At 43.1% G+C, this 144179-nt stretch overlaps 3 protein-coding genes across 3 annotated transcripts; 2 read left to right on the forward strand and 1 right to left on the reverse strand.

Moving 5' to 3' along the window:
• Positions 1-14563: 14563 nt before the first annotated feature.
• Positions 14564-65638, reverse strand: LOC109869955 (serine/threonine-protein kinase SBK1). Its single transcript, XM_020460274.2, has 4 exons — positions 64831-65638; positions 20971-21209; positions 18619-18821; positions 14564-18217 (listed from the first exon to the last, which is right to left on the reverse strand). The coding sequence occupies exons 1-4, from the start codon at positions 64866-64868 to the stop codon at positions 17390-17392; spliced, it is 1308 nt and encodes a 435-aa protein (XP_020315863.1). The 5' UTR covers positions 64869-65638; the 3' UTR covers positions 14564-17389.
• A 35553-nt stretch (positions 65639-101191) lies between these two features.
• LOC116357424 (uncharacterized) lies at positions 101192-108664 on the forward strand. The gene is made up of 10 exons (XM_031804570.1): positions 101192-101306; positions 101510-102410; positions 102546-102633; positions 103413-103975; positions 104102-104216; positions 104533-105044; positions 105186-105312; positions 105623-106167; positions 106309-106435; positions 108087-108664. The coding sequence occupies exons 1-10, from the start codon at positions 101212-101214 to the stop codon at positions 108662-108664; spliced, it is 3651 nt and encodes a 1216-aa protein (XP_031660430.1). The 5' UTR covers positions 101192-101211.
• A 9717-nt stretch (positions 108665-118381) lies between these two features.
• Positions 118382-137674, forward strand: LOC116357425 (uncharacterized). Its single transcript, XM_031804571.1, has 14 exons — positions 118382-118453; positions 128383-128501; positions 129907-129949; positions 130117-130238; positions 130442-131342; positions 131478-131565; positions 131751-132775; positions 132919-133033; positions 133351-133862; positions 134004-134130; positions 134442-135019; positions 135161-135287; positions 137039-137330; positions 137662-137674. Exons 1-14 carry the CDS (start codon positions 118382-118384, stop codon positions 137672-137674), a joined length of 4134 nt encoding a protein of 1377 aa, XP_031660431.1.
• The last annotated feature ends 6505 nt before the right edge of the window (positions 137675-144179 follow it).

The following is a 144179-nucleotide window of genomic DNA, read 5'->3' on the forward strand; positions in this document are numbered from 1 at the left end:
GACAGATGCAAAGCCTCGGTCTGACGCCATTAATAGGTCATTTATCACCTTCACAAGTGCAGTCTCAGTGCTATGATGTGGTCTAAAACCAGACGGAAGCATTTCATGTACATTGTTTGTCTTCAGGAAAGCAGTTGCTGCGCAGCAGCCTTTTCTAAAAAAAAATGAGAGGAATGGAAGATTCGATATAGGACCATTGTTTTTATATTTTCTGGGTCAAGGTTTGGCTTTTTCAAGAGAGGCTTTATTACTGCCACTTTTAGCGAGTTTGGTACACATCCGGTGGATAGAGAGCCGTTTATTATGTTCAACATAGGAGGGCCAAGCACAGGAAGCAGCTCTTTCAGTAGTTTAGTTGGAATAGGGTCCAGTATGCAGCTGGAAGGTTTAGAGGCCATAGTTATTTTCATCATTGTGTCAACAGATATAGTACTAAAACACTTGAGTGTCTCCCTTGATCCTAGGTCCTGGCAGAGTTTTGCAGACTCAGGACAACTGAGCTTTGGAGGAATACGCAGATTTAAAGAGGAGTCCTTAATTTGCTTCATGAAAAGATCATGATCTTTTCATGAATTTATTACTGCTGAAGTGAAAGCCGTCCTCTCTTTGGGGAATGCTGCTTCTTAGTTAGCTTTGCGACAGTATCAAAAAAATTCTCAGATTTTCTCTTATTTTCCTCAATTAAGTTGGAAAAATAGGATGATCGAGCAGCAGTACTGCACGGTAGTGTCTTTCCAAGCTAGTCGGAAGACTTCCAGTTTGGTTCTGGCGCCATTTCCGTTCCAATTTCCTGGAAGTTTGCTTTAGGTATTTTCTGTATACCAGGGAGCTAGTTTCTTATGACAAATGTTTTTAGTTTTTAGGGGTGCAACTGCATCTGGGGTATTGTGCAAGGTTAAATTGAGTTCCTCCGTTAAGGAGGTTAACTGATTTTTGTCCTCTGGCATCCTTGGGTAGGCAGAGGGAGTCTGGAAGGGCATCAAGGAATCTTTGGGTTGTCTGAGAAATTATAGCACGACATTTTATGCTCCTTGGTTGGGGTCTGAGCAGATTATTTGTTGTGATTGCAAACGTAATAAAATGGTGGTCCGATAGTCCAGGATTATTAGGAAAAACATTAAGATCCCCAACATTTATTCCAATGGACAAAACTAGGTATGACTGTGGCAGTCAGTAGGTCCAGAGAAATGTTGGATAAAACCCACTGAGTCGATGATGGTTCCGAAAGCCTTTTGGAGTGGGTCTGTGGACTTTTCCATGTGAATATTATCTGCTATGACTACAAGGTCCGATAGGAATTCAGGGAACTCAGTGAGGAATGCTGTATATGGCCCAGGAGGCCTGTAAACAGTAGCTATAAAAAGTGATTGAGTAGGCTGCATAGATTTCATGACTAGATGCTCAAAAGACAAAAATGTTTTGTTTTTTTTGTAGATTGAAATTTGCTATCATAAATGTTAGCAACACCTCCGCCTTTGCGGGATGCAAAGGGGGCCAGAGACAATTACTCGATGCCGACACATCTTTCTAGCTGATTTACACGCTGAAGCTATGTTGCGCTTGGTGACCTCTGACTGTAGTAGGCCTAAATTCTATCAGTTGGGAAACCGGGGCTCAGAACCTGAACAACAAGTTCCATTTAGCTTTGTGTCAAAAACGCAACAACTTTGTCAATATGACTTCACCATGATGACTGACCATCCAATTGTACTCCTATGAGTTCAGCTTCTTCAACTTGCTCAAATGGTCACACCATTTATGCACAACTCCAGTTGAGGTTTAGGTTGAGGAGAATGTTTTGAACCATCATCTTATTATCCATTTATTTTATCCAAACATCAGTTATCTGAGAGTGCAGTACAAGTTGAGTGCCCTTTCCTATAGGTAAGCTGAAAGTCAGTATTTAACTTGTATTTTTTTGTCTATGAAATGTCTATGAAATGATTGGCTATATCAAAAGGTTGTGTTATAAATTACCAATAAAATTTAATTAACTATAGATTGAATGAAAAATTGTCCCATGTTCTTGTTTCTTGTTGGCTCCACGCTGCTGGAAATTTATGTGGTTCTTTTAACTGGGGGAGCTGCTGCTGTGTTGTCTGAGAATAGTGCTCCACCGTTTCCAGACTTGGCCTCCAGTAACTTTTATTTATAAAAAAAAAAAATGTACCCTCCTTTTTCTCCCCAATTTCTTGGTATCCAATTGCCCAACTGCCGTACGGGCTCAGGAGAGACGAAGGTCGAAAGCCATGCATTCTCCGAAACACAACCCAACCAAGCCGCACTGCTTCATAACACAGCGCGCATCCAACCCGGAAGCCAGCCGCACCAATGTGTCGGAGGAAACACCTGGTTAGCGTGCACTGCGCCCCAGTTTTCTGCTGCCAATGACTGGAACGAACTACAAAAATCTCAAACTGGAAACACTTATCTCCCTCACTAGCTTTAAGCACCAGCTGTCAGAGCAGCTCACAGATTACTGCACCTGTACATAGCCCATCTATAATTTAGCCCAAACAACTACCTCTTCCCCTACTGTATATATTTATTTATTTATTTAGCTCCTTTGCACATTCTTCCACTGCAAATCTACCATTCCAGTGTTTTACTTGTTATATTGTATTTACTCCCTTATCTCACCTCATTTGCTCACATCGTATATAGTCTTATTTTTCTACTGTATTATTGACTGTATGTTTGTTTTACTCCATGGGTAACTCTGTGTTGTTGTATGTGTCGAACTGCTTTGCTTTATCTTGGCCAGGTCGCAGTTGTAAATGAGAACTTGTTCTCAACCTGCCTACCTGGTTAAATAAAGGTGTTCTCAACCTGCCTACCTGGTTAAATAAAGGTGTTCTCAACCTGCCTACCTGGTTAAATAAAGGTGTTCTCAACTTGCCTACCTGGTTAAATAAAGGTGTTCTCAACCTGCCTACCTGGGGAAATAAAACAATAAAACCAAAAAATCATGTTTCTCACTGAACCATACAAGTCCCGTAGAATGACGTTCAGCTCTGTTTGTTGTTTTCCCATACTCACAATGTTCCCCTTTTTCTGCACACCAGTCAGTGAAGCAGATACGTGCCCGGTTTATAATTAGATTATTATTTAAATTATATACATTCAAATAGCCAATTTGAGTGCAATCAATTACCTTAATTTCAGCAAAATAATATGCTAGGATTGCAAATCTTACCTGTTTCTAACTACAGGATTGATTTTTAGAGCAATCTGAGATGGTGGGTGTCATTGCTGCTGAAATGATATGGAATGTCTCTACAGCCAATGGGAACTTATATCGCTCTGCAGCATTAGTGAAAATATGATCAATACAAGTGGATGTCACAGATCCACTAATACTTTCCGACACTGTAGTTGGATGAGTGATAACCTGGGTCATAATACAGGCGTTAGTCACAGTTAGAAGCTTCCTCTTGAGAGGACAGCTAGATGATAACCAGTCTAAGTTCAGGTCACCAAGAAAATACATGTATTTGTTTACACTAACAAACACCCTACTTTCAGACTCCTAATTAACCTTACAACTCTGTAGACTCTAGCCACTTCCATGCCAGTCAGAAGAAATTAAGTGTTTTCATCTCTGAACACTCAAAAGTTGATTTGTCCACTAACTGTAGGATAAGGGGAACATGGTGTGTTGAGAACTTGGTAGAGACTAGAGATCCTGACTGCCAATGTGTCCAGCCTGAGACATTTCATTAAGTTATCCTGACATTTACACCTCACCATTGTTACAGCCCCCAACACCGTTGCCCACCCGTCTCCCTTTATTGTTAATTTAATTGGGAATTGGGAGGTGGGGAAGCCCGCATTTTTGGTGGCCATTCAAAACCGAAAGTCACTTTATGGCTAATAAAATATAAGCTGTGATAGCTGTAAACCTAATTTACAATTTTATTTATTTGCCCAGTAGGCTAGTGCAATCTTGGTGTTATGTATTAGTATAAAAATAAACACAACTGAACAACTTGCTATTTAGAGCATTTCCACAAAATACATGTCCTGGTTTTGGCTTCGAAGACAGTAGGTTATAACAAATATACATTGTCATGCAGTGACAGAATGATAATTGAGATTATCCAAATCATGAATGATTACTTAGTTGGGCTAACTTTTTAGGCATACTGTCAAGGGATGACGCTGGAGAGGAGAAGCAAGTACAGGGAGTCAAACATTAAATAGGGAACGGGCATAGAACGAGACAGAAACGAATTACAATCAATGCAGCAGTGGGGAACAGAGATGGGGAAATGACAAATATAGGGGAGGTAATAAACAGGTGATTGGATGAGTCCAGGTGAGTCCAATATCGCTGATGCGCGTGACGAGGGAAGGCAGGTGTGCGTAAATGATGGTGGCAGAAGAGCGTAATGCAGGGCAGTCTGGCGCCCTTGAACACCAGGGTGGAAGAGCGGGAGCAGGCTTGACACATACTTCATCCTCTGCCTGCATCCCTAATCCGTACCTGTAGCCTACCTGCCTCTGGTATAATGAATTTCCACCTCTCACTCTATCAGTATTGCTTGTCCATCTTCCTCAATTAAAATGAGGAATTCGTACAGATCAATATTGCTGGCAAAACGTAATTAAATATTGCTAGGTTATTTAGCTATAGTGTGGTATATGTATATAATCACCAGAGAGTGCAACTACTGCGTAGGCAACAATAATATCAGACGCGAGACAAGCTGGCCTGGGGGAAATGCGCAAGCCGCCCACATTCAAAATTCTCACAGCCGCCTTGTTCGTCCATACAATATTACAATATTCTCAGAGCCACCTTGTTGATACAATGCTTCAATATTCGCAGAATGTTTCCCTTTCGTGGCGAATAATGCAGCAGACAAATAAAATATATATATTGAAGCGCACAAGACAATGTTGGTGGGAAGCACAGGAGACAACGACACTGTCACAGTACTTTCCACAAGGGTGGCTTCATATAGCCTATAGCAGGAGTTCGGCAACCTTTTTCATAATGGAGTGCCAGTTTAAAATTGAAACTACCATTTCTAAAGATCTGCGTGCAAGTTAGGATTTTCATATATAGTGCATTCGGAAAGTATTCAGACCCCTTGACTTTTTCCATATTTTGTTACATTAGTCTTATTCTAAATTGGATGACATATTTTTACAATCTACATACAATACCCCATAATGACAAAGCGAATACAGGTTTTTAGAAATGTATTCAGACCCTTTGCTATAATACTCAACATTTAGCTCAGGTGCATCTTGTTTCCATTGATCATCCTTGAGATGTTTCTACAACTTGATAGGACAGGATTTAGAAAGGCACACACCTGTCTAAAATGTCCCACAGTTGACAGTGCATGTCAAAGCAAAAACCAAGCCATGAGTTTGAAGGAATTGTCTGTAGAGCTCTGAGACAGGAGTGTGTTGAGGCACAGATCTGGGAAAGGGTACCAAAAAGTTTCTGCAGCATTGATGGTCCCCAAGAACACACTGGCCTCCATCATTCTTAAATGGAAGAAGTTTGGAACCACCAAGACTCTTCCTAGAGCTGGCCGCCCTGCAAAACTGAGCAATCGGGAGAGAAGGGCCTTGGTCAGGGAGGTGACCAAGAACATGATGGTCACTCTGACAGAGCTCTAGAGTTCCTCTGTGGAGATGGGAGAATCTTCCAGAAGGACAACCATCTCAGCAGCACCACCAAACAGGCCTTAAGAGTGGCCAGACGGAAGCCACTCCTCAGTGAAAACCACATGACAGCCCACTTGGAGTTTGCCAAAAGGCACAAAGACTCTCAAACCATGAGAAACAAGATTCTCAGGTCTGATGAAACCAAGATTGAATTATCTGGCCTGAATGCCAAGAGTCCTGACTGGAGGAAACCTGGCACTATCCCTACAGTGAAGCATGGTGTTTGCAGCATCATGCAGTAGGGATGTTTTTCAGCGGCATGGACTGGGAGACTAGTCAGGATCGAATCTCTGAATGTCCTTGAACCTGATCTAAAATCTCTGGAGAGACCTGAAAATAGCTGTGCAGAGGACCTGCAGAGAAAGATGGGAGAAACCCCCCAAATACAGGTGTGCCAAGCTTGTAGCATTATACCCAAGAAGACACAAAGCTGTAATCACCGTCAAAGGTGCTTCAACAAAGTACTGAGTAAAGGGTCTGAATACTTATGTAAACTAGTCAGAGGCGCTGTCCATTCAGAACCACTCCACAGAGCTCCACTATTCCAACCTGTAGGTTACCGAGGCACTGTCCATTCAGCTGTGGTTTTAAAAAGGAATGTTTTGATGTTTCTTTTGTATTTCGTGATTTTCGTCATTCTTTGGTTGAGCTTGTTTGTCTTCATGTGTCCTTGTCGATTGTAGGCCTAAGTACGTCCTTTGATGTAAGGCTATACCTTTTATTTCAATGAGTGTGTAGCATTTATCTGGCATAGTTTGCATTCAAAGTCAGCTGTTTAATGCACCAGTAACTTTCACATTGATGTCGTCATTTGAAGTCATTCTTTTTGAGACAGTGTGTATTGTGCATCTATATTTCAGTATTTCATGTTGCAATGTTTGCACCTTTCCACAAGTAGCCTAAATGTGTCAATTCATGATGAGGTTGAGTAGTTGTTTACGCAGTTCTACAGATGTTTAAACTTAATCTTGCGGTGACAATTAATACTTGGTCATTTTTTGTTGTTGCTTTTGCTGTTCTCTAAACAGCATTTTTTTGTTTTTAACCCTCAGAATACTGAACTCTGGAAAATGTTTGTAACATTCCAAAGAAACGTGTCTAGAAAATTAATATAGAAAATTCAAATAAATATTTGTAATATTAAACAGTCTTATATCATTTAAAAGCTTAACTTCTTTGTAATCCAACTGCGTTGTCAGATTTCAAAAAGTCTTTATGGCAAAAGCATACCATGCGATTATCTGAGGACAGCACCCCACATCAACATATCTTTCAACCAGCACAGGCTTCACAAAATCACAAATAGCAATTAAATAAATCACTTACCTTTGAATATCTACCTTTGTTTGCAATCCCAAGGGTCCCAGCTACAACATGAATGGCTGTTTTGTTGAATAAAAATCCTTCTTTATATCCCAAAAAGTCTGTTTGATTTCAGTAATCCACTCGTTCAACATGCAGACAAAGGAGTCCATAAAGCTACCGGTACAACTTCGTCACACGGAAAGTACTATGTTCAATAGGAAAGTAAAATTCGTAAGCGCGCACCTTCTCCCTCACGTGCCGAAAGACTGATTTGGTCCAGGTGCTCTCCTAACAAAAACTCCAAATACTTGTTTGTTTTTCAAAAAGAAGCCCGGAACCTTGAATGTTGACATGTAGTGGAAGCCGTAGGAATTGCAATTTGGGTGACGGACATATGTTAAAGCAATATGTTTCCATAATAAGAGCCTGGGAGCCTGGGGCTTCTGGGCCTGAGTAACAGGCAGTTTACTTTGGGCACGTCAGTCAGGCGGAAATTCAGGATGTTGTCCCCTAGCTCTAAGAATGAAGGGAATGGTCTCTTGGACTGTTGACATGTATTGCAAATGTTTATCAGCACAGTGTTATGACAGCATTTTCTAAACTGCAGAGGGGGTTGTTGCTATTATTTTGTAGGTTTCCTATACCATAGTCAGTCTTGCACATCACTGGAACATTCCTAAAAAAATTTTAGGTAATGACCTAATGAGACTCTTATGGGAAGGAACATTCTCGAAAGTAGTGGGAATGTTTTGTTGTTAGCTAGATAGGGTGCTATGCCTGTGTGCTGCTGTTGTGGTCCACATACACCAAGGCAGGCTGAAAAGACTTGGCATGTGCCCGATCCTCAAAAATGTACACAACTGCACCTTTGAAAGCATCTTGACTGGCTGCAATACCGCTTGGTATGGCAACTGCTTGGCAACTGACCGTATGGCGTTATAGAGGGTAGTGCATACGGCCCAGTACATGACTGGGGCCGAGCTCCCTGCCATCCAGGACCTCTATTCCAGGCGGTGTCGGAGGAAGCCCCTAAAAATTGTCAAAGACTCCAGTCACCCAAGTCATCGACTGTTCTATCTGCTACCACATGGTATGTGGTACCGATGCATCAATTCTGGAACCAACAGGACCCAGAACAGCTTCTAACCCCAAGTCATCAGACTATGACCCTCTTTGCACTATCTCTTCTGACTCATCACATGCTGCTACTGTTTATATATAGCCAAGTTAGTTACTCTTTCTATATCTATTCCTTGTAGTATTTATATTTTTCAATCTTTTTCTCTCTTTGTTGTTCTTCCCAAAAATGCACAGAATAAATATAGAAATACACAATGAGTAAGTAAGCATTTCACTGTTAGTCTACAAATACAATTGTATTTCATTTGTCTGTGATGTTCTTTGGAGGGAGTGCGGTGGGTACCACAGGTGGCCTTTCAGTGTCTTCCTCAGTATGAGTCTGTATGAGTTCCAGAGGGTTACAGTGATGAGGGGATGTGAGGGTGTGGTAGTGGGGATTGTGTTCTCTTAGAGTGTGGATGGTGGTATTTGTATTGAAGCAATTCTATGACTACTGACAACTTTCTGTAGCTCCTCCCTGATGTCAGCCACCGCTCTCATGATGCTCTCGACCGTTGCCACCTTATCCTACTTCAGAACTGTCCTCTCACCTCGAAGCTCATTCACTTCTACCTCCAATAGGGAGATAATCCTAAAAGCCTTGGACAGGTAGGACAGGTCTGCTTGGGTGGCTTGGTATTACGGTTTTCTACTATCTCCTCCTCTGACGAAGAGGTGTAGCAAGGATCGGACCAAAATGCAGCGTGGTATTCTTGATACATATTTAATGAAGACAAAAAAACGTACAATACAAAAACAACAAACGTAACGCGAAAACCTAAACAGTCTATCTTGTGCTAACACACACAGAGACATGAACAATCACCCACGAAACACTCAAAGAATATGGCTGCCTAAATATGGTTCCCAATCAGAGACAACGAGAATCACCTGCCTCTGATTGAGAACCGCCTTAGGCAACCATAGACTTTGCTAGAACACCCCACTAAGCCACAATCCCAAAACCTACGAAAAACCCCCATACACAAACACACCACAAAATAAACCCATGTCACACCCTGGCCTGACCAAATAAAGAAAGAAAACACAAAATACTAAGACCAGGGCGTGACAGAACCCCCCCCCCCCCCAAGGTGCGGACTCCCGGCCGCACACTAAAACCCATAGGGGAGGGTCCGGGTGGGCGTCTGTCCATGGTGGCGGCTCCGGCTCGGGACGTGGACCCCACTCCAACCAAGTCTTAGTCCCCCTGTAACGCGTCCTTTGATTCGCGACCCTCGCCGCCGACCTTGGCCTAATAACCCTCACCAAGGACCCCACTGGACTGAGGGGCAGCTCGGGACTGAGGGGAAGCTCGGCACTGAGGGGAAGCTCAGCCCTGAGAGGAAGCCCAGTACTGAGAGGAAGCTCAGGCAGGTAGTTGGCTCTGGAAGATCATGGCTGACTGGCGGATCTGGAAGATCCTGGCTGACTGGCAGATCTGGAAGATCCTGGCTGACTGGCGGATCTGGAAGATCATGGCTGACTGGCGGATCCTGGCTGACTGGCGGCTCTGGCTACTCTGGCTGCTCCATGCAGACTGGCAGCTCCATGCAGACTGGCATCTCTGGCTGCTCCATGCAGACTGGCATCTCCGGCTGCTCCATGCAGACTGGCAGCTCTGGCTGCTCCATGCAGACTGGCAGCTCGGGCTGCGCTGAACAGGCAGGAGACTCCGGCAGCGCTGGAGAGGAGGAAGGCTCTGATAGCGCTGGAGAGGAGGAAGGCTCTGATAGCGCTAGACAGGCGCAAGACTCCGACAGCGCTGGAGAGGAGAAAGGCTCTGGCAGCGCTGAACAGGCGAGGCGCACTGAAGGCCTGGTGCGTGGTGCTGGCACTGGTGGTACTGGGCCGAGGACACACACAGGAAGCCTGGTGCGGGGAGCTGCCACCGGAGGACTGGTGTGTGAAGGTGGCACAGAATGGACCGGACCGTGAAGGTGTACTGGAGAGCCTGAGAGCAGGGCTGGCACAGGATGTGCAAGGCTAGGTAGGTACACAGGAGGCTGGCACAATCTTCACCAGCCGACTAACACACACCTCAGGACGAGTATGGAGCGCTGACCCAGGTGCCATCAAATCCCCGACACGCTCCGTCGGGCGAATATCGTACCTAAAGCACCGACCTAGCAACTCTCTCATAACTCTCTCCTCCACTTTCCCCATTAACTCCTTCACAGTCTCTGCTTCGCTCTGGTTCTGGTCTCCTCCTTGGCTCCTCACGATAAACAGGGGGAGTTGGCTCAGGTCTGAACCCTGACTCTGCCACACTCTCCCTGAGCCCCCCCCCCAATAGATTTTTGGGGCTGACTCTCGGGCTTCCATCCACGTTGCCGTGCTGCCTCTTCATCCCAGCGCCTCGCCGCTTTCGCCGCCTCCAGTTCTTCTTTGGGGCGTCGATATTCTCCAGGCTGTGCCCAGGGTCCTTTTCCGTCCAATATCTCCTCCCAAGTCCAGAAATCCTGTGATCGCTGCTCCTCACGATAAACAGGGGGAGTTGGCTCAGGTCTGAACACTGACTCTGCCACACTCTCCCCCCCCCCCCCCCCAAGACATTTTTGGGGCTGACTCTCGGGCTTCCTTCTGCGCCGCCGTGCTTGTCTCTTCAACTACATTCTCCTATAGCCCTCTTCGCACTGCTCCAGCGAATCCCAGGCGGGCTCCGGCACTCTCTCTGGGTCGACCGCCCACCTGTCTATTTCCTCCCAAGTCGTATACTCCAAACTTCGTAGCTCCTGCTGCCGCTGCCTGTCACCACACCACTTGGTCCTGGTGTGGTGGGTGATTCTGTTACGGTTTTCTACTATCTCCTCCTCTGACGAAGAGGTGTAGCAAGGATCGGACCAAAATGCAGCGTGGTATTCTTGATACATATTTAATGAAGACGAAAAAACATACAATACAGAAACAACAAACGTAACGCGAAAACCTAAACAGTCTATCTTGTGCTAACACACACAGAGACATGAACAATCACCCACCTAAATATGGTTCCCAATCAGAGACAACGAGAATCACCTGCCTCTGATTGAGAACCGCCTCAGGCAACCATAGACTTTGCTAGAACACCCCACTAAGCCACAATCCCAACACCTACGAAAAACCCCCATACACAAACACACCACAAAATAAACCCATGTCACACCCTGGCCTGACCAAATAAAGAAAGAAAACACAAAATATTAAGACCAGGGCGTGACCAAGGCGTTAGATATGAGGGTCTGATGACTTATGGAATCAACTCATTTCTCATCAGGGTTTCCTACTGCTATGGCAAATTATTGTGCCCTCTTTTCCACAGAGATGGAGTCTAGTTTCTACAGTGTGTCTGATACTCCACTGTTGTGGAAATGTCAAAATATTACTATAAAATACCATCTCCATCACATATTTGTAACTACGTATCACCTAACATGCTGTGAAAACATTGAAATAATACGATTTGCATTTACTAAGATGCTAATTATTTCCTTTTAACCATAGTGAATCACTCACATTTAACATATTTACCCATTCATACAGCTGGATATTTACTGACGCAAACCAGGTTACGAGGCCTCAAAGGCACAACAGCTGTATGGCTACAGATGCATTCACATTTCACCAGCAAGCCTCCAGTTTAGTCTTTGGTGCATTTTTCAAACACTGAGGTAATATTACCACAATATCACATCAATCCATATTCTATGTTTTCAAGTTGAAATTAGCATATGCATAGCTATTTGATTTAGAATGTTAGGAGCCCTTTGGGTATTGTAATGGAGACGCTGTGAGTTGAGAAGCAGGTGCAGGTTAAATGTTTCTCAACTGTAGTGTTTGATATACCATCTTCTACCTCTGAGTTTCTACTTTTATCAAATGTAAAAAATACCATTTAAAATTTTGCGACAAGATTGAATCGAGCCGGTTGGTCACAAATAGCCTACTTACTAACCAAGACATCGGACAAAACTTTTTCAATACCTGGTTTGCATACCCAGTGTTGAATTAGTTAGCATTTACATCTTTCCTACCCTACCGACTACCGATGTTATTCTTCTGTGAGCGGCTCCATACCAAAACTATCATCTACCATTCCAGTGTTAATTTTTTTACTTGCTATATTGTATTTACTACACCACCATGGCCTTTTTTGCCTTTACCTCCCTTATCTCACCTCATTTGCTCACATTGTATATAGACTTATTTTTCTACTGTATGTTTGTTTTACTCCATGTGTAACTCTGTGTTGTTGTACCTGTCGAACTGCTTTGCTTTATCTTGGCCAGGTCGCAATTGTAAATGAGAACTTGTTCTCAACTTGCCTACCTGGTTAAATAAAGGTGGGAAAAAAAAAAACCAAAAAACACCCCAAAAAAACTATTGAGAGCTGCAAACTGCAGATGATATTCCGCTGAAACTAGGCTGGGTGTATTTCACGTGCTTTACAATTGTGTAGGCTACTTTGTGTCTGTATCGTACCACATAATTGCTAAGTCGTATACCTCCACTACTTTGATACGCATCAGTACAGATTAATGCCCACTGAAAAAAACACTACACCACAGACCCTTTGTGTTTTACCAAAAGTGCACTCTCCTACATGAGTGTGCTGGTATTACGTTTGCTGTCCTTTCAGAATCATGAACCTGTCCCACCACTGTGCAAATATATCTGTAAAAGATATAAAGGCTGTTAAGATGTTAATGTTTAAAAAGAAAATAGTATATATTTGGCTTGGCGAAGCGGTTTTATGCACTGACTGGATGGAAGCTGATAATGAGTTTTTTACTCTACTGGTCTTGGCTGGTTACGGGAATACATTACTAGTGTCACGCCCTGATCTGTTTCACCTGTCCTTGTGCTTGTCTCCAACCCCCTCCAGGTGTTGCCCATCTTCCACTATTATCCCCTGTGTATTTATACCTGTGTTCTCTGTCTGTTTGTTGCCAGTTTGTCTCGTTTGTTCAAGCTTACTAGTGGTTTTCCTGTCAGCGCCTATCGGTTCCCAGCCTCTCTGTGCTAGTCATCCCTGTTTTGACCTTTGCCTGTCCTGATCCTGTACCCACCTGCCTGACCTCTCTGCCTGACCCTGTGTCTGCCTGCCGTTCCTGTACCTTTGCTCCACCTCTGGATTACTGAACCCTGCCTGCCTGTCCCCGAGTCAGCCTGTACCTTTGCCTTACCCTGGATTTTCAACCCCCGCCTGCTTTGACCTGTTTTTGCCTGCCCTTGTTGCTACAATAAACAGTGTTACTTTGACAGTCTGCATCTGGGTCTTTCCTTGATTCCTGATACTAGTCCTCACTGTGAGACCGAGTACAAATGTATACGACACCAAAGCAAGACCTAGACACTCAATATGTGGTCTCGAGACCTGAACTCGAGTACTACAACACTGCTAAATATCATCCTTTGACCACAAACCAGTCTTCCATTTCTGCTAACTGCCTACTTGTAGAAGAGGCTGGTCGGAGGAGCTATAGGGGGATGGGCTCATTGTATTAGCTGGAATGGAGTAAATGGAACGGTCTTATACACATCAAACATATGGAGACCACCTTTCATTAATTCCATTCCAGCGAGCCTGTCCTCCTATAGCTCCTCCCACCAGCTGCCTCTCCCTCCTAGCGATTTAGCTAGCATCTCCAAAAAGCCAGGGCTTAACACCACAGCACCTCTGCTGAGCTTGACAACTCCATCCATCCATGAAACATCTAGGCTCCATCCACCCTTGCCTTTCAGCTCCACACAGCCTTGGTTTAGAAATCCTATTTCTCTCCAGCCAGATCTGAGGTATAGGCTATTAGAGCATCTTATACTAACTCAATTAACCTGCAATTCAGTCGCTACTGTAGCTAGTTACCTCAGGTCACCAGTCCTTCAAAGAGCGGGAGAACAGGCTATTGCACATGGCTAGATTCCACATGCTAACCCCATCTCTCTCTCTGCCACGTAGACCTTTCAAGTGCTTCTGTACTGTCTGACCTGATTAGCTTAACACAGTAGCCGCTAAAACCCACCATTTCCCAGACGTCCAACTCAGCCCCATTATGGCTATACTGCTAATGCCTCAGCTCAGAGAAGACAACATTAACACTCGCTGAAGGGGGTGGCTGATAATTGTTCTCGTTTGTGGTGGGATATTCACACTGCCTCGCTCTCATCCCACTTTTTTGAGGACCGCCAGATAACTTATCTACGGATGTGTTAATTGGTCTTTCAGCAGGAAGTCAGCTTATTAAAGCAGTCTGCACATGCACCAGACCCGCTTTGACCTGACCTTCAGCTAATGTGCAGTCGAAAGGAAACACCTAGAGTTGGACTGAATTTGCATACACATATAGGTGGAGTAGAATTAAATGCGGGGAAGAGGGGGAGGGGATAAACAAAGACATTCAGCCATATATAGATGTTAATGCACTGGTCATTTTAACATATTGCCAAAAATAATACAAGTTTGTATCAGTTCTGGTACTCAATATTAAACATTTTATTTGTTTCTGTGTTAAAGACTTAATACATTTGCACATTTACATAATTCAACTTGCTGTTGGAGACCAGCTAGTAGGATCAGGACATAACTGAGGTAAACAGTAGGCTACAAAACTAAAATGAACATTACACAATGTGATCATAATGCCTACATAACCTATTATAACAGTCTGACAAAAACTTGACACTCATGACAACTGACATAACACTGTTCTGATGTATACGGTTGTGCAATATCGAACAAAACTATAAATATTCGCAAAACAGTGTATGCATCTTGACATAAGTAGAGGCTACATATGCAAGTTATGCACGCATTCACCCTATGAGTGATCACAGAAAATCTCCGCCCAGATTGAGGTCAATGAACCACCATTCTCCTCTGACTACGGTCATCCTTAAAGTGTGACATATGACAAGGGCACTGACTTCATGACTAGCAGGTAGGTGTTCTAGAGACGATGGAGGAAGAAGGAAGGTGAATTGGACAGATTTTGACAAATGTAAACAGTACAACAGATGTATGTACATAGTATATGTGATAGAATGAGACTGACATTGCCGACATAGTAGAACAGACATACTGTATACTACACATTATATGTGGAAGGCAATTGCTATGAGAACTCATGGCTAGCAGGGCAGTGTTGTTAATAATACTGGTGTTGTTGCAGAATGACCAGACCAGACAATTGTGTTTGATGTTTCGGGAGTGGACAGGAGCTGAGAAACTGACCATAAAAACACTGACTGTCACTATAGCGACAGGGATGATGGGCTGTCATCGGGGAAAGGAAAGAAGGGAAGGGTGGGACACGCACAAAACACACCTGTCTGACATAACAGCAGCAACTTAGCCGATAAATAGAGATGAACGCTTGATAAAGCAGCACACAGTGCGCTTTTTAGATGCTTACATCATTTGTTTTCTTTTTTCGCTAGCTGAGACACTCGCGGTGCGGCGGCCTCAATTGATCATCAGCCCACAGCATGCCAAAGGGGGGAGAGAGAGGTCATCCTACCAGACAACACAGAATGGCTCAGAGACTCAAGTGCAGGAGAAAGACAAGCAGATGGGGAAGGGAGGAAGAGAGCGAGTGAGTGATAGATGAAGGTGAAGGACGAAGAGTAAAGGAAGATTGGTTGGCTGGGAGTTTGAGGAGCCTGGAGCGAACATGGGATCTATGATCAATTATATTGGAATTGCTTCGGTAATGTTATACAGGATGCATGTGTGCACTAAAGCATTAACTCAGTAAAGTACTTGGTTGATTTGAGTTGAGTTGTATTGACAGAGGAAGGGGACTATTGATGGTTAAGATGGGCTAAGGTCACAGTGTTCAGAATGTGCTCAGGGAGAGACATCACACACGTGTTAAACAGTACTATTCCAATAGGCCCTGGTCCCATCCCAACCATACTCTAAAGGCTGCTACTGTCCACCCCATTTTTGGCACCACTATAGAGCATTATCATTTGATAATGTTCATATACTGTACATGTCATATTATTTTTGCTACATTCAGTGCGTTGATCCCTGTAACCTCTCCCAGTAGTAAACAATATTAATAAAGCTACATGGTTGAACTACCTGACAACAATACAGTGTGGCGCTTAAAATAGTAAATATCTATAATGCACTTTTTTTTTTATTCTCCTCCTTTACAAAGAGATTGTGTTTTAGTTGTTCAAACACCCACCCACCCACCAACCCCCCCCCCCCCTCACACACACACACACACACACACACACACACACACCAAATATAAAATAAACACTCCCTCTATTCTATAACAGTTTCCAAGCATTTGAATGTCAACAGAAGCAATTATATATTTTCTCATTTCTTTTCACATTGGAAGATGCCTGTATGAACTAATTAGGCACTATTACAGAATGAAATGTGTCCTTTTAAACAGTGGTCTACTACAGGAAATCACCTGTAACCCTCAACAGGAAGTTACTCTGAGACAGGAAGTAACCGCTGAGATGTCTGACAGCAGGGTCCTGTCTCAGTTCAGACAGTCTAGATGAGCAATGTCCCATTGTCATAGTAACTGCTACATTGGAGAGTCACCTTCACATATTTTCTCCTTTTGAAAAACAATCATTCTCCCCTATGTCCATAGCCATTTTCACACTTTGGAAATGGCCGGAACTGCCATGGAATCCCATTCATTCAGCGATATGTCAGTCAGACAGAAGATCAGTTTGACCTATTGGATCGCTGGCCCTCTGATCAGCTAGATTTCTAAAGCATGTCACTAGATCAGCTAAGGTTTGGGCCTCCCCAGGTCAAAGGTATTTATATATATATAGAGAGAGAGAGAAGCAGAAGAAGAAATATAAAAATAAGAGAAATTAGGGAGAAGGGAGGCAGAATGGAAATGTGTCGTCAGGGAGCATTGAAGGTTTCTACTGAACCCAATGGTTAGAAATGGCTAGAACTGTTTCTATTAGCATCGTTAGCCGTGTTAATGTGTGTACCAAGAAGCAAAATAGTGGAACGAGTTGCTGTGAAAAAAACGACGTCTGTCAGTGGACTCTTGAATGTCGCTTCTCCAACTCAGAAAACAGTCTAAGGTCACAAATCAAATAACAAACGCATGCGCTAGTGATGACTTGTCCAAGAGTGTACTGCCGTGAGTGCTGATACCAATCTGTGTCACAGTCAATAATTCGATATTGGGCTTCTTCTCAGCAGAGTCAACCTTCAACTCCAGTCAAAATGGCCGTTACAAGTACCTTGCGCAGGTTCCTATCGCCATGGCAACGCCCACAGATACCGCTGCTCATCCAGTCTCTGTCAGACACAGATCTCTATGGCAGTAGCCATCACCTTGGTCTTCTCTCGACCCAGAGAAGAGTGGTGCTGGCCAGGAGACTCCTCCTGAGGGGACTGGGGGTCAGAGAGGACGCTCCTCTTCAGGGGCGCTGGGCGCAAGAGTGAGGTCGTTCCTGGGGGAGTGGAGGGCTCTGGGTGTCTGTGGGAGCGCAATGAGGAGGAGGACAAAGAGGAGGTGCAGCCTGCAGGGCATACACCAGATGAACTGGACCTCTCGCCTCGCTTGGCTCGGCAGGAGGCACGGCGTCGGAATTCGCTGACCAGCTCATACTTGACAAAGCAGAAGACGTCCTTCACGCTGCATCGCTTCTCAGGTTCGGCAGCTAGCAGCCGTTGGAACATGCGCAGGGCGTCGTCAGTGAAGCGGCGCCACTGGGATGGGTAGGCCGCCGTGGGACACCCCGCACGATGCCAGCGCCGGAACTCCTCATAGAATGCGTCAGTAGGCAGCGCTGCCTCCCAGGGGAAGTTACCAGTCAGCATGCAGAAGACAAGCACTCCGAACGCCCAGATGTCCAGACTGGTGGTCACCAGGAAGCCTTCGGCACGACTGGCGCGGCACACCTCCGGCGCCGTGTACGGGATGGTGCCACTCACACGCTTCACCCGGCAGCCCACTCTCCGCGTCATGCCGAAGTCAGCCAGCTTGACGCGCCGGCACTCACGGTCGAAGAGGAGCACGTTTTCGGGCTTGACGTCACGGTGAACCAGGTTCTTGCTGTGCATGAAGTCCAGAGCCAGACCCAGCTGCTGCATACAGCGCTTCACCATCTCCTCCGGAAGACCCACCTACAGGGAGGAGAGGAGGAAGGAGTGAAGAAAGAGAAAAGGGTGTTAGTTTTAGATTTTACAGTAGGGGAGGAAAACGAAGTACAATAAATGAAATGAGAAAGAAATAGAAGAGTTGTAGAGGGACTAAAGTGGGACAAAGAGGCTCTTGTTAAGCATTATATTGCACTCATCTTTAACAACCTAGAATAAGAACCTTTGCGTCTGGGTACCAGTCCCTCCACTGAAATTAAACGAGAGCTCTACAGTACACTAAATGAGTATGCAGCTCAAGTCTGAGCAAGGACAAGGCTCCAATCCCAGAACCACAGGGCTTTGAAACATTGTGCTTGATTGGCTAGGGTATGGGAGAACAGTGATTGGTGTGGAGATAAGTACGATCCAGTACCAGTACCCAGTACCTGGGGAGGAATGATGTCGAACAGGTCTCCAGCGGGGGCATACTCCTGTCCAAAGACGTAGCTATCCTCGGTCTCGAAGAGTATGTCCAGGACTTTGATGATAAATGGGCTGCAGCTCAGTGTTCCCGTCAGGCTGTACTCCCTTAGGAAGCTCTTCAGCTTCGTCTTGCTCTTGGTCACAAACTTCAGAGCCATTTTGGTGCCTGATATGTACACACAGTGATGGACAGAATTAATTAATTAATAATTGAATGTCCCAATAGGGAAATTTGTTTGGCAACATTTCGAGAAGATATGCAGAAGCAAGCACACGCTCACACACTGAGTTAATAACATTACAACTCACATACTGTATCAACATTCTGTATAGCAAGATTATTAAAAGGTTTTTTTATTTTCGTTTTTATTTCTATTAGTGTTGGGATTTGTATTTGGAATTCAGTTTAGTTTCAATTCGTTTTTAGACTTGTTTCAGTTGTATAAAGTAATTATTATTTCATTTTTATATTATTACATTACAGTTTTAGTGTTAGAGACAGAAAGTATGTGTGGGCCCGGCTAGGAGCCATTTGTGTTGTATAGTTTTTGTGTTTTTTCCAAGGGGCAGCAATACATAAGGTGATAGATCAGGTCATAGGTTGGGTTAGGTTTAAAGGAGCCATCAGCAGTTGCTTCATACATTTTTACTTGAATAATATATGAGCCTCATGAGCTTAACTTTCTGTTATTCCCCATCAGAACCCAAAATATAAGCTTGTTTTACTTCAATGTTTATAAACAAAGCATGGTTAAAACTATAATTTTGATATCATGGACGGTCAGTTCTTGTTTCCATAGCGCCATCTATGAATTTGAAAGTGGTTACATTTCTCCAGAGCCATCCCTCAGCTTGTGGAGGGGAAAATGCTTTGTTTTTTTTTTACTGCTGATTGGCTCTTTAAATTATAAAATAAATATCAATGTGACTAGGATTTAAAAGGAACAGTGCTGAAACTGGTGCAAAAAATATTGTGGAAGGAAACTCTCTCTCGCCCATATTTACACCAATCCAATGCTTTTTCACCTCAGTAGGACATATAAGAAGAATCAAGTTAGCAACCTAACGATTTTTTCAAGTGAGTGTGATGTCATCTCGGATATCCCAGACCTTGAAGTATTATAACCGGTCTTTCTAGAGAGACTAATAGTGATACAAACTAGACCTATTGAAACATTGGCATCTCCTGGCAGTATTTACCTGTCAGATTCAGTAGCTTGAAAACCCCATTAGATTTTTTTCCCCAAAGCTTAGAAGAAAAACTAAAATGTTATTTTAGTTTGTTTTGGAGACAAAGATAATAGTTTCCGTTTTTCAAACTGGTTTGTTAATTATTTTATTTCAGTTTACTAAATATTTTTTTCATGATTACTTTGTTTCAGTTTATTATTATAACCTTGCTGTACAGTATCAGATAAATATCTAAGGCAAGGCAATATAAACTTAACTGACCTAAATATGCCTGTTCTATCTGATTCTATGTATCTGATACGATTTGAATCTGTTATTTTTCCCGCAGTCTGAATAGCCAAAAAGCACATGGAATCGGATATTTCAAGCCACATTTCAAACCACCTTCATAGGTGGTTTAATGTCAGAAATCTGATTCCGGGCCATGTGACTGAATGGTCAAATCTGATTTATTTGCCCTCAAGTGGTTTTTCGACTCTTATTTCGCATATCTTGACGTTTGCTAGCTACTCTGTTAACAGTTTGACAAGAACATGTGGTAGATAACTGACTTGTTAATTGTTAAAAAATAATTACTGAACGTGCTAGAAAGCTAAACAGCTACTTAGCTGCCTAGTTGACTGTTGTGGCTAGCCAAAAAGGACTTGTTTTGAAAGTTGGATCATCATCCTTTGAGGCTTTGAAAGTGTTCTTACCTTATGATTTTGAACATTCAAAGCAACTGGGAAACGTCCATTGGAGGCATTGTCACCTTAGCTTGCTACATAACTTCTGAGTGAGAGGAAGCATGAGCACCACCACCAATCAGCCTACACCACTGCACACATACCCGTCATTTGCTGTTTGGACAATCAGTAGTCCAAAATGGATTTGAAAAACAAAACTAATTTGAGCATTAAGGCCTTCACTTTTACCAAGTCTAATGCCCTCTTCAGCTTAATGGCATGTAACCTTGTAATTAACTTTCAACCTGAAGAGCCCTTTCACACTGACATCTTACACTATGGTGACCTTTGACCTCACAATGCCCTGTCACTGTAGTGCCCTTTTCATTGACCGTTGACTCGATGGAAACTTTTGCCGCCAACAATGTCCCTTCACCACAGCCATGCCCTCTGACTCACCCTGTGTGCGGTGTGCCACAAGGTCCACCTTGCCATAGGTGCCCTTGCCCAGCTCGCGGATGTGCTCATAGTGTTTTGCCACGTCTGCACCCGGCAGAGAGGTAATGGCCAGGGCCTGCATGTCCTCCACAGGCACTCCTCCACCACTGCAGGTGCCCACCTTGGAGTTGGGAGAGCCTCCACCACCCACCCGGCCTGGCCCCAACAGAGACAGGCTCACCTTGACGCTGTGGGGCAAACTAGGAACAGAACACAGACAGACAACATAAATTCATGTGTCTGAGACAAGAAAAACTGTTACACGCTAAATACAGCAGGCTTATTGGCGATAACACACATAAATGTGACAACTTGACCTTGAATGTCATTCAGTGTGTGTGGCCCAACGCTCTAAACACTAGGCTACCTGCAGTAATAAAGTCTCTGTATCAGCCTGAGAGAGAAACGGCCGGCTCTTGGCAATGTTCCTCAGGTGGTGAAAATATATTTTGGTCACATTCCTAATTATGTGATTTAAAATTTTGTTCAGAATCTAAAATAACACCTAGGTTTTTTTACCTGGTGTTTTATCTTTATTGCCTGTGAATTAAAATATGCGGCTTGATTCTCTCTCTGTGCTTTGGCTCCAACAATAAGTACCTCAGTCTTGTCTTGATTTAGCTGGAGGAACTTGTGAGCCATCAAAGTTTTCAAATCACTTGTACAGTCTAATAATTTATCAGTGGAGCTAAAATCCTCTGGTGACACCGTTGAATTTATTATTGATAAATGAATAAACAATATCCCCATTTTAAATAGAATTGTATCTAGGTAAACTTATACATTGTTTTATAAGTGATTGACAATATGAGTTCATAAGAAGGGAGGTGTGACAGGACAAGGAGTAATAAAAGTTAATGAACACCATTCCAACTAGCCAGGAACAAATGGGTTGTGGACTGAGTAAACACATAAGGTCGTTAGCCTATGGTTGACCCAACTGAAACTTACCTCTGGGGTTTTTAGATAAGGCAGTGAGTGCATTCCTAGGGTTTCTGTTAATTAAAACTGTCAGTTCAGTGGTGATCGATAATGTTGAGGGGTCAAAAGTTATCTGGGAGTGTGTTAGAATGAACTTTCCCCTCCTCCCGGTCGAGAGGAGGGGATTCGGTTAAGGCTGTGAAATGACGTCCTGATCTGTATATAAACTCATGCATGTGTTTAAGTGGTAGCGCGCTCCGAGAATAAATTCTATTACCTATTATTTAAAGACTGGTCTGCGTCTATTTTATGCAAACAAGAAATCTTACAAATTCTTATAAAATAGATGAAGGGCTTTCAATTGATGAAAGCACATTGGCATAATTAAATTATACTAACAGACACAGAAATGTAAAGTTGTGTATCGTCTGCGTAGCAGTGAAAATCAATGATGTGCTTTCTGATAATGCTGCCAAGATATGTAAAAACTGAACAGTACCGAACCCAAAATCATACCTTGTGGAACGCCACATGTGTTATGTATTTTCTCTGAGTTATGGTCACCAAGGGTGACAGAAAACTCTTGACTGGTTAAATAGGTCCTAAACCAATTTAGAACAGGACCGGAGAGGCCAACCCAAATCTCCAGTCAGTCCAGGAGGACATCATGGTCAACAGTGTTGACTGCAGCACTTAAATCTGAGAGTACAAGGACAAAGAGCTGTTTGGTATCTATGTTGGCTTTTAGATAATTTACCACGGTCTTTGTGCTGGGCACAAAAACCAGATTGTAATTACAGTTGGCACTTTTTCCTGAATTTTGCTTAAGAATGTAAGGTTGGAGATTGGCCGAAAATTGCTAAAAGCTGAACAATCTAGATTACTTTTCTTCAGAAGGGGTTTCACCATTGCAGTTTAGTGCAGTGGGGAAAGTGCCTGTAAACGGGGATTGATTTTAACAACAGATTGCACCTCGTCAGATATGCAATTAAAAAAAGTTTTGAAGAGAGTGTTGGGGATAGGTTCGAGAAGGCAGGTAGAAGGCTTAAATTGTGATATAATTTTCTGAGCATATCTCTGTCAACCAGGGAAAATAAATCCATAGTGCCTTTGCGTGGTAGGCTAGGGCACAAACTTCTCATCAGTTCTTGCTATTTCATGTTTTATTTCTTATTTCTTACTTACTATTATTATTTTTATTGGTACGTAACTGTTATGAAAGTTCTATTGTCAATTTTGTTTTGTATTTAAACACCACTTTAAATGTGAGAAACATCCAATTAACTTTGCGCTCAGTAATGAGGTCATTCTTGACTTGTGATTGCTCTCACATTTAAAAGTGTCAAACAAGGGTGGTCTATGGAGACAGGTGGGATGGGCTGAGAGTGGCTGAGGGGTGGGATAAAAGCTTCCAGTACATATCCATGTCCATACAATTGATAGCGTAGCAGGAGTGAAGGGATTACTTGAGATGTGCCCAGTAAACATATTTGACTTGTTGCAGCTCTGGGCTAGCTTTTAGAACGTTGGATGCTGACTCAATTTCCTGAACCCTGAAAAAATTGCTGCTGAGATGTTTAAGACTTTTCAATAGCATAGACTGACGATTAGAAGACAGAGGCAGGGGCTCATCACCATCCCAAAGTTTCAACCGTCCCAAATTAAAATACTTTGTTTCTTTTTATGTTTTGATATGCCAAAATGGGTCTACTCTAGAATCTGTCATTCACAGTGATTTAGAAGGCTAATAACAGTACTACTGAAATAGATATACAGTTGAAGTCAGAAGTTTACATACACCTCAGCCAAATACATTTAAATTCAGCTTTTCACATTTCCTGTAATTTAATCCTAGTAAAGAAATCCCTGTTTTAGGTCAATTAGGATCTTTATTTTAAGAATGTGAAATGTCAGAATAATATTAGAGAGAATGATTTATTTCAGCTTTTATTACTTCATCACATTCCCAGTGGGTCAGAAGTTTACATACACTCAATTAGTATTTGGTAGCATTGCCTTTAAATTGTTTAACTTGGGTCAAACATTTTTGGTAGCCTTCCACAAGCTTCCCACAATAAGTTTTGTGAAGTTTGGCCCAATCCTCCTGACAGAGCTGATGTAACGGAGTCAGATTTGTAGGCCTCCTTGCTCGCACACGTTTTTTCAGTTCTGTCCACAAATTCACTATAGGATTGAGGTCAGGGCTTTGTGATGGCCACTCCATTACCTTGACTTTGTTGTCCTTACACCATTTTGCCACAACGTTGGAAGTATGCTTGGAGTCATTGTCCATTTGGAAGACCCATTTGCGACCAAGCTTTAACTTCCTGACTATTGTCTTGTGTTGCTTCAATACTTCAATATATCCACATCATTTTCCTTTCTCATAAAGCCATCTATTTTGTGAAGTGCACCAGTCCCTCCTGCAGCAAAGCACCCCCACAACATGATGCTCCTACCGCCGTGCTTCACGGTTGGGATGGTGTCCTTCTGCTTGCAAGCCTCCCTCTTTCTTCCAAACATAACGATGGTCATTATGGCCAAACAGATCAGAGGACATTTCTCCAAAAAGTACGGTCTTTGACCCCATGACCCCATGTGCAATATTCACTGACAAAATAAAATAAACACTTGAGTAAATGAGGGATAAAAAAGTACATCAAAAGCAGGTGCTTCCACTAGAGGTCGACCAATTAATCGGAATGTCCGATTTCAAGTTATCATAACAAATCAGTAATCGGCATTATGGCCGATTACAATGCAATCCACGAGGAGACTGTCAGGGTATATGCAGCAGTTTGGGCCGCCTGGCTCGTGGCGAACTGTGTGAAGACCATTTCTTCCTAACAAAGACCGTAATTAATTTGCCACAATTTTACATAATTATGATATGACATTGAAGGTTGGGCAATGTAACTGAAATATTTAGAGATGCTACACGTTCTATAAAATATGGAAGAGTTCCGTATTTCAATGAAAGAATAAACGTTTTATTTTCGAAATTATAGTTTCCGGATTTGACCATATTAATGGGGCGGCAGGGTAGCCTAGTGGTTAGAGCGTTGGACTAGTAACCGAAAGTTCATATCCCCGAGCTGACAAGGTACAAATCTGTCCTTCTGCCCCTGAACAGGCAGTTAACCCACTGTTCCTAGGCTGTCATTGAAAATAAGAATTTGTTCTTAACTGACTTGCCTAGTTAAATAAAAGTAAAATAAAAAATGACCTAAGTGGTTATTATAATTAAGTCTATGATTTGATAGAGCAGTCTGACTGAGCGGTGGTAGGCAGCAGCAGGCTTGCATTCATTCAAACAGCACTTTCCTGCGTTTGCCAGCAGCACAGCGCTGTTTGACTTCAAGCCTATCAACTCCCGAGATTAGGCTGGCAATACTATAGTGCCTATCAGAACATCCAAGGTCTATGAAATACAAATGGTATAGAGAGAAATAGTCCTATAATAACTACAACCTAAAACTTCTTAACTGGGAATATTGAAGACTCACGTTAAAAGGAACCACCAGCTTTCATATGACCTCATGTTCTGAGCAAGGAACTCAAATGAACACTTATGGGAGATTCTGGAGTGATGTTTGAGACAGTTTTCCACCACCATCAACAAAACACCAAATTCAGAAATTTCTTGTGGGAGAATGGTGTCACATCCCTCCAATAGAGTTCCAGACACTTGTAGGATCTATACCAAGGCACATTGACGCTGTTCTGATGGCTCGTGGTCACCCAGCGCCCTATTTTGGCAGTTACCTGTATGTAAATAATTATGCCCCGTACACATCGTGATGCATTTCCTTACACCAGTCTCTCTGGACAGAGACCAAAGGGAGAGTTTCACAACCCAAGACAAGATGGAGGAGAGTCTCTCGTTTATCACATTTACTTAGGGAAAATATAACCTTTTCATTCACGACAGGAGAAACATATTGTTTCAGTTGATAATAAAACATGTTTAGTTCAGTGACTTGTTTAGTTCCACAACTTGTTTCTCTAACTTTCTAGCAAGTCAAGCTAGCTTACAGAGCAGCTAGCTAGCTAAAATCTAAGCTAGGTTGAAGAAAATGTTGCTAGCAACCTCCACCTAATAATAATAATCCAAAACAAATGTCATTACCATCACATTAAACTAAAACGGCAGGAAACAGTAATATAATTGGCTTAAATAAGGATCAGACCCTTTTTTTTTTTTTTTTGCCTAAAAGGACAGCATGTAGCTGAGGACCTGAAGCAAGGATATGCATATTATTGATACCATTTGAAAGGAAACACTTTGAAGTTTTGGGAAATGTGAAATTAATGTAGGAGAATATAACACATTAGATCTGCTAGAACATAATACAAACAAAAAACAATGCCTTTTCTATTTATCATTTTGTTCATCATCTTTGAAATGCTAGAGAAAGGCAATACTTTCAGAAAGGAGTCCAGGTGTAATTCTAGTTTGAGAAACAGACGCCTCACAAGTCCTCAACTGGCAGCTTCATGAAAGTACCCGCAAAACACCAGTCTCAACGTCAACAGTGAAGAGGCGACTCCGGGATGCTAGCCTTCTAGGCAGAGTTGCAAAGAAAAAGCCATATCTCAGACTGGCCTATAAAAATAAAAGATTAAGATGGGCAAAAGAACACAGACACTGGACAGAGGAACTCTGCCTAGAAGGCCAGCATCCCGGAGTCGAAGAACTTTTCTTTAATGAGTTGGACGGGAAAGATATACTCCAAACACCCGAACAGGCCCTCATGCCCGTAATTTGCTGGAGAAGGAAACTGAGATTTTGCGGAAAGAGATCAGGGTGCCTTATGAGGATCAGGCGACGAGTGGCTAATCTGCCTTTGTACTCCGTACTGCTAGCTAATGTTCAATCACTGGAAAATGAATTGGACAAATTAAAAGGACGTATATCCTACCAATGGGACATTAAAAATGGTAATATTTTATGTTTCACCATGTCGTGGCTGAACGTAGACATTATTAACATACAGCTGGTGGGTTATATACTATCGGCAGGACAGAACAGCAGCCTCTGGTAATACACGGGGCGGCGTCCTATGCATATTTGTAAACAACAGCTGGTGCACGATACCTAAGGAAGTCTCAAGGTTTTGCTCGTCTGAGGCAGAGTATCTCATGATAAGCTGTAGACCACACTATTTACCTAGAGAGTATTCATCTGTATTTTTCATAGCTGTCTACATACCCTCACAGACCGAGACTGGCACTAAAACAGCACTCAATGAGCTGTATACCACCATAAGCAAACAGGAAAACGCTCATCCAGAGTGGCCGGGGACTTTAATTAACACAGGGAAACTTAAATAAGTTTTACCTCATTTCTATCCGCATGTTAAATGTGCAACCAGAGGGAATACAAAAAAAACAACTCTAGACCACCTTTACTCCACACACAGAGATGCGTACAAAGCTCTCCCTCGCCCTGCATTTGGCAAATCTGACCATAATTCTATCCTACTGATTCCTGCTTACAAGCAAAAAATTTAAGCAGGAAGCACCAGTGACTCGGTGGGTAAAAAAATGATCAGATGAAGCAGAGGCTAAACTACAGCATAGTTTTGCTAGCACAGACTGGAATATTTTCTGGGATTGAGGAGTACACCACATCAGTCACTGGCTTCAACAATAAGTGGATCGATGACATCGTTCCTCAGTGACTATGTACAGTACATACCCCAACCAGAAGCCATGGATTACAGGCAACATTTGCACTGAGCTAAAGGCTAGAGCTACCTCTTTCAAGGAGCAGGACTCTAACCCGGAAGCCTATAAGAAATCCCGATATCACCTCCGACGAACCTAACAATTTCACAACAACTACCTTATACACACAAGTGTAAAGGAATGAATACGAATATGTACATAAAAATATATGAATAAGTCATGGCCGAACGGCTTAGGCAAGATGCAGTAGATACATATGAGATGAGTAATGTAGGGTATGAAAACATGATATAAAGTGACAGGGCTTGCAAACTATTACAGACTACAAAGGGAAGCACAGCCGAGAGCTGCCCAGTGAGACAAGCCTACCAGACAAGCTAAATAACTTCTATGCTCGCTTCGAGGCAAGCAACACTGAAACATGCATGAGAGCATCAGCTGTTCCGGACAATTGTGTGATCACACTCTCCGCAGCCGATGTGAGCAAGACATGTTAAACAGGTCAACATTCACAAGGCTGCAGGGCCAGATGGATTACCAGGACGTATACTCCGAGCATGCGCTGAACAACTGGCATGGGTCTTCACTGACATTTTCAACCTCTCCCTGACTGAGTCTGTAATCCCAGCATGTTTCAAGCAGACCACCATAGTCCCTGTGCCCAAGAACACTAAGGTAACCTGCCTAAATGACTACCGACATGTAGCACTCACGTCCGTAGCCATGAAATGCTTTGAAAGGTTGGTCATGGCTCACATTAACACCATTATCTCGGAAATCCTAGACCCACTCCAATTTGAATACCGCACCAATAGATCCACAGATGATGCAATCTCTATTGCAATCCACACTGCCGTTTCACACCTGGACAAAAGGAACACCTACAGTGGGCAAAAAAGTATTTAGTCAGCCACCAATTTTGCGAGTTATCCCACTTAAAATTATGAGAGAGGCCTGTAATTTTCATCATAGGTACACTTCAACTATGTCAGACAAAATGAGAAAAAAAATCCAGAAAATCACATTGGTTATTTTTTTAAATGCCTTCCTCACCATCTTAAATAAGCATGCCCCATTCAAGAAATTTAGAACCAGGAACAGAAATAGTCCTTCGTTCTCTCCAGACTTGACTGCCAACACAAAAACATCCGATGGCATTCTGCATTAGCATCGATCAGCCCCAGTGATATGCAACTTTTCAGGGAAGTTAGAAACCAATATACACAGGCAGATAGAAATCCAAGGCTAGCTTTTTCAAGCAGAAATTTGCTTCCTGCAACACTAACTCAAAAAAGTTCTAGGACACTAAAGTCCATGGAGAATAAGAACACCTCTTCCCAGCTGCACTGAGGATAGGAATCTCTGTCACCACCGATAAATCCACTATAATTGAGTGATTTTACTCAATTATAGTCAACAGCACTGCACCCCCCACAGCAACTCGCCCACCCTTCCCCATTTCTCCTTCTGCCAAATCCAGTCATCTGATGTTCTGAAAGAGCGGCAAAATCTGGACCCCTTCAAATCAGCCGGGCTAGACAATCTGGACCCTTTCTTTGTAAAATGATCTGCCGAAATTGTTGCCACCCCTATTACTAGCCTGTTCAACCTCTCTTTTGTGTCGTCTGAGATTCCCAAAGATTGGAAAGCAGCTGCGGTCATCCCCCTCTTCAAAGGGGGGGACACGCTTGACCCAAACTGCTACAGACCTATATCTATCCAACCCTGCCTTTCTAAGGTCTTCGAAAGCCAAGTCAACAAACAGATTACCGACCATTTGGAATCCCACAGCACCTTCTCCGCTATGCAATCTGGTTTCAGAGCTGGTCATGGGTGCACCTCAGCCATGCTCAAGGTCCTAAACAATATCTTAACCGCCATCGATAAGAAACAATACTGTGCAGCCGTATTCATTGACCTGGCCTAGACTTTCGACTCTGTCAATCACCACATCCTCATCGATAGCATTGGTTTCTCAAATGATTGCCTCTCCCGGTTTACCAACTACTTCTCTGATAGAGTTCAGTGTGTCAAATCGGAGGGCCTGTTGTCCGGGCCTCTGGCAGTCTCTATGGGGGTGCCACAGGGTTCAATTCTTGGGCCGACTCTCTTCTCTGTATACATCAATGATGTCACTCTTGCTGCTGGTGAGTCTCTGATCCACCTCTACGCAGACGACACCATTCTGTATACTGCTGGCCCTTCTTTGGGCACTGTGTTAACAACCCTCCAGACGAGCTTCAATGCAAATACAAGTTAAACTAAATGCATGCTCTTCAACCGATCGCTGCCTGTACCTGCCCGATCTTCCAGCATCACTACTCTGGATGGTTCTGACTTAGAATATGTGGGCTACTACAAATACCTAGGTGTCCGGTATACCTAGGTGTCTAAACTCTCCTTCCAGACGCACATCGAACATCTCCAATCCAAAGTTAAATCTAGAATTGGCTTCCTATTTCGCAATAAAGCATCCTTCACTCATGCTGCCAAACATACCCTCGTAAAACTGACCATCCTACCGATCCTCGACTTCGGCGATGTCATATACAAAATAGCCTCCAATACCCTACTCAATAAATTGGATGCAGTCTATCACAGTGCCATCCATTTTGTCACCAAAGCCCCATATACTACCCACCACTGAGACCTGTATGCTCTCGTTGGCTGGCCCTCACTTCATACTCGTCGCCAAACCCACTGGCTCCAGGTCATCTACAAGACCCTGCTAGGTAAAGTCCCCCACCTTATCTCAGCTCGCTGGTCACCATAGCAGCACCCACCTGTAGCATGCGCTCCAGCAGGTATATCTCTCTGGTCACCCCCAAAACCAATTCTTCCTTTGGGCGCCTCTCCTTCCAGTTCTCTGCTGCCAATGACTGGAACGAACTACAAAAATTTCTGAAACTGGAAACACTTATCTCCCTCACTAGCTTTAAGCACGAGCTGTCAGAGCAGCTCACAGATTATTGCACCTGTACATAGCCCAAACAACTACCTCTTCCCCTACTGTATTTATTTATTTTGCTCCTTTGCACCCCATTATTTATATCTCTACTTTGCGCATTCTTCCACTGCAAATCTACCATTCCAGTGTTTTGCTTACTTATATTGTATTTACTACGCCACCATGGCCTTTTTTGCCTTTACCTCCCTTATCTCACCTCATTTGCTCACATTGTATATAGACTTATTTTTCTACTCTATCATTGACTGTATGTTTGTTTTACTCCATGTGTAACTCTGTGTTGTTGTATGTGTCGAACTGCTTTGCTTTATCTTGGCCAGGTCGCAAATGTAAATGACAACTTGTTACTTTAATAACTCTACCTACATGTACATATTACAATTTGGGGTGGCAGGTAGCCTAGTGGTTAGAGTGTTGGGCCTGTAAAAGAAAGGTTGCGAGATCGAATCCCCGATTTGACAAGGTAAAAATATGTTGTTCTGCCCCTGAACAAGGCAGTTGACAGCCTAGGAACAGTGGGTTATTGTAAATAAGAATTTGTTCTTAACCCACTTGCCTAGTTAAATAAAGGTAAAATACAAATTACCTCGACACCGGTGCCTCCGAACATTGAATCTGTACCGGTACCCCCTGTATATAGCCCAGCTATTGTTATTTACTGCTGCTCTTTAATTATTTGTTATTCTTATCTCTTACTCTTTTTTAAACTGCATTGTTGGTTAAGATAGGCAAATATTTTTAAAAAGGAGGCTAACTGACATACCCAAATCTAACTGCCTGTAGCTCAGGCCCTGAAGCAAGGATATGCATATTTTTGGTACCATTTAAAAGGAAACCCCTTAAAATTTGTGGAAATGGGTATTGAATTTAGGAGAATATAACAATAGATCTGGTAAAAGAAAATACAAAGATTTTTTTTTTTCTTTTTTTTCTACCACCATCTTTAAAATGCAACAGAAAGGTCCCTGTTCCAGCCATGACGCTGGTTGTAATTCCAATAGTGTCCACAAGATGGCAGCAGGGTATGTGCACAGTTTCAGATGGGTAACTTGAAGTATGAGCGAGCTACATGACATTTAGTGTGAAGTCACCCAGTTACATTTGGGCAAATTGTGAGAGACACTTGCATTCATATTACATTTTTTCTGCAAGAATATCATCAAATCTGTATACTTGGACTTTGATTTAGCTTTTCCAGTATTAGTAGCCATATTATAAATTCAACATTTGCAAAACAACCAGTTTTCATCACTACATAACTCTGAATACCTTTATAGTTTTTGTCCAGAATGAAAAGGTATGCTGTCATACAAGATTAGTAGCTAGATTTTAGGGCAGATACATGGTTTCCGGATACTCCCGTAAAGCCCAGCTCATTGGCTATCTAGCTAGCTTTGTTTGACCTCAATTGGTGCTTATTTGACAAAGGTAGAGTCGTTCAAATGAAGACCGCCCGCGTCGAAGGCGTCGCTCACTGACCAAATATGGCGTCCTATAGGATATACTACACCCCTAATGATATAGTGAAGTCTCGTTACCTTCTAGGATCTGAGGAATACATACGAACACGATTTGACTGGTTGAAACAACGTTTAGGGTGAGATTATCACAGATTCCTTTCTTTACGAATTGATTGAGTGGAAATACAAAATCGATCGTGCATGCTATATGGACATTTTAGGATATGAAAAAGGATTTGATCTAACAAAACAACACTTCATGTTATCTCTGGGACCTGAAGGAGGGTGTGGGGTGGACTGAGGTAGGGAAGGGACTGGGGGTGTTGTGTGGAGGGAGGAAGGGAGGGTGGTTGGGATATGGTAAAATCTTTGTAATTACAATGATGTACATTTTGTAAAACTTCAGAAAAAGAAATGTATATATCAGAAAAATATGAGCTAATTGGAATGCAAGGCGGACGTAACAAACAAAGAAACTAACGTATTAATCTTGTCATTGTGTGTGACTGTTTTTATGTGCTGTGTGGTTACGTATTGTACACACAGATAGGGTTTTTGATAAGGCTGATCTCACACGGAGATGTCATCTATTGTGCATGGATATCACAACACTCACACACCCCATCAGTGTGTATTTCCCACACAGATGGGCCATTGGTAAGCGAGCAATCTCTCTCGCACACGCACACACACAGACAAAGAAAGACTAGTTCATTGAAGGCTCTTTCTCCCTCCCTCCCTCCCTCCCTCCACAGCCCAGCTTTTGTTCTTTGTTCTTCCTCTCGTCCAATTAAGATTACTCAGCTATCTTGTGGGAAGAAAGTCATAAATATTACATTATTAATTAGAGGGAAGAAACTGCAATAGGGTGCAACTATTTGGAGCTGCCAGATCTTTACACGCTTGGACTAAACAAGGCCAAAATATAAGTGTGCCTCGCTAAGTATCTTCTATCAGAACACATATGCTCCTTTACTCAGTCACGATTAGAGCCAAGACCGAGAAATAAACATTAAGTCACAGCATGTCTTCTGCCAAGGAGTGAAAACTGTAGAGTGCATTGTCTATGCAGTATATATTCTATAGACAATGCATACCCCGTTCAAATATTTTGTCTTGTACATTCACTCTCTGAATGGCACACATACACAATCCATGTCTCAATTGGCTCAAGGCTTAAAAATCATTTTTTAACCGGTCTCCTGCCCTTCATCTAAACTGATTGAAGTGACATCAATAAGGGATCATAGCTTTCACATGGATTCACCTGGTTAGTCTGTCATGGAAAGAGCAGGTGTCCTTAAAATGTTATTGTATACTCATTGTATATGTAGCTCATTTGCTGTTGTAAAAAAAAGAAGCTTTGAACAGGTTGGGTTAAAAAAATGTTTTAACTGATTGAGTAGACCAGACTCCCCATCCCGCTCCTGACCCATCAATCATAATGAACCCAGTAGATGAGGGGCTGTTTGTTTACTGGCACTCCTTAAGCGCTAGCTGGCTAGCTGTAGTTGCAGCCGAGTAGGGCTCCAGGGTGGAACATGCAACACTCCGGCATCAAATCTAATTGCATTACTCAGCCTGCACGAAGACAAAAACACCTCTGAACCTAAGACGCAACCACCTCATTTCCTTTGCAGAACATTATTAAGAGACCCAGAATGGGATGAGGGGAAGAGAGATGCCATCAGCTGCAGTATAATGTTCTAAATGGGAACCGGGAAATGGGGATCCTGCAAAGTGCTTTGTGGGTGTGTTGATAGAGGGTTATGTGTGAGTCTAAGTTTGGAAGAATGCGTGCACTGAATGTGTTGTGAATGTTTGAGTGTGTACAAGTGTGTGACTATGTGAGCTCAGTTTGCACATGTGTGTGTACCGCATGTGTTTGTTTGTGTGTGTGTGTGTGCCCCTGTGCACACAGTCCTGCAGTGACACTATCAAAGGGCCATTGTGTTCCCATATCTCCCAGAGAGCAGCTGCGGCGCTGCGTGAGCGAGGCCGAGCGTCTCCACCGGGTCTCTTTCCTCACGACTCAACATTAGTGTTCAGCTAAGGCCACATGCCCCACTGCGCTCCCATTCTGCCCTGTGCTACTCTGTCCTCAGCACCTACTGTATAAAAGAGAGGCAGCATGGATATATAGGGATTTCACTTGTGTGAGATCCTCATGTCCCGGAGCTTATTGAGCCAGTAAAATAACTGAAAAGAGTCTGCACACTCAAATGACTCATGAACAAATGTCACTACTTGGATCAAAACACTTCAATATAGGTATGTCAATCAAAAATGGGTGAGCGGATTGCAGATCTACTCCAGTCTCACATTTCCTATTCATGTATATTTCACTGGTCACCCCCAAAGCCAATTCCTCCTTTGGCTGCCTTTCCTTCCAGTTCTCTGATGCCAATGACTGGAACGAACGGCAAAAATCACTAAAGCTGGAGACTCATATCTCCCTCACTAACTTTAAGCACCAGCTGTCAGGGCAGCTCAAAGATCACTGCACCTGTAAAAAGCCCATCCAACTACCTCATCCCCATGCTGTATCTATCTATCTATCTTGCACATTCATCTTCTGCACATCTATCACTCCAGTGTTTAATTGCTATATTGTAATTACTTCACCACCATGGCCTATTTATTGCCTTACCTCCCTTTTTCTACTGTATTATTGATTGTTTGTTCCATGTGTAACTATGGGTTGTTGTATGTGTCGAAATGCTTTTATCTTAGCCTGGTCAGCAGTTGTAAATGAGAATTTGTTCTCAACTATCCTACCTGGTTGAAGGTAGAAATAATACATTTAAAAAATGTCATTCTTAGCACCTCTGAACCCTCATTGCTCAAGACTAGACTCTAGAGATCACCATATGCAGCAATTACATATTTTCTGCATTATTGTTTAATGTGCTGGGAACTGAAAAATGACCTCTCCAGCAGCAGTCAGCGCAGCACTACCCTTGATAACCCACCGTGCAGACATTGGTGAAAATAAACATTGATTCAATGTATTGTGACGTGGAAAATACATTGGAATTGAAAAAAGTCATAAACGTAAACTTTTGTTTTGAGCGTCAAATTTCAACCACAGGATTATGTCATTCATCATGGTAACCAATTTTCAACCTAGACAAACCTTATATAAAATGTGTTGAATTTGGACCTTTGAAACAATGTCAGATCTTCAACATAAAATCCACCATAAGAAAAACACTATAGGCTGGGCAGCACTTTCTCCTGGAGAGTTTATCTACAGCTATCCCTTCGGTCTTCCATTCAAGGTTTTAACCGAGCCCTTCTTAGCTTTGATATTTGTCACTGACTATAACCAACGTGCTATCGTGAGAATGATTGCTGAGAGATCTCCATTTAATAAATGTACTGTTCCTATCGAAGTCATTCCAAAGGGTAGGTTCAACAGAGCAAGTTAAATGGAACCATAATTTATCAAAGAAGCCATTTATAGCGTTTGGTAAGTCATCAATAGCTATTGTTTAAATTCATCCCAGGATTAAACAAAAAATAGACAATAGATGTAGGCCTAGAGTTTCTAGCTTTGGTTGATTTGAAATGGAATCTACACGTTGTAACGATCGTTGTCCTCCTCGGATGAGGAATAGGAAGGATAAGTCCAAAACGCAGTGTGGTAAGTGTCCATGTTCATTTTATTAAATAAACTGAACACTGCAATAACCAAAAAACAACAAAGCGAGAGAGTAAACGAAACTGTTCTGTAAGGTGAAGACACACAAACAGAAAACAACTACCCACAAACACAGGTGGGAACATGCTACCTAAATATGGTTCAGAGACATTATAGCAATTGTGAAGATTTCCACAGACCTGCGACCCTGAACATGGAGGCTTCCTATGTATATGATTACATAAGACATTTGTAAAAATGTGATCATGGATGTGTTACTCATTTTAAGGTTGAATAAATAATGTTACATTAGTTTGTCAGGTATCCATAACATTAGACTATTTACTGTCTTACAAAAGTAATACTGAATTGTGCTTGGTTGTCAACCAACCAAATATCAACATTAGAAGGAGAAGTTTCTTCTGCTTGGAGAGCTCCATCTGTGCCACTGAGTCTGGCTATAATTCCAGTTTGTCTACAGACTACCTAAGTATGGTTCTCAATCAGAGACAATGATAGACAGCTGCCTCTGATTGGGAACCACACCAGGACAAACACAGAAATACAAAACATAGAACAAAACAGAATGCCCACCCCAACTCACGCCCTGACCAAACCAAAAATAGAGACATAAAAAAGGAACTAAGGTCAGAACGTGACACACGTTAATAATAAATATGTTGAATTTATGAATTTAATTCATATGTTGGACTCCCGTTTCCCTTTCAAACTAAATTCTAAGTTAAATAATAAGACTAAATCAAATCAAACTTGAAGGCACTTTTAAATATATTTTGATTTGATTTAATCCTATTCTTAGATTTTTGGTTGAGATGGAGACGTAAATCCAACATATGTATTATTAAAGTGTGTCACGTTCATTTCCTTTTTTATGTCTCTACTTTTTGTTTGGTCAGGGTGTGAGTTGGGGTCTGTGGAAATCTTCACAATTGCTATAATAATCTGTGCAGAATCTCAAACGGCATTGATCACTTGCACCATGTACTTCAATGTAATCTCAACTGCAATCCAGGTCATTTGGTTATTAGATGAAGCACAGTGATAACACATTAAGTTGTTGTATAAATAAACAAGATATGACACTGTAATCCCATTTTAACTGTTGTCCTTTTAAAAATGGTTGAAAGTGCAGCGATAACACATTTAGGTGACAAGTAAACCAAAAATCAGACATTCATTTTCCATTGGAATTTGGTGGTGCTTTTCGATTGTTGAAAGCATAGTGATAACACATTGGGAATTCAACAAACTTTTAGCTGTCTTTTTGAGTGGGTGAAAATAGGTTGGAATCTCATTGATTAACAGATCTAGCCAAATATTACCCAATTCTCCATGATACAATGACGTGGTGTGCCCAGTGCGAAGATATCCCCTTTAAAGCCCAGAATGCACCTAACGGACAAAAACATACCCTATAAGGTCCAGGATAGTCTGCACCAGAAGTGGCTGGTGGGAGGAGCTAAAGGAGGATGTGCTCATTGTAAGGGCAGGATTGGTATAAATGGAACCATTCCATTAATTACATTCCAGCCATTAAAATGAGCCCGTCTTCCTGTAGTTCCTCATACCACCCTCCTCTGGTTCACACTAACAAACAGACAGAACCTGTGTAAGCGTGTATGTGCACACACACACACACATCAAAATGGTAACAGCTTGGACCTCCACATGCATAGACACAAGATGGCTAGTGGAACAGCCAGACAACCTTTACTGAACAAACTCTTGGCTTGAGAATAGAATAGAGCTGAATCCTGGGAGACTAATGCCAAATGGTCTCTTTTTTTGTTCTCAGTTTGTGTATCTGTCTCATGTACAGCTAACTGCCAAAATAAAGAAACACCAACATAAAGTGTCAAAAGGGAGTTGGGCCACCACGAGCCAGAACAGCTTCAATGCACCTTGGCATAGATTATATACGTGTCTGGAACTTTATAGGACGGAAGCGGCGCCATTAATTGACAAGAAATTCTATAATTTTGTGTTTTAGTTGATGGGGATGGAAAGAAAATACTGTCTCAATTCTCTCCAGAATCTCCCAACCGTGTTCAATTGTGGATGGGGGCACTGTCATCCTAGGGAAGCACAGCCATCACAAAACAGTGCAAACTTTTTCTTTCTGTTCTAGTTAGAGGAGTGGGAGGCCCCGGTGCACAACTGAGCAAGAGGACAAGTACATTAGTGCCTAGTTTGAGAAACAGTCCTCAACTGGCAGCTTCATTAAATAGTACCCGCAAAACACCAGTCTCAACATCAACAGTGAAGATGCTGTGATGCTAGCCTTCTAGGCAGAGTTGCAAAGAAAAAGCCATATCTCAGACTGGCCAACAAAAAGAAAAGATTAAGATGGGCAAAAGAACACAAGACACTGGACAGAGGTGATGGTTGCTGATAATGGGCCTCTGTACGCCTATGTAGATATTCCATAAAAAATCAGCCGTTTCCAGCTACAATAGTCATTTACAACATTAACAATGTCTACACTGTATTTCTGATCAATTTTATGTTATTTTATTGGACAAAAGAAATGTGCTTTTCCTTCAAAAACCAGGACATTTAAGTGACCCCAAACTTTTGAACATGAATGTATATATTACATATATATGTCATGAATTTAGAAGCTTCTGATAGGCTAATTGACAGAATTTGAGTCAATTGTAGGTGTACCTGTGGATGTATTTCAAGGCCTACCTTCAAACTCAGTGCCTCTTTGCTTGACATCATGGGAAAATCAAAAGAAATCAGCCAAGACCTCAGAAAATAAATTGTAGACCTCCACAAGTCTGGTTCATCCTTGGGAGCAATTTCCAAACGCCTGAAAGTACCACGTTCATCTGTACAAACAATAGTATGCAAGTATAAACACCATGGGACCACGCAGCCGTCATACCGCTCAGGAAGGAGACTCGTTCTGACTCCAAGAAGTGAACGTACTTTGGTGAGAAAAGTGCAAATCAATCCCAGAACAACAGCAAAGGACCTTGTGAAGATGCTGGAGGAACAAAAGTATCTATATCCACAGTAAAACGAGTCCTATATCGCCATAACCTGAAAGGCCTCTCAGCAAGCAAGAAGCCACTGCTACAAAACCACCATAAAAAAGCCAGAGTACGGTTTGCAACTGCACATGGGGACAAAGATCGTACTTTTTGGAAAAATGTCCTTGGTCTGATGAAACAAAAATAAAACTGTTTGGCCATAATGACCGTCGTTATGTTTGGAGGAAAAAGGGGGAGGCTTTGCAAGCCGAAGAACACAATCCCAACCGTGAAGCACGAGGGTGGCAGCTAGAGGTCGAGCGATTATGATTTTTCAATGCCGATACCAATTATTGGAGGACCCAAAAAAAGGCGATACCGATTAAATCGGACAATTTTTATTTATTATTTGTAATAATGACAATTACAACAATACTGAATGAACACTTATTTTAACTTAATATAATACATAAATAAAATCAATTTAGCCTCAAATAAATAATGAAACATGTTCAATTTGGTTTAAAAATTGCAAAAACAAAGTGTTGGAGAATAAAGTAAAATGTGCCATATTTATTTATTTATTTTTTATTTTACCTTTATTTAACCAGGTAGGCAAGTTGAGAACAAGTTCTCATTTACAATTGCGACCTGGCCAAGATAAAGCAAAGCAGTTCGACAGATAAAACGACACAGAGTTACACATGGAGTAAAAACAAACATACAGTCAATAATGCAGTATAAACAAGTCTATATACAATGTGAGCAAATGAGGTGAGAAGGGAGGTAAAGGCAAAAAAGGCCATGATGGCAAAGTAAATACAATATAGCAAGTAAAATACTGGAATGGTAGTTTTGCAATGGAAGAATGTGCAAAGTAGAAATAAAAAATAATGGGGTGCAAAGGAGCAAAATAAATAAATAAATTAAAATTAAATACAGTTGGGAAAGAGGTAGTTGTTTGGGCTAAATTATAGGTGGGCTATGTACAGGTGCAGTAATCTGTGAGCTGCTCTGACAGTTGGTGCTTAAAGCTAGTGAGGGAGATAAGTGTTTCCAGTTTCAGAGATTTTTGTAGTTCGTTCCAGTCATTGGCAGCAGAGAACTGGAAGGAGAGGCGGCCAAAGAAAGAATTGGTTTTGGGGGTGACTAGAGAGATATACCTGCTGGAGCGTGTGCTACAGGTGGGAGATGCTATGGTGACCAGCGAGCTGAGATAAGGGGGGACTTTACCTAGCAGGGTCTTGTAGATGACATGGAGCCAGTGGGTTTGGCGACGAGTATGAAGCGAGGGCCAGCCAACGAGAGCGTACAGGTCGCAATGGTGGGTAGTATGTGGGGCTTTGGTGATAAAACGGATTGCACTGTGATAGACTGCATCCAATTTGTTGAGTAGGGTATTGGAGGCTATTTTGTAAATGACATCGCCAAAGTCGAGGATTGGTAGGATGGTCAGTTTTACAAGGGTATGTTTGGCAGCATGAGTGAAGGATGCTTTGTTGCGAAATAGGAAGCCAATTCTAGATTTAACTTTGGATTGGAGATGTTTGATATGGGTCTGGAAGGAGAGTTTACAGTCTAACCAGACACCTAAGTATTTGTAGTTGTCCACGTATTCTAAGTCAGAGCCGTCCAGAGTAGTGATGTTGGACAGGTGGGTAGGTGCAGGTAGCGATCGGTTGAAGAGCATGCATTTAGTTTTACTTGTATTTAAGAGCAATTGGAGGCCACGGAAGGAGAGTTGTATGGCATTGAAGCTTGCCTGGAGGGTTGTTAACACAGTGTCCAAAGAAGGGCCGGAAGTATACAGAATGGTGTCGTCTGCGTAGAGGTGGATCAGGGACTCACCAGCAGCAAGAGCGACCTCATTGATGTATACAGAGAAGAGAGTCGGTCCAAGAATTGAACCCTGTGGCACCCCCATAGAGACTGCCAGAGGTCCGGACAGCAGACCCTCCGATTTGACACACTGAACTCTATCAGAGAAGTAGTTAGTGAACCAGGCGAGGCAATCATTTGAGAAACCAAGGCTGTCGAGTCTGCCGATGAGGATATGGTGATTGACAGAGTCGAAAGCCTTGGCCAGATCAATGAATACGGCTGCACAGTAATGTTTCTTATCGATGGCGGTTAAGATATCGTTTAGGACCTTGAGCGTGGCTGAGGTGCACCCATGACCAGCTCTGAAACCGGATTGCATAGCAGAGAAGGTATGGTGAGATTCGAAATGGTCGGTAATCTGTTTGTTGACTTGGCTTTCGAAGACCTTAGAAAGGCACGGTAGGATAGATATAGGTCTGTAGCAGTTTGGGTCAAGAGTGTCCCCCCCTTTGAAGAGGGGGATGACCGCAGCTGCTTTCCAATCTTTGGGAATCTCAGACGACACGAAAGAGAGGTTGAACAGGCTAGTAATAGGGGTGGCAACAATTTCGGCAGATAATTTTAGAAAGAAAGGGTCCAGATTGTCTAGCCCGGCTGATTTGTAGGGGTCCAGATTTTGCAGCTCTTTCAGACCATCAGCTGAATGGATTTGGGAGAAGGAGAAATGGGGAAGGCTTGGGCGAGTTGCTGTTGGGGGTGCAGTGCTGTTGTCCGGGGTGGAAAGCATGGCCAGCCGTAGAAAAATGCTTATTGAAATTCTCAATTATGGTGGATTTATCAGTGGTGACAGTGTTTCCTATCTTCAGTGCAGTGGGCAGCTGGGAGGAGGTGTTCTTATTCTCCATGGACTTTACAGTGTCCCAGAACTTTTTTGAGTTAGTGTTGCAGGAAGCAAATTTCTGCTTGAAAAAGCTAGCCTTGGCTTTTCTAACTGCCTGTGTATAATGATTTCTAGCTTCCCTGAACAGCTGCATATCACGGGGGCTGTTCGATGCTAATGCAGAACGCCATAGGATGTTTTTGTGTTGGTTAAGGGCAGTCAGGTCTGGGGAGAACCAAGGGCTATATCTGTTCCTGGTTCTAAATTTCTTAAATGGGGCATGTTTATTTAAGATGGTTAGGAAGGCATTTAAAAAAAATATCCAGGCATCCTCTACTGACGGGATGAGATCAATATCCTTCCAGGATACCCCGGCCAGGTCGATTAGAAAGGCCTGCTCGCAGAAGTGTTTCAGGGAGCGTTTTACAGTGATGAGTGGAGGTCGTTTGACCGCTGACCCATTACGGATGCAGGCAATGAGGCAGTGATCGCTTAGATCTTGGTTGAAGACAGCAGAGGTGTATTTAGAGGGGAAGTTGGTTAGGATGATATCTATGAGGGTGCCCGTGTTTAAGGTTTTGGGGAGGTACCTGGTAGGTTCATTGATTATTTGTGTGAGATTGAGGGCATCAAGTTTAGATTGTAGGATGGCTGGGGTGTTAAGCATGTTCCAGTTTAGGTCGCCTAGCAGCACGAACTCTGAAGATAGATGGGGGGCAATCAGTTCACATATGGTGTCCAGAGCACAGCTGGGGGCAGAGGGTGGTCTATAGCAGGCGGCAACGGTGAGAGACTTGTTTTTAGAGAGGTGGATTTTTAAAAGTAGAAGTTCAAATTGTTTGGGTACAGACCTGGATAGTAGGACAGAACTCTGCAGGCTATCTTTGCAGTAGATTGCAACACCGCCCCCTTTGGCAGTTCTATCTTGTCTGAAAATGTTGTAGTTTGGAATTAAAATGTCTGAGTTTTTGGTGGTCTTCCTAAGCCAGGATTCAGACACAGCTAGAACATCCGGGTTGGCAGAGTGTGCTAAAGCAGTGAATAGAACAAACTTAGGGAGGAGGCTTCTAATGTTAACATGCATGAAACCAAGGCTATTACGGTTACAGAAGTCGTCAAAAGAGAGCGCCTGGGGAATAGGAGTGGAGCTAGGCACTGCAGGGCCTGGATTCACCTCTACATCGCCAGAGGAACATAGGAGGAGTAGAATAAGGGTACGGCTAAAAGCTATGAGAATTGGTCGTCTAGAACGTCTGGAACATAGAGTAAAAGGAGGTTTCTGGGGGCGATAAAATAGCATCAAGGTATAATGTACAGACAAATGTATGGTAGGATGTGAATACAGTGGAGGTAAACCTAGGTATTGAGTGATGAAGAGAGAGATATTGTCTCTAGAAACATCGTTGAAACCAGGAGATGTCATTGCATGTGTGGGTGGTGGAACTAATAGGTTGGATAAGGTATAGTGAGCAGGACTAGAGGCTCTACAGTGAAATAAGCCAATAAACACTAACCAGAACAGAAATGGACAAGACATATTGACATTAAGGAGAGGCATGCTTAGTCGAGTGATCAAAAGGGTCCAGTGAGTGGAGAGGTTGGTTGGTGATTTAGACAGCTAGCCAGGGCATCGGTAGCAAGCTAGCATAGGATGGAGGTCTGTTGTTAGCCACCTCCTGCGCTCCGTCAGTAGATTAGTGGGGTTCCGTGTGGTAGAGGGGATCAATCCAAATCACACAACAACAACAAAAATAAAAACAATAGATATAGTTATAGAGGCCCAAGAAGAAAACATAATAATAATAATAATTATTATTATAAATTTTTTTTTGAAAGTAAAAAATAAAATAAAAAAAGATTTCAAAAAAATAAAAAAAAGTGTTTTTTTTTTAAATAAAAAAAGAAAAAATATATATATATCCGATTGTCTATTCAGGTAGCAGCCGGTAAGACAGCTAACGGTTAGCAGGCCGCAGATGGGGAGCCAGACGGAGGAGCCAGCCGAATAACTCCTTCGGGTAGATAACGTCGGCAGTCCAGTTGTGAAGGCCCGGTGGGGCTCCGCGAAGGCAGCAAAACGGGTCCGGATAGGCGACTGCAGCCCAGGTGCGATTGATGGAACTCAGGAGTGATTGACGGAGCTTGCTAGCTCCCGGAACAATTGATGTTTGCTCCGGAATCGACGAAGGCCGATAGTCACACGGATAGCAGCTAGCTAGCTGTGAGATCCGGGCATGAATGTCCAGAGAGCAGTCGAAATCCAGGGACATGGAGAGAAAAATTGGTCCGGTATGCTCCGCTCCGAGCCGCGCTGCGCCGTACAGAACTGGCGATAGACTTTCGAGCCAAAGGATAGCCGATGACCACAAACCGTGGTTAGCTGAACACCAACGACTTGCCAGTAAAGGAGCCAACTAGCTTCTGAACTAGCTTCTGGATTAGCTACTGGCTAGTTTCAGGCCAGCCTCCTGGAGTTTCTGGCTAGCTTCTTGGAGGATTACAGATCTGAGGTAAATAATACTTTTTTATAAATATACATTGGTGAGGCGGGTTGCAGGAGAGTGTTTTGAAGATGAGTTGATGGAAAATAAAAATAAAATGTATGTGAAAAAGTTGTAAATATATATATATACAGGACATCACAAGACGAGGACAAAAGACGTCTGAACTGCTATGCCACCTTGGAGAAAATATGCTGAATGCTGAGGATGACTATGGGAGTGTATATATAAGAAAGCTAACGTTTAAGTTCCTTGCTCAGAACATGAGAACATATGAAAGCTGGTGGTTCCTTTTAACATGAGTCTTCAATATTCCCAGATAAGAAGTTTTAGGTTGTAGTTATTATAGGACTATGTCCCTCTATACCATTTGTATTTCATTAACCTTTGACTATTGGATATTCTTATAGGCACTTTAGTATTGCCAGTGTAACAGTATAGCTTCCGTCCCTCTCCTCGCTCCTCCCTGGGCTCGAACCAGCAACACAACGACAACAGCCACCCTCGAAGCAGCATTACCCATGCAGAGCAAGGGGAAGAACCACTCCAAGTCTCAGAGCGAGTGACGTTTGAAACGCTATTAGCGCGCGCTAACTAGCTAGCCATTTCACTTCGGTTACACCAGCCTCATCTCGGAAGTTGATAGGCTTGAAGTCATCAACAGCGGAATGCTTGACGCACAACGAAGAGCTGCTGGCAACACGCACGAAAGCGCTGTTTGAATGAATGCTTACGATCCTGCTGCTGCCTGCCACTGCTCAGTCAGATACTTATATGCTTGTATGCTCAGTCAGATTATATGCAACGCAGGACACGCTAGATAAACTAGTAATATCATCAACCATGTGCAGTTAACTAGTGATTATGATTGATTGTTTTTTATAAGATAAGTTTAATGCTAGCTAGCAACTTACCTTGGCTTACTGCATTCGTGTAACAGGCAGTCTCCTTGTGGAGTGGAACGAGAGGTAGGTGGTTTAGTGTTGGACTAGTTAACTGTAGGTTTGCAAGATTGGATCCCCCGAGCTGACAAGGTGAAAATCTGTCGTTCTGCCCATGAACGAGGCAGTTAACCCACCGTTCCTAGGCCGTCATTGAAAATAAGAATGTGTTCTTAACTGACTTGCCTAGTTAAATAAAGATAAAATAAAGGTGTAAAAAAGATATACATTTTTTTTAATCGGCCAAGTCAGTGTCCAAAAATACCGATGTCCGATTGTTATGAAAACTTGAAATCGGCCCTAATTAATCGGCCATTCTGATTAATCGAACGACCTCTAGAGGCAGCATCATGTTGCAGGAGGGACTGGAGCACTTCACAAAATAGATGGCATCATGAAGGAGGAAAATTATGTGGATGTATTGAAGCAATATCTCAAGACATCAGTCAGGAAGTTGACAATGACCCCAAGCATACTTCCAAAGTTGTGGCAAAAATGGCTTAAGGAAAACAAAGTCAAGGTAGTGTGGCCATCACAAAGCCCTGACCTCAATCCTATAGAAAATGTCTGGACCTGACTCAGTTACACCAGGTCTGTCAGGAGGAATAGGCCAAAATTCACCCAATTTATTGTGGGAAGCTTGTGGAAGGCTACCCGAAACGTTTGACCAAAGTTTAAATTGTTTAAGGCAATGCTACCAAATACTAATTGAGTGTATGTAAACTTCTGACTAACTGGGAATGTGATAAATGCAATAAAAGCTGAAATAAATCATTCTCTCTACTATTATTCTGACATTTCACATTCTTAAAATAAAGTGATGATCCTAACTGACCTAAGACAGGGAATTTTTACTAGGTTTGTGAAAAACTGAGTTTAAATGTATTTGGGAAAGGTGTATGTAAACTTCCTGATTTCAACTGTGTGTGTGTGTATATAAAATGCCAAAGAATATATGGGGGATTGGAAGTGATGCAGATAATTACATTGATGGAAGCTACAATCTATCTGTAATATTAAAGCGGATCTACCCCTAAAATGTTATTTTTAAATGAATAAATATAACAAAAATCAAATGTTTACATTATTTCGGCAGTTACCTCTATGTCCTCTTTGTTATTTACTAAACGTAGCATTGTTTTGTCTAGACATTGTTTGTCTTGAATCTATAATTGATCCATCCTGCCTCGTCTCATCTATCTTACAATTCTGTTCTGTTTGAGTGTCTATTCATCTCTAGTCATATTGGTGTGAAATTAACATTACATTTCCATGGGAACTGTCTCCTCTGATAATAGATGCAGCTAGGCAACTTCAAGTGGACATCTCTCTCTCTCACACTTTCAAATGTCCAATGCAGCTGTTTTTATCTCAATATCAAATAATTGCTGGGTAACATTTAAGTACCTTACTGTGATATTAATTGGAAACAATGGTATTTTTTAAATAAATAGATTACATAAGTATGTGGACACCTGCTCATCAAACATCTCACAGATATTAATACGGAGTTTATTCCCTCTTTACTGCTATCTTCTGGAAAGGCTTTCCACCAGATGTTGAAACATTGCTGTGAGGACTTGCTTTCATTTAGCCACAAGAGCATTAGTGAGGTTAAGAACAGATATTGGGCAATTAGGCCTGGCTCGCAGTTGGCGTTCCAATTCATCCCAAAGGTGTTCGATGGGGTTGAGGTCAGGGCTCTGTTGCAGGCCAGTCAAGTTCATCCACACCGATTTAGACAAACCATTTCTGTATGGACCTCACATTGTACACGGGGGCATTGTCATGCTGAATCAGGAAAGGGCGTTTCCCCAATCTGTTGCCACAAAGTGGGAAGCACAGAATCTTCTAGAATGTCTTTGTTGGCTGTAGGGTTAAGATTTTCCTTCACTGGAACTAAGGGGCCTAGCCCAAACCATGAAAAACCGCCCCAGACCATTGTTCCTCCTCCACCAAAGTTATCAGTTGGCACTATGCATTCGGGCAGGTAGCATTCTCCGGGCATCGACCAAACCCAGATTCGTCTGTCCGACTGCCAAATGATTAAGCATGATTCATCACTTCAGAGAACACAGAGTCCAATGGTGGCGAGCTTTACACCACTCCAGCTGACACTTGGCATTGCGCATGGTGATCTTAGGCTTGTGTGCGACTGCTTGGCTATGGAAACCCATTTCATGAATCTCCCGATTTTCAGTTCTTGTGTTGACGTTGCAGTTCTTATGTTGACGTGGCTTCACCACTCCACAGTCCCGTTCTGTGAGCTTGTGTGGCCTACCACTTCGCAGCTGAGCCATTGTTGCTCTTAGATATTTCCACATCCCAATAACAGCACTTGCAGTTGCCCGGGGCAGCTCTAGCAAGGCAGACATTTGACAAACTGACCTTTTGGAAAGGTGGCATCCTATGACAGTGCCACATTGAAAGTCACAGGGCTCTTCAGTAAGGCCATTCTACTGCCAATGTTTGTGCATGGAGATTGCATGGCAGTGTGCTAGATTATATAAACCCGTCAGCAACGGGTGTCGCTCATTCTTCCATTTGGGAGATCCATTTGTGACCAAGCTTTAACTTCTGACTGATGTCTTGAGATGTTGCTTCAATATATCCACATAATTTTCCTACCTCATGATGCCATCTATTTTGTGAAGTGCACCAGTCCCTCCTGCAGCAAAGCACCCACAACATGATGCTGCCACCCCCGTGCTTCACAGTTGGGATGGTGTTCTTCGGCTTGCAAGCCCCCCCCCCCTTTTTCTCCAAACATAACGATGGTCATTATGACCAAACAGTTCCATTTTTGTTTCATCAGACCAGAGGACATTTCTCCAACAAGTATGATCTTTGTCCCCATGTGCAGTTGCAAACCATAGTCATGCTTTTTTATGTCGGTTTTGGAGCAGTGGCTTCTTCCTTGCTGAGCGGCAATTCAGGTTATGTCGATATAGGACTCGTTTTACTGTGGATATAGATTATTTTGTACCCATTTCCTCCAGCATCCAGGTTCTTTGCTGTTCTGAGATTGATTTGCACTTTTCGCACCAAAGTAAGTACGGCAGTACGAAAGTACGACAGAAAGCGTCTCCTTCCTGAGCGGAATGAAGGCTGCATGGTCCCATGGTGTTTATACTATTGTTTGTACAGATGAACATGGTAACTTCAGGCATGGTCTTGGCTGATTTCTTTTGATTTTCCCATGATGTCAAGCAAAGAAGCACTGAGTTTGAGGGTAGGCCTTGAAATACATCCACAGGTACACCTTCAATTGACTCAAAGTATGTCTTTAGCCTATCAGAAGCTACAAAAGCCATAACCTCATTTTCTGGAATTTTACAAGCTGTTTAAAGGCACAGTCAACTTAGTGTATGTAAACTTCTGACCCACTGGAATTGTGACACAGTGAATTATAAGTGAAATAATCTGTCTGTAAACAATTGTTGGAAAAATTACTTGTGTCATGCACAAAGTAGATGTCCTAACCGACTTGCCAAAACTATAGTTTGTTAACAAGAAATTTGTGGAGGGGTTGAAGGAGTTTTAATGACTCCAACCTAAGTGTAATGTAAACTTCCGACATCAACTGTATAATGTACCTCACGGTTTTACCAATCTGACTTCATCCATGTTTCTCCAAAAGTCACATTTCAAGTTGCTCTAAACGTCAAATTTCTAAGTGTTTTTGACAACCTGGGTTGCTCATCGAACTCAGCAACGTTCCGTTTCTCGTCCAAATTTTGAAGTTGCTCCAAACGTCAAATTTTTAATTTAAGGTTTGAAGGGATATAATTGTTATGTCTCTGTGGCCAGTGCGAAGGGAGTTAGAGTTAGTTTTGCGAGCCAATGCTAATTAGCGATAGTGCAATGACTGGAAGTCTATGCGTATCTGCTAGCATGCTTGAGTTTAGGCAAATCAGCCAATATAATGGATATAAAAAATATATAACTATATTGAAAAGCTTTGGCAAATTGCCTGTAAACTGGGGCACTATTTTGGGTGGCTCATTTGTATCAACCATAGCTGCATTCATCATCATTTCGGTCTATTTTAGGCCAATGTAACCTCTTTGGTTTTAGCCAAACAGCAATGTGTGCTGATGGGTTGGAGGGGTCAAAAACCTTCAATGAAATGAAACACGGACGTTCGTTGCATTCCATTCTGGGGAAATGGCATAATAACTTTAAAAAGTGGGGGAGTGGGTGTCTTAAACAGCAAATGTCCACACATCAAATCAATAGAGAGAGATTGCTCTCTGCAGCGCTTTTTTAGTCCAACTCCCCCAAAATTCTTGAGAAATGTAAACAATAGACTAAATAAATAAATCATTTGATTTCATAGTCTGACTCACTTCTCTCTCCCAGGCCCAAACAGACTCTACCTCTTGTCTCAGCTGAAGATTCATTATCAGTTAAGAATGATCTAGCGGTGTACAGTTTCCCGTCAAAGACAAGGACATTCACATTGGGTCACACTGTCTCTCACACAACAGGTGAAGGTCTCTCTCACACACACAATCACACTTTGTGAGCACTGGGGACCTGCTTGAGAGGAACAACTAAACACTTTATTCCATATAACCTCAATAAACACCCTGTTCAATCAGAGCGTCCTGTTCTTGAGTGAGTGTCATATAGCTCTATGGTCCACCACTCAGTAGTAAATAACTGAATCGTCTACGTAACAGCATGAGAGGACCGCAGAACTGAAACCTAACCCCCAGAGAGCAGTCAACTGTCCATCTACAATTGCTCTATTGTGAGTTTAGCAGTTAGATTCAGAGACACTAGACTAGGCAGTGTGCTACTGCTAACTACAAATGCTACCTTAAATTCTGAAACATGTCGTGGGCTAATCGTACATTTTTCCCAGCTTTCAAATTGAGTGTAATACCCCTTTAATTGTGCATTTTGCAAAACATTTGTCATGACAGAGTTTGCTAAACAAAAGCCCACCCGATTGATACAATCATGATATAATTCTGCTACACTACGTGCATAGTAGACACGCATACCACACATACATACAGGGGCAATATTGCTGGAAATTAATTGGCAGATATTGTGTTACGTTTAGCTTTTTAAGCCAATTGTGGCTATCTAGGGGTGGAATAATGTTAATGTGGATTTGATTCGATAGTAGCAGGGAGCTTGATGTGTCTGATACTTGTGAGATTTGTTTATGACAGTTTGCGGTGGAACACGTGTGAAATAGATGCACTTTCAGAATTGTTTGGCGAGCTACTCATAAGTGGGCTGGTCGCGATCGACCTGTTGGAGACCACTGATTGTAGAGCTACAGAGCACCATTCAACATGAAATAACTAGTCTACATCAAACAAAATCAATTAACAAGACATAGACACACAAAACCACTCAACAGTCAAGTAACTGCACTCAACAGGAAAATATACTGTAGATTATAGAACCCCCTCACCTTGCATGTATTCTACAGTGTAGGAATGTTTAATGTCATGACTGACACTATAGGATTGAGGACATGAAATGGGACCGAGGCAGGGAGGAGAATCCATCCCTTTGATGTGAAATGGATGGGGGTACTCTGACTCCAAGGCTGTACTGGAGTAGACTGGAGTCTACTATGGGCTGGGAGAGAGACGGTTTGGCTGTATTATATGATGAGGAGGAACTAAGGAGGCCAAGCATTCAGACATCTGCTGAAGGGGACCAATGTAATCAGATCTTGATCGATTACCATGACGATGGGGGGATCCTACCACCAAATGCCAACCCTGTGGTGACATCAATCCCTGCTGTTGTGTCGACTGCTTTTGGTTGCTGAGCCAGAAGGGCTGCAATGCAATCCAGTCCAATCTTATCATTCGCTTTCTTCCCCTTTCCTCAGACCTTGTCAATTCCGAATGGAATGCAGCCGCTGCAGGGGCTGATCTAACATCATACCTATCCATGCAGCTACACTGTAAGTGCATCGCCTTACCTGCCACCAAAGTGTGTCATGCTGTACCATCCTACCAGCTCTCCCGTGTCCAACCTGCCCCCTGCACAGGACATAGGCTACAGTAGATGTGTGACAATTGCCAAACAGGGCAGTGGTGTGTATAATGTTTCCAGTACAGCGTGTTCTATTATGTATCGTATGCTCCAGTGTATGATAGGCTACTATGAATAATATAGTATGGTACTGAACAATTTTCCTGTAAATAAGGTGAAACTGTGCTGTGATTCATTCATACAGTACAGTTGCATATTGGCTTTACAAAGCTGCTAGTTAACACTTAAAGTGGCACTCCAGTCTCCTTTTCCCCTCATTGAACACCTGATTTACTTAACAAAGGCACATCTCAATACAACTTTTTAAAGGCTTTTTGAGGAGAAGCGCAAGTGAACCTTGAAACCCAAATAACTATTGGTACATTTGTAAACAACAGTGTTCCATTGTGGCTGTAAACAGCTAGCTAAGATAGTTAACTTAGTCTAGTTGTTTTCTCAAGGTCAAAATGTGCATATTGACCATATTATTCGAGGGTGGGATGATCCTTACGACTGGGAACTAATCTATTTTTCAAAATTAAAGTTGATAGATTTCCCAAAGAAGCATCGCAGCGGGATGAAGTACCTGAATTGATAGTAAAGTTAGCAGCAGGAGATGAAGGCGCCACAATGATGTGTAGCACATGGGTAGGTTGTTTATCAAGTTAACCATCTATTCTACGTAACGTTAGCTAGCTAGCTACATATAAATAGGATAGACAGCCATCCAATATTTTTTTATGGCACAAACATAGCTAACATTGTTGTTTTTAGCAGATAAAGCTACCTAGCTAACTAGATAATGAACAGATTTCCATTCCCAAATAGAGAACTAGCTATGACAATACAAAAACACAATAGCAACGAAATATCGAATGTTATATCGCTTGAGAATAATTAAGCAAGTCCTGGTCTAATTTCTATGTTTCTTAATCTCAGATACAGAGACCTGTGAAAGCTGCTAAACCTGTCTGCGGATTAAGGTCCTAATGAAAGTCCCAAGTCCTGAATAGACTGAAGGGTACAGTATATCTTCCATTGGTACATGCCATTGGTTTACTGTTAAAATTGGTTGTAGGACTACACCAATTCTGTTAAAGTAACAATGCATAGGCCTAGAACATGCACGACCAACCTTGCTCCTAGAGATCTACTTGTTGTACAGGTTTCTGTTCCAGAAACTTGATGCTTTTGCAGCTTTCTGTTAACAAGACATATTGATAAATAGCCCAATGTCAAAATAGAGTTAAGTGTCCAAATTAACAATCAATATGAAAAACTGTTTGTGATATATTGAAAACCTAAACATATTTACACATACAGTACATGTGCAACAATATTAATCAGACAGTGCCTTGCAAAAGTATTCATCCCCCTTGGGGGTTTTCCATTTTTTTTGCATTACAACCTATAATTTAAATATATTTTTATTTGGATTTCATTTAATGGACATACACAAAATAGTCCAAATTGGTGAAGTTAAAATGAAAAAAATTACTTTATTCAAAAAACAAACACTGAATTGATCTGAGAGTCACAGGGCTATGGTGAAGCTCATATAATTAAATATGGACTTTATGATATAACTCTGACTTAAGTGTGGTTTTCTCTCTCATGATTTGGTAATACAGGAAATTTCCACGACATTTGGCGACGAGGACAGGGTGTGAATCTTCACTCGGTGACCGTTCCTGACGATCTAGGTAAATAAATCGTGCACGAGGGATCCCTCAAACTTGGGATCTTAGGGAAACCACATTTCGGGAACGAAGCAGATGGACCAACCTTTGATCTGAGAGGAAGCGAGCTGAGTGGATAGCACATCTCGAACGGAGTTTTTTTTAAAGAAAGACGTGAGCGAACCACTCACACTTGAGGTCGAGTTTTTTAAATATGCCTCTGTTACGTATACTCTGAGTGTGAATTCCTTTGTAAGGAGGACACCTTGGAGGCGTAAGCAAGGCCCAAGTCAGAGGAGAGTAATCTGAGAGTTTGTGGACTCAAATATGCTCTGCCACTGTCCGGTTGCGGGTGACCAAGAGCTGTCCTGACACTGAATTGATCACAGTGGGGATTGGTGCGGTCTGTGGGGGTGAGGGGCCAGGGTGACTGTGTGTTCTGTGTGAAACATGGTACTTGGTGAAGCCCTATTGGAAGAAGGACCTGTCTGTGTGACTGTCTAAGTGACCCTCAGAAGTGGTGAATTCCAATTATTTAAAATGTGCTAGCCAGGTATGCCCTGGGTTACTGTGTGAGTATTTTGTTATGGGATCACTAGGTCATATTTGTGTGAGCGGGGTTGGTTGACTTTGTGTGGGTAACCTTTCAAGTATGTTCTGATGTTCTGTATGAACGTCTGACCAGTTCTGTGTGAACATCTGACCAATCCTGTGTGGGTGATCTTTAAAGTTCTGTGTGAACATCTGACCAATCCTGTGTGGGTGATCTTTAAAGTTCTGTGTGAACATCTGACCAATCCTGTGTGGGTGATCTTTAAAGTTCTGTGTGAACATCTGACCAATCCTGTGTGGGTGATCTTTAAAGTTCTGTGTGAACATCTGACCAATCCTGTGTGGGTGATCTTTAAAGTTCTGTGTGAACATCTGACCAATCCTGTGTGGGTGATCTTTAAAGTTATGTGTGAACATCTGACCAATCCTGTGTGGGTGATCTTTAAAGTTCTGTGTGAACATCTGACCAATCCTGTGTGGGTGATCTTTAAAGTTCTGTGTGAACATCTGACCAATCCTGTGTGGGTGATCTTTAAAGTTATGTGTGAACATCTGACCAATCCTGTGTGGGTGATCTTTAAAGTTCTGTGTGAACATCTGACCAATCCTGTGTGGGTGATCTTTAAAGTTCTGTGTGAACATCTGACCAATCCTGTGTGGGTGATCTTTAAAGTTCTGTGTGAACATCTGACCAATCCTGTGTGGGTGATCTTTAAAGTTCTGTGTGAACATCTGACCAATCCTGTGTGGGTGATCTTTAAAGTTCTGTGTGAACATCTGACCAATCCTGTGTGGGTGATCTTTAAAGTTCTGTGTGAACATCTGACCAATCCTGTGTGGGTGATCTTTAAAGTTCTGTGTGAACATCTGACCAATCCTGTGTGGGTGATCTTTAAAGTTATGTGTGAACATCTGACCAATCCTGTGTGGGTGATCTTTAAAGTTCTGTGTGAACATCTGACCAATCCTGTGTGGGTGATCTTTAAAGTTCTGTGTGAACATCTGACCAATCCTGTGTGGGTGATCTTTAAAGTTCTGTGTGAACATCTGACCAATCCTGTGTGGGTGATCTTTAAAGTTCTGTCTGAGTACCTAAGATTTTCTTACGTTTTATATGGATTCTGTGAATATTTGAAATTATGATAAATTGTATGTGTGTATAATAATTACTAGAGATTTGATAAAGTAATGCTGAGAATATAATTAGATACAATTTAAACCACCCATTCGTAGACGTATGTAGGTTTTGAGTTGGTATCTTTAATGGATAATTTGATAAAGATGAGATTTTAAACACTATTAAACTAGTCTACAAAATCTGGGAAATTGAGCTCTAGAAACTGATTAGAGTGTGTCCACTATTTTACCCTAACGATGTAACTATAAAACGCTTATTGGATTATTTCCGTCTGGGTACAACATTTGAAATAAAACTGCCCTTAAGGTCTGAAAATGTTACATTTTTTCTTCACAGTATGAGAGGAGTTGCGGGATTTATTGAATAAACTGTTTTCCATAAATTAGAGCGAATTAAGAGGGAATCTAGACGTAATTGATAATGTCATACAAAGCCTAAGGTTTTCCATCAAACTAATTATCATTGCGTGATTAATGTGATGTAGTAAAGTAATTGAAATACGTTGCAAGAGAAAACAATCTACTTTTACTAAAAGGCGCAAGATCTGTTTCCTAGTCTATAAATGTCGATTTTATTCTTTGATTGCTAATCTATTCATTTGGCATGTGAGAATCATACCCGGAGTAACGCTTGGGCCTTTAAATTAGGGCTATTTTTCTGGGAATTGCCGACAGTGACGGTTCTTGATTTTACGAATACAGACAATTGTAAAGTGGGTTTATTATTATTTAGCTGCCGTCCAAGTTGGAGGCCCGGGTTTGGTTCCCAGCCAATGCTCTAACTAAAATCTGAGTTTTTGATTATAATTAAACTATTTGTATGTTTTGCCTGGAAAGATACGGTCGCTAGTTTTTGGTGAAGATATAAACGGAATGTTTTAAATAGCTTGTTTGGTTCAAATTGGAAGACTCATTCATTCAACTTAAAATAATAGCGAAGCGAATTTTGATGCAAGACAGTGTCTGTTCACTAAATTATCTGCTGGAATAATGTATTGAGAATTGAGTCGTATTTAAAAATGACTGTATCAATAGAGGAGACAGTTACCTAAATTGAAGAAATTCTAAATAGTAGTGGAGAGATAATGGCGATAGAGCGGTGCCCACCTAAATGTTTTTCATTCTTATGGATTGACTGACACATGTTATAATTTTGGCGCTGTGTGTGTTATTTTTAAAGTCTTGGACATTTCATAAGTGTGAAGAGGAAAGAGAAGAGGAAGTTGTAAAGTTTGGTTTTAATCTTACGATAGAGGTAAGGAAAAACGTTGAAATGAGAGGGGTTACATTTTTGCCCATTGGGAAAAAAAGAAATAGGATATGTTGAGCTGAAAGTGATTCAGGTGTGTGTAAGGAAACATTGTGATAATGTATTCTGATGGTTATTGATTCTTGGTTTGATTGTTTAGTGAACACCAGTGAATTTGAGCAAGAAAGTTCATATAGTCTAACATTATAGTATGTTTCCATTATGTGGAACAATGTCAGGTCATTAAAGTTGATTGCAGTTTGAGTAGTTTTTATTTTTACAGGGACAGTGCATTGTTAATCACAGTTGTGTGTGTGTCTAATGGCAGGGTATCCCAGACATGGTTAACTCTCACACTGAAAGCAGATTGACTAAAGGTACTTTTCTTTAAAGAACTATACAGTCATTTCATATGCTGTTAAAATAAAGTTTGGGTTTTCTTTTCAATAAAATTACTGAGAGTGAGGGAGCCTGGACATTTAGAATCTTGAATACAAGATAGGAGTCAGTGTATTGCATTACCTTTTTTTATTTGCTTTTTAAAAGAGACGTTGAAATCAAGTATAAATCAAATTTATCAAATCAAAAAGTTATTTATATAGCCCTTCGTACATCAGCTGATATCTCAAAGTGCTGTACAGAAACCCAGCCTAAAACCCCAAACAGCAAGCAATGCAGGTGTAGAAGCACGGTGATGCCTTGGTACTTAAAATCAGATACCACCGGGAGCTTTTCCCCTGATACATAGACATTTGTCTCCGGGGCATCAATTGTTGTTTTTTGAGGAACATGCAGACTGTGTTTTATTTTATTGAGATGTAAACATGAGTCTCTGAGCAATTTTGTCATCTGACCCATTATAGTAGTGTGTTCTTGTGAAGTTTGTTGTTTGTTATTTGCATGCATGTACCATTGTATCATCTGCATATATTGGAACTTCAGACCCTGTACAGACAGAAGGAAGATCATTAATACACTCAACAATACAACAAACTATAATTTTGCACGCCCAATTTTTCAGTTTTTGATTTGTTAAAAAAGTTTGAAATATCCAATAAATGTCGTTCCACTTCATGATTTTGTCCCACTTGTTGTTGATTCTTCACAAAAAAATACAGTTTTATATCTTTATGTTTGAAGCCTGAAATGTGGCAAAAGGTCGCAAAGTTCAAGGGGGCCGAATACTTTCGCAAGGCACTGTATGTGTAAAACATGGGGGAGGATTCAGTTTGAGGTTTTGGATTGAAGTTTATACACCTTGAGTGATATGTGAAGGAGTGTGTTGTATTGTTGAGTGTATTGTATTGTTGTGTTTGTTCTGTTCTATTCCCGAGGGGATAGAGGTCTAACTTCTTGATCCTTGGCTCTACGATGGAGTTGACAGTGTGATGGGGAGTATATATTTTCTCTTTGAAATATGTTTAGATATGTGTATTAAGAATAATTGGTAAAAGTAATAATTTATCATGTAGTTAATTAACTGAACTAAACTGTTGTTCTGATCTGTTCTTTCGAGGTTATCATGAAAAGTGACATCAGACGGTATCTTAATGCATGGAACTGAAGTGTGTGTACCTCAAAACCCCCTGTAACTGGCTGAAGAAGAGTGACAAAGGCATTGAATAAGGACCTTCTGAACCACTTCTACTGAGAGAAAGGAACCAAGCCAGAAATCCGTGTACAGTATCAGATCTAAGCTATCAACTGCTTTTCTTTCATGTTTCTCTCAGGAGCGTGAGAGTCATCCACGTGGAGTGAGCATGGAGAGAGATCCGTTCTAACCTTTTCTTATGTTGCTGGTATACTGGTTGATGAATGGACAAGACATAATGAGTGGTAAAGATGAGACATTGAAATTGGGACATTATCATGGGCCATCCACTTTGAACTGTAAAGCTATCTGAAGAAGAATGAAAAGGACGCCAGAAGAATCAGTGCCTGAGAGAGGGGGTTGGTCAAATGTGCCACTAAAATTGTTTTAGACTTCTGTGGTATCAGGTTGATTGTAGAGGTCTACACCATGTAAAATTATAGTAATTTAGATTAAGAATGCATTGAGATACTGATCTGTATTATATGATTGATTGATGATTTAAAAAGTTAACAGTAGAATTATGGGATAATTATACTGAATACTGAATGTCAATATGAATGTAAATTCTGCTAATATTGATATGTGTTCAATTGAGTTTTTTTACTTTGAGTGATAAGACCAATTTCAATCACTGAGGAATGTCATTCTAAATTTTGGTTGGATAAATAGTTGGGTTGTTAATTATGATTTGGATTATGAATGATTTCCCTGACCTATTCTCTATTCCTGACTACATCTCTGAGCATAAGGACTTAGAGGGATGACTGTCCTATATGTTGTGATGAGGCCTGTGTTTAGATACTGGTTCTCATGTAACTTAGGGAGCATTTCTATGTTATGTTATGTTTTTATTTTCCTCAAATGGATTATTCTGTGTTATTAAATATGTGCAAGTCAGTCTTGTAGAATAAAGGTTGTAAACTTAGTTTCAGAAGGGTGAAAGCTTACATATAAGCTAAGGTATTTGACATTGAAGGGATTGTATTTTTTATTTTATTTTAAATATTAAGTATGTAGTTATAGTTCTGATTCTCCAGAAGGGAAAATGTCCCTTGAGAGGGGAATGTTAGGGATGAATCAGAAATAGTTAGGTAACATTCATAAATAAGATGCTTTATTTACATAATAATGCTTAGGTGAGATATGTATGTTAGGATGTCTTCTTTTGGATAATACTGTTTGCAGTTATCCCTTCTATGCTAGGGCTTAGTCACTAGGGGCCCAGAGAGGGAAGAGGTCAGCCTTGTCGTCTTATGGGAATGTGTCTGTAACTATTACATGTCCCCTCTGAGGTTGCCCTTATCTTGATCTAGTATATGACCTTAGAGGTTCACTGTCTCGGTGAGCTTGTCCAGGAGGGGGTGTATTTGAGATGGGAATATCTAGAATTTACAATTTATATTTTCCATTGGATGAGGTAATGGTTTGGTACTATGTTGTACCAAGAGCGAGATAGGAACTTCGTTTAGGAGACTAAACTGAACAATGATTTATAGCTAATGCTATAAATATACTCCTCTTTCAAGTAAACGGTTATTTGTGTAATGATCCTAAGATCTGTTATTCGTCATGTGAGTTGAGATGGGTGTGCCTTGGCTATACATGATACTAAGAACTGTTTTGTAAGCACTCTCAAATAATTAATTTATAGACACTGAATTGATCTGAGAGTCAGAGGGCTATGGTGAAGCTCATATAATTAAATATGGACTTTATGATATACAGTGGGGCAAAAAAGTATTTAGCCAGCCACCAATTGTGCAAGTTCTCCCACTTAAAAAGATGAGAGAGGCCTGTAATTTTCATCATAGGTACACTTCAACTATGGCAGACAAAATGAGGGAAAAAAATCCAGAAAATCACATTGTAGGATTTTTAATGAATTTAATTGCAAATTATGGTGGAAAATAAGTATTTGGTCAATAACAAAAGTTTATCTCAATACTTTGTTATATACCCTTTGTTGGCAATGACAGAGGTCAAACGTTTTCTGTAAGTCTTCACAAGGTTTTCACACACTGTTGCTGGTATTTTGGCCCATTCCTCCATGCAGATCTCCTCTAGAGCAGTGATGTTTTGGGGCTGTTGCTGGACAACACGGACTTTCAACTCCCTCCAAAGATTTTCTATGGGGTTGAGATCTGGAGACTGGCTAGGCCACTCCAGGACCTTGAAATGCTTCTTACGAAGCCACTCCTTCGTTGCCCGGGCGTTGTGTTTGGGACCATTGTCATGCCGAAAGACCCAGCCACGTTTAATCTTCAATGCCCTTGCTGATGGAAGGAGGTTTTCACTCAAAATCTCACGATACATGGCCCCATTCATTCTTTCCTTTATCGGTCGTCCTGGTCCCTTTGCAGAAAAACAGCCCCAAAGCATGATGTTTCCACCCCCATGCTTCACAGTAGGTATGGCGTTCTTTGGATGCAACTCAGCATTCTTTGTCCTCCAAACACGATCAGGTGAGTTTTTACCAAAATTTAATTTTTGGTTTCATCTGACCATATGACATTCTCCCAAACTTCTTCTGGATCATCTAAATGCTCGATGAGGTGAGTTTTTACCAAAATATAATTTTTGGTTTCATCTGACCATATGACATTCTCCCAAACTTCTTCTGGATCATCCAAATGCTCGATGAGGTGAGTTTTTACCAAAATATAATTTTTGGTTTCATCTGACCATATGACATTCTCCCAAACTTCTTCTGGATCATCCAAATGCTCTCTAGCAAATTTCAGACGGGCCTGGACATGTACTGGCTTAAGCAGGGGGACACGTCTGGCACTGCAGGATTTGAGTCCCTGGCGGCGTAGTGTGTTACTGATGGTAGGCTTTGTTACTTTGGTCCCAGCTCTCTGCAGGTCATTCACTAGGTCCCCCCGTGTGGTTCTGGGATTTTTGCTCACCATTCTTGTGATCATTTTGACCCCACGGGGTGAGATCTTGCATGGAGCCCCAGATCGAGGGAGATTATCAGTGGTCTTGTATGTCTTCCATTTCCTAATAATTGCTCCCACAGTTGATTTCTTCAAACCAAGCTGCTTACCTATTGCAGATTCAGTCTTCCCAGCCTGGTGTAGGTCTACAATTTTGTTTCTGGTGTCCTTTGACAGCTCTTTGGTCTTAGCCATAGTGGAGTTTGGAGTGTGACTGTTTTGAGGTTGTGGACAGGTGTCTTTTATACTGATAACAAGTTCAAACAGGTGCCATTAATACAGGTAACGAGTGGAGGACAGAGGAGCCTCTTAAATAAGAAGTCTGTGAGAGCCAGAAATCTTGCTTGTTTGTAGGTGACCAAATACTTATTTTCCACCATAATTTGCAAATAAATTCATTAAAAATCCTACAATGTGATTTTCTCGATTTTTTTTTCCCCCCTCATTTTGTCTGTCATAGTTGAAGTGTACCTATGATGAAAATTACAGGCCTCTCTCATCTTTTTAAGTGGGAGAACTTGCACAATTGGTGGCTGACTAAATACTTTTTTGCCCCACTGAAACTCTGACTTGTGTGTGGTTTGCTCTCTCATGATTTGGTAATACAGAAAATTTCCATGACAGGAGTTGTAGCGATGAGACAAGATAGTAATTACTAACAATTGGATACCACGAAATTGGGGTAAAAAGGTGGTAAAATGTTTATTTTTTATTTATTTTTAATAAAAAACATTTAAAAAAAAATTCGCTGGAAAAGTGGTGTCGAGATTATGTATTCCCCCCGTTTGCTATGAAGCCCCTAAATAAGATCTGGTGCAACCAATGACCTTCCGAAGTCACATAATTAAAGTCCACCTGTGTGCAATCGGAGTGTCACATGATCTCAGTATATATACAAACACAATTGTTCTGAAAGGCCCCAGAGTCTGCAACACCACTAGGAGCTCTCCAAACAGGTCAGGGACAAAGTTGTGGAGAAGTACAGATCAGGGTTGGGCTATAAAAAAATATCCAAAACTTTGAACATCCCATGGAGCACCATTAAATCCATTATTAAAAAATGGAATATGGCACCTCAACAAACTTGCCAAGAGAGGGCCACCCACCAAAAGTCACGGACCAGGCAAGGAGGGCATTAATCAGAGAAGCCACAAAGAGAGCAAAGATAACCCTGAAGGAACTGCAAAGCTCCACAGTGGAGATTGGAGTATCTGTCCATAGGACCATTTTAAGCCGTACACTCCACAAAGCTTTGCTTTATGGAAGAGTGGCCAGAAAAAAGCCATTGCTTAAATAAAAAAATAAGCAAACACGTTTGGTGTTTTCCAAAAGGCATGTGGGAGACTCCCCAAACATATGGAAGAAGGTACTCTGGTCAGATGAGACAAAAATTTAGCTTTTTGGCCATCAAGGAAAATTCTATGTCTGGCACAAACCCAACACCTCTCATCACCCTGAGAACCCTATCCCTATGTGGGGATGTTTTTCATCAGCAAGGACTGGGAAACTGGTCAGAATTGAAAGAATGATGGATGGTGCTAAATACAGGGGAATTCTTGAGGGAAACCTGTTTCAGTCTTCCAGAGATTTGAGACTGGGACGGAGGTTCACCTTCCAGCAGGACAATGACCCTAACTGCTAAAGTGAAGTAACACTTCAGTGGCTTAAGGGGAAACACTTAAATGTATTGGAATGGGCGAGTCAAAGCCCAGACCTCAATAGAATTGAGAATCTGTGGTATGACTTAAAGATTGCTGTACACCAGGGGAACGCATCCAACTTGAAGGAGCTGGAGTAGTTTTGCCTTGAATGTGCCAAGATTATAGAGACATTACCCCAAGAGACTTACAACTGTAATTGCTGCAAGAGGTGGCTCTACAAAGTATTGATTTTGGGCGGGTGAATAGTTATGCACACTCAAATGTTCTGTTTTTTTTTTGTCTTATTTCTTGTTTGTTTCACAATCTGTGTTAATTCCAGGTTGTAAGGCAACAAAATAGGAAAAATACCAAGGGGGTGAATACTTTCGCAAGCCACTGTACATGTTGGTTAGATGAGAATTTGTAGAAGGCTTCTATCTACATTTTGGAACTTCAACAAATCAAGACTAGCCATAGGATATCAACAGTGGCTAAAGTTTGACTTTCAAATCTGTGTATTGGTGTGTGGCCAGCGACATTTATAAAAAGAGACCGTCCAAATGATCCGTTCCATTTCAGAAAGAAAATGATAGCTGCGTTCTAAGAGTCCTGTGACCCCCAGCGAGTATGACAAAATCAACAGTACAAAGCCAAAGATATTGATCTGTTTTAAGGAATTGCTCATGTCATTGTGACTATAAGCTTTCATACTAACATCAGCAATCTGAGGTAAAAAGGATGTGTAATTTCCTTCCCATTTCGATGTGGTCAAAATGTCAGCTTGTGTAATGTAGTATCACATACTGTCCACGTCATGTAAAGTAGCGTAATATACTGTACATTAATTAGATATTACAAAATAATTCAATATTTTAATTTAGGATGATAGTAAATAAAGCAAACTCGCATATTTTTATCATCAAATATTTCACAAGTTTAACCATTTAGAGATTCAAAAACATCCTCCTAAGCCCAATTTAACCAGGTGCTCTAGACTAGAGCATCCATAGGTCCTATGCAGCAGGCTGAACGTTTGACGTCCCTACCAACGAGAATGTAAAAAATATATAATTATAAATAAATCAAAATTTGAATTTAAAAAAAATCGCTCCATTCTCCCTCCAGGACAAGACTTTTGACAATAAACATGAACCTGCGTCCAAACCCACTAACCATTTACACAGGCATTCTTCGTATGATAATAAATAAAGCTGTTGATTCTTGGAATTGAGTATAGTGTATTTTAAGGTCATTGAAAAATCCTTGTTTGTCTGTTTTATTTGGTTTTCTCTCTCTCTCATTTTGTCTGATGATATTGCATAGATGTGCAGGTGTAGCTGATGTCCTTGACCATTGGTTTGGCTGTAACAATCCCTGTATGGCTGACCTTGGATGCAACCACACACCCGTCAGTCCAAATATGAACTTCGCATTTCCATATTTCAACATCATGTCATTTACAATATCAACATTTATGATCGCTATGTTTGATTTACAGTTACAAGGATGACATGCGTCATACCCTGGGTTGTCCTAAACAGAATGAGCCTATGTTTGTCATATTTTGAAGGAAATTTGCAGTCATGAGTCCATTCTATGTGCACCAAAGTTACAATATGTTTAGTTGAAGTGCCTTGTGAAAGCCTAACACTGTAAGATCATATTAGTGTATCTTAGCTAGTCTTGTTTACAAATGATGCCCACCTGACCCAGACTGAGATTTATAATGGACGTTTTTGGGGGATTGCCTAAACAACAACAGTAATTGTTTGATGGTGGGGATGCAGGGCTGTGTTCCAAACAGAAAACGATAAGTTTACCTGCTTCAGTTCCTCAATGGCAAAGCTAGGAGCTTAAAGAAAAGCACCTTTATAGTTGAAGGAGCTTTCCTTGAGTCATAAAAGTGCATTGAAATTATGAAGGAACTGTGCACAGTTTGGACAGATGTGTGTCCACTTGGAGACACCAGTTAGGCCTCTCACTCAAACCTTTGTAATATTTTTTTCTTATATACCTCAACATTTTCATGAATATTGTTATTATGTTACTGAATGTATCCGGAGTATTTTCAGATTCCATTATTGACAAATGTTGCAAAAAGTACAGTAAATCTAAAATGTACATAAAATTAACAGTTTTAATGTTTGAATTCAGTCTTCAGTCAGGAGAACTGTTGTCTCCTCACCTTTGGTCTGATAATTTCTCCATAATCTCCAAAGTGTTCTCTTTCAATTGCTACCATATTTATTCAGTTAGAAACATTTACATTTGGCCCTATCCGTATAGGCCAATTTCCACGTGTGTAAAGGTTTAAACAAAGTATGGTACACTGTTATTGCCATACAAGGTCAAGGCAAGGAAGTATTGTTTTGTCATCAAGCAATACAAGGTGAATTAAATTGTCCAACTCTTCGCTGTCATCATGTTTCATTTAGAGTGCATTACTCCCCAGAAGGCTTGGGGATTTTATAGTTTTTTTTTGTTCAATAGAGTCAGACACTCATTTAAATGCATTTCAGGGCATTACCAGTGAGATATTACCGCCACTGACCAGACTGTACACTCACTGTATGATGCCTCCTGAGTGCCAATTTCGTTAATCTGTTTGTGTATAATGGTACTGAATAGCAAATGCAGAGTGCTGCCCGGTAAAGGATATCCTGCCTGATTTAAAATGTACAGGCACTAGATGAATACATGTTGGGGGATGAAAAGGATGGTGGTGTTGTCGCAGTGAGTTTGGTTCAGAAGAGATCACTTTTACATTGACCTGACCTCATACCATTGCCCCTTAATAAAGCTATCATGAAGATGTCACCTTTTCCTCAAAGAAAACACATTGCATGGTGAATAGTTAAAGTACAGAGAAAATGTTCCTTAAATATATGGGAAATTGGCCTAATGACCCCAATCTGCTGAAATAATATTCCACAATCAAGTCCACTGGAAATCTTCAGACTACACCAAAAAATGATGCACTTTTTCAAAAAATATTAGGGATCTTTCTCTGTGATGCATATAGCTTAAAGCATCATCGGCCTACAAAAAACCCTATACTGACCAATAAATAACGGTTCATATTATTTAAATTGCCATTGCATCATATCTTACACGATGTATGGCTAGCCTATGTTAATCGGGTAACTTTCAAATGATCTGTGTGTGATAATCTGATCAGATGTTGAAACTAAACTCACCTGCTGGCGACCTGTCTCTCTCCTCCGTGGTCCTGCATTCGCGCGGTGCAAGGAGCACCTGCACTCTTCAATTGACCGGTTGATTCACTGGGGTCTGGTCGACGATATCTCCTGTTTTAGATCTATTCTGATTTAAATTAAATGAATCATATTTCAACATTAACGAATGAGTCAATAATATGACTGTTTATAATAAAAGCACAATTACGCTGTGTTATTTCATCTGAAAAAAAGTATAGCCTAGACTGTGAACTGAATTGCGGTCCGGGTTTGTGTCTCGTTTTCTCGTCTGTGTTGGTAATTCTCTGATTGGTTCCGTGCTTAAAGGCACTCTTCTGTTTTTGATTATTCGGTGCCACTGGAGAATTGGTAATGGATGGCAAGATGCTCCGTTCCTCTATGGAAAGCGCACACCGCTCAACCTGCAAGGCAACGGGAGGCGGGTGTGTGTGTCTTTCGCTTTTCTTGTGGTCTGCATGACCCAATTCAGCACCACATGAAATTCATTCATTTGCAGCATACTTTTCAACCTGCGTGGAAAATGACCCGACTCTCTATCTGCACCTATTCACTGTGTCTCAATTTCTCCTCGATGCGTCAGGCTGGTATTGTCTGTTACTCCAAGCAAGGGAATATGTGGTTCGTTTTTTACTATCCCTTTCACAACTGTTCACAATCTCAATCTCTCTGTGGCACTACCAGACAGCTCTTTCATTGTTCCCAAAGATGATATGTTCTATTTAGCCTACAAGATAGCCGAGGGACCGCTCTAACAATGGAAATACATGTCCTCAATTATTGAAGGCAGACGAGATCAGGTGGGACAATTCTAGCCAATGAGAGTGCAGATACACGTGTGAACAACAGGGACAACCAAGTAGTTTTTCTGAAAGTTGCCGGAATGCCACGTTCATCCACTTATACCATTACATTTGCAACAGTCTAAACATTATGAAATGCATATTCGATCAAATAAGCTTCACGTAATCCGACACGCTCTCATAGACGTCCAAACAAAAATGTCTTATCTCACGAGGACAGAATTGGGCGGAGTAAATCCTCTTGCTTTACCTCTTCCTCTTGTTCCCTCCCGTCTGGTCTCCATCTTCTGGCAGCAGCAGCGCTAACGTGCACTGGGTCCTAGCGCCTAGTTGTATATGAGTTTTACTTAATAGGAGCAGTCTACTACACCAATGACTGTTGCATAATTCAGAAGCTTATGCCCTCAATTACTTCTTCACAGTGACTTTGCCAAGTGTCCATATTAGGTAACATTTGGGGCATGACTTTCAAATAATTTGGCCTACTGGTTGGTGGTTCCATGTTTAACAACATTCAAAAGCATCCAATCATCTTTGTCAACCCAAATAGATTGGATTGGTGGAATGGGATTGGAATAACAGGGACAACCTTATCAACCTTAGAGCATAGTCCTCCACTAATCCTTTGAGAGCATCATCAGAAATCACTGAACAGAACGGTTGATGAGTAGAGTAGTTGAACTGTTGGGAACTCTTCATCGTACCCCTGGGAACTCTTCAACTCTCTCTCTCTTCATCATACCCCTGAACAGGCAGTTAACCCACTGTTCCTAGGCCATCATTGAAAATAAGAATGTGTTCTTAACTGCCTAGTTAAATAAAGGTAAAATAAAACAAATTATTTAAAAAAATCCCCCTCAGGCAGGGCACTTGTTCCACTCAAAACCCACTGCTCCAGAACTAAGACAGCCTAGGCCTACAGGGTGTCAAAAAATAAGATGTTTGCACACACAGAAGAGGAAAGAAAAAGGAGCATCAGTCTAGGTAACAACTATGACAGTGCAAAGAATATGACTTGCCTATATCTTGAAACAATATCAGTGCCATCAGGGTATTATATTATGTACTGAAAAGACAGTTAGTTGATATCATCGGTTAGATGTTGTCACCTTTTGAGAGGTTCAAGATTTCTCTCTGGGAATTGGGCAAGAAGCAATGAGGCTGAGAGTTTCCTCTGGGTTACCGTGGGAACCGGGTTGTCATAAACCATGTTGAAGGTCAAATACTGTGGGATGACAACAGGGAGCGGTGTGGGTCAAATAAGTTCATATGAGCTGTGAACAAATAGAGCAACAGCTCTCTCTCTCTCTCTCTCTCCAATGCCAAAGCAAGTGAACTAGATGATAAACGAAAGTGAAATAAACAATACAAATGTAGAGTAAACATTACACTCACAAAAGTTCCAAAAGAATAAAGACATTACAAATCCAAATAAACATGGGTTTTATTTACGATTTCTCTCTCTAGATAAGCTTTATTAACATGAATGACAAAGCCACTGTTGCTAAAGCGAAGTGAGATAATGACCATAACAGTAAAAAAAATAATTATGATAACAATAGTGATGGTGATTAGAGAAAGATTACAATATATGTCAATATTATAATCGTTTTTTATGTATAGAAATAAGATGAATAAACACAAATAGTAATATTAATGTGACAATCTAAAAAACATTTAGCTTTGTTAATTAAAAAAGAAAAATATACAGTAATTACAATAATAAGATATATACTGAGTATACCAAATATTAAAGGAAAAATACTCCCAAAACCATTGATTCCTTTAATTTATGGTGTTAAATAACGATAATATGTGAGAACAATATTTTTTGTTTCATTTTGGCATTATAAGGTTGGTAGCAACATGGGAAATTGCTGTGGAAATCTGTTGCAGCTCAAGTAGACTAAAAAATCAACAATGCAATGCTCTCTGTGGGGTGGCTTGTGTTAGAGTTCTGTAAATTCGAATCTGGTATCAGGATAAATATAACAATGAGTCACCGATTGTATACTATGTATTTTTTATTAGCTAAGTAATAAATGGCAAATGCAACTTTCGGATATACGGGCTCACTGTAATACCACGCAGGGCAGAACAGAGAACTTACAGGATGTACGTAAACAGTTGTTCTTATACTGTGATAGGCCAACAGACGGGTTGGAACAATGTCTATCACAGTAGAGGCTGAGCGTGGTTTAGACTTGCTCAGCCTATCGCAGGCGCGCAAGCGGGTCCCCGCCTCTTGCCGCTTCTTGGAGTCCTCCCTCCGTCGATGTATAGATTCCTACTGTTTTGGTATCACCCCCTAGTTATAACAGTTGCTCAGTTCCTGCTATTGTGTTGTTCAGTATTTTTCCATCTCAGTTAAACCTCGTGCTGACCACCCCTCCCTATACCTGATTAACCACAACTTTGTAAGATACACCATGTGCTCAATATTGTCACATACAAACACAAGGACAAAGCATCTGCTGGGCGGTTATCTACAGTTTTGCAACATGCAGGTCACACCATGTTACTCAGTTCATGCAACGACAGATATAGTTTTGAGGAGATGAGAAGCGTTGCCCATACTACGTCAATGAGCCACACGGTGCATTCTGAACATGGGAGTCTATTGTGCGCAAGCTCAAAAATCCCAATTTAGCTTGAATTTTGTCAACAAGAAGTACATTACAAATTGTTTTCAAGATGTGAGATCATTAACTTGCTATCTGTAATATAGTATAGCTTTGGAATTGTGACATTACGTACTTTTGACGAAAATAGGCAAGTTTGTCGACATATACTCTGACTTTGAGAAGGGATTGCGAGACGATTAGCTTAGCAACCGTGTGAAGCAGCATGACAACCTAAACACGATTGGTTGACAGTCTGCTGGGTGGGGTTACATACGTTCCTTCATTCCTTCATTAATTCTCTGGCAATGGCACCAAGCAATGCACCATGGACAAAAGAGGCAGACAAATAGGAAAAATGTGCTAGACCCTTCATTAAATGAAACATTTCTCGAGGTACGAATATCGCAAAAATATGATCTCTGGTCACCCAGTATTGAAATCTGACATGTATGAAAGATGTTATCGTAATCTAAAAGTCATATTCCTATTAACTTCCAGTGTAGTGAGAGTGACTTTATCACAGTTCTACGTCATACAGGCCGGATTTCTGAGTGCTTGATTGCTAATAGCTCAGATACATGTGAAACATGAAATGACCCAGGGAATCAATAGCACATCACTCAGAGATGCACAAAACAATACAACAATTCAAATGTGTCAACCATTCCTTTAAAAACACCTTCCTAATATTTGCCCTCAGAACAGCCTCAATTCGTTGGGGCATGTATTCTACAAGGTTTCAAAAGCATTCCATAGGGATGCTGGCCCATGTTGACTCCAATGCTTCCCACTGTTGTGTCAAGTAGACTGGATGTTCTTTGGGTGGTGGACCATTCTGGATACACATGGGAAACTATTGAGCATGAAAAACCCAACAGTGTTGCAGTTCTTAACAAAAACCTGTGCGCCTTGCATCTCCTACCATTCTACATCCAAAAGCACTTCAATCTTTTGTCTGTCCCATTCACCCACTGAATGGCATACATACACAATCCATGTTTCAAGGTTTAAATATCCTTCTTTAACCTGTCTCCTCCCCTTCATCAAAACTGATTGAAGTGGATTTAACAAGTGACATCGATAAGGGATCCATTCACCTGGTAGGTCTGTCATAGAAAGAACATTAATGTTTTGTATACTCAGTGTATTATTGGTACAAATCACATCAAATTTTAATGGTCATATACACATATGATGTTATTGCGGTTGTAGCGAAATACTTTTGTTCCTAGCTCCAACAGTTTGGTATTTCTTAATTGTATTTTAGTTTGTTTTATAAAACTTATTACCCCTTTTTCTCCCCAATTTCGTGATAAGCAATTGGTAGTTACAGTCTTGTCCCATCACTGCAACTCCTGTATGAACTCGGGAAAGGTGAAGGTCGAGAACGATGCGGCCTCCGAAACACGACCCTGCCAAGCAGCACTGCTTCTTGACACACTGCTCGCTTAACCCGGAAGCCAGCCGCTGTAACGGTTGTCGTAGGTGGAAGAAGGTGAAGAGGACCAAGGTGCAGTGTGGTATGTGTTCATGGTAGATTTAATAAAGAAACTGAACACTAGAACAAACAAAACAGTTTTGTCTGGTGCAGACACACAAAGACAGAAAACAGAGACATTAAAAAGGAACTAAGGTCAGGACGTGACAGTACCCCCCCCAAAGGTGCGGACGCCGGCCGCACAACCTAAATCCATAGGGGAGGGTCTGGGTGGGCATCAGTCCGCGATGGAGGCTCTGGCGCGGGACATGGACCCCACTCCACCTTAGTCTGGGCCCACTTCAGTGGCGCCTTTGGAGCGGCGACCCTCGCCGCCGACCCCGGACTGGGGACCCTTTCTGTGGGCCCCGAATATACGGGCGACTCTGGCAGCGCCGGAGTGAAGGGCGACTCTGGCAGCGCTGGAGTGAAGGGCGACTCTGGCAGCTCCTGACTGACGGGCGGCTCTGGAAGCGCTGGACAGGAGGGAGAATCTGGAAGCGCTGGACAGGAGGGAGACTCTGGAAACCCTGGACAGGTGGGAGCACCTGGAGGGAGGAGACTGAGAGACAGCCTGGTGCGTGGGGCTGCCACAGGAGGCCTGGTGCGTGGAGGAGGCACTGGATGGACCGGACCGTGGAGGCGCACTGGAGGTCTCGAGCACCGAGCCTGCACAATCTGTCCTGGATACAAAACTGTCTGGTGCAGACAAAGACAGAAAACAGAGACATTAAAAAGGAACTAAGGTCAGGATGTGACAGACGCACCAATGTGTCAGAGGAAACACAGTACAACTGGTGACCGTGTAAGCTTGCATGTGCCCAGCCTTGTCACAGTAGTCGCTAGAGCGCAATGGGACAAGGACATCCCGGCCGGCCAAATCCTCCCCTAACCCGGACAGCGCTGGGCCAATTGTGCTCCGCCTCATGGGTCCCCTGGTCGCGGCCAGCTGCGATGCAGTGCCTTAGACCCCTGTGCTACTCGGGAGGCCACCAGTGCAGTAGTGTCTAACAATTCACAACAATACACACAAATCTAAAGTAAAAGAATGGCGGAGTGGCATTGATTAAAATCCAGTAGAATAGAATATAGTATAACATATGAAATTAGTAAAGCGGTATGTAAACATTATTAAAGTGACTAGTGTTCCATTATTAAAGTGACCAGTGATTCCATGTCTATGTATATAGGGCAGCAGCCTCTAATGTGCAAGGTTGAGTAACCGGATGGTAGCCGGCTAGTGATGGCTATTTAACAGTCTGAGAGATAGAAGCTGTTTTTCAGTCTCTCGGTCCCAGCTTTGATGCACCTGTACTGACCTCGCCTTCTGGATGATAATGGGGTGAGCAGGCTTTGGCTCGGATGGTTGATGTCCTTGATGATCTTTTTGGCCTTTCTGTGACATCGGGTGCTGTAGGTATCCTGGAGGGCAGGAAGTGTGCCCCCGGTGATACATTGGGAAGACCGCAGCACCCTGAGAGCCCTGCGGTTGCGGGTGGTGCAGTTGCCATACCAGATGGTGATACATTCCAACAAGATGCTCTCAATTGTGCATCTGTAAAAGTTTGATGGTCTTAGGGGCGAAGCTGAATTTCCTCAGCCTCCCGAGGTTGAATAGGCACTGTAGCGCCGCCTTCACCATACTGTCTGTCTGGGTGGACCATTTCAGAATGTCAGTGATGTGTACGCAGAGCAACTTGAAGCTTTTCACCTTCTCCACTGCGGTCCCGTCTATGTGGATTGGTGCGTGCTCCCTCTGCTGTTTGGTGAAGTCCACGATCAGCTCCTTCCTTTTGTTGACGTTGAGGGAGAGTTTATTTTCCTGACACCACACCGCCAGCGCCCTCACCTCCTCCCTGTAGGCTGCCTTGTCATTGTTGGTAATCAGGCCTACTACTGTTGTGTCGTCTGCAAACTTGATGATTGAGTGGGAGGTGTGCATAGCCACGCAGTCATGGGTGAACAGGAGGGGGCTGAGCACGCACCCTTGTGGGGCCCCTGTGTTGAGGATCAGCAAAGTGGAGGTGTTGTTTCATACCTTCACCCCCTGGGGTGGCCCATCAGGAAGTCAAGGACCCAGTTGCACAGGGCGGGTTCAGACCCAGGGCCCCAAGCTTAATGATGAGCTTGGAGGGTACTATGGTGTTGAAGGCTGAGCTATAGTCAATGAACAGCATTCTTGCATAGTTATTCCTCTTGTCCAGATGGGATAAGGCAGTGTGCATTGCAATGGTGATTGCATCGTCTGTGGATCTATTGGAGCGGTAAGAAAATTGAAGTGGGTCTAGGGTATCAGGTAAGGTAGAGGTGATATTAACTAGCCTCTAAAAGCACTTCCTGATCACATAAGTGTCATTTAGTTCAGCTACCTTTGCTTTCTTGGGTACAGGAACAGAGAGAGCCATGATTCCGTGAAACAGAGTATGTTACAGTCCCTGATGTCTCTCTGAAAAGGAGATCCTCGCCCTGAGCTCGTCTACTTTATTGTCCAGAGACTGAACATTAGTGAGTAATATACTCAGAAGTGGGGGATGGTGTGCACGCCTCCTGAGTCAGACTGGACGTCTACTCTGAATACCTCTTCTCTACCGCCGGCGTCTTGGAGCAGCCTCTGGGATAAGTTAAATTGCCCTGGTGGGTACGATCAAAGGATCCAATTCGGGAAATGTATTCCTGGTTGTAATGCTGTAATGCACAAAAAACATTCTGGGCTAATAATGTAAGAAATACTGCAAAGTTCCTTAGTAGCTAGAAGAAGAGCTGCAATGTATGTCGGCGTCATCTTCTTCTAAATTGCGGTTATCTGATTCATACGTGTAACAACATTGAATAGGCACAATGAGATTATCTATGGAATGTAGGTGAGCATGCAAGTGTCAGTAGTGTGTGTGTGTGTGTGTGTGGTGTGTGTTTTTTGTGTTGTGCAAGCACACACACTGACTTGTGCCCATGGTTTTGTATGGGTTGTGTGTGCAGATAGGAGTGTTTGGATAATTGTATAATACATGTTATTTGATGTACAGAAAATAAATGAGTACAAATAATTAAATAAGGAAACAAAGCAAAAGAGAACAAAAACAAAAACACTAACAACTGCAAAGTCCATCCCACCTCTCTCTGGTTGGGGCAAAGGGTGAACACCTGTTCACCCCGCTATCATCCAGAAGGCGAGGTCAGTACAGGTGCATCAAAGCAGGGACCGAGAGACTGAAAAACAGCTTCTATCTCAAGGCCATCAGACTGTTAAACAGCCACCACTAACATTGAGTGGCTGCTGCCAACACACTGACTCAACTCCAGCCACTTTAATAATGGGATTTGATGGGAAATGATGTAAAATATATCACTAGCCACTTTAAACAATGCTACTTAATAAAATGTTTACATACCCTACATTACTCATCTCATATGTATATGTATATACTGTACTCTATATCATCTACTGCATCTTTATGCAATACATGTATCACTAGCCACTTTAAACTATGCCACTTTGTTTACATACCCTACATTACTCATCTCATATGTATATACTGTACTCGATACCATCTACTGCATCTTGCCTATGCCGTTCTGTACCATCACTCATTCATATATCTTTATGGACATATTCTTTATCCCTTTACTTGTGTGTATAAGGTAGTAGTTTTGGAATTGTTAGGTTAGATTACTCGTTGGTTATTACTGCATTGTCGGAACTAGAAGCACAAGCATTTCACTATACTCACATTAACATCTGCTAACCATGTGTATGTGACAAATACATTTGATTTGATTTGATTTGACATTTAGCTGCCAGTTTAGCTGACTGCTGCAGGATGGGGAGTTTATGTACTTCAGAGATCTGTCTAAAGTTTGATCTATTTTATTTTTCTAAATCTAGGTAGTATGTTTGTCACGTCCTGACCATAGAAAGCCTAGATTTTCTATGGTAGAGTAGGTCAAGACATGACTAGGGCTTTTAGTCTAGTTTATTATTTCTATGTGGGGTTCTAGGTTTATTTTCTATGTTGGGGTTTGTGTATGATTCCCAATTAGAGGCAGCTGGTAATCGTTGTCTCTAATTGGGGATCATACTTAAGTTGCATTTTTTCCACCTGTGGGTTATGGGATATTGTTTGAATGTATGTGTTTTGAGTTTGTGCACATAGCATACAGTGGGGTAAAAAAGTATTTAGTCAGCCACCAATTGACAGCGCTTTGGTCTTGGCCATAGTGGAGTTTGGAGTGTGACTGAGGTTGTGGACAGGTGTTTTTTATACTGATAACAAGTTCAAACAGGTTTCCATTAATACAGGTAACGAGTGGAGGACAGAGGAGCCTCTTAAAGAAGAAGTTACAGGTCTGTGAGAGCCAGAAATCCTGCTTGTTTGTAGGTGACCAAATACTTATTTTCCACCATAATTTGCAAATAAATTCATAAAAAATCCTACAATGTGATTTTCTGGATTTTTTTTCTCATTTTGTCTGTCATAGTTGAAGTGTAACTATGATGAAAATTACAGGCCTCTCTCATCTTTTTAAGTGGGAGAACTTGTGGAACTCAACATTGGTCCGACCATCATTATTACGAACAGTGTGACAATGTTTCCCTTCTTATGTTGTCATATTTTGGGTAGGAACATAGAAAGTGCATCTCAGTTTCTACCTAGTGTAAATTACAATACCTAGATATTTTCTGCTCAGAATATATAGGTACAGAGGTTTTTTTTCTTAGTTTTACATCTTGGAGGTTTAGATATTCTGCCAATGTACTTTTTAGATTTAGAGACAGATAACAATCAAGTCTAGTTTGTAATTTAATTTTGTTTGTCCAGTTTTCAATGTAGTTTTTCAATTTGTAGTCAATTTGTTTGATTTTGGTTTTAGGAATGGAACTGTTTTTTTGATTGGTCTTTGTTTTTTTTAGCTGCAGAGCAAGCTGATCTAGGACATCATCCTCTTGGGAGAAATTGTTTCTCAAAAATGATTTCTATTTAATGGAGCTCTGGTATGCTTGATTTAAATGCTGCCAGAATTTAAATGCTCTATTCTGCACTTGAATGTGCAGAGGGAAAAGTCCCAGTTCTGCCCTGCAGGCGTTGTTCGGAGTATTTTGGTGGACACTGAAAATACTTTAGATAAATTCGAACAAAAATGTCTCAATGAAGCCTTTTTCCATTTGCTTAAGTTAGGATCAAAGATGGGTCCCCATATTTCCCTACCATACAGTAGTATTGGGGTCAGAATGAAGTAGAAATTTAAATTTAAATTTTTTAAAAACATAACAATATTTTGATTGCTGAGTTTGGATTTGATAGCATAAAATGCTCTTCTGTTTTACTCAGTGCCTTTGTAGCCATGCTGAAACTCCCTGATGAGCTCATCTCCAGGCCCAGGTAATTACAACTGGTACTGTGCTTTAGTGCCGGTAAACTGGTAATGGTTTCCCTGGGATTTGGCTTTCTTCGGAAAAGATCATGGTTTAAGTTTTTTCAAAGTTTACTGTTAGTGCCCATCTTTGGCAGTACTGCTCTTCAAAGGGATAGGCTCTGTTGTAATCCTGGTTCTGTGGGTGACAACAATACTCAGTCGTCAGCGTATAACAGGCACTTAATCTGTGTGTTATGTAGGGTGAGGCCTGGGGCTGCAGATTGCTCCAACATTGTTGCTAAGTCATTTATATAAATATTAAAACAGTGTTGGACTCAGGCTGCATACCTGCCTAACTCCACGTCCTTGGGTAAAAAAAAGTCTGTAATTTTGCTTTGATTTATTATTCATATATAAGGATTTCAAAGTGTGATACTTTCCCCCCCCTATACCAATATGGAGGAGTTTATAAAATAGACCTATTATTATCAAAAAAAATATCTGCAAAATATATTTTCCCAGATTATTGCACACACTAATAACTCCTCTGTAGTTATTAGTTGGTTTTGTCTCCTTTTTTTGTAGTTGGGTATTACTAGACCTATTCCAGATTCCAGGGAAACATCCAGTTTCCAGTATTAAGGTAAATATTTGCAGCAGTGCATCTACCAGTTTAGGGCAGCTAACTTTCAGCATTTCATTACTGGTGTTGTCTGGTCCGCATGACTACTTTAATAAAGCCCAATGTCACATTTATGTAACATTGTCTTTAGCGATCAATACTTAAAAGGAATCCACTATCTTACATTTACATTTTTTTTGCCATTTAGCACCAACCATTGTAATTACACTATTGGAGAGAGGTGTTGAAAATCTAAAATCAAAATAAAATACAACGTAAATTCTGCTCCCCTGAATGGTCTCGTACGTTGTCAAAAAGGAACATTTCTAAAATGCCTAAGTATTTTTGTTGTTGATTTATTCAATTTTGTCGAAGTATAGTCACTTAAAAGCTTGATACGTATTTGTAACATTGGGCATTAAGTGATGCATACCAAACATTTGCATCGATTTTTTGTATACCAACATTTTTGTATATTTTTCTTCAGAAATATGTTATTTGGGATCTCCTTGAGCAATCCCATCAATCCAGATTTATTTTATGCAAGGAAAATTGTGTCTGGGTTTCTCATGATTCATTTTAACGTTTTGATTTGATCATTTATGATGGGGAAGTCTAGAGGATTCTGTTGGGCTTAATGGTTCTTTCTCAATCCTCTAGTTTCTGTTTGTGTTAATCTGGGAGTATCAGGAATCAAAGACCCAGATGTAGACTGTCAAAGTAATACTGTTTATTGTAGCAACAGGGGCAGGCAAAGACAGGTCAAGGAAGGCAGGGGTCAAAAATCCAGGGCGAGGCAAAGGTACAGGACGGCAGGCAGACTCAGGGTCAGGGACAGGCAGGGTTCAGTAATCCAGAGGTGGAGCAAAGGTACAGGACGGCAGGCAGATACAGGGTCAGGGACAGGCAGGGTTCAGTAATCCAGAGGTGGAGCAAAGATACAGGACGGCAGGCAGGCTCAGGATCAGGATCAGGCAGAGAGGTCAGGCCGGCTGGTACAGGGTCAGGACAGGCAAAGGTCAAAACCGGGAGGACTAGCAAAGAGAGGCTGAGAAATGATAGGAGTTGACAGGAAAAACTCTGGTAAGCTTGAACAAACAAGACGAACTGGCAACAAACAGACAGAGAACTCAGGTATAAATACACAGGGGATAATTGGGAAGATGGGCGACACCTGGAGGGGAGTGGAGACAAACACAAGGACAGGTGAAACAGATCAGGGTGTGACAGGGAGGGGTTTAGATCTTTGATTTGAAATGTACTGTAAAGGTTTTCAAAGTAAGTTTTCCAGATTGTTCCATTTTCAATAGCTAATTCTGTTTCATTGTTATCAAGGTTTTTGTATAATTCCTAGAATGAGTTTTGATCAATAGCGTCTTCAATTTCATTTAGTTTTATTTCAATTTGCTTTCAATGTCTGTGAATAGTTTAGATGCAACTCCTCGTTGGTTGGCTCTCTGTGTTTTTTGTTGGAGAAAATTAGTAAAACATTTGTGGAGGAGATACATTGTTTCTCAAACCACACTTATTTTCAATTTTTTGTTTGTTTGTTCTGTTATTGTTTATCCTAAGATTTGAAAATGAGGCCAATATTTCAAACACATTGATGCATTTGGTTGCTGAATTTACCCCCTCTAGGTTAGGTTTTGAAGAAGTGGTTTTGAAACTGTTCAACATGGAAATTGTTTTAAGATTATCCCATGTTCAGTTTGAATTCCTACATTTAACGTTTGGTTTTAGCGAATATAGTTTTTCTACATTTACGGGGTTTGCTGATGGCTTTCTCAGACCCTCTGTCTCTGTCTCTCTATCTCTCCTCCTTTTTCAGACACCAGTCTTTCACTGTTCTTGTCCTAGTTTTCACTTTTGTGTCTCACCGCTTCCTCCCAATTACAGGGGTGGCCTCCTTTCTCTCTGTTCTCAAACGTGTTTTCTTGTTCAGCAAAGATAACTATAAAAGCGAGGACTGTTTCACTGCACTATTTTGCATAATTTTGAAAAAAATAACAACACAATAACAAAACTAAAAGATCAAACGAATAATACAGCCAGAATATATATTATGCCGAATCAAAATCATGTCCTTAACTACGGATGAGATCAAAAAAGTTTGGCATTTGGTCATGAGCGGACGGACTCCTCTCCTTTTTTTGATGTTCTGAATGTGATAGCTGAGAACCAGGTGGGTATTATAATGCCCTTAGCTCTGTGGATTTTAGCAGTGAACCTCTCCACGTTTAAGTTGTCAAGATAGTAGTAGATCCACAGATTGTTCAGGTGAGCCTCCTGATCAAACCATGCTCTCAGAATGTTCATTTTTGCTGTTGTGAGGGAAGCCATAAGTAGATAGGAGTTTTTCAAGTTTAAACTGATACCTAAAGTTTCTCTAGATAGGAGTAATCCAGGACAGAAACGTATGGGCAAGACAAAGTTCCCTAGATCTTATACAGTTGGGCCCTCCCAGAACATGTGCATAGATGTACCAGTCAGATCACACCACTTGCAAGCTTTGTCCTCTGAGAGTTTTATTTGGAATTGTACAGTCAGTGGTGTTAATTACTTATGTAAAAATACTTGAAAGTACTACTTATGTATTTTTGGGGGATATCTGTACTTAACAATTTATATTTTTGATTACTTTTACTTTTACTTCACTATGTTCCTAAAAGAAAATAATGTACTTTTTACTCCATACATTTTCCCTGACACCCAAAAGTACTCATTACATTTTGATTTGCAAAGCAGGACAGGAAAATGGTCCTTTTACTCAAGTAGTATTTTACTCTGTAACTTTCACTTTTACTTGAGTAATTTTCTATAAAGGTAACTTTACTTTTACTCAAGTATGAAAATGGCATACCTTTTCCAACACTGAGTGCAGTAGTATTTATGTAAACTAAAGCAAATAGATTACTGCATAGAAAATAAAATATAAACTACAATTGAGATAGTTAAAGCACCTTTTTAGCAGAGGAAGCGTGGAGCTGCTTCCCTCTGTCACTGTTTTGCTTTATAAAAGGACATTGTGCACATCAGCCTGTCATGCTTAATTAACCTTTTACTGCAGTGGGCTAAATCAGGGCCACACAGAGTGATTATTGGTGCTGTTAAACAAATCTACTTTGAAACAAAAGTATAGACCTCACACACATTGTTATGGGCTTAAAAAAGAAGAAACATGTCAGATATAGAGTTGAAATGTACTCCATTTTGAGTTTGCATCCCAATATTACACTTCATATACATCATAGAAGACTGAAATATAACAAAACTGTTTGACATAGAAACACTGGATTTTCGTCAAAAAATACATCTTTTAAAATCATGATTATGAAATGACGAAAAAGATGAATAACATTCCAGTCATGAGGCCAAAGAGGGAGCTTGTGATCACTGACTGTAAGAGCTTGGCAAAAAATGCAAACATGAAATGTCATCTCCCTAACCTTGTGGTCTATGGTCTCTCTCTATTTTGTATTGCCGCCGTCGGTGTAACTATCCTTGCCCCATATGTTGCTTTCAATTCCCCAGTGTTATTGGTGCTTTCAAGACAACTGGGAACTCGGGGAAAAACGAGGTCAAATCTTGACGTCAGTGATCTTCAGTGATTAGTGAAGAGATCCTATTAAATTACTAGAAGGGCTGTATCATAAACCCTCAAACTTCCAGAAATGGGGGGAAAAGGCCAAATCAAATCAAATGTATTTGTCACATACATATGGTTAGCAGATTTTAATGCGAGTGTAGCGAAATGCTTGTGCTTCTAGTTCTGACCATGCAGTAATATCTAACAAGTAATATAACTTAACAATTTTCACAACAACTACCTTACACGAATATGTACATAAAAATATATGAATGAGTGATGCCCGAACGGCATAGGCAAGATGCAGTAGATGGTATAGAGTACAGTATATACAAATGAGATGAGTAATGTAGGGTATGAAAACATTATATAAAGTGGCATTGTTTAAAGTGGCTAGTGATACATTACATCAAGATGGCAAGATGCAGTAGATGGTATACAGTACAGCCATATTGGTCAGGGAGAAATCCAAACCAATCTAACTGAAACAAGTGGCAGTACAGTCATGATCTTGAAATACCTGATTTTACAGAAATTGTTTAATATAATTATGGTCTGGGAAGAAAGTAAGCCGGTACAGTCCTGTACGGTGTCCCGGCAAAATAAATAGTGGGGGTATGTCGTAACAGTAAAATGGGAGCCTAACACATTTAACACAACATGCCAAGAAAACTGTAGGCTATTAGATCATTATTTTACATTATCACGTGTCAAGAGTCAGCTTGACCTCGGGTTCGAGAGTAATGGGCAGGTGGAGCGCGTAAACCAGGATGTGGGCAGGTTTCTGCGGTCATATTTTACCGGGACCGGCCTGGTGAGTGGGCGGGTATGTTCCTTGGGCTGAGCTCGCTCAGAACTCCCTCTCGCCGAACATGTCCCCTTTTGAGTGTGTGTTGGGTTACCAGCCGGTCCTGGCCCGATGGCATCAGAGCCAGACCGAGGCTTCTGCGGTAGAGGAATGGGTACAGCGCTCCAAGGACACCTGGAAAGCCGTCCAGGAATCGCTAAGACTAGCGGGAGAACGGCAGAAGAGGAGCGCTGACCAGCACCGCGGTGAGGCCACGTGTTCGCACCAGGGAACCGGGTCTGGCTCTCGACCCAAAACCTGCCCCTCCGCCTGCCCTGTTGGAAGACAGTGAACTCAGGTGGGGCCGTTTAAAGTCCTGAGGAGAATAAACGAGGTGTGTTACAGGTTACAACTTCCTAGGTATTACCGTATTAACCCCTCGTTTCATGTGTCTCTCCTCAGGCCGGTGGTGGCTGGTCCCCTGCAGGAAGGTGAGGTGCCTGAGGTCCCTCCGCCCCCTCTGGACATCGAGCGGTCCACGGCGTACACAGTATGTGGCATTCTGGACTCGAGACGCCGAGTGAGGGCCCTACAGTACCTCGTGGACTGGGAGGGGTACGGTCCGGGAAGAGAGATGCTGGGATCCAACGGGGGACATTTTGGATCCTTCTCTCCTGAGAGACTTCCACCGCCTCCACCCGGAACGCCCGGCGCCTCGTCCTCGAGGCCGGTGGCGGCGAGCCGTGGGAGCCGCGCCTCGGGGGGCTCCCCTGCCTGTTCGGGCGGTGCTCGGCGGTCGTCGTCACCGTCCTACTAGCCGCCACCGATCCCTTTTTCGTTTGTCTGTTTATTTTTGTATTATTTGTTTCACCTGTGTTTCTGTTTTTTGGTTTAATGAGCTTCCCTATTTTTAGTAGGTGAACCCGCCCTTGTTTTGTGCGGGATTGTCTTTATGTTACGTGTTTGCGTTTTAGGTAGAGGTGGATTTATTTTCTTAACTTCTGGCACCCTGTGTTTTTTGGGTTGTCATGTTGTTGTCCGCGCCCTGGTAAAGAGCACTTTTCCCCAGTGGAACTCTCTGCGTCTGATTCCTTCACCCACCTAGTTCTGTGTGACACTCTGTTTCCTGCGCCTGACTTCTTCCTCCACTACACCCCGGGCATTACACATACAGTAGGTTTTTTGTAACAGATGTCTCTTTCTATTCATATAATGGCACCGGAGGAGATGGCTGCAGTTTTACTATCCCCTAAACCAGTGGTTCCCAAACTTCTCATACCTCTTCAATCATTCAACCTCCAGCTGCGTACCCTCTCTAGCACTAGGGTCAGCGCACTCTCAAATGTTGTTTTTTGCCATCATTGTAAGCCTGCCACATACACACTATACATTACATAGAATTTGTGTGAGTTTTTGTCACAACCTGGCTCGTGGGAAGTGATAAAGAGCTTTTATAGGACCAGAGCACAAGTAATAATACACTGCTCCAAAAAATAAAGGGAACACTTAAACAACACAATGTAACTCCAAGTCAAACTGTCCACTTAGGAAGCAACAATACATTTCACAAGCTGTTGTGCAAATGGAATAGACAACAGGTGGAAATTATAGGCAATTAGCAAGTCACCCCCAATAAAGGAGTGGTTCTACAGGTGGGGACCACAGACCACTTCTCAGTTCCTATGCTTCCTGGCTGATGTTTTGGTCACTTTTGAATGCTGGCGGTGCTTTCACTCTAGTGGTAGCATGAGATGGAGTCTACAACCCACACAAGTGGCTCAGGTAGTGCAGCTCATCCAGGATGGAACATCAATGCGAGCTGTGGCAAGAAGGTTTGCTGTGTCTGTCAGCGTACTGTCCAGAGCATGGAGGCGCTACCAGGAGACAGGCCAGTGCATCAGGAGACGTGGAGGAGGCCGTAGGAGGGCAACAACCCAGCAGCAGGACCGCTACCTCCGCCTTTGTGCAAGGAGGAGCAGGAGGAGCACTGCCAGAGCCCTGCAAAATGACCTCCAGCAGGCCACAAATGTGCATGTGTCTGCTCAAACGGTCAGAAACAGACTCCATGAGGGTGGTATGAGGGCCCGACGTCCACAGGTGGGGGTTGTGCTTACAGCCCAACACCGTGCAGGACATTTTTCATTTGCCAGAGAACACCAAGATTGGCAAATTCGCCACTGGCGTCCTGTGCTCTTCACAGATGAAAGCAGGTTCACACTGAGCACATGTGACAGACGTGACAGTCTGGAGACGCCGTGGAGAACATTCTGCTGCCTGCAACATCCTCCAGCATGACCGGTTTGGCGGTGGGTCAGTCATGGTGTGGGGTGGCATTTCTTTGGTGGGGGGCGCACATCCCTCCATGTGCTCGCCAGAGGTAGCCTGACTGCCATTAGGTACCGAGATGAGATCCTCAGACCCCTTGTGAGACCATATGCTGGTGGGGTTGGCCCTGGGTTCCTCCTAATGCAAGACAGTGCTAGACCTCATGTGGCTGGAGTGTGTCAGCAGTTCCTGCAAGAAGAAGGCATTGATGCTATGGACTGCCCCGCCCGTTCCCCAGACATGAATCCAATTGAGCACGCTGTTTCAGAGCCTCACTGACAGATTCCGCAACATCGTTAATGAGGAGCTGGAGAAGTGTACCAACTCTGACAGTAAGAAGTACTGGGCTTACACCTTCTACTGGGAGTACATGAAGAGGTACCCATCATCCCAGTGCCTGGGGATTGAAGCCTTCACATGTGATGAGGAGAGATGTTTAGTGGTGGCTGAAGATTCAGGCAGTAATGGAGTAAGCAATGATTTCAAGTGATGATTTCAAGTGTTTATCCTTATGAATGTCCACTCATTCAATTTTCTCTGATAACAATACAAATAATTTGGGAAAAAGGAGATATGAAATGCAGCAAATGTTCTGTTAAATATTGTGTCCTTGTTGCTTTCAGTCTGTGGACTTCAACCTTGCAATCCTAGAGACCCCTAACCCTGTCAAAGTGGTAGACATCACAACACCCCTGACCACTAATCCAGTCAACCTTGAGGTTTTGGATGAAACACTTGTCCTTCAGTCAGGTGAGTTACACTGTCACAATCACTTTGACAGGTGATCATTTTCACTGTAATGGAACTTACTGGCTCAAGTTTTATAACTAGACAGTTTGGTAATTAAGTGAAAGACGTCCTCCAGAAATGGATGAACTTTTCCTGTTGAAAAGCGATATCCCAAGTATAAATCCAGTAAATTACACACACTAAAGCAGTGGTCACCAACCGGCCGATCGCAATCGACTGGTCGATCACCAAGGCATTTCTAGTCAATCACCAAACATGTATGTAAAAAATAAATAAATAAAGCCATACGTTCCTATTTTTTGTATTACTTTCACGCTGTTGAGGGTAGGTGCACTTGATTCAGCAGCACTAGCACCAGGAAGGCATAGTGTTCCCATTTTGAACCATTTCATGTGTCTGAAGGTAGAACTCCGCCTACCCAGCAGGCGCAGAGAGCAAATCAACTGCACCTACTGTATATGCCTACCGCTGGCCAATCAGATAGCCTGCACATTTTCCTTGAGCCATAGACTGTAAAATGAAGTATTGAACGCACAGCAAATTTCATATTGTGACACTTCAAAACCACGACAAGAGAGAGACTCAGCGAATACAGCATGGAGCTGTTCTTTTAATGAGTATGTTTAAGTTGTTATTCAGCATTGTCAACACTTTGTTCAACACTTAAAGCCATAAAATGCGAGTTGTCCTTATTTCCACTCACGCTACAACCAGCACTGCAAGCTGTAATGAATGAGAATGGCAAAGTGTTCCGAATAGCTTGTGTCATTATTAGCGACTTGGCTTCTGTTTTTATATTGAGGGATATCTCACTCGTCATGGGAGTAACAACATGAATTGGTGCTTGAGGTGGAAATAATGCAGTGGGCCTTGAGTTTCACCCTCAGCTGGAGTGCAGAGGAGTCGGTTGAGAGGCAGCCTCACTGTTTCTCCCTCCCCTCAGACTGACCATCAGATGCAGGCCATCAGTCCTGTAAAAAAAATTCAAGTGAATTATTATGCTCACTCAGCTGTGCCTCCCAAATAATACAACACCTTATCTAATTACCAGTGTTATCATATATCAAAAAAAATATATATATATATTATTTAAACACACGGTCTGAAAAGATCAACATTGGCCAAGTGTTGCCAATATGCAGTGATAATGTATTGGGCCAAAATCCTACTGAACAAACCTCATTGCTACAGAACAGTTTTGAAATAGTTCATGTTGCATAGGTTAACTTTTTTTAAAGTCATGTTTAAAAAAAATCTGAGCACTAGATCTGGACTTGCATTTTGACTCAGAAAGTGATCTTGACTCAGAAAGTGATTTTGACTCAGAAAAGGTTGGCGACTACTGCTCTCAAGGGGAAAATAATATGTTTTTAGCTAAATACAGTTTCTTAGAGACAACTGCCAACTTCAAGGAGCAGGCTATTCAAGATGTTGGTCTGATGGTGATCCTTTCTCGAGGAACAATAAAGAAGCAATATAGGTCAAAAGATAAACGGCCCAAACCCCACACTTGTGCAATGTCATGACATACCTAGACCACCTGTTGAGAGGTGACTTTTGTTAAGTACATCAGGTGTTAACGCAGGTGAAAAGGACACTAGAGTGCCACTTCAAGTTTTTTTGTAAGACTGATCTTAATTTTGTCCGTCACCAACAGGCTTTGCCCCAGCACCCTGCATTCCACCCCCAGGCTTTGCCCTGACATCCTGCACAGCATCGCCAAGCTTCACCACTAATGCCAAGCCAGGCTTTGGCACGAAAATCATCCTGAAACAAATGGTCCTGCTATTCTTGGAGAGGCACCCTCCTTCATCAGACGACCTTGAGTCAGAGTTACTCACTATCGCCGATCGTATCTGCACGCTGTTTCAAAGCATCACTGACAGATTCCGCAACATCGTTAATGAGGAGCTGGAGAAGTGTACCGACTCTGACAGTAAGAAGTACTGGGCTTTCACCTTCTACTGGGAGTACATGAAGAGGTACCCATCATCCCAGTGCCTGGGGATTGAAGCCTTCACATGTGATGAGGAGAGATGTTTAGTGGTGGCCAACTTGTTTGCAAAGAAATTGTACCCCAAGATGTTCCTCTCAGCAGCAGACGTCGACAAGGCTGAAGATTCAGGGAGCAATAGAGTAAGCAATGGTTTTAAGTGTTTATCTTATTAAAGTCCACTCATTCAGTTGTCTCTGATCCAAAAATGTATTGTTGTCAATATTGGTCAAATGTTTAAAAAAATAGTACATCTGCAATGTTGCAAATGTTATGTTAAATAATAACTGTCTTAAATATTTCATATTTTTGCTTTCAGCCTGTGGACCTGAACCTGGCAATCGCCGACAAATTTGTCCCTAACCCTGTCAAGGTGTTGGAGTTGCTTCAACCCCTGTCACTGCCAGACATCAAAAAGCCCTTGACCACTATCCATGACAAAGTGCTGGACAACACAACAACACCCCTGGTTGATGCCCCAGTTAAGGTGGACAACATCACAACACCCCTGGTTGATGCCCCAGTTAAGGTGGACAACATCACAACACCCCTGGCCACTAATCCAGTCCACCTTAAGGTTACGGATGAACCAGTTGAATTCCAGTCAGGTGAGTTACATTAACACTTTGACAGGTTATCATTTCCCTCTGTAATATAAGGTATTAGCTATTGTTTTATTTCAACATGACAGCTTTGTAACTAACTAATGTGGAACTAATTTAAGCTGTTGTGATTGATCTTCTCCTTCTCATTTCCAGAAGATGTTGTGGTCATTAAACCAAAGAAAAGCAGAGTCATGAGATTCTTCAGTCGACTTTTCTGCTGCATATACGAAGATGATTTGATGGTGTGAACCTGACCAGCTTTTCAGAGGATGACTTCAGCTCACACACAAACACACGGGCGCGCACACACACGTATACTCATGCACGCACACACACACACACACACACACACACACACACACACACACACACACACACACACACACACACACACACACACACACACACACCACAGTTGTTTCTCTATAATTTTTCCTCATTAAATATTTTATCATATCTTCATTCAATGTCTATTTTTACTATTTACTGAAGAAATCGATTTATATTGTTACTTTTTTTGTAACTATATACAGTTTCAATTCACATTTCATCACAAACTTACAGTTTTTTACAATCACTCGGACCCATTTCTCAGTACTTAGGTCACTTCTTCAAAATTCTTCACACAGTGAGCATAACAGCAGTCAATGTGGGCTAAACTATGGATAATTTTTCATTGATTTGGCACAAAATGCATTCAATGACTACATCTTTCAATTTTCATAAACTCTTTTCTCACTCAGACACAACCACCACCAAAACTCTATGTACCTACAGGCCAATTTGCACATGTTTACATACTCTTTTCAAAACTGTTCAACTTAAATTCAAAACCTAAAATGACACAAAATTGAATAAGACATACATTTGCTACATTTCTACAGTAATAGCTAAATATTTTCCAAATCTAAAAATTAAATTCTATCAAAACAATTAGACCAACCACAGCTGATTCCCATTGTAGATGAACACCTGTTAGGTGTTAGTCTTTCAATTTCATTACCATCTATACAAAAGGGGACATTTTAGGAATAATGCTGTACTGTAATGTAAACATGGACCCAGCCAGAGATAGAGAAGTGGCTGACAGAGGAAGAAGAGTGGCTGGGAGAGGGAGAGGAGTACATATGAGTGGTGGAAGAAGACCGAGAGGAAGATCAAGAGCTGTAGTCTCAGATGAGATTAGGGCTACTATAATTGATCATGTAATATATTATGATCTATCAATGAGAGAGGCTGGTCTGAGAGTGCAGCCAAATCTGCAACACTCAACAGTGGCATCTATTCTGAGAAATTTTCGGCAAAACAACAGGTAAGATGTGCATTCTGCAAGGGCATCTGACTGAACTGCACATTACAGAAGTGTTTTTGTGTTTCTGCTTAGGACCCAACGGTTACCTCCTACAGGCGGGAGAGGTAGGATTTTCACTGCTGTGCAGGAAACTGCTATCGTTGATATGGTCATCAGAAACAATGGCAAAAAACTCACAGAGATTCGGGACAGAGTGTTGGCAGACAATGTAAGCATGACAACTATTTCTAGAGTCCTGAAACAACATCAAGTCAGGATGATGCAGTTGTGCACTGTCCCCTTTGAGAGGAACTCTGAACGAGTCAAGCAACTCAGGAACCAATAAGTCCAGGTAAGATGACTATAAAATATAGAACTGGTTTTGAACAAAACCAAACAGGGCAGAGGCACACAATGGCATGTTTTAAGGTATAATGTAAACTACCGTAATAGCCTAACTCTTATGTTGTCTTGTGGATTTATTGCAGAGAGTCAGGGAGATTGAAGCCGGAAGAACACCCCACATATTCATCTTTGTGGATGAGGCTGGTTTCAACTTGGCCAAAACACGGTGGCGAGGAAGGAATGTGATTGGGAAAAGAGCCTCAGTAGATATCCCGGGCCAGAGGGGTGCCAATATCACAATGTGTGCAGCAATATCCTCTGATGGATGGCTGTTACACAAACCTCTAATTGGGACATACAACACCGAGCGTCTCATTTCATTCCTGGATGACCTCTATGGAAGGGTTGTGCCAGGTGAGGAGAGGGTCACAGTGAGGCGAAAATGTTTGTAATTGTATGGGACAATGTGGCGTTTCACCACTCCTGCAGTCACAGAGTGGTTTGCAGCCCATCCCAGGATGATGTCATTTTTCCTCCTTCCTTACTCTCCGTTCCTCAACCCCATAGAGGAATTATTTTCCTTATGGAGGTGGAAGGTTTATGACCACCATCCACATGATCAATTGTCCCTCCTGGACGCAATGAAGGCTGGATGCCTGGACATATCTGCAGAAGATTGCCAGGGATGGACCAGGCATGAAAAAATATACTTTCCTAGGTGTATTGCCCAAGATGACATAAGATGTGATGTGGATGAGAACCTGCCAAATGCACATGACAGGGTTTACTAGCATTGCTACTGTATCTGTATCGGTAAATGGTGTATATACAAATTCTTGTATTTTGGAATCACATGAGACATGTATGTAGTGTTTTGAACATGAAATTAACTGCTGTGCCAAGCTGAAAGTTAGTTATGCTCACTGTGTGAAGAGTATTGAGAAATGGGTCCTAGCGATTGTAAAAAACTGTAAATGACATTATTTATGGGTCAACATGTATTGAACATCTGTTAGCCTGAGTTTCCTAGATTAATAACTGTATTTGTTCCGTTTTCCAGCAGATGGCAGTCTTGTCTAATATCTGGAGTCATGTATGTTACAGTAATTCGGATGACCTTGTGTCTTGGTATATATGTTCTTAGCCATTATCATGTACTATAAAAACAATACTACATTGAATATATATATAAATATATAACAAGCATGACCACAGTACAGTATTGACAAGCATGACCACAGTACAAAGAGCAATGGTCTATATGCTATTAAACTAGTAGTCAGAAAGATAGGGCCATATCCAATAATCTCTCTTTCTTTGATTGCAAAATCTCTATGGGTAATAAACAGGGGTCCCTGTTGGACTAGATAGATTAGGGAAACCAAAGAAAGCTTTAAAGTTTACTTTGCAGCAGGGATCTGGTTCATTTCACTTCCAGATGATTATGATGGCCATGCCTCTCCCAACATGATGGGTGGGGGCTGTGGTGAGACTGGGAGCAAGACCATGGGAAGAACTAGTAGGACAACGTTGAGACACAACGACTACAGCACCGTGCAGTACATCCGTCGAGAGTGTTGCTGTGCTATATTTAAACTCCAGTCAGATTCCCACACCTTTCAACAACACAACACAACACCCCCCCGAGACCCATGCAGGCGCGGATCTACAGCTTCCGCCAATGCCCTCCATCCAGGTTTCCCACTTCTACTCTTTGACACACACACACATACACACACACAGACAGACGCACACGAACACAAACACACACACACACGAACACACACACACACACACACACTGCCTGGCTTGCACTGAGGTTGGTTTCAAGCTTACAATGCACTCCTGTTGATGTCCTGTTGATGTCTCCTGAAGCAGCTCAGCTGAGAAAATGGAGAAATTCCTTTGATATGTTTATACTTTGAAGGGGATATAATGAACGAAAATGTATCTTGTGTCAATTGAGTCCAATACACAGATTTTGAGCCATAGTCGGAAAACTGCTAAAATATAATTGGCAACATTCTCCTGAAATACATGGAGGCCTATTTCACAAAACAGTATTGTGGTTCGGTGCATCAGTGTATTAAATTACTGTAACAATCATATACATTATTGTTATTCGCAAATAGATTATAGATGTAGGCTATTTGCAAGTGTAAATAAATGTAGCTTGTATTTAACTTAAATGCTAACCATTGCCATTGTCATTGATGTTTGATAATAAATACATGTTTGTATATTTAATTACGCAGGAGTCAATCAAATCAAACAAATCATTTTGCTGACATTTATTCCTATGTTGATGTTTTCGTTATTTGATAATCGACATCATGCATTTTTGCATTAGCTTTTACGAGTGAGGAACGAGAGCGCAGCGCATCACCTGTCACACACAGTGTGTGACAATTATCGAACCTGTAGCCTACAGTATTACGCAACAATACGCACACTCCATAACAGAATGTTCACAATCAATTTCTATGGAGATGGAATGTTTGATTTCTCCAGAATGTCAGAATGTTAGCTAAAAACATTAGTTTGCGCCAACCCAAGCACAAACACCTTTGCGAATTAGCTACGATTACTCATCTTTATTTTGAGTTATTGTCAAAAGTCCATCTATCATTTCCTCAAATAATTCATGGATTTTAGCGATAAAATCCCGCGTGCCCTTTCTACATCTGCTCAGGTAAATCCTATGATATATCTTATTTGAGTTTTAATAGTTCAATTACGTCCTTGTAGAAAGTCCTGGTATGTTTTTCTGTTCTCAAGATGTTCAGTCCGAGTGCTGAATACCGCCAGACTGTAGAGCGGTGCTGGGACAGGAACTACTACAATGAGCAGGTAAAATTAAATCATCTTCATTTCAGAAAACACTTACACCATATCGAAAGGGTATGTTACAGTGGAGTAAATGTGAATGTTGTAGTGAGTGAACGTTATTTATGATAAGACATACATGGAGAAAATCGAACCATTCTGAAATGAAAATGGATGGCCCTCCCTTCAGCAAAATATATTTGACATAAAACTCTACTTTAAAATATAGTGACCCTCCCATATACCCAAAATATTAACTAAAACTAAGTGGATAACAGATAACATGTCTACCGTTTACCCTAACTTCTTGGACAGACAAGAGCTTTAGATATGACGTTTATAAATTGTTAATCATCCTGTAAGCATTAATTGGCAACATGGGAAATTTGATAGCACACAGGGCTGTGGGCCAGAAGGTTAGGGTAACATAAGGACTAAATGTATGTCTAATTTAAACATCTCAATCTGGCTTTCTGGGATCACTATATTTTTTAATTGCAGCCGCAGTGTTTTAAAACGGCCTATCACTCTAATATCGTTGCTTTAAATCCGAGCACGCACAAGCAGTCTCTCTCCACCCATTCCATTCAAATTGCATCCTGTTTCAGATATTTACAGTATATACTGTACATATAGCCTGTATATACAGTACCACTCAAAAATGTGGACACCTACTCATTCCAGGGTTTTTCTTAATTTTTTACTATTTTCTACATTGTATAATAACAGTGAAGACATCACAACTATGAAATAACACATATGGGATCATCTAGTAACCAAACAATTATTAAACAAATCAAAATATATTTTTTATTTGAGATTCTTCAAAGTAGGGACCCTTTGCCTTGATGACAGCTGTGCACACTCTTGGCATTCTCTCAACCAGATTTTCCAACAGTCTTGAAAGAGTTCCCACATATGCTGAACACTTGTTGGCTGCTTTTCCTTCACTCTGCGGTCCAACTCATCCCAAACCAACTCAATTGGGTTGAGGTCGGGTGATTGTGAAGGCCAGGTCATCTGATGCAGCACTCCATCACTCTCCTTGGTCAAATTGCCCTTACACAGCCTGGAGGTGTGTTTTGGGTCATTGTTTAAATATACTTAAGTACAGTTGTGGAAAAAGCATTCAATTGTCATACTTGAGTAAAAGTACAAAGTAAAAGTAAATGCTATACATCAAATTCCTTATATTTGGCAAACCAGACTCCTTTTTTATAACTTTTTTTAACAGCCATGGGCACACTCCAACACTCAGACATTTAGAAAGGAAGCATTTATGTTCAGTGAGTCCACCAGATCAGAGGCAGTAGGAATGACCAGGGACATTGTCTTGATAAGTGTGTGAATTGGACATTTTTCCTGTACTGGTAAGCATGTAACTAGAACTTTTGGGTGTCAGGGAAAATGGATGGAGTAAAACGTACATCATTTTCTCTAGGAATCTAGTGAAGGAAAAGTAGTACAGATTCCTCTAAAAACTACTTAAAGTATTTTAACTTAAGTACTTTTCACCACTGATTCCATATGAGTTTTGATGTCTTCACTATTATTCTAGAGAAAATAGTAACTAATAAAGGAAACAACTGGAATGAGTAGGTGTGTCCAAACTTGTGACTGGTACTGTAGGCTACTTAACAGCTTCTACCCACAAACCATAAGACTCCTGAACAGCAAATCAAGTGGCTACCCGGACTATTTGCATTGTGTGCCCCCCCCCCCCCATTTTTACACTGCCGCTACTCTCACTGCTGCTACTCGTTTATTATCCATGCATAGTCACTTTACCTCTACCTACACGTACATATTACCTCAATTACCTCAACTAACACACATTGACTCTGTAGCCCCGCACATAGACTCTGTACCGGTACCCCCTGTATATAGCCTGATACTGTTATTTTATTGTTGCTCATTAGTTATTTGATATTTTCCTGTTTTAATCTATTTCTTTTTTACTTCAGTTAATTTGAGTAATTACTTTTTTAACACTTTTTCATAAAACTGCATTGTTTGTAAGTAAACATTTCACTGTAAGGTCTACTACACCTGTTGTATTCGGTGAATGTGACAAATAACATTTGATTTGATGTTTGATTGGAAGAGCTTTGCACACCTGGACTGTGCAATATTTGCCCATTATTATTACTGTTTTAATTCATAAAGGTCTGTCTAGGAGGTGATGGGGACCATGGATAGAAAGCAATTTTCAAGTCTTGCCATAGATTTTCAAACAGATTTAAGTCAAAACTGTAACCTGGCCACTCGGGAACATTCACTGTCTTCTTGGTAAGCAACTCCAGTGTATATTTGGCCCTGTGTTTTAGGTTATTGTCCTGCTGAAAGGTGAATTCATCTCCCAGTGTCTGGTGCAAAGCAGGTTTTCCTCTAGGATTTGGCCTGTGCTTAGCTCCGTCCCATTTCTTTTTATCCTGATAAACTCCCCAGTCTTTGTCGATGTGAAGCCTACCCATATCATGATGCAGCCACCACGATGCTTGAAAATAAGGAGGCAGTTACTTCGTGATGTGAAGTGTTAGATTTGCACCAAACATGGGCTGCATTTAGGTCAAATAGGACGACATAATTATTAACTTGACCGTGCTTAAAGAGATATTCAATGTCTAATTGTTATTGTTACCCTTCTACCAAGCACTGCCCTTCTTTACGTGGCTTTCGAAAACCTCCCTTGTCTTTGTAGTTGAATCTGTGCTTGAAATTCTATACTTGACTGAGGGACCTTACAGATGTTGTATGTACAGGGGACAGAAGAAAGGGTAGTCATTAAAAATCATGTCATCCCCTTCAGACCTTGGGACTATAAGCTTCTATATGTATAAAGCATAGATCTGAGATATTGAGCATCAAAGTGTTCACATCACAGATTAAAGAACTGTTTTGTAGTTCATTCTTCTTTCATAACCCAGTAAGGTCCTCACCTTAAGGTACCTAAAATGCTGAGTATCAAAATCCTAAGCCATTTGTAAACTTGTTTTTTAAGGGTGGGGGTTGGCTACGTTATGGCCATTCTTCTGAAAAAGTTGTGGGAAAAAATCTATGTAAATGCAAAATGTAAAAAAAATTCCCCTCTTCAATCTACACACAATACCCCAAAACTACAAATTAAAAACAGGTTTTAGACATTTTTGCAAATGTATAAAAATATAAAACAGATATTTCCCATTTACGTAAGTATTCCGACGCTTTACTCAGTACTTTGTTGAAGCACCTTTGGCGGAGATTACAGCCTTGAGTCTTCTTGGCTTTTACGCTACAAGCTTGGCACACTTGTATCTGGGGAATTTCTCCCATTCTTCTCTGCAGATCCTCTCAAGCTCTGTCAGGTTGTATATAAGCGTCGCTGCACAGCTATTTTCAGGTCTCTCTAGAGATGTTCGGTCAGGTTCAAGTCCGGGCTCTGCCTGGGCCACTCAAGAATATTCAGAGACTTGTCCCATAGCCACTCCTGCGTTGTCTTGGCTGTGTGCTTTGGGTGGTTGTCCTGTTGGAAGGTGAACCTTCGCCCCAGTCTGAGGTCCTGAGCGCTCTGGAGCAGGTTTTCATCAAGGATCACTCTGTACTTTGCTCCATTCATCTTTCCCTCAATCCTGACTAGTCTCCCAGCCCCTGACGCTGAAAAACATCCCCACAGCATGATGCTGCCACCACCATGCATCAGGAATGGTGACAGGTTTCCTCCAGATGTGACGCTTGGCATTCAGGCCGAAGAGTTCTTTCTTGGTTTCATCAGACCAGAGAATCTTGTTTCTCATGATCAGAGAAAGCTTTTGGAAAAATCCAAGCGGCTGTCATGTGCCTTATACTGAGGAGTGGCTTCCATCTAGCCACTACCATAAAGGCCTGATTGGTGGAGTGCTGCAGAGATGGTTGTCCTTCTGGAAGGTTCTCCCATCTCCACAGAGGAACTCTGGAGTTCCTTCATATTGACCATCGGGTTCTAGGTCACCTCCCTGATCAAGGCCCTTCTCCCCCTATTGCTCAGTTTGGCTGGGTGTCCAGCTCTAGAAATAGTCTTGGTAGTTCCAAACTTCTTCCATTTACGAATGATGGAGGCCACTGTCTTCTTGGGGACCTTCAATGCTCAACACAATCCTGTCTCAAAGCTCTACGGACAATTCCTTACACCTCATGACTTGGTTTTTGCTCTGACATGAACTGTCAACTGTGGGACCTTATATAGACAGGTACAGTATGTACCTTTCAAAATCATGTACAATAATTTGAATTTATAACAGATGGACTCATCTCAAGGATGATCAATGGAAACAGGATGCACCTGAGCTCAATTTTGACTCTCAAATTAAAGGGTCTGAATACTTATGTAAAAAAGGTATTACTGTTTTTAACCTTTAATACATTTGCAAACTTGTCTGAAAACCTGTTTTTGCTTTGTCATTATGGGATATCGTGTGTAGATTGATGAGGAAAATATGTCATTTAATCCATTTTAGAATAAGGCTGTAATGTAACAACATTTGAAAAAGGTCAAGGGGTCTAAATACTTTCCAAATGCCCTGTATATCACCTTACAGACAATTATGTTTTACTTACAACTCAGTATTGTGTAATTAGATTGAAGACAGAACCTCATATCACCAAGTTAAAAGATGTTTGCTCAGACAGAACTTTCAGATTATACCTTTTTATTTCAATGTAAATGGATTTCAAGAAAAATCGGACATATCTCACATGAAAAGGACCACCTAAAGGGAATCTCTATGTGAATAACTCATTTTTGACCCAAAATGTCAGATAGAACTTTAGTTCCAAGGTCTTGCCCTATTTTTTCACACCGTCCATGTAATTTATGTGATTTGTTAAGCCACATTTGACTCCTTAACAAAGGTAGGCTTGCCTAAACAAGGTGGTGAATAGTTATGCAACGACTATATTTTAGGTATTTCATTTTTATTCATTTGTAAATGTGTTTAGTTTCAATTTTACATTGTGTATTTTGTGTAGATCATTGACAAAAGATCCCACTTTGTAACGCAAGGTGTTACGGTTTTCTAGTGGTGATGAATGAGAGTCGGACCAAACTGCAGCGTGTCGATTGCGATCCATATTTATTAAACAAAACGTAAACACGACTAAACACTAAACACTACAAAAACAAATAAACGAAACGAAAACCAAAAACAGCCTATACTTGTGTCAACTAACAAAACAAGGACATCAAGACAAATAGGACAATCACCCACGACAAACTCAAAGAATATGGCTGCCTAAATATGGCTCCCAATCAGAGACAACGATAAGCACCTGCCTCTAATTGAGAACCACTCCAGACAGCCATAGACCTTGCAAGATAACCCTACTAGCAGCAATCCCAATACCACCACCAAAACCCCAAGACAAACACGCACAATTACAAAAACCCCATGCCACACCCTGGCCTGACCAAATACATAAAGATAAACACAAAATACTTTGACCAGGGCGTGACAGAACCCCCCCCCCCCTAAGTTGCGGACTCCCGAACGCACCTCAAAACAATAGGGAGGGTCCGGGTGGGCATCTGTCAATGGTCGCGGGACGTGGACCCCACTCCATTAATGTCTTAGTCCCCTCTCCCTTCGTCCCTGGATAGTCCACCCTCGCCGCCGACCATGGCCTAGTAGTCCTCACCCAGAACCCCACTGGACTGAGGAGCAGATCGGGACTGAAGGACAGCTCGGGACTGAGGCAGCTCGGGACTGAGGGGAAGCTCGGGAGTGAGAGAAAGCTCAGGAGTGAGAGGAAGCTCAGGAGTGAGAGGAAGCTCAGGAGTGAGAGGAAGCTCAGGCAGGTAGGTAGATCTACCAGATCCTGGCTGGCTGGCAGGTCTCAGCAGATCCTGGCTGACTGGCAGATCCTGGCTGACTGGCAGATCTGGAAGATCCTGGCTGACTGGCAGATCCTGGCTGACTGGCAGATCTGGAAGATCCTGGCTGACTGGCAGATCCTGGCTGACTGGCAGATCTGGAAGAGTCTGGTTGACTGGCAGATCTGGAAGAGTCTGGTTGACTGGCAGATCTGGAAGAGTCTGGTTGACTGGCAGATCTGGAAGAGTCTGACTGACTGGCAGATCTGGAAGAGTCTGACTGACTGGCAGATCTGGAAGAGTCTGACTGACTGGCAGATCTGGAAGAGTCTGACTGACTGGCAGATCTGGAAGAGTCTGACTGACTGGCAGATCTGGCAGCGCTGTGCAGACTGGCGGCGCTGGGCAGACTGGCGGCGCTGGGCAGACTGGCGACGCTGGGCAGACTGGGGGCACTGGCGGCGCTGGGCAGACTGGCGGCACTGGCTGCTCCATATAGGCTGACAGCTCTGGCGGCTTCTTACAGACTGACAGCTCTGGCGGCTCCGTGCAGACTGGCAGCCCCTTGCAGACTGGCAGCTCCTTACAGACTGACAGCTCCTTGCAGACTGACAGCTCCTTGCAGACTGACAGCTCCGTGCAGACTGACAGCTCCGTGCAGACTGACAGCTCTGGCTGCTCCATGTAGACTGGCAGCTCCTTGATGACTGGCAGTTCTGGCTGCTCTATGCAGACTGACAGCTCTGGCTGCGTCATGCAGACTGACAGCTCTGGCTGCTCCATGTAGACTGGCTGCTTCATGCAGACTGGCAGCTCGGGCTCCTTCATGTAGACTGACAGCTCTGGCTGCTCCATGCAGGCTGACAGCTCTGGCTGCTCCATGCAGACTGACAGCTCTGGCTGCTCCATGCAGACTGACAGCTCTGGCTGCTCCATGCAGGCTGACAGCTCTGGCTGCTCCATGCAGGCTGACAGCTCTGGCTGCTCCATGCAGACTGACAGCTCTGGCTGCTCCATGCAGACTGACATCTCTGGCTGCTCCATGCAGACTGACATCTCTGGCTGCTCCATGCAGACTGACAGCTCTGGCTGCTTCATGTAGACTGGCTGCTTCATGCAGACTGGCAGCTCGGGCTGCTCCATGCAGACTGACATCTCTGGCTGCTTCATGTAGACTGACAGCTCTGGTTGCTCCATGTAGACTGACAGCTCTGGTTGCTCCATGTAGACTGGCAGCTCTGGTTGCGCTAAACAGGCGGGAGAATCCAGCAGCGCAGGAGAGGAGAGAGACTCTGGTTGCGCTGAACAGGCGAGGCGCACTGAAGGCCTGGTGCGTGGTGCTGGTACTGGTGTTACTGGACCGAGGACACCCACAGGAAGCCTGGTGCGGGGAGCTGCTACCGGAGGACTGGAGTGTGGAGGTGGCACAGGATGGGCTAGACCGTGAAAGCGTACTGGAGATCTTGAGAGCAGTGTTGGCACAGGACGTGCAAGGCTAGGGATGTGTACAGGAGGCCTGGTACGTGAAGCTGGTACCAACTTCACCAGCCGACTAACACGCACCTCAGGACGAGTATGGAGCGCTAACCCAGGTGCCATCAAATTCCCGACACGTTCCGTCGGGCGAATTCCATGCAAAAAGCACCAACACAGCAACTCCCTCATTTCTCTCTCCTCCAATTTCCCCATCAACTCCTTCACGGTCTCTGTCTCGCTCACCTCCAACACCGGCTCTGGTTCGGGTCTCCTCCTAGGCTCCTCACGATAAACAGGGAGAGTTGGCTCAGGTCTGACTCCTGACTCTGCCACACTCTCCCTGAGCCCCCCCCCCAATACATTTTTGGGGCTGATTCTCAGGCTTCCTTCCGAGTCGCCGTGCTGCCTCCTCATTACGGCGCCTCTTTGCTCTCGCCGCCTCCAGTTCCTCTTTGGGGCGGCGATATTCTCCAGGCTGAGCCCAGGGTCCTTCTCCGTTTAGGATTTCCTCCCATGTCCAGAACTCCTTATAGCGCCTCTCCTCTTTGGGCTGCTCCTGCCTGTTCACACGCTGCTTGGTCCGTTGGTGGTGGGTGGTTCTGTTACGGTTTTCTAGTGGTGATGAATGAGAGTCGGACCAAACTGCAGCGTGTCGATTGCGATCCATATTTATTAAACAAAACGTAAACACGACTAAACACTAAACACTACAAAAATAAACGAAACGAAAACCGAAAACAGCCTATACTTGTGTCAACTAACAAAACAAGGACATCAAGACAAATAGGACAATCACCCACGACAAACTCAAAGAACATGGCTGCCTAAATATGGTTCCCAATCAGAGACAACGATAAGCACCTGCCTCTAATTGAGAACCACTCCAGACAGCCATAGACCTGGCTAGATAACCCTACTAGCAACAATCCCAATACCACCACCAAAACCCCAAGACAAACACACCACAATTACAAAAACCCCATGCCACACCCTGGCCTGACCAAATACATAAAGATAAACACAAAATACTTTGACCAGGGCGTGACACAAGGGGGGTACTTATGATACCCACTGTACATCATTTACACACACACACACACACACACACACACACACACACACACACACACACACACACACACACACACACACACACACACACACACACACACACACACACACACACACACACACTCAGAGAGAAGTCAGCTCAGACAGATCCAGCTCAGCGAGGTCCAGCTCATGAGCTCCATCAACAACAGCACATTTTTATTTCAAAAGGAAAATGTATGCGTTTTTTTTAACTAATGTCAGTGCATCGATTTGTTCTCCTAAACAAACCGCTTAAAATTTAAACTTACTGATTCCTGTATCAAATTACCTTGAAAAGGAAAGATGCACATGTATTTTACCAGGTAAGTTGACTGAGAACACATTCTCATTTACAGCAATGACCTGGGGAATAGTTACAGGGGAGAGGAAGGGGATGAATGTGCAAATTGGAAGCTGGGGATGATTAGGTGGCCATGATGGTATGAGGGCCAGATTTGGAATTTAGTCATGACACTGGAGTTCATACCCCTACTCTTACAATAAGTGCCAAGGGATCTCTAGTGACCAGTCACCCGTTTAACGCCCCATGTGAAAGCCGGCACCCTACACAGGTTAATGTCCCCAATCACTACACTGGGGAATTGGAAAGAGGCCCTTCTACTGGCCCTCCAACACCACTGCCAGCAGCATCTGGTCTCCCATCCAGGACCAACCCTGCTTAGTTTCAGATTGAAGCCAGCAGTGGGATGCATGGTGGTATGCTGCTGGCACATCCCTAGTACAAACCCCGCCCACCTGTCAATTCAGACCGGCTAAAGCAAACTCGAGGTTGTCTTATTGACAACATGATTTGTCTTGCAGAAGAAGCTGATGAAGCAGTTTTTGGTGCTCCAGAGTCAAGGCCTCCAGAGTCATGTCCCTCACCACACCACCGTGGAGGACATGAGCAACTGGCTTGTTAAGAACAAGTCCCTGGAGCGGTGAGTACAGCTACTTGTACTATGTACCATATAATTAGGAATCAGAATACTAGAATGAACATGAACCTTCATATGACAGTATAAAAAGTCAGCCAATTTGGTAAGGGAGTTGGTAAGCCAGTGGTCAGCCAGTGCTATGATAAAATATTGTGTAAAACAATGAATTTGAAGATTATCTGCACAGTATGTTTGTTAGCAACAGTGACGACCCGTCATTCAGGGCAGGTGGGGTAGAATTGTATCATTCTGAACTTTATCCGCAACGTTATATTACATTTTGTTGCGACTCGAGGGATACCTCTCCGTCCATTCTAGCGGCAGGCTACACAGAGGATGGAACAGCTAACGTCAGCTAGGTGGCTAACGTTAGCTAGGCTAGGGGTTAGGGGTTATGGTTAGGGGAAGGGGTATATTACATGCTAAGTAGTTGCAAAGTTGCTAATTAGCTAAAATGATGAAGTTGTCCATGTTGTGATTCAAACACGCAACCTTTGGGTCTTCCCCAACCAACCTCCCTCATTTAGTTTTTGGCTTAAAAACCCTTATTTCTTATGTACAACATAAAATATTATCATTGGAGCGGCAGGGTAGCCTAGTGGTTAGAGTGTTGAGCTGACAAGGTACAAATCTGTCGTTCTAACCCTGAACAAGCAGTTAACCTTGGCCGTCATTGAAAATAAGAATTTGTTCATAACTGACTTGCCTAGTTAAATAAAGATAAATATCATACTCATTTGACTGTGACAGATTTAAATTTACTATGTTGTGTCTAGTATTTAAGGCCAGGCTGCTGTACTGCAGTTCACTCCATTTCTTATTTATTTTCCTCCCATTCTGTAACTTTGAGGGTTTATGACAGAGCCCCTCTACTTTTATAGGACCTCAATGCCATGTTTTTTCTTCTTTACCTAAACATACAAACACCATCAGATAGAGTTCATAGCAATCAGTGCACACATTTGATGAAATATAACAGAACACATGATCTGGAATGACATTCACTCTCACGGGATGGGTTGCCAAAAATAACTAACTGAAAGCCACACTCCCAATAAGCCACAAATATGGCTGCATTGAGGCATATATAGTGGCACCATGCCACTACCTATTTCATTTGTTCATTTAGAAAACAAGACAGCTCATAATTCAGTGCCGTTATCAGTCAACATATCTATATTGTAGCTTCGGTCAGTTTTAAAAGTGCAACATTTTCTCTCAGCCTCATGGCAAAATGTGTACAATAGTAGGAAGTTTCTGGCCCACACAAAATGTCTGCAGGCCCACCCATCAACCAATGTCTGGCTACGCCACTGAATCACTGTCATAGGCTCAATGGGAAATCAATGTGAAAGTAGAGGAAGAATAAAAAAGGCAGGAATGTTCAGTTGCTCTGTATTTGATTTTAAGGTTCAGAAAGGAAGCAGAGGAAGGGAATGACATAAATCACCTGGTAAGAGATTAGAAAGATCTCTACAGTATAAGTTAAGTGGAGATAATATACATTTAGTGAGTTATCCTTTCTAATAAACAATGTCCTTATTTAGCATGGTACATTGATATCAATATTTCCCCCTCACTGCTATGGGCATTAATGGCACCCCCTGTTTCCTGTGACAGACCTGGGAGGTGAACACTCAACTCAGAATGAGGGACGTTGAACATGAGGCTTTTACTGAGTTGGCCACCGACCTTAGTCAGGCCATTAACTCACTTGACTTTACTGCTGATCTCTCCTACCTGTGAGTCACATTCACTCTTTATGTTACAGTTATTTGGTCTATGTATTATTCTATCCATCTACTGATGCTAAATGAAATGACGAGTGCAGGGACCGATATCAATCAAACTTCATTTACTATATGTAGCACATTTCTTACAGATGATGCATTTCAAAGTGCATAAAAGTGTTTCCTCTTCTCTCTATCTGGCTTGTATATTTTAGAAACCCTGAGGTCTGCGATGAAGTTGTAAGAGCTCTAAAGAGCATTTCCCAGAGCCTGGCCTTCCAGCCGTACTCCGAGCTGTGCTGTCCCTCTAAGGTGGTGGTGGACATCGTGTCCAGGCTGCTCCAGGCCCTCTGGTCCTGCCAGATGGAAAGCCCCTGTGACCGGTCCTCCATGGCCCTGAGTGACATGAGTGTCACCATAGTGCTGGCAGTAGTGGAGAACCTCTCTAGAGTTCTGAAGGCTCCTCCTGTCGCTCAAGTCTACTACTCCCGTTCCACTGGTGTCAGGATGGTCCACTCACTCAACCGTAAGATCCAGTGCCTAAACAGCCCTGAGGACCTTAGGAGAGCTCTTTTCACCCAAAGTTCCACCTTGATCAGCACCATCATTGAAGCTGTGAGCACCAAAGTCCAGAGGCTGTTTGAAGCTCCTGCTGACTACATTCCATTAAGCTCTATCCGCAGCTGGCTATCAGAGCCCAAGGCGAGCGAGGTTCGTCCAAAGTGCCCTGACCAGCTGGTAATCTCCTCGGAGCTCCTGAGGAACATCATTGGTATGATAGTTTATGTAGTCTTCGAAGAACACCTAGAGGAAGACATCAACCTTCATTACTGGCCCCTCATAAATGACATAATCCACCAGCTGTCACTGTGTGGGGTCAAAGTCACAAAGAAAGGGGGCAAGGCCAACTGGCACATTGGCTGGCACCAGATCCTTGAGATGGTGACAAACATCCATACTCATCTTCACCACTATACTGGCACAGAGCTTGTACTTAAGTTTGCAACATCTGCCAGGGCCACCATGCTAACGAGGCACATGGTTCACCATGTGGTCGAGGAGCTGGTAAAGCTGAAGGACGTGGATGAAGGGACACCAGCTTCAGGGAGCAGTGAGGTGAGCAATAATTACAAGTGTTTATCTTTATGAAAGTCCACTCATACAAAGCATTTTTGTTGTTGTTGTTGGTAAAAAAGAAGATTTGCAATGTCGCAAATATTACATTAAATATGATGTCCTTGTTGCTTTCAGTCTGTCACAGCACCCCTAATCACTAACCCCGTCAAAGTGGACAACATCACAACAACCATGACCACGACTCCAGTTGACCTCCAGTCAGGTGAGTTAAATTGACACGGATCACTTTGACAGGTGTCCATGTCTTACTGTAATATAACTTATTAGCTAATGTTTTGAAACTAGACAGTTTCGCAATAAGTTGTGTTCGTATGAGATAGATTTTTTCCTTCTAATTTCAAGGGAATGTTGGGGTAAAACACTCAGCACCCTGTATTCCACCTGCAGGCTTTTCCCCGGCATCATGTCCCCCACCACCAGGCTTTGCCCCTCTATCATGCCCCCCACCACTAGGCTTTGCCTCTCTATCATGCCCCCCACCACCATTCTTTGCCCCTCTATCATGCCCCCCACCACCAGGCTTTGCCCTTCTATCCTTCCCCCCACCACCAGGCTTTGCCCCTCTATCCTGCCCCCCACCACCAGGATTTTCCCAGGCATCATGCCCCCCAACACCAGGCCTTGCCCCTCTATCATGCCCCCCACCACCAGGGTTTGCCCATCTATCCTGCCCCCCACCACCAGGCTTTGCCCAGGCATCCTGCACCCTACCACCAGTCTTTGCCCCGGCATCATGCCCACTCCCAGCAGGCTTTTCCCCGGCATCATGTCCCCCACCACCAGGCTTTTCCCCTCTATCATGCCCCCCACCACCAGGCTTTGCCTCTCTATCATGCCCCCCACCACCATTCTTTGCCCCTCTATCATGCCCCCCACCACCAGGCTTTGCCCTTCTATCCTGCCCCCCACCACCAGGATTTTCCCAGGCATCATTCCCCCAAACACCAGGCCTTGCCCCTCTATCATGCCCCCCACCACCAGGGTTTGCCCATCTATCCTGCCCAGCACCACCAGGCTTTGCCCAGGCATCCTGCCAGCCACCACCAGGCGTTGCCCTTGCATCCTGCCACCCACCACCAGGCTTTGCCCCGGCAAAGTGCCCCCCACCACCAGGCTTTGCCCAGGCATTGCTCCCCCCACCACCAGGCTTTGCCCAGGCATCCTGCCCCCCACAATCAGGCTTTATCCCGGCGTCATGCCCCCCACCACCAGGCTTTCCCCCGGCATCTTGCCACCCACCACTCACTATCGCAGATCATATCTGCACTCTAATTCAGAGCATCACTGCCAGATCCAACAACATCGTCAACAAGGAGCTGGAGAAGTGTATCAACTCTTATAGTAAGAGCATCTGGGCTGACACTTTCTACTGCGAGTACATGAAGATGTACCCATCACCCCAGGGGATTGAAGCCTTCTCATTTGATGAGGAGAGATTTTTAGTGGTGGCCGACATAATCGGCAGAATATTGCTGAACAATCTCCAGCTAGAGATGCTCCTCTCAGTGGAAGACTTTAATGTGGATGAAGTAGGGAGCAGTGGGGTAAGCATCCTTATGAAAGTCCACTCATTCAATTTTCTCTGATAAAAATACAAATAAATGTTGGTAAAGAGGAGGTATGAAATGTAACAAATGTTCTGTTAAATATTGTTTCCTTGTTGCTTTCAGTCTGTGGACATGATCCGGGCAATCCCAGAGCCCCCTAACCCTGATAAAGTGGTAGACATCACAACACCCCTGACCAACCTTGAGGTTTTGGATGAAACACTTGTCCTTCAGTCAGGTGAGTCACTTTGACAGGTGATCATTTTCACTGTAATGTTACTTACTGGCTCAAGTTTTATAACTAGACAGTTTGGTAATTCAGTTAAAGACGTCCTCCAGAGATTGTTGAACTTTTCCTGTTGAAAAGCGATATCCCAAGTATAAATCCAGTAAAGTACACACACTAAAGCAGTGGTCACCAACCGGCCAATCGCAATCGACTGGTCGATCTCCAAGGCATTCCTAGTCAATCACCAAACATGTATGTAAACAACCCAACAATAAAGCCTGAGTTTTTATTTAAGACTGATCTTCACTTTGTTCGCCACCAACAGGCTTTACCACGGCACACTGCACCCCACCACCAGGCTTTTCCACAGCACCCTGCATTCCACCCCCAGGCTTTGCCCTGGCAACCTGCACCTCGTCGCCAAGCTTGGCCGCTAATGCCATGCAGGGCTTTGGCACCAAAGTCATCCTGAAACAAATGGTCCTGCTATTCTTGGAGAGGCTCCCTCCTGCGTCAGAGGACCTTGAGTCAGAGTTCCTGACTATCACTGATCGTATCTGCATGCTGTTTCAAAGCATCACTGCCAGATTCCACAACATTGTTAATGAGGAGCTGGAGAAGTGTACCGACTCTGACAGTAAGCAGTACTGGGCTTACACCTTCTACTGGGAGTACATGAAGAGGTACCCATCATCCCAGTGCCTGGGGATTGAAGCCTTCACATGTGATGAGGAGAGATGTTTAGTGGTGGCCAAAATGTTTGCAAAAAAGATGTGCCCCAAGATGCTCCCCTCAGCAGCAGACTTCGACAAGGCTGAAGATTCAGGCAGCAATGGAGTAAGTGATGATTTCAAGTGTTTATCCTTATGAATGTCCACTCATTCAATTTTCTCTGATAACAATACAAATAATTTGGGAAAAAGGAGATATGAAATGCAGCAAATGTTCTGTTACATATTGTGTCCTTGTTGCTTTCAGTCTGTGGACTTGAACCTGGCAATCCTAGAGACCGCTAACCCTGTCAAAGTGGTAGACATCACAACACCCCTGACCACTAATCCAGTCAACCTTGAGGTTTTGGATGAAACACTTGTCCTTCAGTCAGGTGAGTTACACTGTCACAATCACTTTGACAGGTGATCATTTTCACTGTAATGTAACTTATTGGCTAAAGTTTTATAACTAGACAGTTTGGTAATTAAGTTAAAGACGTCCTCCAGAGATTGTTGAACTTTTCCTGTTGAAAAGCGATATCCCAAGTATAAATCCAGTAAAGTACACACACTAAAGCAGTGGTCACCAACCGGCCAATCGCAATCGACTGGTCGATCTCCAAGGCATTCCTAGTCAATCACTAAACATGTATGTAAAAAACCCAACAATAGACTGATCTTCACTTTGTCCGCCACCAACAGGCGTTGCCACGGCACACTGCACCCCACCACCAGGCTTTACCCCGGCACACTGCACCCCACCAACAGAATTTTCCCTAGCACCCTGCATTCCACCCCCAGGCTTTGCCCTGGCAACCTGCACCTCGTCGCCAAGCATTGCCGCTAATGCCATGCAGGGTTTTGGCACGATAGTCATCCTGAAACAAATGGTCCTGTTTTTCTTGGAGAGGCTCCCTCCTGCATCAGAGGACCTTGAGTCAGAGTTCCTGACTATCACTGATCGTATCTGCACGCTGTTTCAAAGCATCACTGACAGATTCCGCAACATCGTTAATGAGGAGCTGGAGAAGTGTACCGACTCTGACAGTAAGAAGTACTGGGCTTACACCTTCTACTGGGAGTACATGAAGAGGTACCCATCATCCCAGTGCCTGGGGATTGAAGCCTTCACATGTGATGAGGAGAGATGTTTAGTGGTGGCCAAAATGTTTGCAAAGAAGATGTGCCCCAAGATGCTCCCCTCAGCAGCAGACTTCGACATGGCTGAAGATTCAGGCAGCAATGGAGTAAGTGATGATTTCAAGTGTTTATCCTTATGAATGTCCACTCATTCAATTTTCTCTGATAACAATACAAATAATTTGGGAAAAAGGAGATATGAAATGCAGCAAATGTTCTGTTACATATTGTGTCCTTGTTGCTTTCAGTCTGTGGACTTGAACCTGGCAATCCTAGAGACCCCGAACCCTGTCAAAGTGGTAGACATCACAACACCCCTGACCACTAATCCAGTCAACCTTGAGGTTTTGGATGAAACACTTGTCCTTCAGTCAGGTGAGTTACACTGTCACAATCACTTTGACAGGTGATCATTTTCACTGTAATGGAACTTACTGGCTCAAGTTTTATAACTAGACAGTTTGGTAATTAAGTGAAAGACGTCCTCCAGAAATGGATGAACTTTTCCTTTTGAAAAGCGATATCCCAAGTATAAATCCAGTAAATTACACACACTAAAGCAGTGGTCACCAACCGGCCGATCGCAATCGACTGGTCGATCTCCAAGGCATTTCTAGTCAATCACCAAACATGTATGTAAAAAATAAATAAATAAAGCCATACGTTCCTATTTTTTGTATTACTTTCACGCTGTTGAGGGTAGGTGCACTTGATTCAGCAGCACTAGCACCAGGAAGGCATAGTGTTCCCATTTTGAACCATTTCATGTGTCTGAAGGTAGAACTCCGCCTACCCTGCAGGTGCAGAGAGCAAATCAACTGCACCTAATGTATAGGCCTACCGCTGGCCAATCAGATAGCCTGCACATTTTCCTTGAGCCATAGACTGTAAAAATGAAGTATTGAACGCACAGCAAATTTCATATTGTGACACTTCAAAACCTTGAAATCCACGACAAGAGAGAGACTCAACGAATACAGCATGGAGCTGTTCTTTTAATGAGTATGTTTAAGTTGTTATTCAGCATTGTCAACACTTTGTTCAACACTTAAAGCCATAAAATGCGAGTTGTCCTTATTTCCACTCACGCTACAACCAGCACTGCAAGCTGTAATGAATGAGAATGGCAAAGTGTTCCAATAAGCTTGTGTTATTATTAGCGACTTGGCTTCTGTTTTTATATTGAGGGATATCTCACTCGTCATGGGAGTAACAACATGAATTGGTGCTTGAGGTGGAAATGCAGTTGGCCTTGAGTTTCACCCTCAGCTGGAGTGCAGAGGAGTCGGTTGAGAGGCAGCCTCACTGCTTCTCTCTCCCCTCAGACTGACCATCAGATGCAGGCCATCAGTCCTGTAAAAAAATTCAAGTGAATTATTATGCTCACTCAGCTGTGCCTCCCAAATAATACAACACATTATCTAATTACCAGTGTTATCATATATCAAAAAATATATATATATATTATTTAAACACACGGTCTGAAAAGATCAACATTGGCAGGCCAATCCAAGTGTTGCCAATATGCAGTGATAATGTATTGGGCCAAAATCCTACTGAACAAACCTCATTGCTACAGAACAGGTTTGAAATAGTTCATGTTGCATAGGTTAACTTTTTTTAAAGTCATGTTTTAAAAAAATCTGAGCACTAGATCTGGACTTGCATTTTGACTCAGAAAGTGATCTTGACTCAGAAAGTGATTTTGACTCAGTTTTTAACAAAATACAGTTTCTTAGAGACAACTGCCAACTTCAAGGGGCAGGCTAATCAAGGTGTTGGTCTGATGGTGATCCGTGATGTCATCGGTCTCCCCCATTTCTCGAGGAACAATAAAGAAGCAATATAGAACAAAAGATAAACGGCCCAAACCCCACACTTGTGCAATGTCATGACATACCTAGACCACTTGTTGAGAGGTGACTTTTGTTAAGTACATCAGGTGTTAACGCAGGTGAAAAGGGCACTAGAGTGCCACTTCCAGTTTTTTTGTAAGACTGATCTTAATTTTGTCCGCCACCAACAGGCAATGCCCCGGCACCCTGCATTCCACCTCCAGGTTGTTCCCCAGCACCCTGCATTCCACCCCCAGGCTTTTCCCCAGCACCCTGCATTCCACCCTCAGGCTTTGCCCTGACATCCTGCACAGCATTGCCAAGCTTCGCCACTAATGCCAAGCCAGGCTTTGGCACGAAAATCATCCTGAAACCAATGGTCCTGCTATTCTTGGAGAAGCACCCTCCTGCATCAGACGACCTTGAGTCAGAGTTCCTCACTATCGACGATCGTATCTGCACGCTGTTTCAAAGCATCACTGCCAGATTCCGCAACATCGTTAATGAGGAGCTGGAGAAGTGTACCGACTCTGACAGTAAGAAGTACTGGGCTTACACCTTCTACTGGGAGTACATGAAGAGGTACCCATCATCCCAGTGCCTGGGGAGTGAAGCCTTCACATGTGATGAGGAGAGATGTTTAGTGGTGGCAAACATGTTTGCAAAGAAATTGTACCCCAAGATGTTCCTCTCAGCAGCAGACGTCAACGAGGCTGAAGATTCAGGGAGCAATAGAGTAAGCGATGGTTTTAAGTGTTTATCTTATTAAAGTCCACTCATTCAATTGTCTCAGATCCAAAAATGTATTGTTGTCAATATTGGTCAAATGTTTAAAAAAAATAGTACATCTGCAATGTTGCAAATGTTATGTTAAATAATAACTGTCTTAAATATTTCATATTTTTGCTTTCAGCCTGTGGACCTGAACCTGGCAATCGCCGACAAATTTGTCCCTAACCCTGTCAAGGTGTTGGAGTTGCTTCAACCCCTGTCACTGCCAGACATCAAAAAGCCCTTGACCACTATCCATGACAAAGTGCTGGACAACACAACAACAACCCTGGTTGATGCCCCAGTTAAGGTGGACAACATCACAACACCCCTGGTTGATGCCCCAGTTAAGGTGGACAACATCACAACACCCTTGGTTGATGCCCCAGTTAAGGTGGACAACATCACAACAACCCTGGTTGATGCCCCAGTTAAGGTGGACAACATCACATCACCCCTGGTTGATGCCCCAGTTAAGGTGGACAACATCACAACACCCCTGGTTGATGCCCCAGTTAAGGTGGACAACACCACAACACCCCTGGTTGATGCCCCAGTTAAGGTGGACAACATCACAACACCCCTGGTTGATGCCCCAGTTAAGGTGGACAACATCACAACACCAGTGGTTGATGCCCCAGTTAAGGTGGACAACATCACAACACCCCTGGTTGATGCTCCAGTTAAGGTGGACAACATCACAACACCCCTGGTTGATGCCCCAGTTAAGGTGGACAACATCACAACACCCCTGGTTGATGCCCCAGTTAAGGTGGACAACATCACAACACCCCTGGTTGATGCCCCAGTTAAGGTGGACAACATCACAACACCCCCGGCCACTAATCCAGTCCACCTTAAGGTTACGGATGAACCAGTTGAATTCCAGTCAGGTGAGTTACATTAACACTTTGACAGGTTTTCATTTCCCTCTGTAATATAAGGTATTAGCTATTGTTTTATTTTAACATGACAGTTTTGTAACTAACTAATTTAAGCTGTTGTGATTGATATTCTCCTTCTCATTTCCAGAAGATGTTGTGGTCATTAAACCAAAGAAAAGCAGAGTCATGAGATTCTTCAGTCGCCTCTTCTGCTGCATATACGAAGATGATTTGATGGTGTGAACCTGACCAGCTTTTCAGAGGATGACATCAGCTCACACACAAACACACGGGCGCGCACACACACGTATACTCATGCATGCATGCACGCACACACACACACACACACACACACACACACACACACACACACACACACACACACACACACACACACACACACACACACACACACACACACACCACAGTTGTTGTTTAACATGAGTTTAGCATGTTTAATATTTCTCTATAATTTTTCCTCATTAAATATTTTATTATGTTTTAATTCAATGACTTTTTACTATTTACTGAAGAAATCGATTTGTATTGTTATTTTTTTGTAACTATTTACAGTTTCAATTCACATTTCATCACAAACTTACAGTTTTTTACAATTGCTCGAACCCATTTCTCAATACTTAGGTCACTTTTTCAAAATTCTTCACACAATGAGCATAACAGCAGTCTATGTGGGCTAAACTATGGATCATTTTTCATTGATTTGGCACAAAATGCATTCAATGACTACATCTTTAAATTTTCATAAACTCTTTTCTCACTCAGACACAACCACCACCAAAACTCTATGTACCTACAGGCCAATTTGCACATGTTTACATACTCTTTTCAAAACTGTTCAACTTAAATTCAAAACCTAAAATTACACAAAATTGAATAAGACATACATTTGCTACATTTCTACAGTAATAGCGAAATATTTTCCAAATCTAAAAAATGAAATACTATCAAAACAATTAGACCAACCACAGCTGATTCCCATTGTAGATGAACACCTACACAGGTGTTAGTCTTTCAATTTCATTACCATCTATACAAAAGGGGACATTTTAGGAATAATGCTGTACTGTAATGTAAACATGGACCCAGCCAGAGATAGAGAAGTGACTGACAGAGGAAGAAGAGTGGCTGGGAGAGGGAGAGGAGTACATATGAGTGGTGGAAGAAGACCGAGAGGAAGATCAAGAGCTGTAGTCTCAGATGAGATTAGGGCTACTATAATTGATCATGTAATATATTATGATCTATCAATGAGAGAGGCTGGTCTGAGAGTGCAGCCAAATCTGCAACACTCAACAGTGGCATCTATTCTGAGAAATTTCCGGCAAAACAACAGGTAAGATGTGCATTCTGCAAGGGCATCTGACTGAACTGCACATTACAGAAGTGTATTGAGCAAAGCCTCCAAACCTACTTGTGTGTAATTGTTTGTGTATTTCTGCTTAGGACCCAACGGTTACCTCCTACAGGCGGGAGAGGTAGGATTTTCACTGCTGTGCAGGAAACTGCTATCGTTGATATGGTCATCAGAAACAATGGCAAAAAACTCACAGAGATTCGGGACAGAGTGTTGGCAGACAATGTAAGCATGACAACTATTTCTAGAGTCCTGAAACAACATCAAGTCAGGATGAAGCAGTTGGGCACTGTCCCCTTTGAGAGGAACTCTGAATGAGTCAAGCATCTCAGGAACCAATAAGTCCAGGTAAGATGACTATAAAATATAGAACTGGTTTTGAACAAAACCAAACAGGGCAGAGGCACACAATGGCATGTTTTAAGGTATAATGTAAACTACCGTAATAGCCTAACTCTTATGTTGTCTTGTGGATTTATTGTAGAGAGTCATGGGGATTGAAGCCAGAAGAACACCCCACATATTCATCTTTGTGGATGAGGCTGGTTTCAAATGGGCCAAAACACGGTGGCGAGGAAGGAATGTAATTGGGAAAAGAGCCTCAGTAGATATCCCGGGCCAGAGGGTTGCCAATATCACAATGTGTGCAGCAATATCCTCTGATGGATGGCTGTTACACAAACCTCTAATTGGGACATACAACACCGAGCGTCTCATTTCATTCCTGGTGACCTCTATGGAAGGGTTGTGCCAGGTGAGGAGAGGGTCACAGTGAGGCGAAAATGTTTGTGATTGTATGGGACAATGTGGCGTTTCACCACTCCTGCAGTCACAGAGTGGTTTGCAGCCCATCCCAGGATGATGTCATTTTTCCTCCTTCCTTACTCTCCGTTCCTCAACCTCATAGAGGAATTATTTTCCTTTTGGAGGTGGAAGGTTTATGACCACCATCCACATGATCAATTGTCCCTCCTGGACGCAATGAAGGCTTGATGCCTGGACATATCTGCAGAAGATTGCCAGGGATGGACCAGGCATGAAAAAATATACTTTCCTAGGTGTATTGCCCAAGATGACATAAGATGTGACGTGGATGAGAACCTGCCAAATGCACATGATAGGGTTTACTAGCATTGCTACTGTATCTGTATCGGTAGATGGTGTATATACAAATTCTTGTATTTTGGAATCACATGAGACATGTATGTAGTGTTTTGAATGTGGAATTAACTGCTGTGCCAAGCTGTAAGTTAGTTATGCTCACTGTGTGAAGAGTTTTGAAAAAATGACCTAAGTATTGAGAAATGGGTCCTAGCGATTGTAAAAAACTGTAAATGACATTATTTATGCATCAACATGTATTGAACATCTGTTAGCCTGAGTTTCCTAGTGTAATAACTGTATTTGTTCAGTTTTCCAGCAGATGGCAGTCTTGTCTAATATCTCATGTATGTTACAGTAATTCTGATAACCTTGTGTCTTGGTATATATGTTCTTAGTCATTATCATGTACTATAAAAAAAAATACTACATTGAATATATATATACATTTCTAACAAGCATGACCACAGTACAGTATTGACAAGCATGACCACAGTACAAAGAACAATGGTCTTCATGTATATGTGTCACGTTCTGACCATCGTTCGTGTGTGTTTTCCTTGTTTTAGTGTTGGTCAGGACGTGAGATGGGTGGGCATTCTATGTTGTGTGTCTGGTTTGTCTATTTCTATGTTTGGCCTGATATGGTTCTCAATCAGAGGCAGGTGTTAGTCATTGTCTCTGATTGGGAACCATATTTAGGTAGCCTGTTTTGTGTTGGGTTTTGTGGGTGATTGTTCCTGTCTTTGTGTTTGTGGCACCAGATAGGACTGTTTTGTGTTGGGTTTTGTGGGTGATTGTTCCTGTCTTTGTGTTTGTGGCACCAGATAGGACTGTTTTGGTTTTTTCATGTTTCTTGTTTTGTAGATTGTTGTACTTTCATCGCTATTAAAGATGTACAAAACTAACCACGCTGCATTTTGGTCCGCCTCTCTTTCCCCAGAAGAAAACCGTAACAGAATCACCCACCAACCAAGGACCAAGCGGCGTGGTAAACAGAGGCAGCAGCAGGAGAAGCGACAGGTGCAGCAGGAGCAACAGCAGCAGCAAAGGCAGCAGCAGGAGAAGCAACAGAGGCAGCAGCAGCAGCAGCAGCAGTAGCAGTGGGAGAGGCTGCACTATTTGGAAAATGGACTTGGGAGAAGATCCTTGACGGGAAAGGACCCTGGGCAGAGCCAGGGGAATATTGCCGCCCCAAAGCCGAGCTGGAGGCAGCGAAAGCAGAGAGGCGACATTATGAGGAGCTAGCACGGCAGAGCGGCTGGAAGCCCGAGAGGCACCCCCAAAAATGTATTGGGGGGGGGGGTCAGACCTGAGCCAACTCCCCCTGTTTACTGTAAAGAGCCATGGATTTTATCGGAGCTATCGGCGAAGCTGAGGGCTGAGTCTGAGAGGGTCAAGGAGTTATTGGACAGAATGGAGGAGAGTGAACGGATGGGAGATGAGGAGACACTCGAGGAGGTGTTAATAGAATTGGGGGAGTGTGAAGAGAGAGAGCAGTTGATTTGGCGTCGTATGCAAGGCATTCGCCCTGAGGTGTGTGTCCCCAGCCCGGTACCACCAGTGCCGGCACCCTGCACCAGGCTGTCTCTCCGTCCACACAGGTGCTCCCGCCTGTCCGGCGCTACCAGAGTATCCGCCCCTCAGTCTAGATGCGCCAGAGCCCCTCAGTCCAGAGGCGCCAGAGCCCCTCAGTCTAGATGCGCCAGAGCCCCTCAGTCCAGTGGCACCAGAGCCCCTCAGTCCAGAGGCGCCAGAGCTTCTCTGTCCAACGTGGCCAGAGCCTTCCTCCTCTCCAGCGCAGCCGGAGTCTCCCGCCTGTCCAGCGCTGCCAGAGCTCCCGCCCCTCATTCCAGTGCCTCCAGTCTGCCCAGCGCCGCCTGAGCCGCCCGTCTGCCCAGCACCGCCTGAGCCGCCCGTCTGCCCAGCGACGACTGAGCCGCCCGTCTGCCCAGAGCCGCCAGTGCCGCCCGTCTGCCCAGTGCCGCCAGTCTGCAAGGAGCCACCAGTGCCGCCAGTCAGCCAGGATCCGCCAGTGCCGCCAGTCAGCCAGGATCCGCCAGAGCCGCCAGTCAGCCAGGATCAGTTAAATCCGCCAGGATCCGCCATTCAGCCAGGATCAGCCATTCAGCCAGGATCTGCCAGAACTGCCAGGATCTGCCACAACTGCCATTCAGCCAGGATCCGCCATTCAGCCAGGATCCGCAAGTCTGCCAGGATCCGCCAGAACTGCCAGTCAGCCAGGATCTGCAAGAACTGCCAGTCAGCCAGGATGCGCCAGTCAGCCAGGATCTGCCGGAACCGCCAGTCAGCCAGGATCTGCCGGAACTGCCAGTCAGCCAGGATCTGCCAGAACTGCCAGTCAGCCAGGATCCGCCATTCAGCCAGAATCCGCCAGTCAGCCAGGAACTGCCAGAGCCGTCAGTCAGCCAGGATCTGCCAGAGCCGTCAGTCAGCCAGGATCTGCCGGAACCGCCAGTCAGCCAGGATCTGCCAGAACTGCCAGTCAGCCAGGATCTGCCAGAACTGCCAGTCAGCCAGGATCTGCCGGAACCACCAGCCAGCCAGGATCTGCTAGATTCATCAACCTGCCTGAGCTTCCCCTCAGTTCCGAGCTGCCCTTCAGTCCGGAGCTGCCCATCAGTCCGGAGCTGCCCCTCAGTCCAGTGGGGCCCGTTGTTAGGGTTCCTAGGCCAAGGTTAGCAGTGAGGGTCACCACTCAAGGGACGCTAAGTGGACTAAGACAATTATGGAGTGGGGTCCACGTCCAGCGCCAGAGCCGCCACCGCGGACAGATGCCCACCCAGACCCTCCCCTACAGGTTTAGGTTGTGCGTTCGGAGTCCGCACCTTGGGGGGGGGGGGGTGTACTGTCACGTTCTGACCATCGTTCGTGTGTGTTTTCCTTGTTTTAGTGTTGGTCAGGACGTGAGCTGGGTGGGCATTCCATGTTGTGTGTCTGGTTTGTCTATTTCTATGTTTGGCCTGATATGGTTCTCAATCAGAGGCAGGTGTTAGTCATTGTCTCTGATTGGGAACCATATTTAGGTAGCCTGTTTTGTGGGTGATTGTTCCTGTCTTTGTGTTTGTGGCACCAGATAGGGCTGTTTTGGTTTTTTCACGTTTCTTGTTTTGTAGATTGTTGTACTTTCCTCTCTATTAAAGATGTACAAAACTAACCACGCTGCATTTTGGTCCGCCTCTCTTTCCCCAGAAAACCATTACAATATGCTATTAAACTAGTAAATCAAATCAAATGTATTTGTCACATACACATGGTTAGCAGATGTTAATGCGAGTGTCGCAAAATGCTTTTGCTTCTAGTTCCGGCAATGCAGTAATAACCAACGAGTAAATCTAACCTAACAATTCCAAAACTACTACCTTATACACACAAGTGTAAAGGGATAAAGAATATGTATATAAAGATATATGAGTGATGGTACAGAACGGCATAGGCAAGATGCAGTAGATGGTATAGAGTACAGTGTATATACATATGAGATGAGTAATGTAGGGTATGTAAACAAAGTGGCTTGTGATACATGTATTACATAAAGATGCAGTAGATGATATAGAGTACAATATATACATATACATATACATATGAGATGAGTAATGTAGGGTATGTAAACATTATATTAAGTAGCATTGTTTAAAGTGGCTAGTGATATATTTAAATTGGCTAGTGATATATGACTACTTCCGGCGCCGACAGAGATGGCCGCCTTGCTTCACGTTCCTCGGAAACTATGCAGTTTTTTGTATTTTTACGTGTTATTTCTTACATTGGTACCCCAGGCAATCTTAGGTTTCATTACATACAGTCGGGAAGAACTACTGAATTTAAGAGCAACGTCAACTCACCATCAGTACGACCAGGAATATGACTTTCCCGAAGCGGATCCTGTGTTCTGCCTTTCACCCAGGACAACGGAATGGATCCCAGCCTGCGACCCAAAACAAAGACCTCGAAAAAGAGGGAAACGAAGCGGTCTTCTGGTCAGGCTCCGGAGACGGGCACATCGCGCACCACTCCCTAGCATTCTTCTCTCCAATGTCCAGTCTCTTGACAAGGTTGATGAAATCCGAGCAAGCGTAGCATTCCAGAGGGACATCAGAGACTGTAACGTTCTTTGCTTCACGGAAACATGGCTCACTCGAGAGACTCTAACGGAATCGTTGCAGCCAGCTGGTTTCTTCACACATCGCACCGACAGAAACAAACATCTTTCTGGTAAGATTAGGGGCGGGGGCGTATGCCTTATGGTTAACGTGACGTGGTGTGGTCACAACAACTTACAGGAACTCAAGTCCTTCTGTTCACCTGATTTAGAATTCCTCACAATGAAATATCGACCGCGTTACCTACCAAGGGAATTCTCTTCGATTATAATCTCAGCCGTATATATTCCCCCCCAAGCAGACACATTGATGGTCCTGAACGAACTTTATTTGACTCTATGCAAACTGGAAACCACATATCCTGAGGCTGCATTCATTGTAGCTGGGGATTTTAACGAGGCTAATCTGAAAACAAGACTCCCTAAATTGTATCAGCATATCGATTGCGCAACCAGGGCTGGTAAAGCCTTGGATCATTGCTATTCTAACTTCCTCGACGCATATAAGGCCCTCCCCCGCAAGGCGTCCAACACTGCGTCCAACAACAACATTGACGAATACGCTGATTCGGTGAGCGAGTTCATTAGAAAGTGCATTGAAGATGCCGTTCCCATAGCAACAATTAAAACATTCCCAAACCAGAAACCGTGGATTGATGGCAGTCAGAAAGATAGGGCCATATCCAATAATCTCTCTTTCTTTGATTGCAAAATCTCTATGGGTAATAAACAGGGGTCCCTGTTGGACTAGATAGATTAGGGAAACCAAAGAAAGCTTTACAGTTTACTTTGCAGCAGGGATCTGGTTCATTTCACTTCCAGATGATTATGATGGCCATGCCTCTCCCAACATGATGGGTGGGGGCTGTGGTGAGACTGGGAGCAAGACCATGGGAAGAACTAGTAGGAAAACGTTGAGACACAACGACTACAGCACCGTGCAGTACATCCGTCGAGAGTGTTGCTGTGCTGTATTTAAACTCCAGTCAGATTCCCACACCTTTCAACAACACAACACCCCCCGAGACCCACGCAGGCGCGGATCTACAGCTTCCGCCAATGCCCTCCATCCAGGTTTCCCACTTCTACTCTTTGACACACACACACATACACACACACAGACAGACGCTCACGAACACAAACACACACACACACACACGAACACACACACACACACACACACACACACACACACACACACACACACACACACACACACACACACACACACACACACACACACACACACACACACACACACACACACACACACACACTGCCTGGCTTGCACTGAGGTGGGTTTCAAGCATACAATGCACTCCTGTTGATGTCCTGTTGATGTCTCCTGAAGCAGCTCAGCTGAGAAAATGGAGAAATTCCTTTGATATGTTTATACTTTGAAGGGGATATAATGAACGAAAATGTATCTTGTGTCACTTGAGTCCAATACACAGATTTTGAGACATAGTCGAAAAACTGCTAAAATATAATTGGCAACATTCTCCTGAAATACACGGAGGCCTATTTCACAAAACACTGTTGTGGTTCGGTGCATCAGTGTATTAAATTACTGTAACAATCATATACATTATTGTTATTTGCAAATAGATTATAGATGTAGGCTATTTGCAAGTGTAAATAAATGTAGATTGTATTTAACTTAAAGGCTAACCATTGCCAAATACATGTTTGTATATTTAATTACGCAGGAGTCAATCAAATCAAACAAATCATTTTGCTGACATTTATTCCTATGTTGATGTTTTCGTTATTTGATAATCGACATCATGCATTTTTGCTTTAGCTTTTACGAGTGAGGAACGAGAGCGCAGCGCATCACCTGTCACACACAGTGTGTGACAATTATCGAACCTGTAGCCTACAGTATTACGCAACAATACGCACACTCCATAACAGTATGTTCACAATCAATTTCTATGGAGATGGAATGTTTGATTTCTCCAGAATGTCAGAATGTTAGCTAAAAACATTAGTTTGCGCCAACCCAAGCACAAACACCTTTGCGAATTAGCTACGATTATTCATCTTTATTTTGAGTTATTGTCAAAAGTCCATCTATCATTTCCTCAAATAATTCATGGATTTTAGCAATAAAATCCCGCGTGCCCTTTCTACATCTGCTCAGGTAAATCCTATGATATATCTTATTTGAGTTTTAATCGTTCAATTATGTCCTTGTAGAAAGTCCTGGTATGTTTTTCTGTTCTCAAGATGTTCAGTCCGAGTGCTGAATACCGTCAGACTGTAGAGCGGTGCTGGGACAAGAACTACTTCAATGAGCAGGTAAAATTAAATCATCTTCATTTCAGAAAACACTTACACCATATCGAAAGGGTATGTTACAGTGGAGTAAATGTGAATGTTGTAGTGAGTGAACGTTATTTATGATAAGACTTACATGGAGAAAATCGAACCATTCTGAAATGAAAATGGATGGCCCTCCCTTCAGCAAACTATATTTGACCTAAAACCATACTTTAAAATATAGTGACCCTCCCATATACCCGAAATATTAACTAAAACTAAGTGGATAACAGATAACATGTCTACCGTTTACCCTAACTTCTTGGACAGACAAGAGCTTTAGATATGACGTTTATAAATTGTTAATCATCCTGTAAGCATTAATTGGCAACATGGGAAATTTGATAGCACACAGGGCTGTGGGCCAGAAGGTTAGGGTAACATAAGGACTAAATGTATGTCTAATTTAAACATCTCAATCTGGCTTTCTGGGATCACTATATTTTTTAATTGCCGACGCAGTGTTTTAAAACGGCCTATCACTCTAATATCGTTGCTTTAAATCAGAGCACGCACAAGCAGTCTCTCTCCATCCATTCCATTCAAATTGCATCCTGTTTCAGATATTTACAGTATATACTGTATATATAGCCTGTATATACAGTACCACTCAAAAGTGTGGACACACCTACTCATTCCAGGGTTTTTCTTTATTTTTACTATTTTCTACATTGTATAATAACAGTGAAGACATCACAACTATGAAATAACACATATGGGATCATCTAGTAACCAAACAATTATTAAACAAATCAAAATATATTTTTTATTTGAGATTCTTCAAAGTAGGGACCCTTTGCCTTGATGACAGCTGTGCACACTCTTGGCATTCTCTCAACCAGATTTTCCAACAGTCTTGAAAGAGTTCCCACATATGCTGAGCACTTGTTGGCTGCTTTTCCTTCACTCTGCGGTCCAACTCATCCCAAACCAACTCAATTGGGTTGAGGTCGGGTGATTGTGAAGGCCAGGTCATCTGATGCAGCACTCCATCACTCTCCTTGGTCAAATTGCCCTTACACAGCCTGGAGGTGTGTTTTGGGTCATTGTCCTGTTAAAAAACAAATGATAGTCCCACTAAGCGCAAACCAGATGGTATCGCTGTAAAATGCTGTGGTAGCCATGCGGGTTAAGTGTGCCCTGAATTCTAAATAAATTACAGACAATGTCACCTGATTGGCTCAAACACATTAAGAAGGAAAGAAATTCCACAAATGCACTTTTAACAAGGCACACCTGTTAATTGAAATGCATTCCAGGTGACTACCTCAGGAAGCTGGTTGAGAGAATGCCAAGAGTGTGCCAAGCTGTCATCAAGGCAAAAAGGGTGGCTACTTTAAAACATCTCAAATATAAAATATGTTTTGATTTGTTTAACACCTTTTTGGTTACTACATGATTCCATACAGAGGTGGAAAAAGTATTCAAATGTCATACTTGAGTACAAGGAAAAGATACCTTAATATAAAATGACTCAAGTAAAATTGAAAGTAACCCTGTAAAATACTACTTGAGTAAAAGTCTAAAAGTATCAGATTTTAAATATACTTAAGTACAGTTGTGGAAAAAGCATTCAATTGTCATACTTTAGTAAAAGTACAAAGTAAAAGTAAATGCTATACATCAAATTCCTTATATTTGGCAAACCAGACTCCTTTTTTATTACGTTTTTAACAGCCATGGGCACACTCCAACACTCATTTAGAAAGGAAGCATTTAAGGAAGCATTTAAGTTCAGTGAGTCCACCAGATCAGAGGCAGTAGGAATGACCAGGGACATTATCTTGATAAGTGTGTGAATTGGACATTTTTCCTGTGCTGGTAAGCATTCCAATTGTAACTAGAACTTTTGGGTGTCAGGGAAAATGGATGGAGTAAAACGTACATCATTTTCTCTAGGAATGTAGTGAAGGAAAGGTAGTACAGATTCCTCTAAAAACTACTTAAAGTATTTTAACTTAAGTACTTTTCACCACTGATTCCATGAGTTTTGATGTCTTCACTATTATTCTAGAGAAAATAGTAACTAATAAAGGAAACAACTGGAATGAGTAGGTGTGTCCAAACTTGTGACTGGTAGTGTAGGCTACTTAACAGCTTCTACCCACAAACCATAAGACTCCTGAACAGCAAATCAAATGGCTACCCGGACTATTTGCATTGTGTGTGTCCCCCCCCCCCATTTTTACACTGCCGCTACTCTCACTGCTGCTACTCGTATATTATCCATGCATAGTCACTTTACCTCTACCTACACGTACATATTACCTCAATTACCTCAACTAACACACATTGACTCTGTAGCCCCGCACATAGACTCTATACCGGTACCCCCTGTATATAGCCTGATACTGTTATTTTATTGTTGCTCCTTAGTTATTTGATATTTTCCTGTTTTAATCTATTTATTTTTTACTTCAGTTAATTTGAGTAATTACTTTTTTAACACTTTTTCATAAAACTGCATTGTTTGTAAGTAAACATTTCACTGTAAGGTCTACTACACCTGTTGTATTCGGCAAATGTGACAAATAACATTTGATTTGATGTTTGATTGGAAGAGCTTTGCACACCTGGACTGTGCAATATTTGCCCATTATTATTACTGTTTTAATTCATAAAGGTCTGTCTAGGAGGTGATGGGGACCACGGATAGAAAGCAATTTTCAAGTCTTGCCATAGATTTTCAAACAGATTTAAGTCAAAACTGTAACCTGGCCACTCGGGAACATTCACTGTCTTCTTGGTAAGCAACTCCAGTGTATATTTGGCCCTGTGTTTTAGGTTATTGTCCTGCTGAAAGGTGAATTCATCTCCCAGTGTCTGGTGCAAAGCAGGTTTTCCTCTAGGATTTTGCCTGTGCTTAGCTCCGTCCCATTTCTTTCTATCCTGATAAACTCCCGTCTTTGTCGATGTCAAGCCTACCCATATCATGATGCAGCCACCACGATGCTTGAAAATAAGGAGGCAGTTACTTCGTGATGTGAAGTGTTGGATTTGCACCAAACATGGGCTGCATTTAGGTCAAATAGGATGACATAATTATTAACTTGATTGTGCTTAAAGAGATATTCAATGTCTAATTGTTATTGTTACCCATCTACCAAGCACTGCCCTTCTTTACGAGGCTTTTGAAAACCTCCCTTGTCTTTGTAGTTGAATCTGTGCTTGAAACTCTATACTTGACTGAGGGACCTTACAGATGTTGTATGTACAGGGGACAGAAGAAAGGGTAGTCATTAAAAAATCATGTCATCCCCTTCAGACCTTGGGACTATAAGTTTCTATATGTATAAAGCATAGACCTGAGATATTGAGCATCAGAGTGTTTGTTACGCCCCTGAAAACAGGGGAGAAATAATCACGAGAGTGATACGGTGTTGTATTCTCAATTTAACGTTTAGTTGAATCAATTTCACAAAAGTAACACATTACAAAACAACAGAAAAACCATTATACAAATAACACAGCAAAATATCTTATTAACAACGTACATGTTCATTCACAATCGACATAAAATGGCAGCTACTCTCAGTACGATGCTATTCTTCACTTCAACCGAGCAGGGCTAATATTACTCTCTTCAAACTTAACTCTAACTTCCTCAAAACGTTACTAAGACACACCTTAAACACTCTTGACATGTTAGTGAGTTATAACATTTAAATTACTATTTTTATCATCAATAAAGTACCTGAAAACAAGGGAGAAATAATCACGAGAGTGATACGGTGTTGTATTCTCAATTTAACGTTTAGTTGAATGAGAAAAAGACCGCGATTTTCCCCAGGAATATGGGTGGAGACCAGAGCAATCGATCTCCGGCTCATAGATTAAGAGCATTTCGTAGATCACAGATTAACACTTTTAGGCACTACAAAATCAAGTAATCAATATAACGTTTACACATTACTCTCACAATTCGTACCCTTTGACAGATTTGAACTTTAACACAATTATATGAATGTTATCAATCTTTATCAACTGATACTGAATGCATCTTTTTAACCTTAGATGTTTTAAGATCCTCACATACTATGAACTTACTAATACTTTTTAATGTATAACAGGCTATGACTATTTCCTTTAACCTGTTACACTCTCCCCGACACAATAAATGTTGTCCCAACATTACCAACATTGTCTTCTTCAACAGTCCGTATGCACTGGACCTAGAAAATCCTCTTCTGTAAGGTAGTACTTGAGCAGAGGTCAAGGGTCACAGTTCAAATATAACTAACAAGTTATATTCACAGTCCATATCTGTTGACCAGCTATATAACATAAGCAGTATTTTCTCATACTATTGATCAACAGTCCATCAATTTTAATGATCTATATGCATAGTCTGCAAATTGTCTCTTTTGACAGTCTGTGAAATCAGACAGTAGTCCATGGTCAAACATGTCAACTCTGTAGTCTCATGTTTGCTGAAGCCCATACATGTAAGGTGGCTGAAAGTAACATTGCTGTAGTGATGGCAGCCATGGAACCAGTCCTGGTACAGAGTAGACAGGGAACAACTGTGGCTGTGGCTGTATACTGTACCTCATGCACCTCATGACTTGGTTTTTGCTCTGACATGAACTGTCAACTGTGGGACCTTATATAGACAGGTACAGTATGTACCTTTCCAAATCATGTACAATAATTTGAATTTATAACAGATGGACTCATCTCAAGGATGATCAATGGAAACAGGATGCACCTGAGCTCAATTTTGACTCTCAAATTAAAGGGTCTGAATACTTATGGAAATAAGGTATTACTGTTTTTAACCTTTAATACATTTGCAAACTTGTCTGAAAACCTGTTTTTGCTTTGTCATTATGGGATATCGTGTGTAGATTGATGAGGAAAATATGTCATTTAATCCATTTTAGAATAAGGCTGTAATGTAACAACATTTGAAAAAGGTCAAGGGGTCTAAATACTTTCCAAATGCCCTGTATATCACCTTACAGACAATTATGTTTTACTTACAACTCAGTATTGTGTAATTGGATTGAAGACAGAACCTCATATCACCAAGTTAAAAGAAGTTTGCTCAGACAGAACTTTCAGATTATACCTTTTTATTTCAATGTAAATGGATTTCAAGAAAAATCGGACATATCTCACATGAAAAGGACCACCTAAAGGGAATCTCTATGTGAATAACTCATTTTTGACCCAAAATGTCAGATAGAACTTTAGTTCCAAGGTCTTGCCCTATTTTTTCACACCGTCCATGTAATTTATGTGATTTGTTAAGCCACATTTTACTCCTTAACAAATGTAGGCTTGCCTAAACAAGGGGGTGAATAGTTATGCAACGACTATATTTTAGGTATTTCATTTTTATTCATTTGTAAATGTGTTTAGTTTCAATTTTACATTGTGTATTTTGTGTAGATCATTGACAAAAGATCCCACTTTGTAACGCAAGGTGTTACGGTTTTCTAGTGGTGATGAATGAGAGTCGGACCAAACTGCAGCGTGTCGATTGCGATCCATATTTATTAAACAAAACGTAAACACGACTAAACACTAAACACTACAAAAACAAATAAACGAAACGAAAACAGCCTATACTTGTGTCAACTAACAAAACAAGGACATCAAGACAAATAGGACAATCACCCACGACAAACTCAAAGAACATGGCTGCCTAAATATGGTTCCCAATCAGAGACAACGATAAGCACCTGCCTCTAATTGAGAACCACTCCAGACAGCCATAGACCTTGCAAGATAACCCTACTAGCAGCAATCCCAATACCACCACCAAAACCCCAAGACAAACACACCACAATTACAAAAACCCCATGCCACACCCTGGCCTGACCAAATACATAAAGATAAACACAAAATACTTTGACCAGGGCGTGACAGAACCCCCCCCCCTAAGGTGCGGACTCCCGAACGCACCTCAAAACAATAGGGAGGGTCCGGGTGGGCGTCTGTCAATGGTCGCGGGACGTGGACCCCACTCCATTAATGTCTTAGTCCCCTCTCCCTTCGTCCCTGGATAGTCCACCCTCGCCGCCGACCATGGCCTAGTAGTCCTCACCCAGAACTCCACTGGACTGAGGAGCAGATCGGGACTGAAGGACAGCTCGGGACTGAGGCAGCTCGGGACTGAGGGGAAGCTCGGGAGTGAGAGAAAGCTCAGGAGTGAGAGGAAGCTCAGGAGTGAGAGAAAGCTCAGGAGTGAGAGGAAGCTCAGGAGTGAGAGGAAGCTCAGGCAGGTAGGTAGATCTACCAGATCCTGGCTGGCTGGCAGGTCTCAGCAGATCCTGGCTGACTGGCAGATCCTGGCTGACTGGCAGATCTGGAAGATCCTGGCTGACTGGCAGATCCTGGCTGACTGGCAGATCTGGAAGAGTCTGGTTGACTGGCAGATCTGGAAGAGTCTGGTTGACTGGCAGATCTGGAAGAGTCTGGTTGACTGGCAGATCTGGAAGAGTCTGGTTGACTGGCAGATCTGGAAGAGTCTGACTGACTGGCAGATCTGGAAGAGTCTGACTGACTGGCAGATCTGGCAGCGCTGGGCAGACTGGCGGCGCTGGGCAGACTGGCGGCGCTGGGCAGACTGGCGGCGCTGGGCAGACTGGCGGCGCTGGGCAGACTGGCGGCGCTGGGCAGACTGGCGACGCTGGGCAGACTGGCGACGCTGGGCAGACTGGGGGCACTGGCGGCGCTGGGCAGACTGGCGGCACTGGCTGCTCCATATAGGCTGACAGCTCTGGCGGCTCCGTGCTGACTGGCAGCCCCTTGCAGACTGGCAGCCCCTTGCAGACTGGCAGCTCCTTACAGACTGACAGCTCCTTGCAGACTGACAGCTCCTTGCAGACTGGCAGCTCCTTGCAGACTGGCAGCTCCGTGCAGACTGACAGCTCCGTGCAGACTGACAGCTCTGGCTGCTCCATGTAGACTGGCAGCTCCTTGATGACTGGCAGTTCTGGCTGCTCTATGCAGACTGACAGCTCTGGCTGCGTCATGCAGACTGACAGCTCTGGCTGCTCCATGTAGACTGGCTGCTTCATGCAGACTGGCAGCTCGGGCTCCTTCATGTAGACTGACAGCTCTGGCTGCTCCATGCAGGCTGACAGCTCTGGCTGCTCCATGCAGGCTGACAGCTCTGGCTGCTCCATGCAGACTGACAGCTCTGGCTGCTCCATGCAGGCTGACAGCTCTGGCTGCTCCATGCAGGCTGACATCTCTGGCTGCTCCATGCAGGCTGACATCTCTGGCTGCTCCATGCAGACTGACATCTCCGGCTGCTTCATGTAGACTGGCTGCTTCATGCAGACTGGCGGCTCGGGCTGCTCCATGCAGACTGACATCTCTGGCTGCTTCATGCAGACTGACATCTCTGGCTGCTCCATGCAGACTGACAGCTCTGGCTGCTCCATGCAGACTGACATCTCTGGCTGCTTCATGTAGACTGGCTGCTTCATGCAGACTGGCAGCTCGGGCTGCTCCATGCAGACTGACATCTCTGGCTGCTTCATGTAGACTGACAGCTCTGGTTGCTCCATGTAGACTGGCAGCTCTGGTTGCTCCATGTAGACTGGCAGCTCTGGTTGCGCTGAACAGGCGGGAGACTCCGGCAGCGCAGGAGAGGAGGAAGACTCTAACTGCGCTAAACAGGCGGGAGAATCCAGCAGCGCAGGAGAGGAGAGAGACTCTGGTTGCGCTGAACAGGCGAGGCGCACTGAAGGCCTGGTGCGTGGTGCTGGTACTGGTGTTACTGGACCGAGGACACCCACAGGAAGCCTGGTGCGGGGAGCTGCTACCGGAGGACTGGAGTGTGGAGGTGGCACAGGATGGGCTAGACCGTGAAAGCGTACTGGAGATCTTGAGAGCAGTGTTGGCACAGGACGTGCAAGGCTAGGGATGTGTACAGGAGGCCTGGTACGTGAAGCTGGTACCAACTTCACCAGCCGACTAACACGCACCTCAGGACGAGTATGGAGCGCTAACCCAGGTGCCATCAAATCCCCGACACGTTCCGTCGGGCGAATTCCATGCAAAAAGCACCAACACAGCAACTCCCTCATTTCTCTCTCCTCCAATTTCCCCATTAACTCCTTCACGGTCTCTGTCTCGCTCACCTCCAACACCGGCTCTGGTTCGGGTCTCCTCCTAGGCTCCTCACGATAAACAGGGAGAGTTGGCTCAGGTCTGACTCCTGACTCTGCCACACTCTCCCTGAGCCCCCCCCCCCCCAAGACATTTTTGGGGCTGATTCTCAGGCTTCCTTCCGAGTCGCCGTGCTGCCTCCTCATTACGGCGCCTCTTTGCTCTCTCCGCCTCCAGTTCCTCTTTGGGGCGGCGATATTCTCCAGGCTGAGCCCAGGGTCCTTCTCCGTTTAGGATTTCCTCCCATGTCCAGAACTCCTTATAGCGCCTCTCCTCTTTGGGCTGCTCCTGCCTGTTCACACGCTGCTTGGTCCGTTGGTGGTGGGTGATTCTGTTACGGTTTTCTAGTGGTGATGAATGAGAGTCGGACCAAACTGCAGCGTGTCGATTGCGATCCATATTTATTAAACAAAACGTAAACACGACTAAACACTAAACACTACAAAAACAAATAAACGAAACGAAAACCGAAAACAGCCTATACTTGTGTCAACTAACAAAACAAGGACATCAAGACAAATAGGACAATCACCCACGACAAACTCAAAGAACATGGCTGCCTAAATATGGTTCCCAATCAGAGACAACGATAAGCACCTGCCTCTAATTGAGAACCACTCCAGACAGCCATAGACCTGGCTAGATAACCCTACTAGCAACAATCCCAATACCACCACCAAAACCCCAAGACAAACACACCACAATTACAAAAACCCCATGCCACACCCTGGCCTGACCAAATACATAAAGATAAACACAAAATACTTTGACCAGGGCGTGACACAAGGGGGGTACTTATGATACCCACTGTACATCATTTACACACACACACACACACACACACACACACACACACACACACACACACACACACACACACACACACACACACACACACACACACACACAAACACACACACACACACACACACGCACGCACACACACACACACGCACACACACACACACACACACACACACACACACACACACACACACGCACACACACACACACACACACACACACACACACACACACACACACACACACACACACACACACTCAGAGAGAAGTCAGCTCAGACAGATCCAGCTCAGCGAGGTCCAGCTCATGAGCTCCATCAACAACAGCACATTTTTATTTCAAAAGGAAAATTTATGCGTTTTTTAAACTAATGTCAGTGCATCGATTTGTTCTCCTAAACAAACCGCTTAAAATTTAAACTTACTGATTCCTGTATCAAATTACCTTGAAAAGGAAAGATGCACATGTATTTTACCAGGTAAGTTGACTGAGAACACATTCTCATTTACAGCAATGACCTGGGGAATAGTTACAGGGGAGAGGAAGGGGATGAATGTGCCAATTGGAAGCTGGGGATGATTAGGTGGCCATGATGGTATGAGGGCCAGATTTGGAATTTAGTCATGACACTGGAGTTCATACCCCTACTCTTACAATAAGTGCCAAGGGATCTCTAGTAACCAGTCACCCGTTTAACGCCCCATGTGAAAGCCGGCACCCTACACAGGTTAATGTCCCCAATCACTACACTGGGGAATTGGAAAGAGGCCCTTCTACTGGCCCTCCAACACCACTTCCAGCAGCATCTGGTCTCCCATCCAGGACCAACCCTGCTTAGTTTCAGATTGAAGCCAGCAGTGGGATGCATGGTGGTATGCTGCTGGCACATCCCTAGTACAAACCCCGCCCACCTGTCAATTCAGACCGGCTAAAGCAAACTCGAGGTTGTCTTATTGACAACATGATTTGTCTTGCAGAAGAAGCTGATGAAGCAGTTTTTGGTGCTCCAGAGTCAAGGCCTCCAGAGTCATGTCCCTCACCACACCACCGTGGAGGACATGAGCAACTGGCTTGTTAAGAACAAGTCCCTGGAGCGGTGAGTACAGCTACTTGTACTATGTACCATATAATTAGGAATCAGAATACTAGAATGAACATGAACCTTCATATGACAGTATAAAAGGTCAGCCATTTTGGTAAGGGAGTTGGTAAGCCAGTGGTCAGCCAGTGCTATGATAAAATATTGTGTAAAACAATGAATTTGAAGATTATCTGCACAGTATGTTTGTTAGCTACAGTGACGACCCGTCATTCAGGGCAGGTGGGGTAGAATTGTATCATTCTGAACTTTATCCGCAACGTTATATTACATTTTGTTGCGACTCGAGGGATACCTCTCCGTCCATTCTAGCGGCAAGCTACACAGAGGATGGAACAGCTAACGTCAGCTAGGTGGCTAACGTTAGCTAGGCTAGGGGTTAGGGGTTATGGTTAGGGGAAGGGGTATATTACATGCTAAGTAGTTGCAAAGTTGCTAATTAGCTAAAATGATGAAGTTGTCCATGTTGTGATTCGAACACGCAACCTTTGGGTCTTCCCCGACCAACCTCCCTCATTTTTGTTTTTTGCTTAAAAACCCTTATTTCTTATGTACAACGTAAAATATTATCATTGGAGCGGCAGGGTAGCCTAGTGGTTAGAGTGTTGAGCTGACAAGGTACAAATCTTGTTCTAAACCTGAACAAGCAGTTAACCTTGGCCGTCATTGAAAATAAGAATTTGTTCTTAACTGACTTGCCTAGTTAAATAAAGATAAATATTATACTCATGTGACTGTCACAGATTTAAATTTACTATGTTGTGTCTAGTATTTAAGGCCAGGCTGCTGTACTGCAGTTCACTCCATTTCTTATTTATTTTCCTCCCATTCTGTAACTTTGAGGGTTTATGACAGAGCCCCTCTAATTTTATAGGACCTCAATGCCATGTTTTTTCTTCTTTACCTAAACATACAAACACCATCATATAGAGTTCATAGCAATCAGTGCACACATTTGATGAAATATAACAGAACACATGATCTGGAATGACATTCACTCTCACGGGATGGGTTGCCAAAAATAACTAACTGAAAGCCACACTCCCAATAAGCCACAAATATGGCTGCATTGAGGCATATATAGTGGCACCATGCCACTACCTATTTCATTTGTTCATTTAGAAAACAAGACAGCTCATAATTCAGTGCCTTTATCAGTCAACATATCTATATTGTAGCTTCGGTTAGCTTTAAAAATGCAACATTTTCTCTCAGCCTCATGGCAAAATGTGTACAATAGCAGGAAGTTTCTGGCCCACCCAAATGTCTGCAGGCCCACCCATCAACAAATGTCTGGCTACGCCACTGAATCACTGTCATAGGCTCAATGGGAAATCAATGTGAAAGTAGAGGAAGAATAAAAAAGGCAGGAATGTTCAGTTGCTCTGTATTTGATTTTAAGGTTCAGAAAGGAAGCAGAGGAAGGGAATGACATAAGTCACCTGGTAAGAGATTAGAAAGATCTCTACAGTATAAGTTAAGTGGAGATAATATACAGTTAGTGAGTTATCCTTTCTAATAAACAATGTCCTTATTTAGCATGGTACATTGATATCAATATTTCCCCCTCACTGCTATGGGCATTAATGGCACCCCCTGTTTCCTGTGACAGACCTGGGAGGTGAACACTCAACTCAGAATGAGGGACGTTGAACATGAGGCTTTTACTGAGTTGGCCACCGACCTTAGTCAGGCCATTAACTCACTTGACTTTACTGCTGATCTCTCCTACCTGTGAGTCACATTCACTCTTTATGTTACAGTTATTTGGTCTATGTATTATTCTATCCATCTACTGATGCTAAATGAAATGACGAGTGCAGGGACCAATATCAACCAAACTTCATTTACTGTATGTAGCACATTTCTTACAGAGCATGCGTTTCAAAGTGCATTAAAGTGTTTCCTCTTCTCTCTATCTGGCTTGTATATTTTAGAAACCCTGAGGTCTGCGATGAAGTTGTAAGAGCTCTAAAGAGCATTTCCCAGAGCCTGGCCTTCCAGCCGTACTCCGAGCTGTGCTGTCCCTCTAAGGTGGTGGTGGACATCGTGTCCAGGCTGCTCCAGGCCCTCTGGTCCTGCCAGATGGAAAGCCCCTGTGACCGGTCCTCCATGGCCCTGAGTGACATGAGTGTCACCATAGTGCTGGCAGTAGTGGAGAACCTCTCTAGAGTTCTGAAGGCTCCTCCTGTCGCTCAAGTCTACTACTCCCGTTCCACTGGTGTCAGGATGGTCCACTCACTCAACCGTAAGATCCAGTGCCTAAACAGCCCTGAGGACCTTAGGAGAGCTCTTTTCACCCAAAGTTCCACCTTGATCAGCACCATCATTGAAGCTGTGAGCACCAAAGTCCAGAGGCTGTTTGAAGCTCCTGCTGACTACATTCCATTAAGCTCTATCCGCAGCTGGCTATCAGAGCCCAAGGCGAGCGAGGTTCGTCCAAAGTGCCCTGACCAGCTGGTAATCTCCTCGGAGCTCCTGAGGAACATCATTGGTATGATAGTTTATGTAGTCTTCGAAGGCCACCTAGAGGAAGACATCAACCTTCATTACTGGCCCCTCATAAACGACATAATCCACCAGCTGTCACTGTGTGGGGTCAAAGTCACAAAGAAAGGGGGCAAGGCCAACTGGCACATTGGCTGGTACCAGATCCTTGAGATGGTGACAAACATCCATACTCATCTTCACCACTATACTGGCACAGAGCTGGTACTAAAGTTTGCAACATCTGCCAGGGCCACCATGCTAACGAGGCACATGGTTCATCATGTGGTCGAGGAGCTGGTAAAGCTGAAGGACGTGGATGAAGGGACACCAGCTTCAGGGAGCAGTGAGGTGAGCAATAATTACAAGTGTTTATCTTTATGAAAGTCCACTCATACAAAGCATTTTTGTTGTTGTTGTTGGTAAAAAAGAAGATTTGCAATGACGCAAATATTACATTAAATATGATGTCCTTGTTGCTTTCAGTCTGTCACAGCACCCCTAATCACTAATCCCGTCAAAGTGGACAACATCACAACAACCATGACCACGACTCCAGTTGACCTCCAGTCAGGTGAGTTAAATTGACACGGATCACTTTGACAGGTGTCCATGTCTTACTGTAATATAACTTATTAGCTAATGTTTTGAAACTAGACAGTTTCGCAATAAGTTGTGTTGGTATGAGATAGATTTTTTCCTTCTAATTTCAAGGGAATGTTGGGGTAAAACACTCAGCACCCTGTATTCCACCTGCAGGCTTTTCCACGGCATCATGTCCCCCAACACCAGGCCTTGCCCCTCTATCATGCCCCCCACCACCAGGGTTTGCCCATCTATCCTGCCCCCCACCACCAGGCTTTGCCCTTCAATCCTGCCAGCCACCACCAGGCTTTGCCCTTGCATCCTGCACCCTACCACCAGTCTTTGCCCCGGCATCATGCCCACTCCCAGCAGGCTTTTCCCCGGCATCATGTCCCCCACCACCAGGCTTTGCCCCTCTATCATGCCCCCCACCACTAGGCTTTGCCTCTCTATCATGCCCCCCACCACCATTCTTTGCCCCTCTATCATGCCCCCCACCACCAGGCTTTGCCCTTCTATCCTTCCCCCCACCACCAGGCTTTGCCCCTCTATCCTGCCCCCCACCACCAGGATTTTCCCAGGCATCATGCCCCCCAACACCAGGTCTTGCCCCTCTATCATGCCACCCACCACCAGGGTTTGCCCATCTATCCTGCCCCGCACCACCAGGCTTTGCCCAGGCATCCTGCCAGCCACCACCCGGCGTTGCCCTTGCATCCTGCCCCCCACCACCAGGCTTTGCCCCGGCAAAGTGCCCCCCACCACCAGGCTTTGCCCAGGCATTGCTCCCCCCACCACCAGGCTTTGCCCAGGCATCCTGCCCCCCACAATCAGGCTTTATCCCGGCGTCATGCCCCCCACCACCAGGCTTTCCCCCGGCATCTTGCCACCCACCACTCACTATCGCAGATCATATCTGCACTCTAATTCAGAGCATCACTGCCAGATCCAACAACATCGTCAACAAGGAGCTGGAGAAGTGTATCAACTCTTATAGTAAGAGCATCTGGGCTGACACTTTCTACTGCGAGTACATGAAGATGTACCCATCACCCCAGGGGATTGAAGCCTTCTCATTTGATGAGGAGAGATTTTTAGTGGTGGCCGACATAATCGGCAGAATATTGCTGAACAATCTCCAGCTAGAGATGCTCCTCTCAGTGGAAGACTTTAATGTGGATGAAGTAGGGAGCAGTGGGGTAAGCAACGATCACAAGTGTTTATCCTTATGAAAGTCCACTCATTCAATTTTCTCTGATAAAAATACAAATAAATGTTGGTAAAGAGGAGGTATGAAATGTAACAAATGTTCTGTTAAATATTGTGTCCTTGTTGCTTTCAGTCTGTGGACATGATCCGGGCAATCCCAGAGCCCCCTAACCCTGATAAAGTGGTAGACATCACAACACCCCTGACCAACCTTGAGGTTTTGGATGAAACACTTGTCCTTCAGTCAGGTGAGTCACTTTGACAGGTGATCATTTTCACTGTAATGTTACTTACTGGCTCAAGTTTGGTAATTAAGACAGTTTGGTAATTAAGTTAAAGACGTCCTCCAGAGATTGTTGAACTTTTCCTGTTGAAAAGCGATATCCCAAGTATAAATCCAGTAAAGTACACACACTAAAGCAGTGGTCACCAACCGGCCAATCGCAATCGACTGGTCGATCTCCAAGGCATTCCTAGTCAATCACCAAACATGTATGTAAACAACCCAACAATAAAGCCTGAGTTTTTATTTAAGACTGATCTTCACTTTGTTCGCCACCAACAGGCTTTACCACGGCACACTGCACCCCACCACCAGGCTTTTCCTCAGCACCCTGCATTCCACCCCCAGGCTTTGCCCTGGCAACCTGCACCTTGTCGCCAAGCTTTGCCGCTAATGCCATGCAGGGCTTTGGCACCAAAGTCATCCTGAAACAAATGGTCCTGCTATTCTTGGAGAGGCTCCCTCCTGCGTCAGAGGACCTTGAGTCAGAGTTCCTGACTATCACCGATCGTATCTGCACGCTGTTTCAAAGCATCACTGCCAGATTCCACAACATCGTTAATGAGGAGCTGGAGAAGTGTACCGACTCTGACAGTAAGCAGTACTGGGCTTACACCTTCTACTGGGAGTACATGAAGAGGTACCCATCATCCCAGTGCCTGGGGATTGAAGCCTTCACATGTGATGAGGAGAGATGTTTAGTGGTGGCCAAAATGTTTGCAAAGAAGATGTGCCCCAAGATGCTCCCCTCAGCAGCAGACTTCGACAAGGCTTTAGATTCAGGCAGCAATGGAGTAAGTGATGATTTCAAGTGTTTATCCTTATGAATGTCCACTCATTCAATTTTCTCTGATAACAATACAAATAATTTGGGAAAAAGGAGATATGAAATGTAGGAAATGTTCTGTTAAATATTGTGTCCTTGTTGCTTTCAGTCTGTGGACTTGAACCTGGCAATCCTAGAGACCCCTAACCCTGTCAAAGTGGTAGACATCACAACACCCCTGACCACTAATCCAGTCAACCTTGAGGTTTTGGATGAAACACTTGTCCTTCAGTCAGGTGAGTTACACTGTCACAATCACTTTGACAGGTGATCATTTTTCACTGTAATGTAACTTATTGGCTAAAGTTTTATAACTAGACAGTTTGGTAATTCAGTTAAAGACGTCCTCCAGAGATTGTTGAACTTTTCCTGTTGAAAAGCGATATCCCAAGTATAAATCCAGTAAAGTACACACACTAAAGCAGTGGTCACCAACCGGCCAATCGCAATCGACTGGTCGATCTCCAAGGCATTCCTAGTCAATCACTAAACATGTATGTAAAAAACCCAACAATAGACTGATCTTCACTTTGTCCGCCACCAACAGGCGTTGCCACGGCACACTGCACCCCACCACCAGGCTTTACCCCGGCACACTGCACCCCACCACCAGGCTTTACCCCGGCACACTGCACCCCACCAACAGAATTTTCCCTAGCACCCTGCATTCCACCCCCAGGCTTTGCCCTGGCAACCTGCACCTCGTCGCCAAGCATTGCCGCTAATGCCATGCAGGGTTTTGGCACGATAGTCATCCTGAAACAAATGGTCCTGTTTTTCTTGGAGAGGCTCCCTCCTGCATCAGAGGACCTTGAGTCAGAGTTCCTGACTATCACTGATCGTATCTGCACGCTGTTTCAAAGCATCACTGACAGATTCCGCAACATCGTTAATGAGGAGCTGGAGAAGTGTACCGACTCTGACAGTAAGAAGTACTGGGCTTACACCTTCTACTGGGAGTACATGAAGAGGTACCCATCATCCCAGTGCCTGGGGATTGAAGCCTTCACATGTGATGAGGAGAGATGTTTAGTGGTGGCCAAAATGTTTGCAAAGAAGATGTGCCCCAAGATGCTCCCCTCAGCAGCAGACTTCGACATGGCTTTAGATTCAGGCAGCAATGGAGTAAGTGATGATTTCAAGTGTTTATCCTTATGAATGTCCACTCATTCAATTTTCTCTGATAACAATACAAATAATTTGGGAAAAAGGAGATATGAAATGTAGGAAATGTTCTGTTAAATATTGTGTCCTTGTTGCTTTCAGTCTGTGGACTTGAACCTGGCAATCCTAGAGACCCCTAACCCTGTCAAAGTGGTAGACATCACAACACCCCTGACCACTAATCCAGTCAACCTTGAGGTTTTGGATGAAACACTTGTCCTTCAGTCAGGTGAGTTACACTGTCACAATCACTTTGACAGGTGATCATTTTCACTGTAATGGAACTTACTGGCTCAAGTTTTATAACTAGACAGTTTGGTAATTAAGTGAAAGACGTCCTCCAGAAATGGATGAACTTTTCCTTTTGAAAAGCGATATCCCAAGTATAAATCCAGTAAATTACACACACTAAAGCAGTGGTCACCAACCGGCCGATCGCAATCGACTGGTCGATCACCAAGGCATTTCTAGTCAATCACCAAACATGTATGTAAACAATAAATAAATAAAGCCATACGTTCCTATTTTTTGTATTACTTTCACGCTGTTGAGGGTAGGTGCACTTGATTCAGCAGCACTAGCACCAGGAAGGCATAGTGTTCCCATTTTGAACCATTTCATGTGTCTGAAGGTAGAACTCCGCCTACCCTGCAGGTGCAGAGAGCAAATCAACTGCACCTAATGTATAGGCCTACCGCTGGCCAATCAGATAGCCTGCACATTTTCCTTGAGCCATAGACTGTAAAAATGAAGTATTGAACGCAAAGCAAATTTCATATTGTGACACTTCAAAACCTTGAAATCCACGACAAGAGAGAGACTCAACGAATACAGCATGGAGCTGTTCTTTTAATGAGTAAGTTTAAGTTGTTATTCAGCATTGTCAACACTTTGTTCAACACTTAAAGCCATAAAATGCGAGTTGTCCTTATTTCCACTCACGCTACAACCAGCACTGCAAGCTGTAATGAATGAGAATGGCAAAGTGTTCCAATAAGCTTGTGTTATTATTAGTGACTTGGCTTCTGTTTTTATATTGAGGGATATCTCACTCGTCATGGGAGTAACAACATGAATTGGTGCTTGAGGTGGAAATGCAGTGGGCCTTGAGTTTCACCCTCAGCTGGAGTGCAGAGGAGTCGGTTGAGAGGCAGCCTCACTGCTTCTCTCTCCCCTCAGACTGACCATCAGATGCAGGCCATCAGTCCTGTAAAAAAAATTCAAGTGAATTATTATGCTCACTCAGCTGTGCCTCCCAAATAATACAACACATTATCTAATTACCAGTGTTATCATATATCAAAAAATATATATATATATTATTTAAACACACGGTCTGAAAAGATCAACATTGGCAGGCCAATCCAAGTGTTGCCAATATGCAGTGATAATGTATTGGGCCAAAATCCTACTGAACAAACCTCATTGCTACAGAACAGGTTTGAAATAGTTCATGTTGCATAGGTTAACTTTTTTTAAAGTCATGTTTAAAAAAAATCTGAGCACTAGATCTGGACTTGCATTTTGACTCAGAAAGTGATCTTGACTCAGAAAGTGATTTTGACTCAGTTTTTAACAAAATACAGTTTCTTAGAGACAACTGCCAACTTCAAGGGGCAGGCTAATCAAGGTGTTGGTCTGATGGTGATCCGTGATGTCATCGGTCTCCCCCATTTCTCGAGGAACAATAAAGAAGCAATATAGAACAAAAGATAAACGGCCCAAACCCCACACTTGTGCTATGTCATGACATACCTAGACCACTTGTTGAGAGGTGACTTTTGTTAAGTACATCAGGTGTTAACGCAGGTGAAAAGGGCACTAGAGTGCCACTTCCAGTTTTTTTGTAAGACTGATCTTAATTTTGTCCACCACCAACAGGCTTTGCCCCGGCACCCTGCATTCCACCTCCAGGTTTTTCCCCAGCACCCTGCATTCCACCCCCAGGCTTTTCCCCAGCACCCTGCATTCCACCCTCAGGCTTTGCCCTGACATCCTGCACAGCATTGCCAAGCTTCGCCACTAATGCCAAGCCAGGCTTTGGCACGAAAATCATCCTGAAACCAATGGTCCTGCTATTCTTGGAGAAGCACCCTCCTGCATCAGACGACCTTGAGTCAGAGTTCCTCACTATCGACGATCGTATCTGCACGCTGTTTCAAAGCATCACTGCCAGATTCCGCAACATCGTTAATGAGGAGCTGGAGAAGTGTACCGACTCTGACAGTAAGAAGTACTGGGCTTACACCTTCTACTGGGAGTACATGAAGAGGTACCCATCATCCCAGTGCCTGGGGATTGAAGCCTTCACATGTGATGAGGAGAGATGTTTAGTGGTGGCAAACATGTTTGCAAAGAAATTGTACCCCAAGATGTTCCTCTCAGCAGCAGACGTCAACGAGGCTGAAGATTCAGGGAGCAATAGAGTAAGCGATGGTTTTAAGTGTTTATCTTATTAAAGTCCACTCATTCAGTTGTCTCTGATCCAAAAATGTATTGTTGTCAATATTGGTCAAATGTTTAAAAAAAATAGTACATCTGCAATGTTGCAAATGTTATGTTAAATAATAACTGTCTTAAATATTTCATATTTTTCCTTTCAGCCTGTGGACCTGAACCTGGCAATCGCCGACAAATTTGTCCCTAACCCTGTCAAGGTGTTGGAGTTGCTTCAACCCCTGTCACTGCCAGACATCAAAAAGCCCTTGACCACTATCCATGACAAAGTGCTGGACAACACAACAACAACCCTGGTTGATGCCCCAGTTAAGGTGGACAACATCACATCACCCCTGGTTGATGCCCCAGTTAAGGTGGACAACATCACAACACCCCTGGTTGATGCCCCAGTTAAGGTGGACAACATCACAACACCCCTGGTTGATGCCCCAGTTAAGGTGGACAACACCACAACAACCCTGGTTGATGCCCCAGTTAAGGTGGACAACATCACAACACCCCTGGTTGATGCCCCAGTTAAGGTGGACAACATCAGAACACCCCTGGTTGATGCCCCAGTTAAGGTGGACAACACCACAACACCCCTGGTTGATGCCCCAGTTAAGGTGGACAACATCACAACACCCCTGGTTGATGCCCCAGTTAAGGTGGACAACATCACAACACCCCTGGTTGATGCCCCAGTTAAGGTGGACAACATCACAACACCCCTGGTTGATGCCCCAGTTAAGGTGGACAACATCACAACACCCCTGGTTGATGCCCCAGTTAAGGTGGACAACATCACAACACCCCTGGTTGATGCCCCAGTTAAGGTGGACAACATCACAACACCCCTGGTTGATGCCCCAGTTAAGGTGGACAACATCACAACACCCCTGGCCACTAATCCAGTCCACCTTAAGGTTACGGATGAACCAGTTGAATTCCAGTCAGGTGAGTTACATTAACACTTTGACAGGTTATCATTTCCCTCTGTAATATAAGGTATTAGCTATTGTTTATTTTAACATGACAGTTTTGTAACTAACTAATTTAAGCTGTTGTGATTGATATTCTCCTTCTCATTTCCAGAAGATGTTGTGGTCATTAAACCAAAGAAAAGCAGAGTCATGAGATTCTTCAGTCGCCTCTTCTGCTGCATATACGAAGATGATTTGATGGTGTGAACCTGACCAGCTTTTCAGAGGATGATATCAGCTCACACACAAACACACGGGCGCGCACACACACGTATACTCATGCATGCACGCACACACACACACACACACACACACACACACACACACACACACACACACACACACCACAGTTGTTGTTTAACATGAGTTTAGCATGTTTAATATTTCTCTATAATTTTTCCTCATTAAATATTTTATTATGTTTTAATTCAATGACTTTTTACTATTTACTGAAGAAATCGATTTTTATTGTTATTTTTTTGTAACTATTTACAGTTTCAATTCACATTTCATCACAAACTTACAGTTTTTTACAATCGCTCGAACCCATTTCTCAATACTTAGGTCACTTTTTCAAAATTCTTCACACAATGAGCATAACAGCAGTCTATGTGGGCTAAACTATGGATCATTTTTCATTGATTTGGCACAAAATGCATTCAATGACTACATCTTTCAATTTTCATAAACTCTTTTCTCACTCAGACACAACCACCAACAAAACTCTATGTACCTACAGGCCAATTTGCATATGTTTACATACTCTTTTCAAAACTGTTAAACTTAAATTCAAAACCTAAAATTACACAAAATTAAATCAGACATACATTTGCTACATTTCTACAGTAATAGCGAAATATTTTCCAAATCTAAAAAATGAAATACTATCAAAACAATTAGACCAACCACAGCTGATTCCCATTGTAGATGAACACCTACCCAGGTGTTCGTCTTTCAATTTCATTACCATCTATACAAAAGGGGACATTTTAGGAATAATGCTGTACTGTAATGTAAACATGGACCCAGCCAGAGATAGAGAAGTGGCTGACAGAGGAAGAAGAGTGGCTGGGAGAGGGAGAGGAGTACATATGAGTGGTGGAAGAAGACCGAGAGGAAGATCAAGAGCTGTAGTCTCAGATGAGATTAGGGCTACTATAATTGATCATGTAATATATTATGATCTATCAATGAGAGAGGCTGGTCTGAGAGTGCAGGCAAATCTGCAACACTCAACAGTGGCATCTATTCTGAGAAATTTCCGGCAAAACAACAGGTAAGATGTGCATTCTGCAAGGGCATCTGACTGAACTGCACATTACAGAAGTGTATTGAGCAAAGCCTCCAAACCTACTTGTGTATAATTGTTTTTGTGTTTCTGATTAGGACCCAAATGTTACCTCCTACAGGCGGGAGAGGTAGGATTTTCACTGCTGTGCAGGAAACTGCTATCGTTGATATGGTCATCAGAAACAATGGCATAAAACTCAGAGATTCAGGACAGAGTGTTGGCAGACAATGTAAGCATGACAACTATTTCTTGAGTCCTGAAACTGTGACAATACAGTGGCGGATGCAAGATGCAAGCAACGATGGTTTAATGAATACAGTTTACAGCAGCAACAGGACAGACAGACTGTACTCAGACGGAATCCGACCCAGGGACTAGGGCGCATCTTCCGATGATAGCGTGCTGAGAAATCCAGGGGAGTGTGTCCGGATGGGTAGGAGGGAGCACAGCAGATAATCCACACAAGGACGGTGAGAGATGAGCACGGACACACGACACAACCTCAGAGAAGTAACAACGATCTGACAACAAGAAACACTGGTTACAGAACATATAAAGGGAAGATAAGTGATTCCAGCTGGCACAGACAATCAGGCCGAGATTGGGAACCACGCCCACACAAACACAGGAGAGAGAGAGAGAGAGAGAGAGAGAGAGAGAGAGAGAGAGAGAGAGAGAGAGAGAGAGAGAGAGAGAGAGAGAGAGAGAGAGAGAGAGAGAGAGAGAGAGAGAGAAAGAGAAACAGTGGATTCATGAACCGTGACAATACCCCCCCCCCCCTAGGAACGCCTCTTGGCGTTCCCAGGCGAATTTACCTGTCGATTGAAATCATCGATAAGGGAGTGATCCAGAATGTCCCTAGCAGGTACCCAACTTCTCTCCTCCGGGCCGTAACCCTCCCAGTCCACCAGGTACTGGAATCCGCGTCCCCTCCTTCTAGAGTCCAAAATACGATTGACAGAAAAGGTGGGTTCCCCATCAACAAGTCGTGGCGGCGGGGGAACCGGGACCGGCGGGTTAATGCGTGCCTGAAACACAGGTTTTATTTTAGACACATGAAAGGTAGGATGAATTCTCCTATACGCCGGAGGAAGCTTGAGCCGGACCGCCACCGGACTAATGATCCTGGTGACTTTGAACGGGCCGATAAATTTGGGGGCAAGCTTGTTCGAAACGGATCGGAGTGGAATGTTCTTAGTAGAAAGCCACACTCTTTGGCCAACGACGTATACCGGAGGCTTCGAACGATGGCGATCGGCCTTAGCCTTGGTGCGCGCCCCAACCCGGAGAAGAGTCTCACGGGCTCTGCTCCATGCGTGACGGCACCTCTGGATGAAAGCGTGAGCGGAGGGAACAGTGACCTCGGACTCCGTACTGGGAAAGATAGGTTGCTGGTAACCTAAACTACACTCAAACGGAGAGAGACCCGTGGCTGCCACTGGCAACGAATTGTGAGCGTACTCAACCATAGAGAGTTGTTGACTCCAGGAAGAGGGATTCTTAGAAACCAAACATCGCAACACTCTCTCCAAATCTTGGTTGGCCCTCTCCGTTTGACCGTTGCTCTGGGGATGAAACCCTGAAGACAGGCTGACACTCGCTCCCAGTAACCTACAAAACTCTTGCCAAAACTTGGACACAAATTGGGGCCCCCTGTCAGAAACTACGTCCATCGGCAGGCCATGTAAGCGAAAGACGTGATCCACGACAGTTACCGCTGTCTCCTTGGCAGATGGTAATTTAGGCAAGGGAATAAAATGAGCCGCCTTCGAGAACCGGTCCACCACGGTCAAAACAACCGTCTTGCCCTGGGAGGGCGGGAGGGCGGTAACAAAATCTAGCGCGATGTGGGACCAGGGTCTCGAAGGGACCGACAGCGGTTGGAGTAACCCATCTGGGGGTCGATTAGAAGTCTTCCCAGTGGCACAAACCGAGCAAGCCAAGACAAAACTGTGAATGTCACGAGCCATCAGTGGCCACCAAAAGCGTTGCTTAACCAAAAAGCTAGTGCGGCTGACTCCTGGATGACACACTACGTTGGAGCAATGCCCCCACCGAATAACATCGGACCGACACCCCTCCGGCACAAACAACCGATTAGGCGGGCAACCGGGCGGAGGCGTTACCCCTTCTAAGGCCATTTTGACCCTCGATTCAACCTCCCATGTGAGTGTGGAGACCACTAGGGTCCCGGGTAGGATGCACTCGGGAGTGGATGGGCGTTCGGAATGGTCAAAAATGCGAGAAAGGGAATCAGGTTTGACATTCTTGGAACCCGGGCGATACGAGAGAGAGAAGTCAAAACGTCCGAAAAAGAGTGCCCACCGCGCCTGCCTGGAGTTGAGTCGCTTGGCGGTTCTGATATATTCTAAATTTTTGTGATCGGTCCAAACTATAAAAGGTACCCCCGAACCAATGGCGCCACTCCTCCAGTGCTAACTTCACTGCCAACAACTCTCTGTTGCCAATGTCGTAGTTGCGTTCCTCAGGTGATAACCGTTGGGAAAGGAACGCGCAAGGGTGTATCTTGTCGTCACAAGAGGAACGTTGGGAAAGTACCGCACCTACCCCCACCTCTGAAGCGTCCACCTCCACCACGAACTGACGCGAGGGATCGGGAGCTATGAGGATGGGAGCCGAAACAAAGCGGCTCTTGAGTTTGGCGAATGCAGCCTCGGCTGTATCGGACCACCTGAACGTCACTCTGGGGGAGGTTAAGGTGGTAAGAGGAGCGACTATCTGGCTAAAGTTGCGAACGAAACGCCGGTAGAAATTGGCGAATCCCAGAAACCTCTGTAGGGCCTTACGGGAATCTGGGCTTGGCCAATCCACCACAGCCTTAACCTTGTCAGGATCCATGCGAATACCTTCAGTCGAGACGATGTAACCTAGGAATGGAACGGATTGTGCATGAAAAATGCAATTCTCCGCCTTGACAAAAAGTCCATTCTCCAACAACCTCTGAAGCACTCGTCTGATGTGCTGAACGTGTTCCTGGAGAGAAGAAGAAAAAATCAGTATGTCATCCAGGTAAACATATATGAACTGATCAATCATATCTCTCAGCACGTCATTGACGAGTGCCTGGAAAACCGCTGGGGAGTTGGATAGCCCAAAAGGCATGACCAAATATTCGAAGTGCCCTCTGGGGGTGTTAAACGCGGTCTTCCATTCGTCCCCCCCCCTTATGCGAACCAAATGATATGCATTCCGTAAATCCAACTTAGTGAACACGGATGCTCCCTGTAACCTTTCAAAGGCTGAGGACATCAACGGTAAGGGATAGGTATTCTTCACTGTGATGTTATTCAACCCACGGTAATCAATGCAAGGACGCAGAGAACCGTCCTTCTTCCCCACAAGGAAGAACCCCGCCCCCGCTGGAGAAGAGGAAGGACGAATGAATCCAGATGCCAGAGAATCAGAGATGTATCTCTCCATAGCCTCCCTCTCAGGAACAGAGAGTGAATATAACTTGCCTTTAGGCGGAGACTCACCTGGCAATAATTCTATTGCACAGTCATAGGGACGATGCGGAGGAAGAGAAGCAGCACGGGACTTACTGAACACCTCCTTCAGGTCGAGGTATTCAACGGGCACGTTAGACAAATCCACTGCCTCCTCTAGAAACACAGAATCAGACACAGACGAACAAGCAGACACCAAACAGGACTCAAGGCACTTGTTACTCCACATGGATATAGAGTTATGACCCCAGTCAACTCTGGGGTTGTGTTGGGTGAGCCAAGGGTGGCCGAGAACTAATGGTGCAAGGGGTGAGTACATGAGTAGAAATGATAGTGTCTCAGTGTGATTGCCAGAAGTGATGAGTGTGATAGGTTCAGTGGTGTGAGAAATGTTGGGGAGTTCTTGACCATTGAGAGCGTTGACGGATATCTTGTGCGAGAGTGAGGTGATAGGAATCTGGAGTTTGTGAGCGAGCTTGAAGTCCATGAAATTACCCTCTGCTCCTGAGTCCAGTAAGGCTTGGGTGTCGTGCGTGTGGGTGGCCCATCTTAGTCTTACCGGGAGGAGAGTAGATGATGAGGTCTTCTCTGTGGTGACACCACCCGATAGTAGCCTCATGCTTACTACCGGGCCTGATCTTTTACCGGGCAGGAGTGGATAAAGTGGCCCGCTCTACCACAGTAGAGACAGAGTCCTTGGGATCTCCGCCTCTCCGTCTCTTCCCGGGAGAGGCGAGCTCTCCCCAGCTGCATGGGTTCGTGAGCGGAGGCTGAACTGCCCGTGTTCCCGCCGCTGGCATGCCAGCCCTCCGTGTCGTTATACGGTCTGTTAGGGCATGCTCGGCGGCCAATACGACTCAGATGAGCGTCGACCCTCAAGGCTAGTTCCACTAGTCCATTTAAATTCCTGGGAAGGTCCAGAACATAAATCTCCTTCTGGA

This window comes from Oncorhynchus kisutch, linkage group LG25 (genome assembly GCF_002021735.2).
Source record: "Oncorhynchus kisutch isolate 150728-3 linkage group LG25, Okis_V2, whole genome shotgun sequence".
Classification (NCBI taxonomy): Eukaryota; Metazoa; Chordata; class Actinopteri; order Salmoniformes; family Salmonidae; genus Oncorhynchus; species Oncorhynchus kisutch.

Bases quoted from the DNA above. Each gene is read 5' to 3' on its own strand.
- LOC109869955 (XM_020460274.2), bottom strand. From the start codon at position 64,868: ATGCAGGACCACGGAGGAGAGAGACAGGTCGCCAGCAG. The intron at 21,210-64,830 runs GTGAGTTTAGTT...TTCTGTTCCTAG, and splicing joins GAGAGACAGGTCGCCAGCAG to TTTGCCCCACAGCGTCAAGG. The intron at 18,218-18,618 runs GTACTGGGTACT...TCCTCCCTGTAG, and splicing joins TCGACATCATTCCTCCCCAG to GTGGGTCTTCCGGAGGAGAT.
- LOC116357424 (XM_031804570.1), top strand. From the start codon at position 101,212: ATGAGGGACGTTGAACATGAGGCTTTTACTGAGTTGGCCACCGACCTT. The intron at 102,411-102,545 runs GTGAGCAATAAT...TGTTGCTTTCAG, and splicing joins CAGCTTCAGGGAGCAGTGAG to TCTGTCACAGCACCCCTAAT. The intron at 105,045-105,185 runs GTAAGTGATGAT...TGTTGCTTTCAG, and splicing joins AAGATTCAGGCAGCAATGGA to TCTGTGGACTTGAACCTGGC.
- LOC116357425 (XM_031804571.1), top strand. From the start codon at position 118,382: ATGTTCAGTCCGAGTGCTGAATACCGTCAGACTGTAGAGCGGTGCTGG. The intron at 129,950-130,116 runs GTAAGAGATTAG...TTCCTGTGACAG, and splicing joins GGAATGACATAAGTCACCTG to ACCTGGGAGGTGAACACTCA. The intron at 135,020-135,160 runs GTAAGTGATGAT...TGTTGCTTTCAG, and splicing joins TAGATTCAGGCAGCAATGGA to TCTGTGGACTTGAACCTGGC.